The 140,967-nt window shown below is 38.7% G+C and overlaps 14 protein-coding genes across 21 annotated transcripts; 5 read left to right on the top strand and 9 right to left on the bottom strand.

Annotated features, from left to right (window-relative positions):
• The first annotated feature begins 9,279 nt into the window (after positions 1-9,279).
• On the top strand, positions 9,280-16,090 carry LOC116249342 (shikimate kinase 3, chloroplastic-like). Its single transcript, XM_031622591.2, has 10 exons — positions 9,280-9,982; positions 11,259-11,320; positions 11,482-11,536; positions 11,692-11,764; positions 11,894-11,981; positions 13,490-13,572; positions 13,661-13,790; positions 13,916-13,994; positions 15,434-15,498; positions 15,625-16,090. The coding sequence occupies exons 1-10, from the start codon at positions 9,766-9,768 to the stop codon at positions 15,682-15,684; spliced, it is 912 nt and encodes a 303-aa protein (XP_031478451.1). The 5' UTR covers positions 9,280-9,765; the 3' UTR covers positions 15,685-16,090.
• Positions 16,091-17,682: 1,592 nt separating this feature from the next.
• LOC116249340 (F-box/kelch-repeat protein SKIP6) lies at positions 17,683-19,250 on the top strand. Its single transcript, XM_031622589.2, has 2 exons — positions 17,683-18,849; positions 19,052-19,250. Exon 1 carries the CDS (start codon positions 17,739-17,741, stop codon positions 18,819-18,821), a length of 1,083 nt encoding a protein of 360 aa, XP_031478449.1. The 5' UTR covers positions 17,683-17,738; the 3' UTR covers positions 18,822-18,849; positions 19,052-19,250.
• Positions 19,251-21,476: 2,226 nt separating this feature from the next.
• On the bottom strand, positions 21,477-23,617 carry LOC116249339 (uncharacterized oxidoreductase At4g09670-like). The gene is made up of 2 exons (XM_031622588.2): positions 23,048-23,617; positions 21,477-22,332 (listed from the first exon to the last, which is right to left on the bottom strand). The coding sequence occupies exons 1-2, from the start codon at positions 23,516-23,518 to the stop codon at positions 21,676-21,678; spliced, it is 1,128 nt and encodes a 375-aa protein (XP_031478448.1). The 5' UTR covers positions 23,519-23,617; the 3' UTR covers positions 21,477-21,675.
• A 3,637-nt stretch (positions 23,618-27,254) lies between these two features.
• On the top strand, positions 27,255-29,784 carry LOC116248685 (cytochrome P450 78A11-like). The gene is made up of 2 exons (XM_031621614.2): positions 27,255-28,635; positions 28,969-29,784. Exons 1-2 carry the CDS (start codon positions 27,595-27,597, stop codon positions 29,581-29,583), a joined length of 1,656 nt encoding a protein of 551 aa, XP_031477474.1. The 5' UTR covers positions 27,255-27,594; the 3' UTR covers positions 29,584-29,784.
• Positions 29,785-43,963: 14,179 nt separating this feature from the next.
• On the bottom strand, positions 43,964-46,988 carry LOC116248098 (glutamine synthetase nodule isozyme-like). The gene is made up of 13 exons (XM_031620701.2): positions 46,829-46,988; positions 46,686-46,725; positions 46,476-46,579; positions 46,349-46,397; positions 46,149-46,255; positions 45,985-46,072; positions 45,358-45,486; positions 45,194-45,268; positions 45,030-45,083; positions 44,828-44,865; positions 44,576-44,735; positions 44,426-44,486; positions 43,964-44,305 (listed from the first exon to the last, which is right to left on the bottom strand). Exons 1-13 carry the CDS (start codon positions 46,900-46,902, stop codon positions 44,214-44,216), a joined length of 1,071 nt encoding a protein of 356 aa, XP_031476561.1. The 5' UTR covers positions 46,903-46,988; the 3' UTR covers positions 43,964-44,213.
• A 7,893-nt stretch (positions 46,989-54,881) lies between these two features.
• On the bottom strand, positions 54,882-58,213 carry LOC116246847 (plasmodesmata-located protein 6-like). Its single transcript, XM_031618739.2, has 3 exons — positions 57,083-58,213; positions 55,694-55,816; positions 54,882-55,109 (listed from the first exon to the last, which is right to left on the bottom strand). The coding sequence occupies exons 1-3, from the start codon at positions 57,855-57,857 to the stop codon at positions 55,105-55,107; spliced, it is 903 nt and encodes a 300-aa protein (XP_031474599.1). The 5' UTR covers positions 57,858-58,213; the 3' UTR covers positions 54,882-55,104.
• A 9,687-nt stretch (positions 58,214-67,900) lies between these two features.
• On the bottom strand, positions 67,901-79,564 carry LOC116247935 (uncharacterized). Of its 4 annotated transcripts, none has more exons than XM_050075973.1 (12): positions 79,147-79,564; positions 77,255-77,323; positions 76,601-76,696; positions 76,381-76,502; positions 75,453-75,648; positions 74,163-74,338; positions 72,960-73,089; positions 70,315-70,475; positions 69,675-69,733; positions 69,504-69,600; positions 68,257-68,710; positions 67,941-68,164 (listed from the first exon to the last, which is right to left on the bottom strand). In XM_050075973.1, exons 1-11 carry the CDS (start codon positions 79,471-79,473, stop codon positions 68,707-68,709), a joined length of 1,437 nt encoding a protein of 478 aa, XP_049931930.1. In that variant the 5' UTR covers positions 79,474-79,564; the 3' UTR covers positions 67,941-68,164; positions 68,257-68,706. The 4 variants fall into 4 exon arrangements, with proteins under 4 accessions (XP_031476258.1, XP_049931930.1, XP_031476259.1 ...); XM_031620399.2 differs by having other exon boundaries at positions 68,257-68,719; XM_031620400.2 differs by having other exon boundaries at positions 68,039-68,164; positions 68,577-68,719.
• A 1,643-nt stretch (positions 79,565-81,207) lies between these two features.
• LOC116247937 (uncharacterized) lies at positions 81,208-86,159 on the bottom strand. Of its 3 annotated transcripts, none has more exons than XM_031620402.2 (9): positions 85,831-86,158; positions 84,351-84,416; positions 84,156-84,230; positions 83,039-83,119; positions 82,401-82,470; positions 82,226-82,317; positions 82,099-82,140; positions 81,932-82,012; positions 81,208-81,563 (listed from the first exon to the last, which is right to left on the bottom strand). In XM_031620402.2, exons 1-9 carry the CDS (start codon positions 85,858-85,860, stop codon positions 81,483-81,485), a joined length of 618 nt encoding a protein of 205 aa, XP_031476262.1. In that variant the 5' UTR covers positions 85,861-86,158; the 3' UTR covers positions 81,208-81,482. The 3 variants fall into 3 exon arrangements, with proteins under 3 accessions (XP_031476262.1, XP_031476261.1, XP_031476264.1); XM_031620401.2 differs by having other exon boundaries at positions 84,345-84,416; positions 85,831-86,153; XM_031620404.2 differs by lacking the exon at positions 82,099-82,140 and having other exon boundaries at positions 81,932-82,056; positions 84,345-84,416; positions 85,831-86,159.
• A 3,853-nt stretch (positions 86,160-90,012) lies between these two features.
• LOC116246640 (protein LEAD-SENSITIVE 1-like) lies at positions 90,013-93,279 on the top strand. The gene is made up of 2 exons (XM_031618437.2): positions 90,013-90,669; positions 92,339-93,279. The coding sequence occupies exons 1-2, from the start codon at positions 90,576-90,578 to the stop codon at positions 92,998-93,000; spliced, it is 756 nt and encodes a 251-aa protein (XP_031474297.1). The 5' UTR covers positions 90,013-90,575; the 3' UTR covers positions 93,001-93,279.
• Positions 93,280-94,050: 771 nt separating this feature from the next.
• On the bottom strand, positions 94,051-102,829 carry LOC116247816 (plant UBX domain-containing protein 10). Its single transcript, XM_031620151.2, has 4 exons — positions 101,752-102,829; positions 98,640-98,810; positions 98,310-98,513; positions 94,051-94,568 (listed from the first exon to the last, which is right to left on the bottom strand). Exons 1-4 carry the CDS (start codon positions 102,592-102,594, stop codon positions 94,338-94,340), a joined length of 1,449 nt encoding a protein of 482 aa, XP_031476011.1. The 5' UTR covers positions 102,595-102,829; the 3' UTR covers positions 94,051-94,337.
• Positions 102,830-103,296: 467 nt separating this feature from the next.
• On the bottom strand, positions 103,297-110,419 carry LOC116248093 (uncharacterized). Of its 2 annotated transcripts, none has more exons than XM_031620693.2 (6): positions 109,958-110,419; positions 109,224-109,358; positions 108,017-108,089; positions 107,139-107,301; positions 106,738-106,779; positions 103,297-104,398 (listed from the first exon to the last, which is right to left on the bottom strand). In XM_031620693.2, the coding sequence occupies exons 2-6, from the start codon at positions 109,250-109,252 to the stop codon at positions 103,524-103,526; spliced, it is 1,182 nt and encodes a 393-aa protein (XP_031476553.1). In that variant the 5' UTR covers positions 109,253-109,358; positions 109,958-110,419; the 3' UTR covers positions 103,297-103,523. The 2 variants fall into 2 exon arrangements, with proteins under 2 accessions (XP_031476553.1, XP_031476552.1); XM_031620692.2 differs by having other exon boundaries at positions 107,136-107,301; positions 109,958-110,415.
• A 707-nt stretch (positions 110,420-111,126) lies between these two features.
• LOC116248092 (aluminum-activated malate transporter 10-like) lies at positions 111,127-114,928 on the bottom strand. The gene is made up of 6 exons (XM_031620691.1): positions 114,534-114,928; positions 113,503-113,643; positions 112,496-112,768; positions 112,158-112,267; positions 111,924-112,067; positions 111,127-111,690 (listed from the first exon to the last, which is right to left on the bottom strand). The coding sequence occupies exons 1-6, from the start codon at positions 114,856-114,858 to the stop codon at positions 111,292-111,294; spliced, it is 1,392 nt and encodes a 463-aa protein (XP_031476551.1). The 5' UTR covers positions 114,859-114,928; the 3' UTR covers positions 111,127-111,291.
• Positions 114,929-119,898: 4,970 nt separating this feature from the next.
• LOC116249087 (BTB/POZ domain-containing protein At3g05675) lies at positions 119,899-122,947 on the top strand. 2 transcript variants are annotated; one of them, XM_031622212.2, is made up of 2 exons: positions 119,899-120,133; positions 121,333-122,947. In XM_031622212.2, exon 2 carries the CDS (start codon positions 121,744-121,746, stop codon positions 122,581-122,583), a length of 840 nt encoding a protein of 279 aa, XP_031478072.1. In that variant the 5' UTR covers positions 119,899-120,133; positions 121,333-121,743; the 3' UTR covers positions 122,584-122,947. The 2 variants fall into 2 exon arrangements, with proteins under 2 accessions (XP_031478072.1, XP_031478073.1); XM_031622213.2 differs by having other exon boundaries at positions 119,899-120,129.
• A 5,506-nt stretch (positions 122,948-128,453) lies between these two features.
• On the bottom strand, positions 128,454-129,808 carry LOC116247549 (E3 ubiquitin-protein ligase PUB23-like). Its single transcript, XM_031619722.1, has one exon. The coding sequence runs from the start codon at positions 129,713-129,715 to the stop codon at positions 128,465-128,467; it is 1,251 nt and encodes a 416-aa protein (XP_031475582.1). The 5' UTR covers positions 129,716-129,808; the 3' UTR covers positions 128,454-128,464.
• Between the last annotated feature and the right edge of the window lie 11,159 nt (positions 129,809-140,967).

Consider the following 140,967-nt stretch of genomic DNA (forward strand, 5'->3'; position numbering starts at 1 on the left):
TTCCAAAACCGAATCATATGTGCATTATTCACAAGCCTATGGCTTTTTACGTAGTGACCAGTTGGGATTAGGGCATAATCATGATTCTGGATCAATTCTTTCTTTTTTTTTCTTTAGTTTTGTAAAGGCAAAACTTCATTCTTCTTCTATGTGGATATGATTCAGCAAAAGCAGTTACAGTTGTCGTAACCTTTTGACAAATCAAAGAGGGATATGGGGCATTGGCTCAGGCCAGTGGCAAAGCCAGACAAATTTTTTGATGGGGCACTGATTCACATGTTTTTATTCTTGAAGGGGCACTTACATGTATAATAAAGTAAATTTTAACAATCTTGATGTAAAAGTAAAAGAAAATTGAGAAGCTGGTAGGGGCAAGTGCCCACATGAGCCTATTTGTGGCTCCGCCACTGACTCGGGCCATAGCTGGGGAGATGGCTGCTTATTGGTTCAAATGGCATAGGTGCTAATCAGGGGTGGAATGAGGAATTTTTTTAAGGGAGGACCAACGGTCAAACAAACTTATTCAAGTAAGGTCAAACTAAACCTGAATCCAAAAAATACATTATGCAACTAAAAATTTTCAATTTTTTTAATATAATGTTTTTTTTTTTCAATTAGCTGGGGTGGGGCCAATTGACAAGGGTTTACTTAAACTCAGTTTACAAAACCTTAGTATGGCGGTATCATAAATGGAATGAGAGAAAGTTACGTGCACCGGGCATACCATGCGTAGTAAAGGAAGTTATTTTGGTAAGTCTTTTTGCCTTTTTTTTCGTTTTTAATTTTGTCTTTATAAAAAGCTTTCTTTTTCAATGTAAACTGTAAACTGAAAGTATTTTAATCAATAACCATACTAGCACATGAAAAATGGTGCACCACTATGGCACAGGTTCAAATTCAAAGCCTTGTTACTTGGCTAATTGGAGAACCGGTCGGGCCCCGATGAGCACCAGAGAGGCTGAGAAATATAGTGCTTGGTTCAATATTACACGACGGCCGGCCGGCTACTACAACGAGCATAAGCTACCCACCAGCCTGTTTGAGAGATTTTGTTGCTCTCCCCTCACTGTGAAATCTCATATCCCAACATTTGCTTTGGCTTGTATAGAGAGTTGAAGTTCATGATAAAGCTCATTAATCCACGGCTATCCCTCTTACTGCTGCGGCCTAACTCTCCTACACTAAAACCGCAGATCGGCTCTTTCCTCTTTCATTTGGAGGAAGTTTGATGGGATCAACACGCAGAAGTGCAGTCTATGAAACCATAGTAAGTTTAACGTCCAAGATGAAGCCGACTTTCTTCGTTTGTCATTTTATGAGATGGGTTATTCGTCAATCAGTGTGCAAGTCAAGAATGAATTGATATTTTGATCACTGGTATGCTCCGTTCTGCTTGTTCAATCGTTCTTTGATTCCTTCCCTTTTCTGTCAATGAGATGGAGCTCTGCATCTTGCTCCATTCATTACAAGCCTGTTGATGAATGCTTCTTGTTCATTTCCTGCAGTAGCATTCTCGATTGGCTAATTGAATTTCTCTGATCGCTTATATATAATTAACTAGAAAATACGAGAATCCACACTTCCTGACCTTTCTGTTGATCAATGTGGCCTTCACAATCTCCTGCCATGAGCTTGAGATATGCTGAATAATAATCCCCATTGCGACATTTGCAAAGTTCTACCGAAAGGTTCATACTAAACAAATTTCACTTATTATGTTGATACTTTTTGGTTTGTAATTGGCCGATATGCATAAGCCTGAACTTCTTGTTTTTGTAATATTTTTTCTTACATAACTGATATTAAACACTTTAAAATTGTTAATTAAATGAAATAAAAACTCAATGGGATCTGACGTGACTATGATAAAATTTAGTATGGCATGCAAACTAGCTACTAATTAGAAGTAGACATCGCTTCGCGTTAACCTCAATATGCTATATATATATATATATATATATATATATATATATAAAATACACAAGCACACACAGACACACCTTCCAAATAGATAAACTACAATTACTTGCGCATTTAAAAGACTATTAGCTATTGTAAGAATTACGAAATTAAGCTTCCCTCCTCACATAATTAGTCTTGAATTGAGGACAAACAAACAAAAAAAATATAGTTTCCAATGAAACATTATCTGAAAAGATAAAGCAATTTTGAAGAAGAATGAACTTTGACTGTGGAAGAGTTTAGTTTCCTAACTTAAACAGAAAGTGACGAAGGAGGTGTGATCCTGGAATGTTTAATGCAACTGCAAAAGGAAGTGGAATAAGCCATGTATCTCGTGGGAGAGAGTGTGAGAGAGAAAATGAATATTTATTGCCAAGGAAAACGACATCAAGACATGAAGCTCGTGGGATATCTCAAAGGCTTGTGCATGCACACACACAGTCACACAGAGACAAACGCATGTGAGAGATGGGCCTTCAAATACTAACTTATATCTTCTTCAGATCAACTTCGTTGCAGTTCGACATTAATTAATGGAAGGCCTTTCTATGTTAAGCATCTTATATCAGAAACACATCTGGTCTTCAGAAACTACCATCTCAGAAGTACCATTCTTTGATTCATTTTCTTGTGTTCCTCACTTATAAATAGATGAGTCATGCTTAGCCATGATAGAGCAGTCCAGATTTAGCTGAATGAAAGATGAACTTCTTTTGTTTGGTTCGTTTCCTTTTATCTGATCATGATCTTCCTTAAGATAAGTATCTGGTTTTAATAGCGGTGTGATTTTCTTGTGAATCGAACAGGCATCTTTTGCTGCTTGGGTGAGCTACCAACCAAAAGTCTGCCAAGACCTATGTACCAACACATTACTGGTGAAGGAAAAAGAACTCGAGTTGCTCGATTCCAACAGGATATAGTATCAAAATGAGAAGCCGTGATCTTGTTTGACTTGCAGGTACATCTGTTTCGTTTTCCATATTGAGTAGTAATGAAATGTTCTGAACTCATGACGTTTCCATCATTCGGCGATGTGCACGTCTTACTCCTGCTGGGTGATTGGAGCTCTTATGAACATCAACAGCCACATTTTGCAGACAGCTGATGGGTTGTACTTAACTTCTGATCGGAAACTCTCCACAGCATTTTGAAAATCGATCAAATGAAACATTCTTATTGTTTTAATTTGGTGCACTAATGGTACAACTATATATCCATCGATACAGACGATGAATGAGTTGCGGAAGAAGTAATTTTTCAGAATAATTCAAGGGCACCAGTAGTAACAGAGAACAAGATAATGGAGTACTGGAGATAGTTCTTGAGACGAAATTGAGTGTTCTTTTTTGTTTTTCTGTTTTGCTTGGCTTCATTTAAGGTTCTTGGTATTCAAGCTAGCTCAGTAAGTGTACTAGCTGGATTTGCATGGCCGATATTCGTCGCATGTCGTATGGTATCAGCCCCCTCAATGAAAGGGGCAGAGCCGCGTGTGGGCTTGTGTGGGCAGTTGCCCACATATCATAAAATCCTTATATTGACATATTCATTGGCCCCAAATATTTGCATGTTTATATATAGACGGCCCTCAAGCATTTATTTAAATGGTACTCATAGCCACAAGAATCATGATATTTTCGAAAATATCACGATATTAACAACTACCTTATTCCAATTCTCATAAAATCCACATCTTTTTACAGGATGAATTTATCTATAAAAAATTATCAAATTGTCTGGAACAGTACGATAGATGCCTGAAGATCATACACATCGTAAACCAGTTTTGTGGGGCGTGCTTGAAAGTTCTTTTAGATACTAATTAGAAGCTCCCATTTAAGATAGTCACAAGTTAATTTTTAAACTGTGATGTATATCTACATAACTTATAAAATATGTACATCTCTTATAAAACGGCTTCCAATAATGGCATGTACATAAGTTACTGGCATAAATAGAAGAATGAGCACCTTCAAAGTCCCGCTTAAATTAGTACACCAAGAGGGAAGCTGTAATTGCAAATACCTAAAACGAGAGGAAATAAAACAGTGAAACCAAAGTTGAAAAAAAAAAAGTAAAAACAGAAAATGAAATAAAAAAGAAATAAAAAAACATGAAAAAATCATGACAAAAACGTGATAAATTCATTTTTAACATTTTTTTCAGTACACCGGCGGTATTTTCCTTTTTTAATTTTCTTTATTTTTTTGTTAATATCGTGATATTTTCGAAAATATCATGATTCTTGTGGCTATGGATTTTCCAGGAGGTTGAGAGTAAAAATCATGTGGTCGTTAGGACAGTTAGGTTGTCCTGTAGGAGCAGAGGTAGGTGTAGGCATAAGTGGACCAATGCCCACACAAACCTAAAAAAAAATATTTTATTTTTTGTCAAAGAATTGAAAACCCAGATCTTAAGAACTTAAAAAGTTAACAATAAAAAAAGGGACATGTAACCTCTTCGTTTTAGCTTCTTGAATTTTATAACTTTAGATAAAAATGAAAAAAAAAAAAAAAAAAAAAACTTAAAGGTGCGTTTGGATGGCACCCTCCTCCTCTAACCCAGTTTTGTAAAAACTAGGTTTTATGAAAACTAAGTTTTTTTTATTGAGTTTTAGAAATTTTTTTATTTTTAGTTTGGCTGACACATCTAAAACCTGGTTTTTTTAAAACCTAAAGGGGATCAGGTTTTTCAAAGGTTTTGTCAAAACTGGGTTTTCTTTAAATCCAGTTTTGATGGCACCCAAACACTTCAAATACATGGTTTTGGAGTTTTGAAGTGCCACCCAAACACCCCCTAAAGTTTGGTCAAATACAAATTATTGTTCAAATTTTAAAAGTTAACAATAATGCTCAATTTTGACGAAAATGCTCAAAGAGTTGCTTAGTAAAGAACATTAATTTTGTATGAAAAATAAGGAAAGAGCCTTAACACAAAAATATTGGTCAAAGGAGGAGAGTTTCACGATGAAAACCATTATTGCCGTTACATATCAAAAACTAATATTTTATGTCATTAAGGAGTCAAACGAGAATTTCTTTCAAAAGTTGAGTGTGTGTTATTATTACCTTTTAAAGAATTGATTAGCGATTCAGTACTTGCATAAAAAGTAGGCATTTTTATAACTCATTCAACTAAGATCATTCTTTTCTAATAAAGATGCAAGAATTATACCATATTTTGCATTTATGTGGACATCAATTCAGAGCCCCTCCCATTTTATTTTGACATCAATAAAGTTGATGCACAATGGCGATCTTAAAAGCTCGTTCTTCTCAAATCTACAGTTTGTTAGAACCATGAAGGAGAGGCCGGAAAGAAAAGAGGATTTGGTATACCCACCAAGGCAAGTCAGCTTAAAATGTCAAAACCAAGAGTTTAATATTTACATTGTGTGTTTGATTGCGTGTGTCAAAGCTCATAGAAACAAAGTCACTTATGCTAAAAAGTGTAATATTGTGTAAAGTGTATTTTATCAAAAAGGGTATTTTGGGTATTTTATAAAAATAAAATTTTTTGAGTCTTTTATCTTTTCTTTCAGTAACAAAGAAGCATCAATGAAAGACTGTAACCCACTCTCATATTGGGTTTGGGTTTCTGGTTCCATAAATCCCAAGCTGCCTCCTAACAGTTTTAGTTAGAGCTGGTAAATATTAGTCGTAAATGTTACGAACTAAGACAACCAACTACTTTAACAATCTCCTTTATAAGTTTTTAAGATTTCTCATAATATTTAATGTAAAACTAAAGAAGCATTCTTCGTGCTTTACCCTTCACATATATCGATTTACTGAAAGGACAAGGTAACCGATGAAAAAAAAACTTTTTAACTATTTACAAATATTTGAGCTTGGAATCAATAATCAATCTGCGATTGCAAACCAGTAACTAGGCTAAATTTAATTTCACAACTTTGATTTTTCTTTTCTAAACCATGTTCTAATTGCTCACGTCAATGTCATATATATATATATATATATATATATATATGAAAAAGTAACGGGGCAGAGAACGTGAAAGAAGCTGATCTAGGGAAGGAAGCAATGTGTTCTATGATCAAAAAATGATAAAAAAGAAGATGTCAACATCTCTTACCAAACTCCTTTGCTTGGGGGCGTGCGTGGTAGGTGGGCCGATCACATTTCCTTCAACCACCAACTCCCCAGATCAAACCTAGTGGTCTTTAATTTGCTCTGGCTAATTGTTATTAATGAATGATTAGCAATCTATAATCCCTTTATTCTGGTTTAAACAAGAACACCATTAATGAAAATAATTTCAGCTAATTGAAACAAGGACAAGCTCATACACTAATTAGGTTGTGACTAAGGTTTTAGTTGATCACGTGATTGCTACCTCTCAAAACAACCACAAGAACACAATTTTCGAGATAGTTGTTACCTGTTTGATCGAGCCAAATGGCGCGGGATGGACAATCCCTACAATGACTTTTTTTTTCCTTTTTTTCCTTTCTTATAACCCCGATGGTAAGAGCTTGATTCCTACTCTCAATTTCTAAGGGACAAAATCTTGATTCCCGTGGCCGAGCTAGAAAGTTCAAGCTGAGGGGCACTAATTCAAAGGAGTACATAATTAGATAATCAAATGGACATTTAAAGGTAGATAGTTGAAGAAACCGATATGCAAATAAGTACATTTTTGTGGGACTGTGTGGGCGACTGCCCGCCTGAGCTGCCATGTGGCTTCAACACTGCCAGTAATAATTTAAATAAATTTGTACATATATAAAGTAGTGGATTAATTGGTGGTAGGGAAGCAATTGAGTGTTGCTACTTCTTTCATGAAGCGCGACATGGCTCAAAAGCACGGACAGTTTCATAAATTTTTCGTTGAGAGGCACTGATATGGAGTGGCGGAGCTACATGTTGGCTGGTCGTAGACATTTTCCCATATCACCTCGCAAAATTTCTTGATTTTACATGTTGGTATCTTCAATAGTTTGTTCCTTTCTATGCCCTTAAGAATCCAAAATTGTTTGAACTAGCACCACTTGGGTTTGCACTACTATTAAAAAGTAACTAAAATTTTGAATACTTTCAAAAATTTTAAACTCATTGGATTACATGAGGGGCACCTATTTGCATATAAAAACATGGCGAAGGACACCAATGTGTATAAGGCAAATTGTGTATTTTAACATATACAACTGCCCACACTAGCTCACACCTACCTCCAACCCTTTTAATATTACTTTTCATATAGTCAATATCAACTTGAATCAGGCCATTTGAATCGAATCATATTCTTTTTAAATTGGTAGAGGTACGATCCGATAAGACCCATGGAGTATTTTTTTTCATTTTTTCCTAATTTCCTCAGTTTATTGATCTTTATGCAAATTCTAATTCAATTGGCAAATGATTTGTATTCTAATTAACTAACAGTTTTTTGGCCGTTCACCTGAATCTATTTGTGAAGGAATTTGCTTTAGGAATTTATTAACAAGATTATGATTTTATATATATATATATATATATGAAGCCTTTTGGCGTACCGGAAGTGTAATGAATGTCCGTTAAGTTGCTAAGGAGAGGCGCCGCCGCTTCCGCTGTGTAGCTCGTCGTCAGCCGCCAGACCCGGCGGCATGGGGTGGCGGCCAGGCAGTTGTCTCCCCTCCAACGGTCCGGGGATGCTCGTTTTTTTTTTAATTCTCGGCAGAAAAAGATGAAGTCTATCGGTAAGAGGTAACGCCAATAAGTTGGTGATTGAATGCATTCAATAATGTATTGTACATATAAAGGTGAAAAGAATTAATATGCAATGAAAAGAGACAGAAAAGAGGACGGTGAACAAAGTAATCTAAATTTTGCATCACCCAAAAGTATTTAAAAAGTTATTTTTAAAAACAACTGGGATAAAATGATAGTTGGCAGTGGCAATCTTGAATCATGATTGATTCAGTTATATATATATATATATATATAGACTTCAGTGTTTTTTTCAACTAGGCGTCCAACTTGAGTCAAGGTCAGTGAAAGTTTTTATTCAACGCAAGTAAGTTCATTGGCAATTCATGAGAGGAAAAATGCATCCAATTGAATCCAATGAGTTTGTTCCACGGATCAATACAGGGGTAGCATATGTCATTTTATTAACCTAATGTTTTTAGGGTGCATCTTTATTTTAATTTTTCATGTTATATACTCTCATTTATTTATTGAAATAAGTTTCATGATTTTTCTTGCTAGTTCAACTGATCTGTTGAATCAGATTATTTAACTTCAGTGTTTTTATACACTTAGAAATTGAAAAGCTATCATGGAAAATGTGAAGGTTGTGTTTGGATCACATCCTTAGAAAATCTTGTTTAGTGAAAATCAGGTTTTATGATAAATACCAACTCTTGGTGACATGATAAGAAGGTGAATCAGTTTCATAAATGAACATTAAAAATTTTAGAAGGCATTTCTGTGACACCTTTGTCTAATCCAGTTTTATAAGAACTTGGTTTTATGAAAATCGAGTTTTTTAATGGGTGGCTTGTTTGTTTGTTTGCTTGCGGGAAACACCTAGAAACTTTCATGAATATCCCGCAGGGGGAGGGGGAGTTTTCAAGTTTTTCACTCTTTTGTCCAAACTAAACCCAGTTTTAATGGCACTTGAATATTCTAAAAAATCTAGTTTTAGAGATAAAAACAGATTCTGCGTCTAAAACCTGGTTTCAGAATGCCATCCAAACAAAACCCTGTAACATTTTTGAAATCGTTGAGGCTGAAGTCAGATTATGTAAGAAAACTCCAATATGGGGCCGTCAAACGCAGCCAAGTTGGAGTCTTCCTCCCAATTGTTCCTCTCTCTTGACGCCCACAGTCAAAATCTTCGTCTTCCCCCACCCAGTTCCTCAAATTTCTATCCAGAGTACATCTTGCGAATTGGTCAAAATGACTACTTTCAGTCCACCGAAATATCTTAGAAGGCAACTTGCGCACATTTAGCTTCATCTCATATTGAAACTCTTTAGAAACAATTCATTTCGTCTATATGCATTGGTTCGTATGAGATCACATTCAAACCGTATTTTTTATTAATTATATGTGAAAATATCAGTCGCTACTGAATTGTAGTAGTTTTTGCTGATTTTTGGTAGAGCTTTTGAACCTCTTCTCTGGTAATATAAAATCTCTAGATTCGATGGCAGTTTTCTTAAGTGGAAACAATTTCCCAAGGAAGGAGAAGGCACAAACACCTTGTATTTGTGAGAACGTTGGGAGGAGCAGAGGATAAGTTCTACAAGACTACAACTGGGCCCGCCAAGCCATCTGTGGAAATTAAAAATCCTAGTCATCGCCTTTGGTACCAACGCACCTACCCCGCGTCGCATCCATCCTTTCCGCCTTGCCTCTTCCGGACGGCCCAGTTCTTCCCTCAGCTATATATGTCCTGAGAAGCAAATGCCATGTTAACCAGTCACCTTTAAAACGGAGAAGAGCAGAGATAAATCATTTGTTGGACTGTAGGTTGAGCGCGCCTGGTCACCGGGAGCTGATACTACTTCGGGGGGGTTCGTTGATCCTTGTTGGTATTCAAAAATTTCATCATTTTGCGGTATTTGTTTTTTCCAAATTGATTTTGTCTAAGTTGGGTGGTCAGTTTTTTTGTGGAAAATCTGGAGGAAATTTCAAGTGGGTGTGACCAAATTTTGGGTTTGAGAGTTGGGGGTCGAGAAATCGTAACAGATTCTTAAGTGGGTGCTCTAAACTTTTGGTTTCCTGAGTCGGATTTTCCATTAGAGGAAGCGATTCTCGATTTTGGTTGGGTTTCGCATAGTTGGTATTTCTAGGTTCCATGGAGAATTGTGGTGCACTGAGCCTGCAATCATGCGGGTGGCTTGGTCTGGAGAAGGGAAGGGCGAAGGCTCCTGAGTTGCTCTTCTCGGATTGTTGGGAGAAGAGGAACGTGCGGGTTTCCAAATCACAGGATCTTCGGATGAAGTTGGTCCCCTGCAAATCGAGGGCTGCTGCACCCATCATCAAGAACTCTTGTTCCTCCAAGGATTCGGCAGGTACCTAACTTTTTTCTGAGGTATATATCGATTTTTATTAATGGAAATTTTCTTGACCATTTGTTTCATTGTAGAGAGGGAGTGGCTACTTTCTTTTTCAATGTGTTTCTTGGCCGTTTGGTTTCTGTAATTTGTGAACTTCGGTAACTGATCGGATTTTGGAGAAGCGAGTTATGGTCTGTTTTTTCCTCTTTTTTTGGCTCTTAGCTTTGGTAGTTGGTACTTCGCGTGCCCGGACGTCATGCTTGTTTGATTCCTGCTATCCTGCGCTGTTTTATCATAATTTGTTATTATCTCGTTGCTATTATCATCATTATTACTTTATAAGTACGCTACCTGTCTTTCACGAATTTCACTTAGAAAATGTTTCCCAGTAAAAAGTACCCTTTTTTTTGGTGTCCTCTACTGTTTCTGTTGTTAAAACATTTTTTACGCCTATCTATAAAATCTCATTTACTTTTTCCCTATATGTTTAATTTTGCTTTTCAATGCCGGAGATGCTTCGGATGTGCCTTTTTTTCTCCTGTTGTAACTATTTAGTTGTATGAACTAAACAATATTTTATTTTTCCCATGATTATTTCTGCATTTTATAATACATGGTATGTTGTCGAAATTTGTGTATTTTTCATTTCTTGTTGCAGTTTACGCAAAAGCATTTTTTAATGTCAAGGTCCTAAGAAACTGTTTCTGTTTATGGGGGGATGTTCTCTGTTCTAAACGTCGAGGTCTGGGCTCGATTTTGTGCTTGTAAGTTCTTCAGGGTTCTTGTGTATAGTTGCTTTTCTTACTATTTGTCGAACAAAAGTATCAATCTTTAAATTTTCCGAAAGTTGTATTTGGCCTTGCTAGCGGCTTTTGAGATTAATCTGGTTGCATATTAATATCTTCTATCAAACTAAATTCCATTTTAACATGGTGTGATTTTTTTATCTCACAATACTTTTTTCTCTGTGGCTTAATATTCAAGCGACAAGAACAGACAATAAGATGTCTTCATGGTGACTCCATAAGTCTACTAATCTCAGAAATGTGTGTGATGGTAGCCATCTTAAGATCAAGTTTGGGAACTTCCCATTCTTTTCAAAGGGGTTGTTTTTTGTTAGCAGGCTTGATGTAAGAAATCTAGTAACTTAGCTCTACCTTAATTATTTCCTTCAAAACTGAACATAACAAGAACGGAAACCTTATCATAGTTATTGCCTCTTTGTTTTTCAATTTCAGCATTCTCCTGCATTGGTTTATTGTTGATAATTTCTTTTTTTATTTCATACCAGTGCCTTTTGAGTTGAAAGCAAAGAACCTGCGATCCACTGATGAGGAAGCATTGATTTTGAAGGTAGGTAATGTTTAGCAACAAGCACCAGTTCCTAAGCATTTAAAATTCTTGCTGTTATTCGATATTTGTTTTGTGCTACTCTTGCATAACATACATGGTTAGAAGACTTTCTATTATGACAAAGTAAATTGAGACATTTTATTTTAAAAATATTTTTGCAGGAGAAGGCTCGAGAGGTTGCCCCTTATCTGAATGGGGCCTGCATATATCTTGTAGGTAAGTCCTCTACAACTACCGAAACTGTGGTGTATGTATGTGGGGCATGAGATTCGTTTGAGAGCCTCAGGAACATGGTGAACATGGTCAGTTAAGGTCCATGTTGTTTGGATAGCATTTCTTATGCTGGATAATGTTTTTAATGATATATGCAGGAATGATGGGATCTGGTAAGACCACTGTAGGGAAAATCTTGTCTGAATCACTGGGTTATTACTTTTTCGACAGGTGAGAATCTCTATGGAGATACTTGCAACATTTTTTTTCAGGGTTGGGGGATAGTTATATCTTGAATATTGCACCTGCACTTTGTGCATTATGCATCCAGTAGATGAAATGTGCTTTGGCTGTCTGCAGTGACAAATTGGTGGAGCAAGCTGTTGGTGGAGCTACTGTGGCTCAGATATTTAAGGAGTACAGTGAAGAATTTTTCAGAGAGAATGAGGTACTTTGACCCCTTTCTTTTCGCTTTTTCTTTCCATGCATAGGGGCTGTTAATTCCTATTATCATAAAAAATTAAGGTTGAACCTTTTTTTTCATATTATGTTAATCGTCCTCATTGTGTTTTCCTGTTTTGTGCATTGCTGGATTATTGGATGTGAATTTTGTTCCGTCATCACGATTCATTATTGTGTTTTCTGACAAAGCCTTTTTTTTTGCCAATTTCTTTTCTTTCTCTCATTAGGAATCATGTTCTGGTGTTCTACTTATGATGATGAGCATTCGATAAACTATACATGGAATTGTCACCGGAATATCTCAGTTGTTCTCTACTTTTTTCAAGAAGCCTCTTTACTAAAGACATGGCATGCAATGCATGACATACAGTTATCCACCAAGATCTTCTGCAAATATACTGGTGAGAGACAGAGCGTGATATAAGTTCAAAGGTTAGGATTCTGTATCTTCTAAAGCTAACGGCATGGGCATGAAAGATATGTTCAGCCATATGAAGTTAGAGATACAAAATCACCTAGTTTATCTATTCTCTAAAGCTGATGACATGGGCATGGACGTTAAGTGCGGCGACATCAAGTTAGAGATATAAAACCACCGAAAATATACTACATTTTTAATAAATGAAAGGTATAGGTGGAACTAGAAGTATAAAACATGTAAAAGTATTTAATTAATGACAATTAAAATAATTTAGGCAAATGCAATCATTTCTGGCTATGAAATCAACTTACTGTGGTCTGAAAATTTAATGTGTTCAGGATGTCACTGTGTGGTGGTCCGGGGATGAGACAGTGGGTTAGACATGCTACTAAGAGTGCCTTATGATATAAAATATGAGTAATTTGCCCTATGGTGCAACAAGGAAAATGGAGTGGTGGCCAGCATTCAAGGTCTCCACCAGCAATTTCTAAGTACTTGAAGACATCAAATGAAATTGTTTAACTGGAGGTGGAGGTAATATAAATTATAAAACTCAAGAAGCAAAAGTTATGGTCAAGAAGAAGCAATTCATTGGTGAAACCAGTGTTGTAAATCTTACTTTTATATATTGTTTTATTTGTTTAAAATCTTACTTTTTGTTATATATATATATATATGTATGTATGTATGTGTGTGTGTGTGTGTGTGTGTGGCCATGTTCCCTTGCTCAATGTTTTTGAAAGTGCTCCGCACTCATACCCATACTGGTATCTGTATCGGCACTCGTACATGTACCTGTGACATAATCTTGCTGGTGATTTACACTCTGCAATGAGTTTAATGGTGTTACTTTTCACCTTGAACTTTGGCTCTAACTTTGAACTTCAAATTTTGAAGCTTTATTTTATGGTCCTTACATTTTATATGGCATTGTTATTCCTTTTTTCAGAAATACTCTGTCTTTTATTTCACAAATTCCAGATTTGCCAACTGGGCATCTCTAATCTAGTCTATTTCATTACAAGAAGTTTCTTTGTTCATGTTTGATCCATGGTTCATTTTGTATCCTCCAGAGTAAGGTATTAAAAGACTTGTGCATGATGCGCCGACTAGTGGTTGCAACTGGGGGTGGTGCTGTCATCCGGCCAATAAATTGGTAACTACTACAATGCCTTGCATTTTCTTGTAATTAATTTGATCATTAGTTTCCAAAGTTAACACATTTTGTTGCATTGAATGATCAGGAGATACATGAAACGGGGTGTCACTGTCTGGTTGGATGTGCCTTTGGAAGCTCTAGCCAGGCGAATTGCGGCAGTTGGGACAAATTCACGTCCTCTTCTGCATCATGACTCTGGAGATGCATATACAAAGGTTTGTTTTGCACTCTTTTTACCTTAAGGATGAGCGCCTGTATATGAACCCATATTGGCTTCTAGAAACTACTGCTGACGTCAACCTATACCCTCTGATATCATCATTGGCACTATCTTTTGCAGGCTCTTCTACGTCTCTCAGCACTATCTGAGGAGAGGGGTGAAGCTTATGCTAATTCAGATGCAACAGTTTCTCTTCAGAGTATGCACTTTCAAAGCTTTTGTAGTAACAATTGGGAGCCTACACTAGAATACAATGTTATCCGTATTATATTATACGTATCGTATAGGCACGATATGCTTGTGTATCGCAAGCATATCGCCCGTATCGTACGATATGGGGAAAAACACAAATATATCTACAAATTTCCCTCTTCTTCAGACAATACTTCCTCAACAGCCACTCTTTAACAAACCCAGCCTTTTCCAGGACCCTCTGTGATCCCACATTCGGAACGGTGACGACGGCATCGATCCTTTCAATCTCTAGGAACTCTCAGAAGATCACAGATATGGCCATCTTCACGGCTTCCGTGGCGATGCCTTTGCCCCAATTCTCATAGGCTAATCTAATGCAATACCAGATCTCTCCCAGCAGCACTTAATGTCGGATCCCTGCTTGAAAGTCATTTGGCCAATGGGGCGACCATTGAGTCAGATGGCCTTGGCCCATGGGTGAGTGGTCAGGGAACTCTCGAGGAACAACTGAGCATCCTCTTTGCACTGAAAAGCATCTCACCAGCACAGGCGAGCTGCACGATCGTCAGCAAGCTATGCCATGACATGAGAGGTTGGCAAGCTCAAATGGCCGGACTGTGATGCAGGGTTCCTTTTTCTCCTTATCCATATGAGAGGGAGGGTGCGTTTGTGAGAGAGAAAGAGAGAGAGAGAGACAGAGAGAGAGAGAGACAGAGAGAGAGGCAACGAGTCAGGGTCGAGCCTCCCAATTTATTGGGGGATATTTTTCTATAATAATCGTTGCCTTTGGGGGTATTCTTAGAATAGCAAATTTCCTACTTTATTCCTTTTTTTTACTTGTAAGACTGCAGGATAGTTACATGCTTCTACCGTCTAGCTAACTTTGACAATCTCACTTCTTTGATTTTTTTACGATTTTTTATTTTTTTTCTGGATTTTTTCTCTTGTTTTGATTTTTTAATATTTTTAATATTAAAAAAATAATTTTATGCTATGCTATGTTACATTAGTGATATGTTACGATACGGCGTATAGGTCGACCCTGCCGATACGCATTATGCTATGCCTTTTACAACATTGCTAGAATCAGCCCCCTTACGCAATTCTATACTGAACTCAGTTTGTCTGTCAACCAGTTGTCTGTTGTCCAATAATTCTATGAGTGTTGATACCTTTGATCTTGTGATGCCATTTTTCAATATAGCACTTTATGTTAGGGGCTATTTTTTCTTGATGTTTAAGCCTTTTAATTATCAAGCAATTAGAGCGCAATCTTCCCTTAATGCTTAAGAATTAAGATCCTTATGAAGAAAGAAGGTCTGAACAAGTCTTCAGAACAATCTGTACCAAACCACACTTTCACACAGCAGGCCCTTAAATATCTTCTTCCCATATCGTTATTTCACTGTCATATGCTGAGAATGCATTTTTTGTTGTTTGTAGGTATTGCTTGGAAGCAAGGTCATGGAGACGTATCAGCTCTCACGCCAACTGCTATTGCCATCGAGGTAGTACCTCTACTCACACCGGGTCCATGATTTTACATTTGTAGACTTACAGTTGCAATCTGAATATGTATCCTAATTGATTTGAAAGTGTTGTTTTCTTAAATGTTCATATTCTGTTTTCACCAGGCACTAATAAAAATTGGCAACTTCGTAAATTGGAAAGAAGGCAATGGACAAATTGTCTGAGTTCTTGAAGGGACTGCAAAGCCATTATTTCTTGCAGAGCTTCGTCCGTCTTGTTGGCTATTTATTCATTCTTGTTATATGTAAGTAGATAATGGAAAACCAGCTCTATCCAACGTCCGTTCTGCTGCGTCACCTGTACAGAGAATGAGTTGCACAGAGGTTTGAGAGCCTGTATCTTGATGTAAACTGATAGCTGAATCTGTGGACTAGAAAATTCGCGCATGCGCAAAACCGCAGATTTTGGTGGTTTACCATGACGATTTTACAGTCATTTTGTCAATATCGTGAAGTGCTCTATCTGTAATAACGTGAGTTCTACTAAGATGCTGAGGGCAGGGATAACTGGATGTATACTGAATCCTATATTAATTTGCATGCCAGTAAAGCATGATTTTTTTAAAGCTTTAAGTGGCTTAGCGGGTGTCTATGCCTACGACAGCTAGTGTTTGTTGAGCTCACTAATAGTTTGATTAGATGTCACAGCTCCTTTTGGGAACGCATTCTTTCTCTTCCTGGTTTCAAGGACTGATAATTGGAGATGGTTTTGATATTATTTGTACAAGGGTATGAATCATGCAGTATATATATATATAGGAAAATTGTAGTGTAACTGGATAGGAAGTTCACTCTTAAGGACCGTCTGATCTATAATAATGGTTGGTCGAGAAAAGATCTATAATAATGGTTGGTCGAGAAAAGGTGTAAGCCTTGTTTTCTCTCTCAACTGTTCATCATGGATTGGATGGCTTAAGGTTGGTGTTCCCTGGTGTTCATTGGATTGGATGGCTTAAGTTTGGTGTTTCCTAGGCTGTATATATTCAACGAAAAGCGCCAACATGAGAATTTTCAATGGAATTATGCAACCTATGGAATCTTAAAGTGATATGCTGATATATACTCAATCGGAAGGGACCATAGTCATAACTTTCATTCGTGGGAAAATCTCAGGAAAAAGCATGGCACAATTCGGGTATATAAAATTCAAATTAAATGTAAAAACGAAGACTACGGTAATTTCATGAGTAAATCTAGATAATATCATAATACTCCATTTTCTGTTACGATGATCCTACGATGCTACGGGACATTATTATGAAAGAAACTTGTTAATGTCCTCAGAAATGCTTTCTCAAATTCAAAGATTAGTGACTAATTTTTTAGTAACTCTTGTCTCTTTGATTTTGAACTGAAATAAAATCAAAATTATATGTACAATTAGAACCAAATACACTTCCATTCAGAGCTTTTAGGGAGGTTTTGAATGAATCGCAAAAGGCAGTTGGAAACTCGGTTAGGGCTTGTTTTGTTTGAATTAGATTGCCAATATAGAACTTGTTGAAGTTGGTTTCTTTTTCTCTCTTTGTAAATTGTTGGTGATGGTCGGGGAAACACTTTTTTCATTACGTTCTCCTTTTGTTATGTTTTTATTGATCTTTCTCTTAGACATCAATACATTTCATGACTTTTCAAGAGCATGCAAACCAATGATACCCTTGCAACCTTGTAAATTCAAGTCTTCAAGTTCTTCATGCTTGGGAATTTTTTTTTAAAATCAGATTCACTCTTTCACATCAAAGAGCAACGAGAAAGAAAGAAGGTGGAAAAAAATTTGGAGCAATATCTTAGTCTGAAGGTTTTAAGATGCAGTCTGGTGGGCAGGTTCTCATATGCATATACCTAATGCCAACTTGAAGCAACCCATGGATTCATCAACTATGAACAAGTTAAAAGAATGAAGTATAAACTATCTATGGGTAGATTACCAGCACAGCTAAGGTTGTTCCTGAGATGGGAACAAATTGAGAAATCAAGGGCCAACTGCCATAAGTTGGATTAAGTACAAACTGATTGTTCTCAATCTTAAGATCTAATCAGTATACTTCTGAATTGGATGCTAAAAAGCCTTTCCTTGTTTGTTTAAGAAAATAATAAACTTTTAACAAGGCAAAAACCCAAAAAACCGAGATAAGTTTTCATGTCTTCCAATTTGTACATCCCATAAAAGCAAGGTGAGAGAAAACGATAGAGAGAGAGAGAGAGAGAGAGAGAGAGAGATGGGGAGCAGTAGTTGCTCCTCCGGCAGCCCGCCGCTCATCCCCGGCCTTCCCGACGACGTCGGCGTTCAGTGCCTTGCCAGGGTCCCTCGCGTCTTCCACCCAACTCTCTCTCTCGTCTGCCGCTCCTGGAATTCACTCCTCCGATCCCAACTCTTCCTCTCCACCCGCTCCCTCCTGCAAGCCTCGGAGCCCTTTCTCTACCTCCTCGTCCGCACCCACGACACTACCTCCTCGCTCTCCTGGTTCGCTCTCCACCACCATGACCACTTTCGCCACACATTCTCCCTCCCCCTTATGCCCTCCACCCCCGTCGGCCCTGCCTGCGCCGTCCTCGGCACCAGGCTTTTCGTCCTAGGCGGCTCAGTGAACGAGATCCCCACCCACACCGTCTGGATCTACGATGCGGTTCTCAACCGCTGGGACGCCGGCCCCAACATGCGCGTCGCACGCGAATTCGCCGCCGCCGGTGAGATTGACGGCAAGATCTACGTAGTAGGCGGCTGCCAACCCGATTCATGGGCCCGTTCGAACTCCTGGGCTGAGGTCTTCGATCCCCAAGTGGGAAGGTGGGCGCCCGTGCCCAGCCCGATCGAAATTAGGGATAAGTGGATGCATGGCAATGCGGTGCTTGGCGGGAAGCTTCTGGCTATGGCGGATCGAGGCGGCGTCGCATACGACCCGCGGACTTGCTCCTGGTCTTATGTCTCCTGCGAGCTCGACTCTGGCTGGAGGGGAAGAGCGGCAGTGGTAGGCGGAATTCTTTACTGCTACGACTATTTGGGGAAGATTAGAGGTTTTGATCCTGATGGCAATCAGTGGAAGAAGCTAAAAGGAGTGAAGAAGAGGTTGCCGAAGTTCCTGTGCGGGGCGACGCTGGCGAACGTCGGGGGAAAGCTTTTCGTTGTGTGGGAGGGAAATGGCAACGGTGGCAAGTATAAGGGAACTGAGCTATTCTGTGCAGAGATTGAGGTATGTAAGGAAGAGAGTGGGAAATTGGTGGGTTCAATCGTCTGGACTCAAGTTATTCTTTCTCTCCCGAGAGGCGCTTCGATGGTGCAGTGCTTGGCGGTCGCGCTCTGATTCTTCGAATAAGGTGGATGGTTATGGCGTAAGACGTTTATCCTCTATCGTATCTGCTTAAAACGATGTTACTGTTATTCCATAAGTATTTCTGGTGAATTTATTTAGTTGGTCTGTGTATATGAAGATGAAATCGCTGTAACTTTTGTTTCATCTCTGTTGTACCCTAAAATGTATATACAAGTTAGTAAATGGTGATAAATTTTGTGTCACTCTCATATTGAATGTAGGAGCCTAGGAGGGATTGCTCTTTGAATGAGCTTGTTTGGTTTCAGCTATTTCAATGTGGCAAGGGTGTCTTCAGAACTTATCTCTGGAAGATTCATCCAACATGTGCATAGGAGATTGATAAAGATTTCGTGTCCTTGTTTAGTAGAGAAGGTGCAGAGTGTACTGATTTGTTTCTGCAATTTAATTTCCTGTCTTGGATATGCTTCTCTTCTCTATGCTCTGCCTATCAGTATCAGTACAGCCTTTGTTTAAGCGTGGAGATTTCCACATACCATAATGAATTTTTTTTTTTTTCAATACTTGCGAGTGACAAAGCGTGGAGATTTCCGCATACCATAATGATTTTTTTTTTCAATACTTGCGAGTGACAAAGATCTTTTAGAGACATCTTGAAGTACCCGGTCAACATTGCACACACTAACATCTAAGCCTTGTTTAGGGGAGAAAGCGAATTTCAAGAGAAACAGAAAAGAAAAAAAATCATTCCTTGAAGATCAGCATTGCTTGCTTGACACAAATGTTATAGACAGCACGAAATATGGAACTTGAAGATAGTCTTATATTTAGTTTACGACATGTGATTTCTATTGTAGGAATTACTTTAATAGAAGGATTCTGGTTTGAGGTTGTACCAGAATATGAAAACTAGCAACCGCATTACTTTGAATATAATGGAGTTATTGGGAAAGTACGTGACTTATTCAGCTGAGATGTTGTTTCGCTAGCAGCTTGAAAAATTCCCTTTTCTTTGAATCCCCATAAGTGGTGTTCGGATCCTCGATGGTGTCAGTGGAATCCGGTTGATTTATATTGGAAGATCTTTGATATTGCAAATTACCCAAACTAAGATATTTTTTCAGATAAAATGATACCATCTTCAAAAGGAGTGTAGAGGTTATGATTATGGTTATGGTTGATGTGCATAAGGATAATTTTATGATATTGTCACCACCTGCCTTTGTAGGTTATTGTGCTTCTAGATGCCAGTAACCGTATTTGCTCTATATATTAGTGAACTGGATGACTTCTGCTACATAGGAGAACCACAATACAGGGCTCGAGAAATTCTATAATATTCGATTGTAAAGACAATTCTATGTGTGGCTACCGATCTTTACGCTTGAACATGCAAAGACACTGTGAAACAGTGAGAGAGAGAGGGAGAGAGAGAAGGGTTATCAGAAGCGCCATTGGGGCTCTTCAAGCACATTTAAGCTTCCTTCGGAGCCAAAGCGTTGCACATTCAGTGAGTTCCTATGCAACCATCCTTTCAATGAGGAGCGCGCTTTCTTTAAAAGGGAAATACTCTTTCATTAAATGGGAATCGAGATTGCTGTTGCAATTTCTAGTGAAACCAACTCTGTTTCCTAAATTTTTTTAATTTCATCGTTGTTTAACTTGAAACTTAATTCTACAAAATGTTTGTTGTTTGAACTAGAGTATTTTATTTTTGTTAGCAAGAAAAGCTATATATTTCTCTTCCTGCTTGCTTCTTAGTCGCTTGTATATGTACATCTAGTTTGCTTCGTGATTGCATCTAATTCCATTCATGGTTTGCTTCTAATTCGTTTTCAATTCCGCTTCTTAAAATTTTTAAGGGCCACGCTTCCTGCTTCTCGAATCAATTCTTGTTCCCACTTCTTGTTCAAAACTCTGGTTGTCATGCATGGTGTGATCGTTGTTGCAAGTGTCAGTTGAGGACATGGATGGATTAATAGTTTTTGCTTATGCAAAAGATCATTAATGGTAGAGTGATATTCCTCTAGTGATCCCCAACACCACAAGATTTCAGTGCCAGGTTCTGACCAATCAAGGTTGAGACATAATCAAATAAATCATGCTGTTTCGGGAGGCAGAGTCCTGGCTTGTTGTGGGTGATCTTCAGAAATGATCGGAATCTAATTCACAAGGAAGACCGGCAAAATCTCAATTCCAGTTGTTGAGAAAAGGGTAAAAAGCCAACTATCACCTAGAATTATTGGAAAATAAAAACATCGAAGGCAAGTATTTGGTCGCCTTTTTGATGAGTCTTTTTCTAGCATCTAGATAGTTTTGGATAATCTGGAGAAGTTGCTGCTCTGTAGTTTCAAATTGCTATCAGCAAATCGAGGATTGCCAGATAATGGACTTCTTAGATTAACACCACTATGTAAAGGGTTTGTCATTTACTTCAGTTGTTTCACACCTACGTGCTGCTTTCTTCTGCCCAACACTGGTTAGCACTTGCCTTCCTGCTTCCTCATGACCCATTGCTTCTTATATCCACTTCATCTCAGCAGCTATTGATTGTGATTTTCAGAAGAAAAGTTGCATACTGCTAGCCCGTTAACCTGTTTGGGCTTGTCCAAAGGTTTAGTGAACACAACGTGAAAGTAAATAATAGATTGCTCACCCTGCAGCCTAAAAAGGTTACTGAACAAAATGTGCAACTAAAACTAAACCGTTTCTAATTTTATTTGGTAGCCATTCAGTGTTCATCTATCTCATAATGGCTCCTAAAACTGTTTCTGCAGATGCCTACATAGATAGGAACATCTAATGTGATCAATAAACATCTTAAGTAGAGCAGCTTTATTTTTTACTCAAGCAGCTTTGCACTACATGCTGCAACACACCTGTAAGATCATCTGCTGTTTGTCCCAAGTGACATCGATGACTTCATGTTTCCCAATTCCACTGATTTGCAGCCCTGTTCGATTGATTTCTTCACAGCATCAAGCACCAGCTGGTTCTTCAGACAAATATCAGGCCACATTGGGTCTGGTGGGGAACCTGAACTGCGGATTGCCCTAACCAACCTGGAGAATTCTTCAATCAAGAGCGCTTCCTGCGGCAATTCATTCACAACCTCAAATTCCTTGGGTTTGGATGTCCAGCCAGTGTGAAGCTCATTTAAACCAACATTAGCAGAAAGCAGGAAAGAGGCCGAGCTCTCCTGGAAGGGGATGATGAAGTCCTTGAGTTGAAGGCAGCCGTTGGATCCATGAAGAGAGAGGTCCATGGATGTATGTGAGAGGAATGAGCAGTAGAAGGTTGCTAACCTGCCATCATTCCAGTCCATGGAAGACCCACAAGCTAGAATTACTCCATCTTTGTTAAAGACAGTGCCTGGTAGGGCAGTTACCCTCTTGGGGAGCTGGTAGTTGAAGGCCCATAATATGGCCCTTATACAATACCAACCTGTATCTCCAAGGGCACCAAGCCCATCCAAATCAGGTTTCACCCTTATGTCATTCTCCAAGAAATATTGGTTTCCATGAAATGTTGATGAAGTGTGTATCTGTTACAAGTTACAACAAAAGAAAAGGGTCATTACGTGCTTCATCTTGAGACGTAGAGATATCGAGTTGACAGTTTTTGTCAGATACATAACGGATGCTGCTTTCAACGTTGAACGTGACTCTGGTAGAATCTCACTGATATGTCTTACTTGGTGTGTATGACCCAAGATGTATCATGCATTCATTTATCAGAAAGTATATACCAAGCTTGCTCGTATGCAAAAGAAGCTTGCTTTTATTTCACAAGTCTACTTACATAATGCAAAAAGATGTTACTAAAAAGGTTGATACCCTTCCAGATCTTCTCAACAGAGTAACACTGGGGTTTCAACTAAAAAATCTGAAGTCCGATGCTTAAGAAAAATTCTTGTTTGGCAGAATAATTTCCTTATGCAGTTCAATAAGTTTACCATTTTATTCACAGTTTATTAGAAATACTCAATGGAGAAATAAGTGAAAGATGAAGATATGGAGTTGGGAGGTTTGGTTTTTTTCGAATCGAGCTGAGTTCTACCTTGTTTAGATGATTGAAATCTCAAACCAGAGAATTCCGCATTCATCATAATTCGTAAAACGTCTGGGATTGATTTTTCTGTTCAAGTAAACTTCAAGACCGTAGCAGCAAGGGAAAAGGGCGAGAGTGGTCGAAGTTGCTCCACAAATTCAACGAGGAGTCGTTTCCCTTTTCTTGAGGGAGGGAGAAGAGCGGCGTACCCATCTGAGATCGCCGAATTGTGCGGCGTCGTTGAGGAGCGATTTCATCCTTGCCGTCCGCGGATGGTGCATCCACATCGTGCCATCCATGAACTGCACCCCGTTCGACTCGCACTCCCCCAGCATCTCCTCCAGCTCCGCCGCGTCGAGGGCAGCGGGCTTCTCCACAAGCACGTGCTTCCCCTTCCTCGCGGCCGCCGCAACCCACTGGCGGTGGAGCGACGTGGGGAGTGGCACGTAGACGGCGTCGACCGCCGGGTCGTCCAGGAGCTCCTCGTAGGAGCCGTACGCGCGGGCGTCCTCCGGGAACTCATTCTCGGCGGCGAACTGCCGGGCCTTCTCCGCGGACCGGCTCGCGACCGCCGTCAGACGGGCGGCAGGAGACAGCCGAATCGCCCGAGACACTTTCCTTGCTATCCCCGCACAACCCATGATGCCGAATCTTACGGCCGACTCGTTATCCCCCGCCATTGTCTCTCCTTCTTCCTCAGTTCCTCTCCACCGTCGGCAGTACAAGTAAAAGCTGAAACGACGAAATGAGCCCTGAAACTCCTCTCCGTTCTCACCCAATATAACAAATGTTCTATCTTTGACAAATGAATACGTTTTAAAGTCAAGTCCCTCATGTACAGGTTTTCCAGTTGTCATTTTGCGGCCTTTTTGTCATGCTTCTAGTGAAGCTGGCAGCAGTACCACCTTGATCTTGATTCGTGGGTGCGCCCAAGAGTCATCTTGTCCTTCATCTTCAAAAACCAGGGGAGGGTTAAAGCCGGGACATACAGAAGGTAAGTAATGTCGATATATCACAATTGCATCCTCAATAGACCACATTTGCCATGTCTTAAAACGGAGGATAATAGGCCTCAACGGCATAGTGAACTTTTAAGCCAAATTCCTTCACAATAAAGGGGTTTGAGGTTCTCTTTCTTATGTATTATTGATCTGTAAAATGGTGATAAGCGCGATACTTGAGTTGAATGATGTCTTGTAAGTTTATCAAAGTTATAAAAATCTAAAACACCCCATTTGAAAGATGTATTTTTAAGTTCACTCAATTTTTAGAAAAAGCTAGAACCTTAAAAGAGTATGATTCTGAAAGTTCTATATTGTAAGCCGTTTCCACTAAATAAACATTAAAAGAAACAGAGAGAAATGTCAATAGATCAGATTCGAAACATTTTAGACGAACAGATACGAAATATGTGTAGCCTCTGATCAAGAAATTGGATGGCTTTGTTACAATTTAATTGGATTTGAATTTGATTTTAGTTAACTATTGGATCGGATAATAATTAATAAATAACCATTAATGTCTAGTATGCTATACCAGGTTGTGTGGAGGCTGTCGAGTGAGCACCAGACAACAACCTCTTAGACACTTCTTTGCCAATTCTTTTGTCCCCTTCATCCCTTGTAACTCGTTCAGGGCTCAACTCTTTCATCTTCTATTCAATGTAAGATCACTAAATGACGTATAGCAATGAACGATACAATTCGAGAAGAAGAACGAGCATGGAGCTTTGGAGGAGTTATAAAAAGAGAAGGGGCCATAAGAAAACGTAGTTAATAATCTAATATTTGACATGTGATGCATGTAAATACAAAATATTGAAATAAATAATTATTACTCGATCAATAATAATCATTTTATTAATATTAATAATGCATATGGGTGGGTTCTGGTCATAAGGTCCAGCCCCCCACCCATTTGATCCTACGTCAGTAGGGATTTTAAGTCTCTCTTAACTTCAGATTCAGTTGTAAATTTAAAAGTTGGATTCATATAAATTTAAAAGCCAAACTTGGACACTTTATGGACCCTTTTTGCTGCAATTAAATTCGAACATATAAAGATCCAATAAATTAAATATAGTAAAGGGTTTGAATCCAATCTATGGGCGTCTCAAAATAAAATGCTATTTTTAGTTAGTTTTGCAATTTTTTACGAAAACAGGCCTAAGTTCTATTTTAATTTAGTCAGTTAAATGGAATAAACCAAAATATCTAAAGGCGTTTTCATCATTCTAACAAAGTTTGCTTTAAGTTTTCTTTTATTTTATTATTTATTTAAAATAATCAGTATAGCTTTTGCTTTCCCAATCTTGTAACGCCAGACCATACTCAACCAACTAGAGTTTAGATTGCTCTTTCCCTCTCTCTCTCTCTCTCTCTCCCTATATATATATATATATATATATATACGCGTTTGAAATAGTAACAATTATGGAAAGTGCCAAAATTGAATGCTTCCAAACCTCCTTAGCGGTTCTACGCCGAAGGCTCTTTCTCATAACTAAAATATTAGTTCATTCATTGATTGCAATGAAAAGGGGGAGGACCCATAACCCCATCAGTTTTTCATTGGACTCAAACGAAATCAATGCTCAAACTTGTGAGGGCATTGCTAATTTGACCAAGACAGCTCAATATATATTTAGATTCCAAGGGAATCTCTTTATCTAAGCTGGAAGACGATCTTTTTAAGCGATCCCAAATGGTTTCTTGGGGTTGAAGCAGCAGACGGCCAGGCATCTAATGGATATAGTCGAATTTGGGCAGTTGGAAGATGCCTAAACATTTATTAGGCTTTGGTTTCATAAAGGTTTTAAAAATGCCTACTCTTGTCTGCTCATCCAATCTTAGATCCTTCTCTTGAATTTGAAATCCATTGAATAACATCCAACTTTCCTTTGTCCTCAAGAAAGCCGATGCAATGGTCAAAGGCTGGTAGGCAGTCCGTTCTAATTTTAAATCCATGGCATGTGCTGTAAAAGGGGCTCATTGAAACGCAGTTAAGAATGGTAAGAGTGGTATTCGAGACTACCTTATTCGGTTGAGTATGAGCTTTGACTCTTCGGCTTTTTAAACTTTACTGCAACAAATTAATACTCTAATCTACAAATGGGGAGATGACCAAAAGTCAAAACAAAGTGTGATTAATCAACCCCTTGAAGTTTCTCTACTAATGCAAACTCTCAACTCCCAACAACCCATTGAGAATCTCTTTCTTTAGTATTAAACCAGTGCAAGGAACAGTTCTATGAGCCTTTCATAAGACTGTAACGTGACTTGGATTCACTAGTAACCAGTTAGCAACTAGTCATAGCGAGGTAATATGCCCAAGAATCTGCAAGGAAGTTTCACGTGCATGCATCTCAACTGCTCATTGGATTCCAACACGGAACTCGATCATTCAGTCGCTGACTATATCATCTCATGATGATCACAGGGTCTTTCAGTTTTTATTGGCATTTTTATTGACCTTACTTGGATCTTTCCAATGTCAACGAATTGTCAGGGCTTAACTTCAACAAGAAGTTTCATCTAAATCTCCCTGCCCGCAACACCACTAGTAATTGTTTACCTTTCTCTATGTTTTTCGGCTGGTGCTCCTTGCATCCCCGGATCTTTCTGTTCCTCTCCAACCATCCGTTCGAAGTGGATGTTTTTTGAAACGTTGAACTGAATTTCTGCATCTCCATCTCGCTCGTGAACAGTAGAGCATTGTCCAATCGAGTTGGTGGCATGTGTTAACCACATGAAATTAAAAGTACAGCAGTGGCTTCAGTAACCCAATTAATTGACCAGTTCTTATCCTCCCACTTCCTCTCTCTCTATCTCTAAATGCTAACGTAACCTAAGGGGAGTAACTAGCATGTCTTTCTCTTTAGAGTCTAGCTCTATAGTAACCAGCACTCGTACATGGCACAGTCTCTCCCTCTCTCACGGCCAGTCAGTCAGGTGGGAAAAGGAGGAGAGTCAGTTTCTCTCTCCTCACCGGGTAAGCCGGCTGTCTGATCAATGAGGGCAGGGATGCAGAGTGGGGGGAGTACGGACCACTTGGTACAGAGACTAATTGGTGCCACGGCCACCCATTTTTCACCTCGGGAGTAGTAACAGACAGTATCTATCGTCCTCTCCCCCCACCAAGATGAATCAACTGAACGTACCCTCCTTCCCATGCATGCCTGCCTACATTGCCCACTTCCCTCCCACGTGATCGTGTTCACGAATCACGACCAACTCTCCTCCTCTTTTAGCTCACTCCTTCCAATATCTCTGATCTAAAACCCTAACACATATTTGTGTCTGCAAGTTATATATAATATATGAAAGAAGATGTATAATATATGGAAGAAGATGTTTGTTTGCGCATATTGTTATGAACTGCCTTTATATTTTGTTCACATATGTGCTTTCCTAAGTTAGCTTTTTAGCTTTGCCATTTCGATATTGGCTAGCATTGAATTGGAAATAGTATGAAAGAAACGCAAGGATCCCGCATCAACTGTTTTCTGTTCAACGCAGGTAAACTGGCCCGACAGGTTACATGTGCCTCCTTCCATATTTCCTTTTATTGCGTTCGCAAAGAAACCATCGACTCCCCTCGCGGCCTCGCCTCTATATAAACCGTTCTCCTCTCTTCTCATTCCTCACACTCGACTCCCCTCTCTTTCTTCATCACTAAACTGCAATTAGCCCTCTCACTCTCTGTAAGGCATTTCTGAGTGGCTCTAGTGAGGTAGAAAGCTAGGAACAAGTGGAAAATGGACGTTGGTATGGGACTGTCTCAGACTTCGAGGGACGCTAGCTGGTTCTTCTATGCTCTGCCTGCCCTCGTAGGCAGTAAAACTCTCGAACTTGCCGATAGCAGGCCTTCTTTCCTGCTACCACTGTTTGCTGCCTTCCTCTCCACCCTCTTGGCTGCTTGGTGGTTCTCTGCCGGCGGCGTAGCATGGGCCAATGGGAGGCATGCACGTGGTGCTGTCCCGATACCTGGCCTGAGAGGACTGCCTGTCGTCGGCAGCCTCTACACACTGAGCCGCGGCTTGGCTCACCGTGAGCTTCGTGCTGCCGCCGACCGTCTCGGCGCGAGGCAGCTCATGGCCTTCAGCCTCGGCTCCACGCCGGCGGTGGTCGCCTCCGACCCGGTAACCGCCCGGGAGATACTCACGTCCCCGAGCTTCGCGGACCGCCCGCTTAAGCAGTCGGCCCGGCTGCTGCTCTTCGAGCGCGCCATGGGGTTCGCCCCAAGCGGTGCCTACTGGAAGCTCCTCCGTCGGATCGCCTCCTCCCACCTCTTCGCTCCGCGGCGGATAGCTGCCCACGAGGTGGGTCGGCAGCTCGACGCCGCGGCGATGCTCTCCGCCATTGCTGCCGAGCAGCAGTCTGGTGGCTTCGTGGCGCTCAGGCGGCACCTGCAGGGAGCGGCGCTCAACAGCATCATGGGGAGCGTTTTCGGGCGGCGCTACGACGTCACATCGGAAAACTCAGACGTATCCGAGCTGAGGGAGATGGTGGCAGAAGGATTCGAGCTGCTTGGGGCGTTCAACTGGTCAGACTACGTGTCATGGGTCGGCTACCTCTTCGACCCTCACCGCGTCCAGGCACGTTGCGCCGCATTAGTTCCTCGTGTCCGCCGGTTCGTAGGCGCAATAATCCGCGAGCACAAGCAGAAGGCGGCCGGCCACGGGCCTTCTTCTTCCTCCATTCCTTACATGGTAGATGTTGCTGACTTCGTCGACGTCTTGCTTTCACTCGAAGGAGAGGAGAAGCTACAAGAGAATGACATGATCGCCGTCCTATGGGTACTGTTTCTCTGCCTATCTCTTTGTTTACCACTAATTTTACGCTTTTTACGGTACCATTCTTTGTTGGAGTTCCTTTAAATGAGCAAGCATGAAAGTTGGAGTCATGTTGGAGTCAATAGTTTCTAGTGTCATTACCAGCGTCGTTGGTTACTTTTAGAATCTTATTTTTGGAAGTTGCATGGGAACGATATTGTACACTTAAAAAAAATGATACTTGGCCGTGTACAATCTATATAGGTCATTGACTTCTTAAACCACCCTTGAGCGTTATTATGCTTAGTGAAACGAGAGAGCGCTAACGTTTTCCTATCGTCTTGAAATTCACTGCAGGAAATGATCTTCCGCGGCACGGACACCACGGCCCTGCTGACAGAGTGGGTGATGGCGGAGCTGGTGCTGAACCCTCAAGCCCAGGCCAAGCTCCAAGCCGAGATCGACGAAGTGGTTGGCAACAGTCGAGCAGTCACCGATGCCGACGTCGCCCGCCTGCCTTACCTTCAAGCGGTAGTGAAGGAGGGCCTGCGCCTCCACCCGCCCGGCCCGCTTCTCTCCTGGGCCCGCCTTTCTACCGCCGACGTCCACCTCAGCAATGGCATGGTGGTGCCGGCCAACACCACGGCGATCGTGAACATGTGGGCAATCACACACGACCCGGCGGTCTGGGCTGACGCCGGGACGTTCAGGCCCGAAAGGTTCGCGGAGGAGTCGGTGGACGTCAGGGGGAGCGACCTGAGGCTGGCGCCCTTCGGCTCGGGGAGGAGGGTGTGCCCGGGCAAGAGCCTTGGGCTCGCCACCGTGAGCCTTTGGGTGGCGAAGTTGGTGCACCACTTCGAGTGGGCGCAGGTCTTCGGCAAGGAGGTCGACCTGACCGAAGTTCTTAAGCTGTCCTGTGAGATGAAGTACCCTCTCTGTGCTCGAGTTGTTCCTCGCGGTGTGGCTTTCTAGTGCTGTAAATATTTTCTAGTTGTTCGTTTCTGTGGTTGTGCTCCCGGCTTGTTTGTGTTAATAACTTCTGCTTAGATGCCCTATATGTATATATACATATAGTTAATGACATATAAATATTAATATGGCATCTGATAGAGAGTCTTATCACATGTCTGTAAGATGTTGTTGATGCTTGAATGGTACTGGCTACTTCTTATAGTCATGGCTCTCTCTCTCTCTTTGTTTTAACATATTCATTTGGTGTGTATATATATATATGGTGAATAAAAGTTGATCACCCAGTGCCTGCAAGCCAGCAGCATCTAAGATTTAACCTCTCTCTCTCTCTCTCTCTCTCTCTCTCTCTCTCTCTCTTTTCTCTCTCTCCCCATGTACACTTCACCTTCGTGATGAATTAATCAAAGTTGGAACTCACCAAGGTTAACCAGATCTCATGAGTTAAAAGTACTCCAAGTATCGTATCTATTGCTGCATACCAGCGACAACTAAGAATATCGTTACTGGGGAAGAGAACAAGGGTTTTACCAATGTGGGTCATTCATTATGCTGTCAGTATTAAGTACTGGAGATCCATAAGAGGACATGAAGAACATTTAAAGTTCAAATGCCTTATAATGATCCTTAGCAGTTCTTCGACCAAGACCAGAGCTTCATAAATTCAGATTCAGTCAGAATATTTGCAGCACATAATGTGGGCAGAATATCCGTGGACGGAATATCAATGTTGAAGTTATGCAGGTACTGATCATTCACGGATTCACAGTCTTCAACTACCAATAATGATATGGTGAAACCGATACATACTTTCGCTTCCCTTCTCGGTTCTTTGCTGTAACATGCATTGGCGAATGTAAACAGTTCAAATTTGGGTTGAAACTATCCTATATCCATTGGGGGTGTTTGATGTGGCTAGAATTGTGGAATTTTACAATTAAGATTCTTATTCTTGATGAAATGGAAATTGTATTTTCAAATGAAGAATTTTTATTTTGAATTATAAGTTCATTCTTGAATCAAAATTCCAGAATTATGATTTTACCACAGAGGTCTCTCTTTAGGGCTCAAGTCATGATGGTTTTATTTTAATTTATGGTTTATCAAACACCCCATTTTCAATTCTGGAATCAACATTCTGCATTGTCAAATACAAAGGAAAACTAGAGCTGGAATCTTCATTCCAATTCCAGTTTGAGGAATGCTGTCAAACACTCCCTTACTGAGTCTGAATCAGGTTTAATATAACCGGCTTTGGAATCAAACTTGGGTTCAACATCTACTTCTCAAAACTGAATTTTGTCATAAGATGATAAAAAAGATTAGTCTATCATGATATCCATCAGATACCAAACTTGGAGCTTGGCTGCATGTTGAACTTTTCTGCATCTGACTCTGCATTCCTTTATGGATCTTGTTAATAGATTTGAAATCAGATCTATACTTGGACACATTCGAAGAATGAATGGGAGAACTGTATGTGAACAAGAAAGTTTTTGCCGGCAAGTGAAGTTGGGATGTCACCTTCTAGGCCTTTTACGTTCTCAAAGTATCTTTGTCTGGCGCCTTTTATCATGATCTGAAAGCAACATTTCACCTTGCTCACACTTCTGGGGGTGCAAAAAAGTTGGATTCCATACAAGTAACTATTTGGTCCAGAATCGAATCCAGTACAATAAAACATGACAAAACCCTCGTACCAAATCCAACCCATCCGCGACTCTACTCTTTGATGGTACAGATTTTGTGAATCTCTTGTCAAAAGAGGCAACTTTAACTTCCCTTGCTTGTAAAAATAATTTTATGGGGTCTATTCCCCTTTTTATTCAAGTGGTCCCTTTAGTTTTTACCTCCCAAGGTGAAAAAGAAAAGAAGGAAACCAAAGCAATGTGATCATGGTAAAAAGAAGTTCCTCCAATTGAGGACTTGAAAGATTCAGAGCATGCAGGTTTATGTTTAGACAAAATAATTTACGTTGCTTAGTTCCAAGGGATCTTCAGCATTTTTTCTTACATATTTGGCAAATTTACGAGCCAGGAGAAGTTATTTTTCGTTCTGTGAATAAATATTTCTTTTGTTTCTTTTAGTGTTGTTTACCTTACTACCCATTCAAAAATGGGTATGAGAAGATGCAGCAAAAAACCTAAAATTGCTTAAAGTTGAGTGGAGATTGAGGTAGGGAAAATTGATAGTTGAGTAGTCTTTCTATTTTTTACTCAATTCAACAAGCTTTTTAATGGGAAATGGATCCTAAATTGAAGATCATAAAACCATGACAAAATCATAAATATGACCGACATTTGTAACTGTCATTTAATTCGAAGGTGGTAGCTACTATAATTTAATATGGTTACCTGTAGATTAATAAGTTTATGAACAAGTTAGACATGTAAACGGTTCAGATTCGGGTCAGGTTCAGTTTTTACCAAAATTTGACTTAGTCAGGTTCAGGTTTGGACCTTATTTTGAAAACCAAAATCGGATTTGATTAGTAAAACTCGAATTCAAATTGAACTATAGAACTACTGGAATCGAATTAATGATCGGATCTTGTTTGCTTTATTTACCAAATCAGACTGAACTGGTAGTTGAATGCTTCTCGTCGATGTATTTCCATCTCATAATCGCAAGTCAAACTATAAAGAGGCCAAGTCTCCTGTTTGCTAAAGCGATTCCCTGTTCTCGAAAAGGAAAAGTTAAAGTTGAGCATATTCTCTGGTGGATGGGAAGAGCCACGGGTGTTACTAAACCTTAGGCCTGACAATAAGGGGAAGACAGCCATTCCTATTACCAGTTCCACTTCTGTCTGATCCCTACCCCATATGGGACACATGAACATGGGCTCAAGTTGTTCTAAAAGCTGTCTTGGCGCACCAAGGGGACCCATCTCCTGGTTGGTCAGCAACCAACTTGTTAGCTCAGTCTCATCCATTTGTACCATCACCAACTTGATTCAATCCAATTCACATGCCAAATCTAAACCTGTGCGCCACGCTCGGCCCCTAAGGACGCGGCACGTGTCTTCCACCATATGTATTTTCTATGTATTCATGTACTCAAGATATATAGCTGCCAAAGATTCACTAAGCAACCATGTTCATTTGTAAGCTTTGCAGTACCAATAATTCATGATCTTGAAAGGGAGCCAGCCAGCTATATTATATTACATTCTCAGGCAAATGTTTTGGGCAGGACATCTGACACACTTTTTCTCCCTCCTTTTGGTGTGCTTCCAAAGTTGTTGCAGTAACAACATTCAGTAACGCAGTTGGAAACCTGCATCAGTGATGAGCTTTTGTGGCGCATCTAGTGCACCATGCGGTTGCACCATTGATCACGAAGCCTGGACTACATTTCAATGATCTTTAGGCCGTCGTTTCCTTAGTGTCACCGATGATTCTGCTGGCCAAACATTCAGCGGCACGGAATCAGTGGGTTATTGATAGGTCGCTGGCCTTCTCTGGTGGTGTGAGTTCGACTTTCGTAACTGATGGCTTGGCCGGCCCCTAGATGCGTTACTGATGGTTCAGTTGGCTATGTTTCCTACACCTGGGTGAATCCATCTTTTTGGCACGCACGGTCTTTAATGCCATAATAAAAGGCAGATCAGTGAAAGTTTATCTTTATCGGACCTTTATTTACTATGCAAGTTCTTCCCTTCTGAATCAGATAGATTCATATCTGAAAGCTCTACGCTTTGCGAGTATGTGCTTTGTCCTCTTTTGTTTTAGTTCTACCAAAATTTGCATGTTAATGGTGGAATACCTACAAATAAATTGATGTGATGTCAAATGTTTTCTGGCATCATGTAAATTCTTTTTCAAGGAAATAGCATGTGAGTATCCTACTAATCTGCTCTCAAATACCAAGGAAACGTTTGATTACTCTAAATGATTTATGAATTTAGTGTAGATCTGACATGACATACTTTTGCTGATATGGCAAAATATCATGATAAGATCCATCATTCATCATAGTGAAGATCATAAGTTAGACTTAATATCCACAATTAAATCCTTATTCTACTTCTTTTCATTGAGAAAACGTCATATTTAAAATTGGATGGGGAGGACCTGTATCTTAAATCCACGGTTCTCAAATCTTGAATATGTTAGATTCAAGACTATGAAACACCCCTTAATTATAATTTTATATGACTATGCTCTAAGCTCATGTCGGTGTTCCAATTGCCAAAAAGGTCGCTTATTGTTTAATACGATAGATACCGATCATCAAGCATATCTTATTCTTTCCATGGAAGAATTAAAGCAAGTAATGCAACAAGTTTGTAGGAGACGTTAGAGCATTTATTCATTGTGATTTGGTAGATCAGTTGAGACACTAGCAAAAGCTGAGTCAGGAATTTATAAGTCCAAAATCAAATTTTTAAGTACTTTACATATACGTTTTTAAAATTTTTAAATTTGAGATAGAGCCAAGGCCCCTGCCTCCGCCCTAGGTCATGAGTTTTGGCGAATTAGTTGTTGTCATTTCATGCTGTGTAGTCCCATCGTTGCTTTCACTTTGCTGTCAACTCATAGGTGGCACTAGGTGGTCACAATCCCGGCGAAGCAATTGCAATCCATGCTGTCGAGGGTACCACCGCGACTATTCCCCACTTTTAGGTCCATGCAAATTAAACCCTAACCACAACCTTCCTAGAGTCCATTACACATGGGTGGAAGTGCACGCTGAAGACAGGAAATGGGAGAAGAAAGAAGGGCACGATTGAAGATGAAAATAACTCTCTTGCAATGGCGGCCCTCCGTATACAGTAGATGGTAAGTTTGCTGCAGAGATGAAGTCAGATCTTATATATATATATATATATATATGTGAGAGAGAGAGAGAGAGAGATATAAAGCAAAGTCATGCTTCTCCTCCCTCTCTCTCTAGCCAAAAAAGGTTGTACTCACCTATCAACGATTAACTAAGTGAGTTTCTGTTCATGGGGTCACCACCCTACAAACGGCAGTGGTAACCAGTGATCCGTCGCTTTCCTGCATGCTTCCATGCTTTGAACCAGGGCAATGGAGCTCCCTTTTCTAACTTCTGCCAGCAGAGTCACGAACTTTGAGGACATGCTGATGTGAGAGAGAAAAGGGAGAGACGGGGCGGGGCCACAACTCCAGTCGTACCGAAAGCCAGCATGACCTCATTCTCAGCCCTTACGGCCGACCAGAGCGTAACGCCCATGGAAATTGAACCTCAAGCAATGCACTAATGGGTGGGTGGTTCGTGTTCAATTGCTTACGATCTCGTGTTGTTGGGACACACACATAGTTTCTAACCTTGATGTCAATATCTTTCATTATGTAATGTAGAAATGAATGTTGACTAATGTACGCGAATAAGATGGAAGAAAATGAAATCCTATGTTAAAATTTATGTAAGGTTGTTAAATATGATATAAACTTTACAAGGTCCAACTTGAAATTTTGATTTTGATCATTTTATTGCTATAGTTTCATTAACCAGGTTGTTCCACGACTGTTGAGGCCAAGTATCGATTAGTGTTTGAAGCTTCTATGTATGCTTCCGGCATTGCTTGGGAAGAATCTCATACACTGCATCTCACTTGAGTGGGTGGGAACTAGTAATTATCAATGGGTTAATTATATGTGGTTACTGGTTATGCTTCGAATTTTTGTTTAGTCGAATTTGCGAAAAAAAAGTTCAGATCAATTTAATTAATGAGCAAGTGGTTGGTAAAAGACCGGTCGTTAGTTTGATTTTCATGAGCATCTATTCTTTGCACAAACCAAAGCAAGCATAAGCTCTAGGAAGGAAGTATTACCGAGCTTTGAGGTCTTAGGCTTCCAAGAGCATGACGAGGTCTAAGTTGATTTATGAAAAAAATTATAAGCAGCTTTGGTATTTGAATATGTTTCCAAGTAATATTTGATCAACACATTTGATTATCCAGCACTAACGAGGGCCAGGCCAAATTTATTAATCAAATCAAACGGAGAGGATTGTTTGGCCATTTTACTGGAGGATGAGGTGAGATGCATCTCTGAACCAGTTGCTAAGAAGCAGACAGTGTTTCTCAACTTGGTTGTCCATCTTTCGTAAACATATTAAAATGTGCTAGGTTCCCTTGGTACCATCTTCACTTTTTAGTTGTACGACTCTTCACTGACCATATATGGCTTTGTGGAGGCCGTAGAAATCCCATCCTCCCATGAAAATTGAATACCCACTCGCGGTGGGCGCATAAATAAATAAATAAATATATATATATATATACACACACGATCCGTTCAGCACCAAAATGCATCTTTTCCAATTGTTTTTTGTGACACAAAATTAAAGTTTGATTTCAATTTTCATATATTTCTTTTAAGAGAGAGAGAGAAAGCTCATAAAATAAGAATGCATAACAAAATTTGGGAACATAAACTCTCTTATATACAAAAACAAGCTGTAAGAGTAAAATAAAAAAAAAATATACAAGACAACAACAATAAAACAAAGTAAAAAGGATGATGTGAAAGGAGTGGATAGACGGAGTAGTAGAGTCACGTAACAGCAAGCACAAGACGGTGCCTTAACTGAATACCAAAGTAGACGTCACCCTACACAAGGTGTGCCATAACATCTGGCGATGAGGAAGTGCCTCTGAAGACCATGTTGTTGTACTCTTCTCAAATGTGTCACCAAGATCATATAAGCCACAACATCGATGCGACCATAGAAAAAGGAGAAAAAGGGCATGTGTAGAAAATGATAGTAAAATGAAAAAAAACGAATGAAAGACAGGTCTAAAAGGCTACTAACAATCAAAGGCTAAGTAAGGACAAGTACACTATATAAAAAAAAAAAAAAAAAAAAAAAAGACATGACCTAAAAATTTGAACATGAAAAGAAAGAGAGAGATGCATGTTAGTAGACATAAGTGGTCAAATCGCTATGTGGAGTGGAGCCTCAGTTCTTGTGCACTCTTGAATTCTCATTTAAGTCTATGAATGTCAGCATATATATATATATATATATATGGCTTTCTACCGTACAGGTTGGCAGCCGTTCCAGTCCCGGCTAGTTTGGATGACAGCTTTGTTACAAAAAAGGAGTCCTCCCTAACGAAAAAGAAGTTGGAAAGCTAGATTCACTCTATGATAGGCAGGACGATCTTAAATCCTAATAGATATGGATGATCTCAAAGGGTATCGTGAAATTTAGTAGAGGCAGAACAACGTCCGGACGGTGACAGGGAGAACTTTTGGTCACCGTATTACCAAGTTCATGATTACAGAAAGTCCTATTTGGAGTTGAAAACCCATCTTCTCAAACTCACTTCGTACTCGACGGCCCCAGTTGGATGTGGGCAGGGATGTTGTTGAATTGGATTTAGACCGAACATCTAAACAAGCTGATTTAAAAAAAAAAGTCAGATATGAAAAGAATTTAACGTCCAGCTCAAATAAATATCGTATATCCAATCTCTATACATTTTGAAAGTGGGTATTTAACATATTATATTATCATAGTGTAGCTTATATTTGGTTGTGTGTTGAAAAGTTGGATGAGGATTACTCGGATTGCAAATTTAACGATCCACATATTTTGAGAGTCAGTTTTTAACCTATCATAATGCTGTTCAGATTTGGTTGTGTATTTAACAGTCAGATTTGGATTTGAATGTGAAAATAAAAATCAGATTAGGGTCAGATTTTAATCGTGAACTCAAAAATGGGATCTGGAACTGGTATGGACTTTTTGTCAATCTTATTTGGGATATGAATTGGAATATGAATGTGTGAACATCCGAAAATATATTAGATATGATGAATGCATGAATCTAATCTGCCTCACATCACTGTTCTATGAATGTACCCCCAACATTTGTGCCATGAATTTGCCTCGTTTTTTGAAACATATTTATGAAACAGTAACTGTTTTAATTTGTTACAAAACGGCTTCCAGAAAAATAAAGGGTTGAATGAAAACTGAGACTCTTTGACAGACTGTTCTTCACCCAAAAAGAAAAACGAGAAAGCCACTGAGATCATTATCTCAACATTAACGGCGGTCTGTGAGAATCAAACACCCAAAATTCTGAGCAGTTAAGCTAAACCCCTCAATCATGAAAATTTATCTCTGAAAAGGCCCTGTCAACTACACAATCGTATTGTATATCTTCCCTTGTTGGCTGATACCAATGGCATTTGTGAACGACCAAAACCATACAAGCCAACGTAACAAATGTCGATGTGGGTTTTCCACACACGGAAGCCCATAGAAGCTAGTAATTATTGCACTTAACTATTTAGAAAAGCTTTTTGGTTGTTTAGCAGTAGAGATGCTGAGTGTGTTTCATGAGTATGCTCAAGATAGAGTTAGATTCAAGATAGAGTGTTTCATGAATCTGCTTGTTATATATATATATATATATATATTTAAATTATTTCTCAAGTGAATAATGTCGATGTGGGTTTTCCACACACGGAAGCCCATAGAAGCCAGTAATTATTGCGCTTAACTATTTCGAAAAACTTTTTGGTTGTTTAGCAGTAGAGATACCTAGAGTGTTTGAGTTAGATTGAAGGAATATTAGTTTTAATGTTTAACAAGGTTGCTCAGTCTCCACTGTTATATATATATATATATATATATAAATTATTTCTCAAGTGAATAATGTAGATGTGGGTTTTCCACACACGGAAGCCCATAGAAGCTAGTAATTATTGCACTTAACTATTTCGAAAAACTTTTTGGTTGTTTAGCAATAGTTCATGAATCTGCTCTAATGTTTAACAAGGTCGCTCAGTCTCCACTGTTATATATATATATATATATATATATATATATATATATATATATATATATATATATATCTATCTGCCTGATATTGCTTGGATGAGAAAATATTTAAAAAGCATTTTTAAAAATATGATGCAATGGAACCAATAACACAAAGTTATCGTATATAGTGACAAATGGTTTATGAAAGGAGGGTCGATTTTGAAAATTTGGGAGAAGGGCGAGGGCTCATCGAACCCTACCGCCTCATTCTCTCCTATTTTCTAAAGAAAACAGAGAGGGAGTTTGGGAGAGCGAGAGAGGGAGAGAAAGAGCGGGAGAGGTGAAGAGGGAGAAGCAGAGAGTGAGAGATAGAAAAGGTAAGTTCAGGCACAACTAGGAAGCAGAGAGTTGCATGTTGGCTGACAGAAGTGTAGTTATGTGGAGGAGAATGACTCACATATAATATTCAGAAAATTCAGATATGAAAAAAGTTAAAAAATAAAAAAACAATTTAGAAGTTAAAGGATTCATATTAAAAAATGACATCCGGTCAGAAAATATACACTCGGTTTTGAATAAATATCCGTTCAGATTCAGTTCAACAATGAGTTTCAAATAAATATCCTATAGATAAAGAAAAGAGAAAAGAAATGGAGTTAGATCGTAGTTATCATAAATATTTTGTGAATACAGCAGACACAGCCCTACAATTGGCGAGCTGTTGCCCTCGCAACTGGTCATGGCGTTCCGCAGCATCGTGCTGCTGCAGCTCCATGCTCTTCTCCTCCCTGCCAAAGTTCATTACCATGAATTCGTTGTAAGTACTGCTTCTTGCCAGTCCATGTTTGGGGAGCACGACCAAGTTCCCGAAAACTTTGGTCGCTGTCGCCGGGGACCTATACTGCAGGTCACGAACTCGGCCGTGGTCCATTTGGCATGAACTGGATTTCTGCAGTACTCGCTGTGGTACTCTGCACCCGTCGTTTACTTTCTCAGTTTCTGTTTTTTGTTTTTTTCTCATTGGCTCCAACTCCACTAAGGACATACTGACCATCAACGGCCAGTTCTTGCGACAACATTATACTTAAAGAAAACAGGGCCTGAGCCAACATTTTTTTAAAGGATGAGCTAAATAGTCCAACCTTGAAATCCAGGTGAAGCTAAACTAAACCCGAATCCAAACTAAACCCGAATCCAAACAATACATGACTCAACTAAAATTTTTTAATTTTTTTAATATAATTTTTTTTTTCAATTTACTAGGGTGAGCCATGGCCCGAACACCCCTCCCTCCGCTCCTAGACACCAACATTATCAATGCATTCAATCAAGCCCACTGAGAGACTCACACTCCACTACACTAATCAAACTTTTTGCTTTTTTTTTTCCTTGTGTTATATATATATATATATATATATATATATATATATATATAGTATGTGCAGGAGCAGAGATAGGATTTTATCGAGCCGAAGAGCTGTGGAACCAGTAAATAAAAATTTTGTAACGGGCTAACCCTGGTTTTTTCAAAAAATTTACAGGAGCTAAACAAAAATTTTTCAAAAGTTTAATAGCTAAATTTTAAATTTCTAAAATTTGAGAGAGGCCATGGCTCCTACCAGCCCTCTTCCCTTCACATGTGTGTCCGCCATTGTGGGGCTTATGAGGAAAATTGCCGACACAGTTCAATGAATATCCTTTATTTACATATTAGTTGAACTCCAAATTTTTCTATTTACACATAAAATGTCTATGGAGTGCCCTTCAGTCAAATATGTTGGGTTTCCAGTGGTATGTATGTATGTATAAGAATGAAATTTTTCCTCAACGACATCAACTACGAAAATGAGACTGGTTAGACATTGTCACTCGTGGTTCATCAGTGAAATGCGCTGTTTTCCTAGTAAAACAACACATTTTGACAGGAAAATGTGCAAAACAAACGGGGTCTTGATGTTGTTGGACTGATGAAAAGGTCGGCTGAACTGAAAGTGCATGGGCTGAAGCAGTGGCGGAATCACATGTAGTCTGGTGTGAGCAGTTGCCCACACCAGCCTCCTAATTTTTATTGATTTTTAGACAGACATTTTTAAATATTTACTTTTATATATACATATAAGTGCCCCTCTTGATATGAATACTTTTAAATAGGTGCTCCTCCAACCAATTTTTCTGGCTCCCCCATTGGGCTGAAACAAATGAGAAATCCATGGTCGGACAGGACAGAGGGGCCGAGGGCAAACTTCACCAACACTCTGCTCTTCAGCACAGAGTAAGGGACCGTTTGGTACCATGCTCATAGCGACTGGACCCGTGCAACTGTTCATGGCGCCATTGTCGTCTACCCGAAGATTGGCACTACCTATCCGTTCCCTAAGCCGCACAAAGAATACGTTGTGATTATAGGTAAGTGTCACTGTGAGCAAACATCTCATATGTTTCTTAGACTATGTTTAATAAGCAAACATCTCATATGTTATTGGATTATGTTTAATTAGAAGAACTTTGTGTTCTTAAAACACGATTCAAAATGTAACATTTTAAAGTAAAATGTTTGTCCAAGGAAACATTGTGTAGTTATGGATATTCTTTCTAAGTAGAAGAAGCGAATGATGGACATAATTATACTATATATGCCTAAGATAAGAACATGGTATTCACGAAACATGTATTATAACAAACATTGAGGATCTACCAACCATGTAAAATATATATCAAACATGAGTGGAACTTTTCAAAAAAGTTCTCACATATTGTCCGATTTCTAATGAAAACTTATTAGTTGCTTTACGTTTTCATTAGTAGCCAAGTAAGTGGGCAGCACTAAATTTACTTGATATTGGAAAGTACTGGAACAAATCAAACCCATAAAAGAAAAATCCATTGCAAAATGACATCATTTTTATTCCAAGCGACATCTCTTACTCTATTTTAGTTACTGTTCTACGAAAAATGTTGGTTACTGCTATTTTTTTATTGCTTAAGCTTAAAGACAATTTAACATTCTTAGAATCTGTTCCTCTGCACCGCCCAGTACTTTCTCTCTGATCCTTCTCCTGTTTGCAGAAACAACTCGGTTTCTGGTGGAGCAGGGCAGAACCTATCTTATTCATTGTCAATGCTGCAATCAGTGCTGGTCACTTCTTTGCCATACAGGATCACAATCTCACCGTTGTTGGTAAGGATGGCAACTACTTGAAACCATTTACCACAAACTATGCGGTGATAAACACAGGCCAAACAATGGACATCCTCATCACAGCAGACCAACCTAGAAATCTTTACTACATGGCTGCTGACTATTACAGTACTGCTCCCAGTCCTCTTGGCCTTTACAGTACTCTAACCACTGCCATTGTAGAGTATCATGGCCGCAACTCCTCTCAGACCAGCTCCCTTTGACTTCCATATCTTCCAGTTACCAATGATTCACTTGCAGTGTACAATTTTACAATTCTCCAAAGAAGCCTGGACTCCAAGGACCATCCAATTGATGTTCCTGTGGAAATTGACACCCGGTTGGTGTTCACATTATCAACAAATCACCAACCTTGTTCCTCCTGTGAGTGTTCGAACGGGACAAGGTTTGCACTTTGCTGCAAGTATGAACAACATTACTTTTGTTAATCCACCAATCGACATAATTGAAGCCTGCTATGCTGACATCAAGAACATATACGCCACTGATTTCCCAAGCTTTCCGCCTTTTCTGTTCAACTTTACCTCCAATGACTACCCACAGACGCTTGTACCATCAGAACTGGAAGCCAAAGTGAAGGTGCTGAATTATAATGCAACAGTGAGCTTGTGCTGCAGGAACCAACTTGCTGTTAGGTGACAATCATCCCATACACCTGCATGGTTGCAATTTCTACGTCGTCGGGTGAGTTTTCGGAAACTTCGATCCTGAGAAAGATCCACTGGGTTACAACTTGATTGACCCTCCTGCAGAAAAAATAGTTGGAGTTCCCTACAGTGGATGGGCTGTTGTGAGGTTCAGAGTAGGCAATCCAGGTACTTCACTTCTTTCATTTTCTTTACTGAAATACTGCATAGCACTGTCTTGGGTTTTCTAGTGATGGATTTACATCTGCACTTGTTCAACAAAAGTCAACTTGAATCTTGCCCATAGTTCCGTCAATAGCATTGTAAAATTTTGAGAAAAAGGCCTGGATGTACAAATGGAACTTAATGTTGATGGCAAATGTTTGATTGCCTTTGGTCTTAAACTCACGAATCTGATTTGACTTGCGTCTGCTGATGGGGTAAAAGATTGGAACTGTTTAACTCTGGCCTAAGATTCAGATTTGAGATCCCCATTTTACTCTCGCACTAGCAAAAGGTCTGATCCTAAATCCGTAGATCTCAAATCCTTAAAAACTCGTAGATCGCACAAGGCTTTCATGCATGAAATATGTTTCTTAACTCACAAAATCATGCTTTATGTTTTTCCTCATTCTAAATGGTTCCATAATCAACACAAATTTTCATGGTCTGCAGGTGTTTGGCTCTAGCATTGGCACTTGGATCGTCATTACACTTGGGGAATGACAGCAGATTTCATACCCAACAGCTGAAACAAGCATCCTGCCTCCCCCATCTTCCATGCCCAAATATTTGAACACCAGCCTTTATCAGGCAACCAGGCCCTTTATCCCTTTCGATCCAGCGGAGGCCAACTAAATAAACAGTGAAGAAGTAAAGCACCATTTCCAAAAAAGCATTTAAATTTGGCTTGGCTACTTGTTTTACTTTGAAGTAAATGATGTAGCTGCACTAACGAAGCATAGTAATTATCAGTTATCATGGAAAAGTTTTAGCATATGAATAATAAAAATGCTTCATTTTCTAGTAGTAAGAGCTTTTCCATTTTTGTTTTATGTCTAGAATGGATAAAGTAGCGGGTATCTCAGAACCAGTGACAAGAATTTTTTCATGCAAACAGATTTCGTGGGAAATCCAAAACAAAGACTTTCTTGGAAACTCGTGAAGGCAATTGTTTGCCCTTGATTTACTCTAATCTAAGGTCATCAAAATTTGGGAACCATGAATATAAGTTCATATCTTCCTCCTTTTTATTCCTTTTTCCAATAAAAGTAAAATGAGGATTTCGAGTGTGGATCTTAGGTCTAATCTAAGTCCCTTAGTTTGACAACGATGTATTTTGGTGTGGATCTTCTGTAACATCAGCAAGAAAATATGTTATATCAGATCTATGAATCAAACCACCCATGAGTCCATGACAACGAAATCACTGGTTTTGTTGGAAAATAGTTCTTGATATTTTTCAACCCTGAAATGTTTTTAATCATTCGATAGCTCCCATATGCTCAACCTGAATTTGAAGTGCCCAGTTCTTCACCACCAAAACTGGAAATAATAGTATGCTAATGCAAAGCTGTAGCAGCTGAAATGATGATATCATTCATTTTTTTTACCTTTTTTCTTACTTATTCCTTCATTATCACAAGTCATGAGACTTAACTGATCAGTTTAGATTTTTGCTGGACGAATCAATTGGGAATTTGGGAGCTTCTGCCAAAGCAACGGGCCCACTGGAATCTTCTGTTTACATGTCATGGAAATGTAACTTGAGAAGAAGAAACAAATCATAACTGGGAAACATCTCAATGAAAGGATTACATTTTATTAGAAATTGACATCAGTTATTAAAACAGCTTAATTGGTGTACAAGTGGAGGTTGAATGGTGTCAACCTTCCCTACCAACTTATCCTCGGAGGCACGGAACAGAACAGAAACTGCAATACACACAAACCAAAACTCCCTGAAAGCAGTGCATCTCAAATACAAAGCCCACAAAATGCAGTAAGAAACACCACAAGAAAAATGCCCCCAGAAACACAAGGCAGGCAGGTCAGCTTGGACTTCATGGCTTCCACAGGATCGTAGTCTCAGCAATCATGGAGGTCACAACATAGGGATCCATGTTGGAAGCAGGCCTCCTGTCCTCGAAGTATCCTGTGTCAAGGAAGAAAGCGTTATTTTTAGAATTCTCTGTATTTGGCCCAAGGATAAAGCAGGAACAAATATCATTTTTGAAAACTTCAACTGATTCAACAGCAACACTGTGATTCTCACCCTTTCCAGCTCTTTCAGTGTCACGGCCGACCCTGATTGATGCACCACGGTTTGCAACACCCTGCCAATTGCATTATAAAGATTCAGTTTCAGCTTCTGTGTTAATTTACAAAATTTTGTGGCAAATAGATAATCAAATAGATGGGATACCCAGACAAATGTGTTAATATCTGCGGTCTCGTGCCGCCCAGTCAAGCGGCGCTCGTTTCCTTTTCCATATGCTTCAATGTGTTCTTTGTGCCTCAGACCGAGTTTCGCAATAGCAGCCTCAATCACTTTCATACCTCCCTCTTTCCTCATTGACTTTGTGCTGACCACAGGAATTAGTGAAGTTAGAACAGAGGAAAACTTAAATGGGAATAATAGAGTTTTACAAAATGGTCTGGTGGTTGGCTTCCTTACCTGTAATTCGTATGAGCACCGGCTCCATTCCAGTCTCCCTGAGATGACATGAATACATAGTCATCAACAAGTTTAAATCTCCTATATTTGAAGTCATTAACTTGTCTGCCTTTCTTTATATTTGATTCAAATTCTTAAATTGTTTTGAGTTATATGGACTTTGTGTTTGGATGAAAAAGAGACTAGGAGCATATGCACTCACTGGAATTGGCTTTGGGTCCAATGAGAGGACAACTCCTGCCATCTCGGTGATCCTCTGTCATTACAGAAAATACATGGTCAGCTGCTATTGAAGATTTGAATTAGTTAAGCACCCATGAAAGGTTCATCTTCAAACTTAAACCCTCTGGAAGTGAAAGCGATTACCTCAAGAAGGTAACGGGCGACCCAGAGCTCGTCACCAGCAGAGACACCAATTGAAGGACCAACTTGGAATTCCCACTAGTGAAGGAACAATATTATGTCAATTTGCAAATGTGTGCAGAAAAATGATAAGCGTGAACAGCAAAGAGAAGGGAAAAGTAGCCTACCTGGCCTGGCATGACCTCACCATTGATGCCACTTATGTTGATGCCTGCATAAATGCATGCCTTGTAGTGGGCATCTACAATGTCGCGGCCAAATGATTTATCAGCACCAACACTACAGTAGTAAGGCCCCTGTATGTTACGAAATATAAAATGTTACAACAAATCCTTTGCACAAGCTTGGGAAATCATCAACCTATGCATTCCTTCAGCTCGAATGGTCGACAAATTAGCCTATTACAGACAAATGGGTCTACCCTGTTTCTTACTGATCTATCTTCGGTTTCTTACTGGTTCATCTTTTAAAACACTTGATATCCAAACACGTATCCATGAAATTTTGAAAAATCCAGATTTGAATATGAGAATTAGGAAAGCGAAAACATAAAACATCTGAACGCCCAAATACGTAAAAGGAGAAAAATCAACTGCATGCAGACAAAGAAAAGAAAGATGCTTGGCTTCCTGCCTCCTGGTTCAACCAGATACTATAAGATAAGAGGAAGCAGATGGAAAGGGGCAACTTATGAAAACAGTATAATTTTTTTTTTTTTTCCATTTGAAACGGACTAGGAGAAAGTCGTCACCTGGAAGATGAAAAGTTAAGGTTCCCAATACAAACTTACGTACCTGAGGACCGGGGAAACCACCAACTGGCCATCCAAGAGGCCAGTTAACATCCTTTTGAAGAAGAGTGTATTCCTGCTCTATGCCATACCTGTTTTGCGTTTTACTTCAGTCATATTTCCCTTTGAAAGCACCATCACTGTTGCAAATGAGACAAAGAGAAATACCAGGTTTCCTCTGCTGCAACTTCAGGATGGCTGAATATTTCCGCAGCCTTGTACCGCTTGTTTGAATCAAGTGGCACTCCAGAAGGCGTATATGTGTCACACATCACCTAAACAGTAAATGTTTTGAAAATTATTACAAAAGCTGCTGCAATTGCCATTTATATAACAAACAGAAAAGGAGACGGCATTTGAAACCTTACCAAGATGTTATCTCCTCTCCTGAATGGATCACGGAAAATAGCTTGTGGGCTGGTAAATAATTTGACAAAATTCGAATCATATCTTTGTCAAAATCTACGTAGAAATTTCGGCTGAAGAGAAACTTACTAGAGAATGACTTCACTGTCTTCACCGGCAGCTTGACCAGTGCTAGAGCCATCATAGTTCCACCTTGGGAGCTGGCTAGGATCGTTCACTGGGTGAGAAATTGTCTGCAACCCAAAGAGGAACCAGTTAATGCAAGATGAACGCAGAAAGCTGAAGAATTAGTGGTACCAACTACCAAACACAGTGATGACAAGGAAATGGAATATCTACCCTTGCTTTGCTCCTCATATCCATTCCAGAGCCCCCAATCCTGATAAGAAACAAAACCAGGAATTCATATTTCAGTACAAATGAACAGATTAGGATTAACACGTCAAGCAGGTACCCAGGGGAAAATGGGAAGTGGTTAATACCATATGTACTCTGCAATGATCTTGTCTGTTGAATCAGACAGGTTCATGTTAATCAAATCCGAGAGAAGAGACATCTTTGAATCCTTCACCAGCAAACAGGCTGACACAAGGACGGATCTTCTTCTCTCTCTGTTAAGCTGCCTTGGAATAGATGAAAAAGAACATAGAATGCACAAGACTTTATATTGATATTCCTGGCTAGGAAACTTGTTAAAATATCTCTCTGTTATTATTTCTTTAATAAGGAACCGTTCTTGGGTTCTGAATATTTTATTTGGTTGCTGTCAAACTTTGCAGACATGCAACTTGGAACCACCATGGGCACTTGACTTTGCAAAAACTATTCACTGATATTCTGTGTATTAAAGTGCAGTAAGACCCACATCACAGGCAGGATCTGTGGGCCCAATGACCTTGCTTGAATTGCTGGTCTTTAAACAACTTCATACCATTGATTACTATAACCATTAGTATAAGGAGCATTGCATGAATGGTGTGGTAAGCGTTGCATCATTCAGATTCTGTCAATTGCTGCGACCTACTGCTTTTTCTGTTTATTTAATCTTCTCTTAGTTCAATTACCTGATGTGGCAGGCGGCTCTGCTGATTATACATGAAGTTGAGATTCTTGCAAAAACAGACATTTCTTCTAATTTAGGACCTGCAGGTGCAGACGAATTAGATTCGGGTTAGCTGTAGCTAGTTTCTTCACTCGAAGAATCAAAACTTTATCTGATAGATTTAGAGCCGAATGCAGAGTCCAGGGAGAAAGTGTTTTCTTGAATCTGAAAGATTGCCATGGCACCATACTTGGTCTGAACATCTGCCAAATTTGGTTTAGTAAACTTCCGTTCAACGCCATTTTTTGGAGTCGGATGAAATCTGGCACCTCAAAAATATGCAGTGGTAGACCAATGAATTAAAATTCACCCACCCAGGAGGATCATGTTCTTCCAGAATTAAGTTCTTTGATGTTTGCTGTCTTTTCACACCATGCTTCCTAACTGTAATAAATTATCATGAACAAACAAGGGATATCTGATGAGCTATTGCGTGATCTCCATTCTTAATGACGATGCGATGCATTATTAAGGGCTAAAGACTGCTCATGATTGGCTTCAATGTCTTGTCATTCCATTGGAAAAGGTTATTAAAAGAACTCAGACCAACAACATTCATGTATGATGTAGAATCAGTTAACAGGCTAAGTCAGTCTGTCTTCTACAATTTCCACTTGTTAAGCATGGGAAATCTGCTTTCGAAGAGGAAATGCTTTGAACTTATTGAGACAATTCCTGATAGCCCTAGTCAATTCGAGGCGATGTCATTAATATTGACTTTTGAAAACCCAGAGATTTTTCTGCTGTGCTTGAATGGGATAGTTTCATAGCCATGGTTCAATTCATGGTTCACATCAGATGGGAAAATGACTTCCTTCACACCACGACTCGAATCAAATCGGTGGCAAATAATTTTTATTAGTTGGCTGATTCAAAATGTTGTGACACACATTATTCATCAGCTTTGGTTCATTTTTATAATTGTTTTGACTTTTTCTAAACTATTCTTTCTTTTTGTTATTATATACGTTTCTTTTAATGAATATCGCTTAATTTGGCCGAACCGGCAGATTGATTCGATTCAATTTGATTCACTAAATCGCACCCATTTTAAGACGAAATGAGAAAAGTCGAACAACTTCAGCAGCTGAAAATTTGGCCAAATTGATTCAACTCAATCGGTACTCTCCGTCGTCGGTTTTCAAATACTGTTTCTTCCTTATTTGTGAAAAGACGAGCAAGCGGAGACGGCTAAAATGGGACGTGGGCGGACGCCGGCGGTCTCATTGGCGGAGCATCGTGACCCCGTCCGATTAAAAAAATGGCCGGAACCTGTGGTCGCCATCGCTTCGTGGCGTATGAAATGTGCACACGACCTCTTACTTTATCGCCGGAGACGTATGACCAGAATATTCAAAATGCATTTTAAATTGCCAGAATTCATTTTTCAACTGGCCAGTGGGCCATGACAGCGAATATTCATATTGAATCATCTCACGTAATCAACCATCTACCACGTTTGCAAAGGGAGAAAACAAGAAAAATGGAAAAACTAAATCCCGGGGCTTTCCGAACTTATAAACGAATTTATATTTTACAAACGAAACCATATTTAATTTCCTTCTCATGGACGACTTTCTCTTTTATATTTTATTTAATTTGAATTTAATCTTTTTCAACTCGGAATGGCCGATCTTGGTGTTGTTCGAATTCTAAAGTCAAGGTTTTGTTTGTCATGTGAAGTAATCAATGGCGTATTAGTTTTGTCTTAGTTGGCAACATTCAAAATGATGCATCATTTGGACAAAAAAAATATTAGATGATTAACTTCAAAATTAATTGTTGTTGTTCAGTTTAAGAAATGATAGCCAATCGTATTCCGAATCGGTTCTAAGTAAATATCTGATTGATTTAGATTCAAATTCAGGTTTAAATGAATACTCTATGCCTAATGTCTAAAATTTTTGAAAGTTGGTTTTAAAAATGGATTCAGATCGGATTAAGATTGTGAATTTAAAAATCGGATTTGTTCTTTCTTAGTCGAATTTGGATTCAAAATCTGCAAACATGAAAATCCAATAGACCGGAAAAAAAAAAGATAAGTAGTACATGTAATTCGACTCCGATCCATTGACATTCCTAATCTCATATACACCAATGGATACAATGTAAATACCGATATTGACGACATTTAGCATCGTTTTTCAGAATGGTTAACTTCTTCTGAAACTAATGACGAATACATTGGTTGATATATGCCTTGTTGTGGTAATGCTTTATTTTGCCAACTGATTGATTCCCTAAGTTGACTCAAGAATAATACAGAAAATTGCGCCTGGACAAGGTTTTAATTAAAATAATAACAACATGGTGGGCACTAATTTCATACAAAAATTTGATTCTCCTGTCACCAACAAAATTTATTAAAAATATTTGGCAGGTGCGAAACTTTGTTTTCGAAATTAAAATATGCATGCGAAAATACTTAACATAGTTGTGCTGTCTTTCGTCAAGATTGGCTTCAGAAAAAATTTTGATGGTATGGCAAAAAACTTACTTATTATCTTTCGTTTTCTTCGTTTAGGCCCCTCTAAAATTACTTTTTTATGTTTCGTCCATTACACTGCTTCCATGAATATCATTGCTTATGCAAATTTAACATTTGTTCAAGTGAAATACTTTTTTTTCTTTATATTATATTATATTATATATATATATATATATATCTATATGTGTGTATGTGTGCGCATGCGCTATAAAGTGACAGTTTTGGGATACTTCTGAACCTGAAACCCTGATCTTCAAAGAGGGAGACTTTATCTGCTTTTCATTAACAAATGAGGCCCACAGAATAAAAACAAAAAAATGTTAATCCCCGTTTGATATTAAAAACCAAAAATGTGGAAGCATAAATGAAAAAAAAAAAACTCCGAAGATTTATTAGTAATTATGATGATGACCATCTTAACTTTATAAGATATATATATATATATATATATATATATATACTGAATCATCTCATCTACCTATTCTTTCTCTCTCTCTCGCGCGCGCGCGCTATGGCAGACATTATTGCTTAGCGATTTTCTTTGTCACATGATGCAACAACTTCACAGACTCATGCCTGAAATCCGGATCTGCTAAATTGGGGCATACATGGTTTCCTGCCTGTGGCAAATGTGTGGCAAGAAGGTTGCATTTTATAACTAAATGTGATAAATGATTGCATCGAATTGCACCCGTTTCTATCTTTTTCATTGTGTGTGAAGGAATGTGTTTCTTCTTTGCATCAGGAGAAAGTGGAACTTAAATCCCCGGAAGGATGCTGATCTTATGGAAGCAAAGGAGAGCAGGCAACATTTTCATAGTGAGATTCAAATTTCGAAGTTCTCTCGCTTTGCCTCTCATAGTCTCTTGGACAAACAATAGGTAAAAAAATGAGAATGGTCCATGTATAATGCAAGTCGCATAGATAATTTATGAAGAAATTTTGCATAAAGCAAGTGATAAAAGACACCTGTGTCTACACTCATGCTTCTTACCTTCTGTAATGTCTGATCAAACAGGGGAAATTCTTGAGGGCGGGTGCCATGGGAGCTTCACTCTGGTTGAAGAATGTCCCTCCTCCTTTCAAACACGGTAGAATTCAATTTTCAAATGCGGACTTGCCCACCCCGTTCTTAGGTTAAAAAAGAGTAGAAGAAAAGTGGCACCGACTTTTTTTTACCATGGTAAAGTCTTCCAGGTAGAGGGACCCCGAAGGATTTCTCCCGCTATTAACACAACCTAAAACCCATCTATTGAGCCCATTTCAATGGAAATTTTTGTGACCATTATCTTTTGCAATGTTATGAGATTCTTCTATGCTACGCGATTCTGGAGATTCAAATCTTGATGCTTATGAAATCAACCGCGTACACCATATCTTCTTTGTTAGATTTAATTTAAAAAAAGGGTATTCTTTGAAGTACAATTATAGATGAGATTGTTCATACACACACATATATATATATATACACACACACACATATATATATATATATATATATATATATACACACACACATACACACACACATATATATATATATATTATTAAAAAGGAAGATTAACCACGGATAACTTGTCTCGGGTATACGGCATCCTTTAACCCCACAGTTGAGGTAATTAAATGGGACACAAAGGATTGTATATCAATTGAAGGTTTCACCGCATTTGACTGGTGTAAATATTCGAGAAACTCGGAAACAGTGTGAACCTTATTGCAGAGACACTTCGTCCCACCTACCGCACACACTTATGGCCAACTTATTGGTCATAAGAATGTCAATATTACTCGAAGTTGAGAAAAGCATGATTTCTGTGAGCACTGCATACTTTGCCATTTTGATTACTGGAAAGTGGAAACACCATTCTTCAAAATTGAGAGTGCTTAACATTAGGGGGAGTTTATCTATGAGGACCTACCTTCTTATGCCAGATTTTTTCGTGCAGAGGGACTTCCATGGAGATGGAATCCAAATTTCAGCAATGTATCATGGAGCATAAGAAATCAAAGCAACTATAGATTCATGAAGGAAGAATCTTTCATTTAACAGTTCGATTAATACCTGCAGCAATAACAATGTATGTTAACAATTACAATTATTGACACACCCTGTTCACACAGTCTGTTGTGATCAAGAGTTCTTATAATAGTTGTCAGCTGTCTTCTGACAATATCATAGAACAGCCATCCTGGACTGCCAGAAACAGGAGTTGCTTCAGGTTTTATTATCTCAAGGCACTGCTTGGGGTTGTTTGGCAGACATGACATTATATGTGTTTCATGAATCTGCCTTAATCTTTGAGATAAATTTATTGTTCTAGTGTTCCTGCTACCAAACACCCTCCCTTGGGATCAACTAAACACTAACAAGTGTTCTTGCTACCAAACGCCCCCTTCGGATCAAGAGATTGTAGGATATGAGAAGTGTGTTGCAGCTTCCTCGATTAACAACTTTCGGTGGAGTTGGTAAATGCGATTCCATCCTCAAAGTTGCATTTTCAACATCGTTCTGAATATTTGGACATTGGCAACAGCCTGCTTTCATGTAGATTCACTACTTAATTTCCAAAACAAATGTTCATGAGACTTCCTTTCTGCAGGATTAACTATAAAAGCCAAATGAAGGCTACCAACTACTTGTGAAGTTAGCAACTCAGATTTTGGAATACATGAAATATTGAAGGTCATATATCCATTGACACCCATGTAAAAAAGGTAAAGCATTGGACTCATGCATCGATATATGAAACATTTACATTCAAAAACCATTTCTCAACATGTGAAATGTAAATGAGATTCCCATGTGACAGTCAAGATCATTTACCACTAGCTAAATGATCTGGGGGAACGATTAGCTTGTCGTTAACGTAAGGGATCACTGTGTTCATCTGGCCAAGAAAGTGAAGCCCCTGATGGCGCGCGTAATGAACCAGTAAGGACACTAACATTGTGACGTATAAGAAGAAGACAATATATATCATTCATTTCTGTTTCCGTTAGTACTATGTCCTTGGCTTATGAATTTCAATGGCTTCTTGTGGTGTAGAAGCGAAGTAACAAGAAAAAAGTACCTGGCCTTTTTCAGTCTTAGAGAAAAAACTGCTTATACGAACTTTCATAAGATAAAAAAAGTCAGATTAAAAAATTCATGGAACCACATTTGAACCATTTATCTTCAGATATTTATTAGATAACTTTTGTACATTCTCCATCTTTATCAAAATAAAGCTTGAAAAACTATTGTTACAGAAAAGACCATATTATTTTTCATGCTTTGCTTTGACATTTGTTTTGTCTCCTGAAAACATATAGTCAAAATAAAGGTTTTATCTAGATCATAAATATCAAACAGGCGAGTGCTATGCAAATACAAAAAACCATAAACTCATAAAACATCATGTAAATCAAATGCATAAACTATAATTTAAAATTTAAAATTTCGAATCTTAGTTTTTCAGCACGAGAAATCCAATTTAGACGTCACAAACATATATATATATATATATATATATCTATATATATATATATATATATATATATATATATATATATATAGACACACACACAAAGTCGGTACTATATATCTGTTATTTCCCACAGGCTGTGTTTTGGCAAGAAATGCATAAAGATATTAGATTGCGCCTTAGATGTTATATTTTGGGTGATCAAAACTAATTCTCTTACATACACCAATTTGAGTCCAAAATACAAAAAGTCATTGATAATTAAATCACTACCACAAGTTCTGTTCCTTGCTCATCCAAGCGACAAAGAAGGGGAACAAAAGAAGAAAAAAGAACCAAATCCCGGATTTTGATAAGATATGCTTCCTTGTTTCAAAAATAAAATAAAGCAAGTGAGCAGATTAGGGCAAGGAGAAGCAAACAAAGGCTCATTTATCATACAAATGCTTCACATTATCTTATTCAATTTGGTATCTTGCAATACCCTCATCGACAGTCTAGAGATGATTACATGGTTATCTAAGCAACATTACAATAATAACTTTTCATTTTTAATGAATTGGAATCATCATAAAGAAATTTTTTTTTTGCCCAAAATTTGTAAGTTGAACCATTTACCAGAAAATTTCATTTTGCAAATTAAATAAACAAAAAAACATGTGATATAAAGAAGCTGAACTGAAGGGAGTACATCTTGTATGAGGGAATTTTCTTGGGTTGCAATCAAAGGGAGTACATCTTGCTGTTAAGATCAAACACACTTTATGTGAAATGTGGGAATGTGTATTATTGCAAGGGAAAAATCACTTTTCCATTTCAAAAACTGTGAAAAATTGATTGATGTTTTTATCCTTTTCCCCTGAGGACATATTCAAAGCCAAGTGTGCTTGGAAAAGAGAAGCACCAATGGATTCCCTCGACAATTGTCCTAGGCTTTCTCTTTCAACCATGATAAAGATTTATGATTTAGATGACCAATAATTTTGGTGGTACACGAGAGGTGAAACTATCCTCCCCTCGTCCTCAGAGTCTAGGAATGGTTCAGGATCTAGGTGGTCTTATAGGACATCCTTCAACTGGAGTGTTACACATGTCACCATTTGTTGTCCAGAGGAGTAGCACCCATAAAAATCGAATTGATGATGTGTCGCTTGTATGCCTCTCAAGCTGACCAGCTATACTATGCCTCTCAGGGCCAATGAGATGACCAATAATTTTTTCTTCCGAAAGAAAAAGAAGATAACTTTGCTTTTTGTTTTTTTTCTAATTTTGGACTTGAAAAATTTGTGCTTGGGTGGAGAGACTTTGTTGCTTGTCGAGCAGAATAAAACTACTCTTCCCTCTAGGGACTCAGCCTGTTAGCACATAGTCTAATATTGTCAAAGCAACAATAACAACTCCATAGAGTGGTTGTATTTTTAAAAATATTGCCAGTGTTTTGCATTATCAACTGTAAGAAAGCATTTTCTAAGACCAGAAAGTCCAATAATGTCAAGATACAGTATTATTTCTGACATTTTAGACAAGGAAAAGGACTGAGAATGTGAACAAGATATAGAGAAGGAAAATACAAGGAAGAAAAGTGGGACCCCACTAGCTTAATTTAACCACTTTAATTTATCTCCAGGCATAGATTGGTTACAAATTGCAACATATTCCCGAAGGTACTTCCATATGGGCACATCAAAGTCTGACTCCTTGAGCTCAACCTGCAAGAATTAGACAGATTTCAGCAACATTTTTCTACATGTGGCTCGACTCATGACTCCATAGCTTCTAGTTAAGGAACCTGTACAAAATATATCTAGGGACAAATGGGTTGGATATCTCATGCATGATTGGATACTCGGCCAACCTTTTACACCAATGGAGAGAAGAGCTTGAGCCCAGCAATATATGAGTCAAGTCAAACTGACCGAGACCGAGCTTGGGCTCGAGCTCGACTCAGCTCAGGTACAGCCCTGTTCGAGCATACCATTTGGTCGAAGAATTCAACCACCATAGCTTGAAGCCATGAAACACTGGAAAATATTCCAAGAAACAATTTTCTGTTGCAACTCTTCCAGAATTTCAGCAGGAGCTTTGATCTTCGACTTTTTTTTCGGGAAAAAGTTCACTTTACACCACCAAACGCCCTTTGGCCAACAAGTACTCCTCCTTAAATATTAAGACAACCTATAAAATTTCTCTCTAATCAACATGCTGGGATTAAATTATGAGAGGAAAAACAATTAGGTTGAACTTGAAAAGAACAAGAAGAAAGAGAAAAAGAATCAGATATGCTTCTTCTTACCCTTGCCGTCACTGCAAGACTTCCTCAGATAGGTTAGGAAGAGAATGAGTAGAGCAACTCCAGCAAATAGTCCAATTATGATCGCCAACGTCTTCCCTGCTTCGTCCCCACCAGTATATGAATCTGGGACACAAATAAAGTGAGAAAAAAACTCATGAGGAGAGCACCACAGTATATGAATCCTAGTTGATGAGAATATCTCACAAGAAGCATTGAGATCCCATTGGAGTTTAACATCTCAACGGAACAATTCAAAGTGTTGGTAAGTTCACACAAACTGCTCTAGAAAAACCTAAGTTCGATATCTATATAATGTGATATCTCCTGACATAGTTAGATGACATATTTATATTGTGGTGTGTTCTTCTCCACCCCATGGCACAATACCAGATGCCTTTCCTAATATACACGAAATGTACCTGATCATGCATAAGCTTTTACGTAACTTCCTGCAACTCTTAACCGAAACTTCATACTTATTCAACAAATCTGAATTCATTATTATAAAACAAGAGCTAGAACTAAAGTCCTTCAACTTGAAGGATTTAATTATACAAGCACCAAGTTTCATACATAAAGATATTGTTTCATTCTTAATGCAAAAAAGCTTCAAATACATGGCTAAATATAACTCTATTTGTAGTCTATTTCCCTGCTGACAGCATAACCAAGCAATTGGAAGCGGGTCTCGGATCGGGCCCGGCAAAAGAGATCTCGGTTTCCTTCTTTTACGTGCCTTTTACGCAACCCCTTCTGCAACCTTAACTAAAGCTCCACACCTTTTTGTCAGGTTTTGTACCTCCCACTCAATGGAGCAGCAAATACGGATATGGGCCCAGGTCCACGCAATACGACCCGGCCCATGAACGCCAGCTGAGGAGGTTCGGCCCGGGTCCCACCACTTCCTATGATCCAAACTCCACGTCCCATAAGCCTTATCCAGTTCCGCGCCCTTACTCGCCGCGCATCTTCTCAGTGGCCATAGAACAATTTGGATCTGGACATGTAACCCGATCCAAAACCTACCCTATGCCGACGCCCATAGCCAAACGCCCTGGATCTCAAAGGGCTTTTTTCTTTTTCACTTATCAAATAAATTATAAATTTGAAATAGAGAAGAATTTTAAACGAAAAAAAAAAAAGTAATAGCAAAAGAATCGATTCATTCTATGCATTATCTATCGATTGGATTTGGATAACAGTGGCTGGAGCAATCGAGTTAGAGCAAGGATGATCAGAGAAATGAACGGATCCGATCAGCAAACGAAGCTCAAACCGGATAGTATCTATCCGTACTAACCGGGTTCGGGTCCAACCAGACCGGCCTTCCCGGTCCGATTGTTCTCCGGCGAAATCTCCGGTATCAGCAAGAGCGAGAGAGAGAGATACCGTGGTTGGAGTGGGGATAAGTGCCGGAGGAGGGGAAGGAGGAAGAGGAGGAGGTCGACGACGACGAGTAGCGGGCGTAGCACTTGCCCAGGAAGGAGTCGCCGGAGATAGCGGAGCCGCACGCCTCCTTGAGCTTCGCCACGGCCTGAGACACGCACCTGGAGCAGTCCCCCGGGCTCAGATCTCCTACGCACTGCGCCACCCCATAGACGGTCCCGGAACTTGCCGTCCGGTAAGAGCCGCCCCCACCACCATCGGTGAGCTGCCGGAGGGCATCGTCCCTCTGTCCGGCGAAGCTAGGATCGTAACTGGAGGGACCACAACGCTTGTAGATGAGGGTGGTGTCAAGGACGCCGACAAATGTCGCGTTATCGTATTTCAGGAAGCAGGAGTCGAGCTGGATGGCGGCGCCGGTGGCATCGAAGCAGAGGAGACGGAGTTGGTTGATGGCGTCCTGGACGCAGCTTAGGCAGTCGGATGCCGGGAGGTCGCCTCGGCATTGGACCACCCCGGAGACGGCATCGGGGTCGCCGGGCTTGCCGGCGCTGGAATGGGAGTAGAGGCCGGACGCAGAGGCGGTGGCGAGAGAGGCGAGGAGGGAATCAAGGTTGGTTTGGTAGGAAGAAATGGGGGAGTACTTCTGTCGGGAGCAGCCGCCGTAAATGAAGGGTTCGGAGGCGGCGGAGATGGTAGTGGTGGAGACCAGGAAAAGGAGGAGGAGGGGGACGGAGAAGGAGCAGAAGAAGGAGAGGGAGGAAGTCTGGGGCGAGGGCATTTCTCCTTTTCTCTTCTTGATGTCTTCTCTCTCTCTCTCTCGCTCTCTCTCTCTCTCTCTCTCTCTCTCTCTCTCTGTATGGGCAGCTGTGTCTCGCTCACTTTCTGCACTCCCCCGTTCTCCTTCTGTGTGTCTTCATCTTTCTTCTTATCCTTGTCTCTCCTTCTTCTTTCTTCTTATCCTTCCTTTCTGCGTCTCTCAACCCTCAGACTCTCAAAGGCTCTTTTTTTGCTTGCATGGAAGCATTTGACATGAATGGAGAAGAAACAAGAGGTAGGAAGAGGTTACAGGAAAGTCTTTGGTTGGTTTCACTGCTGCATATAGGACGTACACCCTCTCTCTCTTTCTCTCTCTCTCCCTCTCTCTGTTTATATACATGTCTGAAGCAGCTGTGCTCTCGGTAGCTTAATTAGCAGTAAGATGATAATTTTAAATTTTTATACTTATATCTAACATGATCAAAACTCGAAAGTTTCCCTACAATGCGAAGTTTTTGTGACTTCTTCGTAAAGTTCATGTATCTTAAGTAATTGTAAGAGAACATTCCCGTAGTACAAAATTAAATGACCATTTGGCATTATCTCTCTCTCTCTCTCTCTACACTGAAAGCCATCTGCAGCGCAGAAGTACTTTGTGGGTTCTCTTTTATGTAGTCAAGCAAGTGGATGACACTCGCTTGTGTCTAAATCAAACCTCCACTGTGATAGTTAATTCAATTTTTATAGCTAACCCTACCACCTTTATTTTGAAATTTAAGAAGAGAGAGAGAGAGTGATACAGAGCTAGATTGCTCACCAGGTATGAACAAAGGAATTGGCGATGTCCTTGTAGCTAACAACTGATATCAAATCAAATCGGTTGGTGTGACGTGCTTGTCTTTTCACATAGGCCACTGACTTCATATGTTCGGTGAACTTGTGGACATAAAAATATTGCCCTCACACTTATTCAGCCCTTACCAAATTGAACTTAACTGAAGTAATTGATGTCAGATGCAGACACGGAGTTCGATCTTATTTTAAAAAACTGAATTTAGATTTCACAAGCATACACAGCTCAGATCTGGATTTAGTTGCCAAACAATGTACCAATTCCAAATCCGATCGGTACCAGATTGAGATTTATTTGCCAGATTCAACTAATAAAATCCATTTGCATCCTTAGTAGCCTCCTCCAATGGATCTTTTGAGAACTTACTCATTCTCTTTGTGATTATACTATAATTGTAGCTCTGCACCAATGACTTGCCTTCCATTTGATGCAGTGGGTTGGACTTTAGCTGTTAGAATCGCAGGCTAAAGTTCAAATTTCATCACTTTCCACGCAAAATAGTTGAAAATAATTGAAAATGGCACCTGACTCTTTATCACATATAGATCGCTCTCCATCAATTTGATTCAGCTCCATTCCATTCAATTGTCTTGACATCATTCGGCTGCCACCAAGTTGAAAGAATACCATGAGTTCAAAATTCTTCGACGGTGGTTCCAATGTCAGCTATACTTCTGAACAGCGGAGTTAACTCTCTGCCAAGAATCAAGTGGCGGACTAAGCAGATAAGAGAAGGAAGACGAAAGGAAGACAAAGATCAAGATCTGTCTTCTACTGACCTGTGCTTAAGAATGAGTGAGCAAATAATTCCAGAATACCCAACGTGGATGATGTGGTGAGAGAAAAGGTCGTGGAAATGATGCATGGAGACACAAAGGAAATCTGTCAAGTTCTGGGACCTGATCATCTGGATATGCATCCACATTCATTTGGACCAGAGCAACACGGTAAGAAGCCAAAATTTGCAGAGATTTTGACCTGACTTACGAATCTTGTTCTGGAGAAGATCTCAGTCAGTGAGAATCTCATAGTCTTCTAAACTTTTTTTGGTTTAGCGTGAAAAATAATTAATCAGATTCGTATCTCTACCAAATACAGCATCATAAACATATCTATCAATTGAAATTGATGGTTCTTTTCCGAAAATTATCTTGTGCCTCTGCATTATATCGGCCTTCGGGATCTCTTGATAAAATTGTTATATTCTTTTCTAAAGCATTCTTGTGTCTGATAAACTATACATGTTTCTCGACTCGAAGGATTATGGCGCTCATAATAAAATATTTTGCAGAACAAAGCTCGTTACTGAAACCAAACTTAATTACCAAGTGGGCCTTTGATGGCACCAATTACTTCTTTAATAGAAATTATAACACTGTTGAAGTTATTCTGAGAAAAAGGAAGTCTGTGCTCAGATCTCCAACTGGAATTCTGAAAAAGTCCTACAACAGATTATAAAACAGAACTTTTCTTGAAACTTTTTTGCAGTATTTGACGGCTTTAAACACCGGCCTTCGAATTATTGGCAACAAAAAGTATAGCAGAGAAATTTCAAGCGCCTACAGAGTGACCCAGAAGATACTAGAATGAATTGTTGCATTCTTGGTTCGCCGGTATCCACACAACGATCAGGATCTTCTTCGATGCAGATCCAAACATCACAAGAAGACATGTTTTAAAAAGCTTACGTCTTCGTCACCCATCTTGCCAAGTGGGGCAGCAAGAGAACAAACTCGGCTGAATCACACCACATCTGGTAGGTAGCAAATCTTGCAAGTTGCAGCTCCCACCTAAACCCCTGTTTGGGAATAGGAGAAGGGTTCGGATAGGAAGATGAATGTTAATAATCAACAGCAAAATAAAAGTCAGCCGATCTGTGCAAAAGTGAGGTATCGTTCTTGGGAATTGAAGTTCTTTTTCTTGATGGCTAACTCCTCCCCACTAGCTTTCTGCTGCCAAAAGGAGCTTTCTCTTGTCTGCTAATCGCACATAGTATTTTAACAGTCAGTCCCAGTTTTTTTTTTTCCTCCATAATGTAAAGTTTGTTGATACTTTCTCTTCCGAAAATTTGATGGGGGTATCCGCCATTTTACCTTCTCTGGTGTTTGGTTACAGTAATATATGCATACACTTGTATGTGGTTCTAGGGGTGAAACTTCGAAAATGTTCAAACTAGGTGCGCATTTGCTGAGGCCAATGTTCGCTTTGTATCTTGAAAAGAAGGTGAAGATATTTTTCTTTATAATAGTTGTTGTTTTTTCATCCGGCCTTTTGAGCTAAAAATAAGTAGGAAGGCATACATGGTGAAACTCTTTCTTCATGAAAAAGTCGCTCCTTAGAAGTATATTCGGAGAAAGTTTCACTGCCTCTTTTAATATCTCGTTTTAAGTTTTAAAATGACAACACCATTTGAAAGTTTAATGTGCAATTAACATGACATTAGAAGGGGAGGAGATAGAGAAAGAGAGAGGTGCGAGACATTTATATGCTAGATGGACAAAAAACAATCCCAGCCTTTGATTTTTTTCACATCAGCCTAGAGATGATGAACCACTGAGATTGTTCTTTATCTGTATACCTTGTAAGTATCTAGCGCCTATATATATATATAGACAAAGAGAGAGAGAGAGAGAGAAAGAGCAGAATAGTACATTAAGTAAGCTGTAAGTAATATATTATCTTGCCGTAACTAAAATGGAAGTTGGTACTGACATATTTGAAAGGATATTATCAAAGACCCAGGATGGCCCCAACTTCAATGCATTGGTATTAACTATTAAAAACTGTTCAAGGTTTGGTAGAAGCCTGTATAGGAAAGTAGCACAGAAACATCATATAAGGTAGCCGCCTCAATGTAGGCATTAAGTGTCATACCCTCCCATCCAGAACTTCTTAGGACCTGATAATTATCTAGAGTACCTGACATGGGATTATGATATTGGATCAAGTCTTAGATGCTGGAGTTCTAGTCATTTACCTTACCTGGACAAGCACAGCTCTATAGTCTATTCTTGGCCTGGACATATGTACCAATATCACTGCAGAATAATTCAAATTTTCACATCCTTTTGCGTTGGACTCCATCTGGGGACATGCTTATTCATGTCCAGTAAAACAACTGTGCACGTGCATGTGCACTTTATGTGTGTACGATGTGTGTGTGCGAGAAAGAGAGAGAGAGAGAGATTCAGTTTTCCAGACTTTCTTCCTGATTATGAGATACTGTGAATCTCACAAGTATTTTAATCTCATCTGGCAGCTGAAGATCAGTAAGTTCACGAAGTTGATATAGTTTCATTGAGTTTGGAACTCATCTGTAGTAAAACATGGGAGTAGTCCTCGATTAGACTGGAGTTTCACCGCCCAAATTCCTGCCAATATACAATAACTTGACGGGAGCTTTCTTTCCCCGAACTTGAAAAGAAGCAATAGAAAACAAAGTAATTGACAGTACTATAAATTACAGTAAAGCTAAAGAAGATGCCTTCAATTAATCATCTGCCTTTACTGTGGCTTTTCATTGAATATACCAGTCAATCTGAATGAGCGTAATTCAACACAGAAATAGTGACTCATTGTTTCTGCATGTGAAAGGAGGAGGAAATTGGCGTATCTAACACTGGAGAGAAGGAGAAGTCTGCAGTTGCAGTTCGGAATCGTATTGTTTTCTCTTCATTTTCTCTCGGGCTGAGTCAGACACCCTTGAACATTACGAGTTGTCCATTTGAGCAATCAAGAAGGCCTTCCTTCAATTTCCTTATCTTCTCGTAACTTCAAAAGAAAAGGTACAACTTTTTCGTAATTGTTTGATCAAGGGTACACTTCCCGAAAAACTGTCAATTTTTTTTTTTGTTTGTCAAATTAAGAAAAGTTTACTGCATGGTCTTATTTGACAGGTTCAATGAAAGTATGTGTTATTAAAAAAAATACCACAAAGATGGCCTCCTTTTACAATTATAAGTACCAAAAGTAAGCCGGAAAATAAAAACTTTATTGCTTTCTTATTCCCGTCCCAAAAATATTATAAAAAATCAGAACATCGAAAACTGAAAATCCCTTTACAATGTGTGTTTTCTTTCTATTTCAAAACTAAAATATCATCCTGTGGAGATCAAAAGAAACTATCATCCGATTCAGTGGGCCTTGGTTAGGTGGGATTGGTGCAGAAAATTCGACCAACCTAAGCATGGAAAATCTCATGAGTGAACTAAATGATTCAAACACAGAGCCTATTATCCCTGCCATCAATCGCAGTGCATTTGTTGCGAATGCAGCTTGGTATGGAACCCTTGACCACTTCCAGCAGGAAGTTCTGAAAACGAACTGCTCTCCTCTGTCATATGCTGCTCTTTTTGGTAGTCATTATCGAATCCCCATCATTCCTCATAATCCTCTTCTGGTGGATTACATCTCAAGGTTCTACTGAAGATTGATGAGCTCAATTACATCATTCTGTTTCCTTCTTGTAGTCAATGTGTTTTGAATGATCTTTTCTAACTGTTGGTATACCATATGCCTAATTTGGATATGACTTGATCTTATGTTATGGTAATGGATGAGTCTTAGCCTTCTCATTGTTGGGTACTGTGTAAGTGAAAGCAAAACACAAAGTATATTCATTTTTTTCAGATCTTTTCTTTTGCTAAAAGAGCTTACATTTTCTAGTCTTGTTTCACCTACTGTAATCTTTTCAGGCTAAAAAAGTGGGAAGTGACATCTTAATTTAGGAAAAGGAGCTGTCCCTTTACTTTCTCTTTTTCTAAATGTGAGTGGGCCATTGGCAGGAGCATGTACCGCCTCACACTTTTTAAGTGACCTAGCTTTAGTTTCTTGTTTTTGCCTTTATGTCCCTCTTTATTGCTTTTCTGCTTTTAGGGTTTTTGCTTGTCCAAGTCTTTAAGACAGTTCATGCACTCTTTGTTTTATTCCTTGGACTTTTTCTCGCGTGGTAGAGGCATAGATACACTTCACACAAGATTTGAGGATATTCTTTAGGAGCTAAGCCTTCGATTCTTTTGACTTAGAGATATTATGCGCTGGTTAATCGTAGTGAGCTAATCCAGGCCTTTCATATACTACTGCTCAGCGTTGGAAAAATCAGAAATTGAGTTCAATCAGTCAGCCGATTGCCAGTTCCCGGAATCACCAATGAGTAGAAAACCAATTTTATTATATTTATTTTGAAAAGAAAATAATGGAAATATATATAAAATATGAAAACAGAAAATTTTAAAATTCTTTGAAATGATAAAAGATAAATAATCATATGACATATGCCTTCCTTATATGAGCTGGTGAACCGAATCGATTTGCCACTGATTTGGTCAGATTGAATGATTCGGCCTAATTTTACATTACTTTTTACTACTATGGTGTGTGGCATGATTTGTATATTTAAAAAAGTAAATCATTTATCGAAGATGGCAGTAGTTGGATGGAACATTCAGACACCATTAGTTTCTTGATTGAGTAATTAGTTGCCTCGAATATGTCTGCTTAATGGGCCAGGATCAAGCAAAATCAAAATCTCTTTCTGAGCATTCTCAAGGCACCAATGGAGCTACCCAGAAGACGAACAAAAGGAAACAGATGGAGGAGGAAAACCAAGTGACCTAAGGGTTGCAGGCTTTATGTCACGTTAAGCCAGCTGATCAAGGAACCAATAGAAACAATTTCACAGGCAGAAAAAGTGCAAATATTCCCACTAGAGCGACCATGAAAAGGGAACACAGTTCTTCTATCAAGAGAAAAATAAAAAAACTATCAAAGAATTTGTTTGGATGTGCTGAGTTATAAAAAGAACCAAAGTAGCCCTTGTGCATTAGGGATAAGAAGTTGGGTTACAGTTTTCGCTCTTTTTTTGGGTCGTAGAATGAAATACTCCTCCTGCTCCCCCACCCACCCTTCTATCTTCTTATGTTGGGTTTCTTTATCCTGATTTGTAAATGTTGGATAAAAAGGAGAAAAAAAGTTATTTTCGAAAGACAGCCGGTTGAAAAACAAGGAGCTTGGAGTACCAAATAAAAGTGGCAATTTTATTTAATAAGAGCTAGCTATCTCTTTTTGTAGAGAAACAAGAGAGAGTAAATGAACAGACATCTCCTCTTAGATACCGCGGTCTTATGGTTTGCAGCATTGTCACAAATATCGTTATTGAGAAAATCTCGGTTAGGTTTTTCTTGGGCATTTTTCGTCGAAGTTGTTCTTCTCGGGAAAACAGAGACAATTTTAAAAACTTTAAAAATTAATAAAATCTAAAAATCTTCAAAAAGTTCAACAATTTTAAAAATAATAAGATCTCAGGAACGATCGAGATAAAATCATGAAGTTTTCATTTTTGGAAGGACTTTCCAAAACTTGTGACTTTTTGCGATTTTTTTGTGTCATTTGTTTTTCAAGGAAATATCGCGACATTTTCAAAAATCTTGTTATATTTGTGACAGTTGGTGAAGAGAATATTTATTAGCAAAACCCAGAAAATTTTAAAATCTGTCACAGAAAACAGATAGAAAATCTCAATTATAACGAGATGCCTTCAATGCAGTGTGTACCCACACCAAAATCAGAGAATTTTCCGGTATCCAGCTTTTCGGTAACTGACAAACAAGTTAAAACACAGATTCTTAAAGGCGGTGCTCAAGATATGTTCATTTTTTAAATGTGAGCACACAAAATCCACAAGCCTAGAAGGCCTTCATCCACCTGATACTAACTTACTACCAACGTTCTCTCTTTTTTCACCAGACCAAAGCAGTGAGGGAACTTCTATATGGCTACCAAGAGAGGGATGGTATCATATATGAAGTCCCGATAAGATCGATTCATTAGAAAGAATCTATTAACTGTTCAATAGATTTATTGTCTATGTACTCATAGGTGCTATATTAGATTCTGACCAGACCTTGGATCAATCTTATCTCCATGATTTTGTTGCTAGAAAGTACCACCATTTTGGGTTCTGAAACTCCACATAACTAGCTAGGCCATATAAATATATTCCTTTATGCTGATATATCCAAGAGGACTTAGTAATTTCTATAGGCAGAAAAATAAAAATAAACTGTATGTGCCCAAAACACAAATAGAATAACTTTGTCATGAATTGAATAGATCTGCCAAGGAAGTTAATTAATTTTATCTTTTCCAAGAGCAAATGGCGTGTCTAACAGCAATGACATGTGAGTATAGCTATCTCTTAGTCAATAATTTTCGTATAGCATGTGATTGTGGGATCACAGCCTTTGATGCCATTGTCTTATGCATAGTGTAAGGACCATTAATCAACATTATTCAATAGGCAGTAGCAACTGTGAATGGGATTAACCAGAAGCGCGTCGCCTTCATCATGTCTCATGCAATTTATTGGAGTTTGTCACTTATGTCCACTCCCCAGATGATGCGATGCGTCATGGAGGGCAATGTAGTGTTGGGCATGAAGCAATCCATGGATGATGATGCATGAGGTGACAGTGCTTTCCCCAACTCTGGCTATCATTTCTTGCAATATCTTGGTCAGCTTGTCACTGTTTATGTATGCCACAAACTCTGTAACCAATCTGTTCTTGACGCTTGTTCCAATGCCTTAAAGACTGGCCAACCTTTTCTCTGTTCACCGTGGAATTGGGGAAAACGATCAGTTTCTATGCTTCAAATCACAAGAAACCATTTTCAAACGTATATCTAGTTGTGTAATATACATAATCAATTATGTTATAAAGTAAAAATCGAAACTTCGAATCGTTTCAGATTTCTCATCTTTTTATTTCAAGATTCAACAGGTCCTAGTGATATTTCTTACATCGAGTTGAACCTCGATCAGATACACTGACAGCGAAGGTCTTTAGCTACAAGACGGTCTCCTTTTGTGTTAGGCTTGAACACTCAATTTTCAGTTACGCAGTAACTCAAACGTTTTCTCCAAATGCGACTTCAAAGATGGATGAAAAATGCTTTAATATATAGAAACAGAAAAATGATGAGAACCTAATATCTAAAACAAATTTTATAAGCCAAGAAAAAATAAATGTTCATTAATATTCTTATAAAATTTAGTATAAGCAGAAATAGGCAAAGTGGCCAGACAGCCTGAGTGGCGTATGTAAGGAGATGTATGAATGGTAACATAATGGGTTGAAGAATCAAAGGCAAAAGTGATAAGCTTTGGGGATTTTGTGCGCCAGCAAAGGCAGGATAAAAAGTGAATGTTATCCATGGGAGAAAAAGTTGACATTCGACTTCTTTGAGTAAGAGATTTTAAGTCCACACGTATTTGACCTCAAGCGCCAGCCACAGGAGACATCACCATATTTTCTTAGCAAGGCTAGATGCACGACTAAAAGTGGTGACCTTATGAGGCATTTGGTGGGCGCGTTTGGTAACAGGGACACTCTGTTCCCTTCAACAGGTTCATGGAACACTGCGATGAAGGACAGATTCATGGAATTGTTACCAAACGCCCTCACAGTATCGTCGAATTCCAGCACCATGTTCAGTCCCTTTCCGCGTTGATCCCTCATTGACCTCCTTGGGAATGCTTATTTTTACTCGGCCAAAAGAAAGCATATACATTTGCAGATTCACATTCATAGTCATAATTTTCTCCCCATCTTCTTTGACAGGAATAATGAGAACACATTACTACCACTGGCCTCAGAACCTTTATTGAAGATAAAGCAAACCTTCAGGAAGCGAAAAAGGAAAAAAGATTTGCTCGTATCTATGACTTGATCACACTGGGACCCAATGCAACTACGAGCTAGCCTTTGGCCCACAACCGCCCACGCATTTAGGACCATGCATAATGGTTCATGACCCTATATTCTCTTCACCGTAAAGGACACGGTCACGGAACAGGAGTTCGGGTGCGACTCGCTTTGTTCTTTTGGAAACAAAGACGCAAGAACACAAATTTCTTTTATTTTTATCAATAAAAAGCAATTAATAAACTAATATTTAAAGAAGTAACAAATAATGTTAATCTAGGTGTCTGTACACATGGGCGTGTCCACCTGTGCCACACTGCCAAAAAAGGAGTCCCGATGGCATCCGAACAAAATTCTGGACCCATTCCAACTAGCAACTGATTCATATTCAAGAAGAAACAAACAAGCATCCTGCGTCATGAGATTCAAAAGGAGTTTAAATTGAAGGGACAATATTCCTATACTCACAAAGAGGTTAAATATAATGGATATAAAATTGGTTAGATCATCCAAGGGGAAAATCTCATGGGATATATTTATTCTCTGCCTATTGGCAAAAACTGAATGAGTGGTATTTTTGTTCTCAATTTAGGACTGAAAGGATTCCATCGCCGTATTCTACAGGAAAGACTCCTTAACATTGACAAACTAATACATGTTATAATAAAAATGATAGAAATAGGGTTATATCGGTAGATTTTGAGGGGATGATGTACAAGAGTCCCAGACGCATGCACACTCAATGATGCAAACTTCGTCCCACTCTGCTTCTTCCTGTAAAAACACCAGCAAATCAGATCTTTCATCTACTCTACAAGAATGAATAAATAGATAAATAAGAGAATGAAACAAGAGAATAACGTTACATTTGCAATAACGTTGTATTTGCATCCAAGGTGCTTGTTTCAATAAATATGGTGAATCTATTGCCAGAAAAATGACAGATGAAAACATGTTGTGGGTAATCAGGCTCACAAGTGCACTGCATTACAAATGTATGTGATGACCAAGGAGACTTTGACTGTTTGCCCAAAAGCATTGAACATATTGTGAATCTAAAAGCTAAGTTGCTTGCAGCATAAAACTATGCAAACGACTGCATGTTCAATAAGCCAGTGAATAGGAGGTAGTAGGGTGATACTTTCCAAAAGAAAAAGTAACTAGGAGATCCTAGGCAATGCACAACCTTATGTGCACATTTCTTCTTCGCAAAAGCATGTGCACACACAGCGCCACTCCACATGAGCAAAGCCAAGTCGAACATCCTCCACCCAAGCCCAATTAGTTTAAGGTAAAATAGCTGCTTGTGCCTCCACTTATCTACAAGACCTAGTCAGAAATAAGTCCAATACAATTATACAAGCCAAGCCAGGCCAAGTAAAGAGCTGCTTGGTTCAACTCCAGGACCTACTCACCCACAAAGGATATGTATAATCCAAATAAATAAGCCTAAAGACTTTCATCAAGAGACTTCCATTATGTTACTGCAATTAAAAGATTGCTTTGTTTTGTCAATCTAATTTGCACATCTTAAGTATTCAACAGCATCATGCAGCTCAACCAACAACTCATTTCTGCAAAATGCAATTTGCCACACCTTTTCGCACAATTGTTTCCTGGTGTAGTGAGCTTTAGGAGTTAAAAATCATTTATCATGCCAATAATTGCCAGCCAAAATTTCTACTGTTCTACACAGTCCAAGTTATATAATATGAAAATGGCATTTGCTTAAAAGTTAAAACCAATATCATAGATATCAATATCGGCCAGGTTTTTCTCAGGTATTTTTCAGCAAAAGTTGTTTTTCTTGGGAAAATTTTGAGAAAAATCTAGACAAATTTTAAAAAAATAATAAATTCTAAATATTAGAAAAAGATAGAATAAATGAGAAACTAATAATTGCAAAAAAAGCAAAAATAAAACTCAACCAGAAATCGTGAAAAATTGCATGGTGAGATTTTCAAAATCTCACGAGATTTTCCTATATTTTTATTTTACTTGTTTTTCTCACAAATATCCCAAAATTTTTGAAATCTCATATCTGTGACAGTGCTTAAAACAAGACATTCAAGAGAAAGATTCTCTCAGAATTTTCTAGAAATTAGTAGCATACCTGAGAAATGTCATGAAGGAATGCCACATAGAATTTATCCGTCTAAAGTTTTCCATGCCCGTGGGTCTTCGTGTAGCTCGCTTATATCCATCTTTACCTATGAATAGACATAGATGAATAAGTAACAACAAAGAAATAAATAAATAAATACATAAAGTAATGCATATATACCATATGTACAAGATGATGTAAGTGAAGCCAATTGTTGCACAAGATCAAGCTCTAAACCACTGCACCAAATATTAAACAAGAAGTTACGTGTGTACCAATATGAGGACAGATTCCAGACCACTATAAGCACAATATGAAGAGAAATTCAGAAGGTTTTGTCGCTCAGTAACAAAGAGTTTGAAAGGCATTATCCTTTCCCAAGTCAAAATCTTTTTCCAAGGCTTTTTCCCAAGGCAGTAGTCATATAACTAAAGCTAGTAAAAAAACATATGTTGTTCGTATCAATGGGATTAAGGATGTCATTCTCAAAGTAAATCCTTTGGCTCCCTTAAGATGAAGATGGTGTCTACTAGCCTAACAGAACAGGATATTGGAACAAGGAGTAAGGGCGGATTAAGGAAATCGTTTTAATGGCATGAATTTCTAACTCCAAAAAGTCGGATGACAAGTCCAGCATCCACCTACTTACAATGCCAAAGAAGAAACTTTCCAAATTAGGTTTGCATTAAAGTATCAGGACATGAATAAATAACCAAGATAAGACATACAGTAACAGCCAGGATGGACCAAAAACTTATAAACCTCTCATGCAAAGGTACACATCACTAACAGATAACGATAACTAGAAAACCAAATTAACCTGATATTCTTTGGAATCCGAACATTCACTACAAAGTGGTGATCACCACGGATAGAGGGATTCTTGATGTCTGGAACACCAACAGAAGGAACCTTTATTGTCTCACCAGGCTGTGTTCCTGGTGGAATTTGAAGATCCCTAGAACCTTCAACAGTTTCCACCTGAAAATGGTCAGCACTTTAAGTTGTATCAACCATCTCTTTCAGATGTAACTAACTCAAACAAAAGTAGGTTTCCCAAAAAAAAAATCCTAATGCAATTCCACAGAAAAAACTGCACGTCAGAAATCTTAAACTATAAAATCATCTTTAGTTCATATGTCTGCCTAAGAGAATGATGAACAAGGAAGCAGATTATAAACTATGAAACCTGGGTGCGCCATTTTGGGCCTCGCACCCGCGTCGACGCGATGCGGGTGCGGGTGCACCCCCGGTGTGCACCCAAATGGGTCAAACAAGAGTCGGGTGCGGTCAAAGGCGAGTCAGTCTACTTTGGTCCAATTTCTAGGGTTTTTTTTTTTTTTAAGTTTTTAACAAAGTCGATTCATCCCTCTTCTTCGAGCTTTCCCTCTTTGTCCCTTCTTCTTCTTCATCCCTCTTCTTCGACCTTCATCCCTCTTCGTCTCTTCTTCTTCATCGTCCCTCTATACGTCACATTGGGTGGAGCCAGCGAACTCGTCGCTTGCAGCCTGCAGGGCAGAGTGACCTCCATTCAAGGTAAGTAGCAATTTCACTTGCCCACTCTCCCTCTCCCGGTTTTCTGTTTCGAGAATGGTGTTGCATATTTGGGTTTTCTCGTTTGGTCTAGTTCTCTCTTTTTTTTTTTCTCATTTTTGGGTTTTCTCGTTTTCTATTGTCAGCGTCGTCTGGTTTGATCCACCTCTCTCTCTCCCACCGCCGGCCAAACTCGAACAGCGGCCTGCCATCGATTCCTTTGCCGTTTATTCCCACAGCCGGCAACCCAGCCTCAGGTTAGTCATTCTATTAGACTATTAGAAAGCGTTTTGCCGTTTTCTGATTTCTCTAGATCGATCCTTCCATTTTTAGTATACTTTGTATTTTAGTATACACCTGGTTTTATTTTACAAGGAAAATCAGCTCTGTTTTTGTCGACAGGAAATAAATCTCTCGTAAAAACAAGGAACAAACAAGAACAAATTAAAATGTAAAAACGACAGACAATCTTTAGAGGCAGAAGAAAGGAAAGGAGCAAAGGGGGGAAGAGCGCTCAGTGGTGGCAATGAGAGTAAAATAGCTTTGACTTGAAACATTGTGGATGAAGCAGGGAAACGAATGCTCATGACTTCAGAAATCAGCAATTAGTTATCGACGAAAAGAGTTTCAGAACGAAAAAAGGGGGAAAAATGAATGAGGCAGAAGAGAAGTGCGTTACAAAAAACTAAAACACTAACGCTTCAATACAATGCATTTGAGAAACTTATAAACGGTAGATAATACCAATTTAGCAACTTAAAAACCTGTTGGTCTCCCGAAAACATACGATTATATGTGTAAAAGGTAACCAGAAGCTCTTGGAAAGGCCGACGATCAAATTAAAAAGCCTGCACATAATGCCATTGAACCAGTCTAACTTTATAAGTTTTTTGAAAAAATAAAAAGCTATCCCAATGTGGTCTTGCAAATTTGGAAACGTAGAAATTCATATAAAGCTCATGTTTTCAAACATATAAAATGTGCTTTGAGAGCAAAAAAGATTCCGATAACTTGTGTTCACAATGTCATAAAAAATTTTCAACTGTATTCACATTTAAAGCACATGTTATGTTTTCTTTTTCTCTTTTGACTTCTAAATACCACTTCTAACAAATAAATGGTGTACAAATTGGATACAAAATCATTATTCACAATCGTTAAATATACAGAGCTGATTTATACAGAGCTGATTTTAGTATATTCCTTGTTTTCTGATTTCTTTGGCTCTCTGCTGGTTTCTGATTAAAAAACCAATGCTGCAGGCTGCTTTTGTTTTATATTCTGATTTTTGTGAAATCTGGATAGCTGCAGTTACGCAGCATATAGTCTATTTTGCTATCTATTCTTAAATTTGTTATATTTGAATTTTTTTATTTTGAGCTTTGAAGGTAAAACCATAAAAGATGACAAATAGAACGGAAGGAAAAGAAGTTGTTTCAGGTTCTCCTGCAATAGGTTCTTCATGTAGTGTGACTGTATTGATGTATGGACTATGATGTATGATTGTATGAACTGTGATTTTGTGAACTCAAAACTAGAGTATATTTCTTGTTGAATGTTGAATTGGTGATTGATAATGATATCATAATTAGCAAATTGCAATTTTGATTTTGTTATTTAATAATTTTGTGGTTTATAGACAATTTTTTGTCATATATATTATATACATATTATTATTATTATAATAAATTAATAATAATAATAATAATAATAAAATACTCTCACTACACCGCCGCACCTAAATTTTTTGAGACGTGCCGCACCAGCACCCGCACTCAGGTGACATAGATTATAAATGATGTCAATTTCTTAATATCAATTATCAACCACACACACACACACACACACACAGAAAAAAAAAGCCTTAGCCACTGCAATCATTATGCATTTTCAAAATGAACAATGAAAGACAAACAGACTCATTTCCAATACCTTTACAACAGTACCAAGTATTGCCTCAGTATAGTTGATGCTTATATCTGAGTAGAGGTCAAGCCCATTCCTTTGAACTCCAGCCTTTTCCTTAACATGAAGAAGTATATAGATATCACCAGCTATTCCCCTGAGAAGTGTATCAAAGAAATTCGTTAAAAACTACAATTACAAATTGTCAGGAACTACTTCTCATATCCAATAATGACATAATCTAATATCCAATAATGACTTCGTGCAAACAGGAGAAAAACAAAAATTTTTCCGAACAGGGGGGATTCCTATAAGAAAATATTTCATGTTCCAAAGTATATTCTCTACAGAAACTAATGAAGTTAAGAAAACATTTCAGGTTTCAAAGCAAATTTTCTGCAGAAACTAATGCCTGCACATAGATATCAAGTTCCTAATAGAGCAAGGAAGATTATCTTTGATCTCAAGAATGCTCCAGTGAAGAAGTCTTCAAAGCTCGCTATCAATCCAATGATTTGTCCAACCCAAAATATCCGCTCATAACCTAGTCACTGGAGTAGATTGACCAGGTTTCTTTCAGCCAAAGGGATGCCCAACTTGCTTCATTACACTCAGAAATTCGAAAAGATGATTGACAAGCAAAGCAGGCAAAAAGACAAAAATTTTGGACAGTAATTTTATAATGGACAAGTACAGGAGGTTGCTCACTGCTGCAAAAACCTCTCAAAGCTTGTTGCACAATAACAAGTGTGAATCACAATAACTAAAGGAAAATAAGGTACGAACATAAATACATAAAACTTTGTGTGTGCCTCTGCTATTCTCGTCATATTGAACTGCTTAGTGGAAACCATGCCTTTTATTTTCCACTTTCAGTGGTTCTTTTTGTGAATCAAGCACGAAAAATATCACCAACTTGGTTATGTCAAAAAGAACATTGTTTGGATCATCTGATTGGTTTGAGATAAGTTCTAGATTTGGAAAGCTTCAAAGTCACTTTACCTGAGAAAAATTCAAAAAATCCCTTTCAAAAGTTCCACGTAATGCACCTACTTCTTATGTACCAGAAGCTTCATGCTTCTCCATATTGCAAAATTTACCCCCACCCCCAACTTCTCTTACCTACAGACCTAATGCTTATGCAGAGTTTCAGAAAAAAAAGGCAATGAGGTCATCTAACAATATAACATGAGTGCACATTTTTGAAGGTTAAAAGCAAGAGAGTAATACCTTCTTGTATCCACATTTCCTTCTCCTCGGACTTTCAGGGTAAGTCCATCACTAACACCAGGAGGGATATCAACATTGACAATTCGTTTTGAGCGCACTGTGCTTTCACCACCACACATTTTACATGGATCTTTTAAAACTTTACCAGCACCTCCACATTTTGAACAGCTAGAAACCTGAAAATATGCATTTCACATGTTGGCTAATTCAAGAAGTACTTGTGAAACATCCAGATACATGCAAAATTGCTCATGCATGCAATGCATTACATGTGGACAGTGGACACGATGTCGGTCTCACACAAACATGCAAAAACTAGAAGAAATCTGTTGACTTGAGACATTATATGTGAACACATGCAAAACTCAATAATTTTTTGTTTGTTTTCTGGCAGATGCAGTCAAGTATTACATTAACCAAAAAATATGCATTGCCACTGACCAGCCATACTGATGGTAGTCAAGTATTACGTTTTACATAACATTATCGTACAAGAATAATAATCCTCATGTCTCATGAAATGTTTGCTCACGTCCACTCTCAGTAGCCACAGAAAGGCTGTTGGCACATGAAAATGAAATGAACATCTTTGCAAGTTATAACCATGGAAAATAAAATGTATTCCATTGCCACAACAGTTTAGTTTCTGAATTACGTAATATATTAAGTGCAAATTCGATGAAGAGTGAGGACCATATATCTATGCAGATAATTACAGCACCCTGCCATAAATTGCTTGAAAGGAAAAAGTGACACATTCTAAGCTCCAGGCATATTCTAATTCCCCTTGATCTTCGTCATTTTCATGCCCAGATAGGCCTTGGGTACTATTTTACAACCTGATATAAACTCATGACTTAAGAACAAAATGAACTTTACCTTGCACAAAGGTGCTCAAAAATCAAATCTAAAACTAGATTATCTCCCTCAACACCTAAGAACATACTTGGTTGCCTGAAATTTTTTCAGGTGCCTTAATCCTGAAAAATGAAAAAGAAAAAACAGGATTCAGTCGGACCCCATAAGGTCCAACTGAAAATCCATAAAACCGACTGCTTTGTGCCTTGAACCTGGAGAACATATCCAGTATTTATAGTTTTGTGTTTGAAGTTTTGAACAAGTATAGTCCAGTCTAAACAAGCTGGGCATCCTAGATAACTTATGTGGGCAACCAAACAAGCCTTAAAGTCAGGCAGCGTCAAGGAATACTCTCTCATATAAACACCGATGAATCACATAGAGAAACAAAAAAGATAGAAAATGGCATAAACACATGAAAAATATCAATACCTGGGAAACCATTCCAAATGGTGTCCTCTGAGTTTTAATTGTGCCTCCCCTACCCCCACAATCTTTACAAGTTACCACTCCACTGTGAGATGTTGTCCCCTTCCCTTTACAATCTTCACATATTTCCACGCGTGTAACATCTATTTTTCGTTGCCCTCCAAATATAGATTCTTCAAAGCTCAAGGTTAAATCATATCTACAACAAAACAATATATGTTAGCCAATCTTTTAACCATTGTCATAAATAACGTTCTCAGGAAAATATCGGGGAAGGTTTTCTTGGGTGTTTTTTTCAGCAAAGTTATTCTTCGCGGAAAAGCCTCAGAAAAATCTCAGGATTTTTAAAAAAGGATTTTTAAAAAATTTAAAAAATACTAAAAATTAAAAAATCCCCAAAAATCTCAAGAAAAATAGTGAGATTTTCCTTTTTGGCAAGATTTTCGAAATCTCGTGAGATCTTGCTCTTCTTTCATTTTACCTGTTTTTCTTGTAAATATTGCAAGTTTTTCGAGATTGAAATCTCACGATATTTGTGACTGGTTCTAATGTAGATTCTCAAGATCACTATATTTGAAATGCACTAAAGGGACTAAAAGCATTGTCAAAATAAAAGCATGCTAATGTAATCAAATGTAACAGTTGCAACATGCTTATCAATCCCCTTCTTTGGTTTAATATTTGACATATGGTCAAATTTGAATGCACATGTTAGACCAACATAAAATGATACTTGAGGGGTCAGTTCTGGGCATTAAGATAGCATATGACAGTGCCCTTCCTAAACTACCAGTAGTACCTCCTCCTCCCGCCCCTCCCACACCCCCACCCCCTCTTTCCCCCACCACCCCCTTCCAATCCACACACACACACACACACAAAAAAAAAAGAAAAGAAAAAGAGGATGACGATAGCACCATGGAAGCTTTACCGAATATGAGCACCTTGATACCAATTACTTCTTGTGTTAAACACACCACTTGGACCAGCCTGGCTTCCAAAAAATCCATTTGATTCACCAAAAAGGGAATCAAAGACTTCAAAAGGATCTATCTGGACAACAGTGCATAAACTAAAGCACATGAGTACCCAAATATGTCAATTTTGCCCTTCTCACGAATCTTAGAAGAGTGTGAGCAGTCATTCTTTACCCCTTGTGAGCCAACACCTGATTCTTGGTAATCACCCTTTATTCCTGCCTCACCAAAGCGGTCATATAGGGATCGTTTTTCAGCATCTGATAGCACCTACGTAGAGAACATAACTCCATACGTTGATCATGGCACTGCATCTCCCATGTAATAAACAAAAGGGGCAATAAATCTCATCATCAAAGAAAAAAAACTGAATACTTGCAGCATATGGAAAGGTTTCTAGAAGAAATAGATACCCATGAGACTAGTTTCACAAGTCTCACACACTTATGAGCATGCAATATGCATACACATTACACTCACAGAAAACAAGAAGTTTATTTTAACAAGTCCTAAAACATTTTATCTCTTTTTGCTTGTAAAATTTTCTTTGAAAATGTACCAAAAGATCAATTTGGGACATGAATTATAACAAATAAATGTTTTGACAAGATGGTGCATAGGAAATCAGATTCATGATTACAGTTAAATGCAAGAACAAATGAACCGGTTTACCTTAATTAAAAATGAAGAGTTCCAGTACATTTATGTGCAGCATAAACAGAAAATTCAGTTTAGATCTTCCACCTCATTAACAGCATCAATATAAGCATGTTTTAACATAATAAACTACACTGACAAATTAGAAAGCAAACAAGGGAAATTAATCACCTCATATGCAGCACTGATTTCTTTGAACTTTTCCTCTGCTCCAGGGCTTTTGTTCATATCTGGATGGTACTGTTCCAATGAAGAAAATTGGAGAATCAGAAAATGTGAAAAATAATAAGTATCAAGATACGCTAGAGAGAAATGTTTAGAAGCAAATCTTTATAGTTGAGGAAATAAAGTTTACATAACATATTAAACAATATTTACTGGACAATTGCGCACTATACCATATTCTTTGAGATTATTAACTTTAGACTTTGAATGTCATAATCCACGCCATAGCTAGCATGTTCAATGCAAACAAGTGCAAGAAAGTAATAATAATCCCACTTTGGAAATGATGATAACAAATAAATAAAGGTGCCAAATGCAGACCTCCCATCAATTCATTGCCGTATTGCATCATGTGCACAAATAAGGAAAAAAGGGTCATACACTCAGACACAGATAGTCTCCTACATATGATGCAGTAACCACATCGCGAACATTATTCCTCTAAGTCTAAAATTGAAACTAGTCTTGCAGATGACATTTAAGTCCTCCTCATTTCCACATTTCAATCCCTTTCCCTTGAAAATTCTTTTCAAGTGCATACACAAGTCTTTCCTTTCTTTATCTTTAAAAATGTGTCAATTGTGCCTGTTACTCCAGGTAGAAAATATATCCAATCCCTAATGTGAAAACTAACCTAAACTGATCCCCAAGCAACTCTCATAGACCCACAGTAATCAAATAGACCAAAATGCCTTATTTGTTGTCCGCACCAACGTGCCTGCTTAGGTGCACCTAGGCCATACACCTTCTTGAGCAAGCTGGGATGTAGGGCCACCTAGGTGCCCATGTGAAAATTGTAAAATTCTCTTTTTTTTTCTTTTGCTTTTTTTTTCTTCTTCATCTTCTTCTACTTTTACGTTTTACCCTTTCTTTATTTTTTTCTTCTTTTAACCCTCTTTCTTCTTGTTGTTCTTTTTCTCTCATGCTCGTTCTTCTTCTTCATCCTCTTTATTTATTTTACTGCTTTTGCCAGCCTAAGCCCCCAACCATGTTCGCCTAGTCCTTTTTGAAGGTCCACCGCCTATGCTTGCCTAACTCGTTTGTTTACTGAGTTTGTTCAATAATTTCCCTGATGTATGTGTGTTATGTGGTCTCAACTCCCGAATCAAGCCAAATGACATGAATGTTGCCAAGAAACCTTGTAAATTCACGAGAATTTGCATAAAAGTTTATATAAAACGGCAAAAGAGAGAGACAGCAAAAAAAAAAAAAACTTCTGCTGACACTAAGCTCGCCCTCGGAGTTCAGATCCAGGAGGCATGCTAGATAGAGCTTGTTACATTATGAAAGGATGCCTACAGCATCTGCAGCTTCTAGTCACAGCCATCTTTCATAGTTCAAAGTCCACAGGACCCTCGTTAACATAGCAGCACAATCCTACACCGAGTGCCTGCATGCGCACGTTCTTCATGTCTACTAAGTAGGAAAGTGTTGGAACAAACGACCAATGGCCATTGCATCATCATACTATATGAATCATGAAACTCTTTCGCAAGAATTTATATAAATACACGTTCACTTGCTTCTCTCACCAATGGCGAGTGCTTTTTTAGGCTGAAGCCTTGATTTTACATCCGTACACAGCAAAGACGGATAAAAGATGAACAGTTTACCGGTATCACAATCACTGCACATTCCCCTAAATCTGATACAACCATTTCCCTACTGATCAAGCTGATCTTACAAAGCACATCTAAATAGGAAAACTCCCCAACAGAACAAAACAAATTCCTCATCAATTCGGACTTCAAGTAAAGATTAGGAAATTTAAGAAAAAAAAGCAACAAAGGTTCAAAGAAGAAACAAATTCAACATCAAGAAAAACGGTGTCGACCAACCTGACGAGCAAGCTTTCTGTAGGCGGTCTTGATTTCCTGCAGGGAGGCGTCTCTGTCGACGTTGAGCGTCGCATAGTAGTCCAAACGAGTCCGCGAGAAGGAAGAACCGCGCGATGCCTTAACCGAGAAGCCGCGCAACCGGCGGCTGGTTCTGAGAGATGGTGACCGCGGGAAGGACAGGGATGTCCGGAGAGCGGCTCCGGACGACGAGAAAGAGGGAAGAATAGGAGGAATGGGGGAGGAGAGGGAGATGGCAGCGACATTCGGAAGCCAAGGCGGAGAAACTGGAGATGGTGGCGAGGAGATGAAGCAGCGGCGGCTGAGCATGTCTTTGGCGCCCCTACTCCAGCGAACAGTGGCGGGAGGGAAACACTGCTCCCTTCTCCCCCTCTCGCTCTATGACCCCCGTCGCCTCCTCTCACCCACAAGCCCCCGTGCGTTCTACTTCTACCGACACGACTGGGAAAGTTTAAAAAAATTTTTATTTTATTTTAATATTTTTAAAATATTTATTAATTATCTATAATATGATTGCAGTAGATCCCCTTAAAAGTGATTAGGGGTCAGTTTTCATTTTAATTTTTTTTTTTTGTTTTTTTTTTAAATGAGCATCAATTGTTACTATTATAAAGCAATCTTTCATCTGAAAAAAAAGGCGCAGCAAAAAAAAAATAACTTAGGACCTTCATTCAAACAATGACATTTCATTGGCTCACCAAAAATATATTTATTAATTATTCTCAAAATAAACCCTGTAGTCACAAATAATGTTTCTAAGTTTTAAAGTCGATCCTTTTATCGAATATAATACGGTGGGTTTGAAAAAATGAAAAAAGTATGGAAAACTTTTAAAAATTTTAAAAAACTAAAAATAAGAGAAAAATAAAATAAATGAGAAACTAATAACACAAACATTAAAAGATAAGTAGATTTGCAATAAATAAAAAATATAAAATACAAAAAAAAAATATTTGGCATTAAAAATTTGAAAAATATGAAAAAACATGAAAAAATGTATTTTTTTGGTTTTTAATGTTTTTTTTAAAACATGTTTTTTAAGTTTTAAATAACCATTTAATTTATCACATTTTTTCATGTTTTTTTTTTAAATGCATTTTCTGTGACTATACTTTAAGCAGGATTGGGTGATCATGTAACCTACATCCAACCAAGAGGCACATTACATATATATTGAGCGTTTGACTCCTTGCACGTTGGATATGTTAAACATACAAGGGTCCAAATATAATTTTTCATTATAGAAACTGCATCAGAATGTAATGTAGATTTTTTTTTTCTTTTTTTCTTTTTTAAATTTGGAGGGAGGACTGGAGGAGGGCATGGCCCTTGTCGCCCCCTCCCTTGCTCCACCCTTGAACCAAACCAGTTCAAGAAATTGAATATGAAAATAAATTTAAGACTCAATTAAGAAATCTCACTCAGATTTAAGAAATAACATCGAGTTAGATTCAGTTTTAAATAAATATTCAATCAAATTCTGCATTTCAAATTAGGTTTTAAATAAATAAAGAAACTATTTCCAATGTCCATATATTTTGAAAATTAGTTCTTAATGTATCATAATGCAACACAGAGTCGGTTATGTGTTTAAAAGTTGAATTTGCATTCAAATGTAAAAATAAAAGTTAGATTGAAATTGGATTCAATTTGTGAACTTAAAAAACAGATTCAAAAACGGAATAAATTTTTCTTGTTTCATATTAGAATCCAAATTTGAATTTAAATATGTGAACATGATAAATTACATGTGGTAAATTCCTCATCCAAATCGAATCTGATCCCTTGATGTCACTACTTAGAATCAGTAACTATAAATCTCATGATATTCTTAAACCACTGTATCAAGCAAGTAGGAGGACCCAAATAGGTAGTTACGTGGGTGTCTGTTAACAGGTACGCTGTGTTCAGGAAATGTTCCATGAAAATGTTCCCAAAAATGGACACGTTCATGGAACATTGTGTTCCAACGCACACAGACTTCCTGAAACCAAGCGCCCTCTAAATGCAACACTTCGAAGGTTGATGACATTTTACAAACAATTTATATGAGAACAAACAGCTTTTGAATGTCAATAATTTGGTTCTCATATTAAGACATAATATTTAGACCAAAATTTGCCAATGGAAATTTGGAATGGGTTTGGTCTTCAATTTTCTACTTCACATCTGACTTGAAAATGAATAATCCAAAATGTGACTAGACATAAGCGTTTTCCTTCATGAAATCTAACAGATGACTTCTAGAATACAGTTCCAAAGAAGAATGGTGGCTGGAATGCATGTTAGCGAGCTCATCGTCAGCTGGGTAATTCTCATCAAATAATCTCGAGGGCCTGTTGAATCAGAGATTCTGTCAAAGCCTTGGGCAATCCCATCACACTATCGATCGTTCCAACCTGCAGAAATGTCACAAAAATCATGGCAGGAAAAAGTCTCTTTATTATGCTTAAAAACCTCAAAACCTAATAATATAGGTTCACCTTGAATCTCTCTCTCACTCACACACACACACACACAGAGAATAATATACGGGTATTTCATAATCTTGCACAAAGAGCTTACATGCCCTTAAGTTTTCAGTATGGAATATCAATCGGAAAACCAGATGCAAGATGTACATATATGAAAGTGAATTTTACTAGAACCAAGGGGAACCACTGTAGATATGATCTCGTCCATGGTTCAACCTTCATCACCATTATTATCAACCTGTGTCGATAAAATGCAAGGATGATATCAAATATTCAAGGGAAAATGAACAAACCACTGCTTCAACAAAAGGCCATGTAAGTGGATGCTCGATCAACAAGCCACCTGCAACTTTGAGGACATGACCCTCTTCAATCTGTGCAACAGGCCAACCACATCAACATGCATCGCGTATATGATCTGACACGCATAAGGTAGCATGAATTCAGAATGATGACTTACCAAGTTATCAATAACTTCATCAGGTATCTCATGGAAGTAAACCTGCAGGAAAGAACTAATGATCATGACAAAATTCAGCAGATAGTTCCAACTAAGCGGAAAAAAAAGCCACACGAGCAATGCACACCTCAGTTTTGTCACTCTGTCCCTTGCGAATCCCTGTTTTGAGGTTGGTTACAAATACTGATCCCACTGTAGATGCATGTTCTCCAGAGTAACCTGAGATCGCACAGAAGCCACACATATCAATCGAGATTTTGAAAAGAAAAGCAACCAAAAGATGAATCCAATTTATATACTACCTTTAATAAATTCCCGTGCTTCTTCCTTGCTTGTTGGCTTTTCTCTGATCAGACCACCATGGACAACAACCTCCAAAAATGATTGAATCGATGGAGAAGCATTAGAATTAAAGGCTATAAACTTTCCCAAGTTAAGAAATATCATGCTCTTCAGGAAACATATGGAGTTGTTGCAATTTCTATAGAACGGATGCAGAAATTAGAGAAAATGTGATGAACTAAATGACAGCAGTTCACATTCTATTTTCAACATACAACATAAAATAAAGCCAAACCAATATAAATAAGAGAAGAAAATGTCACTAAACATTATATTCATTGTCATCAAATTTAAAGACTTGAAACAGTCAAGCAGTAAAGATGACCCAAAAATGAAACTTTTCTACAAGGTGCCAGAGGCTCGTAAATCTTAATGCAAAGAGAGAGGGGCCAAAGAGATACAGGTAAGTTGGCCCATTCTCTTCAACTCACAACCAATTTTATGCATTATGAACGGCCTGATAATCCTAGGGGACAGACTTGGCTAGGCTGGATTCATGTGCCGACCATGAACTATAGATTTGAACTGCAGCAAAATTTCTGGACTTTATGCTTGAAAGGGTACTGGAAAAGGGAGACAATGGAAAAAGAAAGCTTACTTGATCTGCAGTTATAAGAAGTGTTGGCACAGGGTCTTCTTTGTAAGCATCTAGTTCAAGCTTAGACATGATTGCCTCTGCCTGTTATGAACTCAGCACATTAAACAGGTTAGGTTAGATAATCCGATCAACAAAGAATAGAAAATAAAATCATCTATAATGAAAAGGGAATTAAAAAATGAGACTAAAGCTGGATACCAAGTTTCCATTAGTAAACCAAAATCCGGAATTGACTAAGGAAAGTTAGTTCAGTAAAGCCTACCCATATTGTGCTATTCTCACATCAGGCTTGGCTAGTGGGGATTAGGCCTACAAAGGAACCAACAACCAAGTCTCTATCAAGGGTTTCTCATCAATCATGCATCTTCCCTAATGAGTGATTGGTATCTCCTAGACAGTGTATACCACAAACAGATCTACAGACCTAAGGAAACATACTTCAACATGGTCTGGCTTAATCCAAACACATGGATGTGCTGAATATCTTTTTAATTGTTATGGACCCCTCTTTGGTTTGAGTTAGTTTTTCAAAAGAACTTGTCTTTGAACATTTGAATTTATGGTGTTATATGAGTTACTGAATTTTTGATTTCTTGGAAAACACTTAAGCATGAAAAGGTCAATTCCAACATATTTTTTATACTAAGGTTAGATTAAGTAGAAAAGACATGTAAAACCATATAAAAAGGAAGTACTGGTGTCCGTTTGGACAGTGGGACAACCTCCCGCCCACCCAAGAAGTACTGGTGTCTGTTCTAGAGACCTCTCTCTCTCCTGCTCTCTTCTCCCCAACCCAGTGCGCGCCCCCTCCCCCCTAAAAAAAATATGACAATGGTGACTCTGGAAAATTTTCTGCTTCCACCCTTCTTTAATATTCTCCCTTCAGCCAAATGGTTTAGGGAAAAGCTGACAGAAGAACAAGGTTAAACAGCCACAATTTCGCTCTACTGTGTCAGAATCAAATCCATTCATGAACTTTTTTCAAGCATATGTATACATACTTTTCTCCTTTATTTATTTTCAGAGAAAGTTGAGAAACAGCCAAAAACAGTAAAGAACTATGATAGAAGGAGCAAGACAAATTCTGAATAAAAAAAATTTATGCCTCAGCTCGAACCTTCGCTTCAGCTAGTGTCATGACAAGCTCTTCAGGGGTTTGCATGCGGATAGCTTTTTCATCTATGTCTGCAGTCTGCAATGTCAATCAAATAATGATTCGTGCAAAAACAGCAGACAATATTTACAGAAAAAAAGGAAAGGATGAAAGTAAGACCAAGAATGTAAAAGAGACGGGGTCCGCACAAACCATTACAGTAAATTGATAACCCATTTCTGTCAGAATCTGCCTTCGCGATGATGAAGAAGAGCCCAATATAATCTGTAAGAAGCCCTCGACAAGTCATAATCCAGAAAAGACTGTGTGAGGAAGCGCTTGAAGACAATCAATCATGTGAAGAAGCAAATAAAATTTAGGTTACTTGGGAGCCTGATTCCCTCAGTGCTCTCTTCTAATGTTACAGCAAACCTAAGAACTGGTATTACTGCACGAGACAACTCCTACTGGAATATGAGAATAAACTATCACTAAAGAGTACAACCGCCCACATTAACACAATCTGCAACTCCAGTAGTGAAAAGAAAGGATTATTTAGGGAGAACGGGCGAGGACCAGAACCCATCTTAAGAAGTAGGAACAGAAAAACAAAATATAGATTCGAGGTTCCCTTTGGAATTCCCAAGCTTGAAGACGCTAACAGGGAGTCCACGGCAGATTTTGATTTCAGAAATGAGTGGCATGTCAGTGAAAAGCTCCATTAAAGGACAAATTCAGAGCATTGACCATAAATTTGCATATATTGGTACTTCTTGGGTGCAATTTTTCATGAAATTTTTAGGGATGCACGCACCGAAAACATTTTACTACGAATTTCTAAACTAGATGACAAGGGATTCTAAAATTTAACCAAGGTCTATAAAGCAAGAACCTTTTTTTTTTATCTAATTTCCTAGTTAAAATCGCTAAAGATGCATTTTAATAAATTATTCATGTATCGTGACTCCTTTAAAGTCCGGAGCAATTCATATGCACTTTAAAAGCCTTAATGTAAGAGATGGTACAAGAGATGTTTCTGAGAAAGAATATGTAGTACATATTATTCGAGCTTCCTGAGTAATGCTGTCGATTTTTTACTTTGGACAGTTTTCTAGATTTCCCAAACGAGTTTCATACTGGTATCAGAGGCACAGCTATAAGCGACAGACATTCATGTATAAGAAAGAAATGCAGTTATTGTTGAAGTCTTGAAGAGGCCGTTGCATTGCTGAACCATTAACCAATAAAGGTAGCCAATAAACTTCTCAAACATGTCCTAGCCACCAGAAAAACTACTCCGAATTCCCACTGCGTGAAATATCAGCGAAAAACAATAAAAAAAAGATTGCTGTTACACCCTACCTCTGAAATTCCTAATGTTCTTTTTTTCTCGATGCTAGAATTCCTTGATAATAAAGATTACCACAGGAAACTGAAAAAAGGCCTCTTCGAAAGTATACCACAGCAATTGCAGAAGTTGATGCAGCCCTTGATGGCAGATGGCATAATCGGCTTCCTGAGAACCAGTCAGCCGTATATTTATCCCTTTTTTAATTGAAATCTTTACCACCAACGGTTGGATAGGTTCTTTCCCCGTTTCTATTGCGGAAACTGAGAGCAACCATGAATACGAAACACCACCTCGGTAGTTTCGATATGGGGACATTTAACAATAGAAGAGAGGAACATAATGGCCTACCTTGAAGGACGAAGGATCAGAGGGGGCCATCTTCGGCTTCTTTCTGTTCTACAGGCAAGCAGATTGCTTCCTTTGTCCTGCCGTGCTCCACAATAAGAGGTGAAGTAAGAAGCAGCAAGCAGCACAGTTATTCACACGCGTAAAAGGGAGCGAGAGAGAGAAAGGGCATCGATTCTTCGACAGTGATTCTGCGGTGAGCACCACATCTTTATTATTACAGCATGACGCTCCCTGAAGTGCGAAAGGGGACCTTTCCATATTCATCACTACTTCAGCTCTTTTTACTCAACATCTCGAGTTGGTTTCCCCAAGTTGAAATTCTTACAGAGCGTGGTGGTCAACACTCATTTGAGTTTCATAGCCTGTTTCTCATCATCTAAAACAAAAAGACCAACAAGGACATCTACAAAATATTTTTCCTGTCTTATGAACCAGGTTTAGAATATTATGTCCTGTAAGCTTTTCATGAGTTCCAGCTATTGGGGAATGGAAACATAGCCCTCATGAATTCCAGGTTTTGGGAAATGCAACTATAGCCTTGTGGCCTTGTCCTCCAATGCAAACCTATCGGGGATAGATCCCCATATCTTTATTGCTAAAAAGTGGGAATTATAGAAACGTTCGAAGGTTTATTTACAAGAGCAGGCTCCAAACAGGGAAGTCAAACTGCTATAACAAGGTAGTTCGAGTTAACTTCAATAACAAAGAATGGACATGTTCAAGTAACACCAATGCATGATGCCCTTCTAAGAGGGGAAAAGAATATTTGTGCACTTGGTTGGAGGACTAGGTCTTGTCACACTAACCAAACGGTGGATGTTAAACCTCACTCTGTTTTGCAGAGGAACGAGGTGCTAAGCATTCTGTGGCGTATGGCATGTAACTGTTCTTAAGCTTACAAAATTGTATGAAACCGGCCAAGACTTTGGTTTCTGCCTTCTGTGATGCCTTAACAACCAGCCTTCCCATCTATTTCTGTTGGACACTATGCCTATCTGCTTCTTATCCTCCAGCCAATCTTCAAAAAGTCTGTGCAGCATCAAGTTTGCAGAGTACAAGTTTGAGGTCTCTCTTTCAATTCCCGCATTAAGTACAATAGCCCAAGAGCCAATTCGCAGGCATAACTCGCATTAGATATTCAAAACTTTGAAAAAGTGGTCAATCGACGGTCATGTTTTCCTAGAAAACACTTTCCATGAACGAGTTCCTTCCACAGACACCCCGTTGGTAAGGTTTACTTTCACGTAGAAATTGCAGTAAGATATCTCCATGGAGAAAGCCGTAAGAAGAAAACAATCACTTTCCTGTTGGAAAGTATGAAGAGAGAGGGAGAGAGAGAGGTGCAAAACACAGTCGACAGTGTAGTCAGTTCGAAGCAAGAGTTGGAGAGAAGCAACGGAGCAGGTGGAAAGAGTCGCCATGAATTTTGAAGGCATAAGCTCAGCATGAAATACTTAGAGTTTTGTTCAAATTTGAGTGTGAAAAGACACATCTTTCTCTCTTCCTCTCCCTCTTGAAGGGTAATAGTCCCCATAACCAGATGGCCCCCTTTGGGAACATGTTCATGACAGTCTGATCTGATCTGACACCATTGTCTGAGCTGAGTCAAGCATAGAATTTTCTAGTGAAACTGAGAGAAGATAAGATGCACGGATTATGAAGCAAGAAGAGTGCAGTTTTCATCTTTCTTTTGTACCTTTTTTCTGTTTTTTTAATAGATAAGCTGAGGTTAGGCTAACAACCTATTAACTTATGCCTAGAGAACCATGGCATATGCATTACAACTGTTGACTAAAGGATTTCTACAGTTGACTTGTTTACAGAACCATGGCATATGCATTTGGAATCTTTTGGAAGATACGAAGGGGAAAGAATCAACTTATTGTTATTGGTTATCATTTTTGGATTCAATAGTTCTATTATTTTTTTCTGCCACAGCTAGGCCATCTGGGCTTAAAGCAGAGACTTTTCATGATTGAAATCTCAAACCCAAACACCAGTGAGGTAGATGAAATAACCCAAGTCACTCCTACACCAGGCTTAGGTCACTGGTTCGATTGGTTTCAATCCAAAAAATATTTAAAATTAAGATAACTGACCACTTAATAACCTTTTTCATAAGTCATTGAAGATCTCTTATAATCTTTAATATGACATTAAACTTTTCAAAGTGGAGCATGGCAGTTGGTGAATTTCCTGCCGCAGAATGAGAAATCTAAAGCACCAATAGTGATTAGTGAAAGTGAAAGATGAAAATATGGCACTTGATTTATATTTCTAATTTTGATCCAAAGATCGCATATGACATACTTTTGCTCATGCAAAAAAAATTTCGTTTGTAACTACGTGTTTTTTTTTTCAAACTAAAGATCTTATCAGGTTTAAGATCCAAACTTGAAATCTTTATTTTACTTGTTTACAATATCAATGACAAATTATTGGATCTAAGATGAGAGGAGACAGAGTTTGACCCTTACATCTCAAATCACGAGGATCGAAGAACAGATGGACTTTCGAGTAACCAAACGTCTCTTTGGGAAAATGGCAGAGAACGACTACAGTAGAAAATAATTAAGAATCTGATTCTTCAGATCAGAAAGCGCGGAAAATGAAGATGGCATGTTAAGACGACTTCTGCATTCATACATTTTTATCTTTTGGAAATTTGGCATTGTTTCAGAAATTAAACTGCAAATTTAAAAGCTTTGACTATCTTGAACTGATGGCCCTTCTTGTTCATCCTCCAGACTGAGCCACCAACATGCCACACCACGTTGCTGGATTTTCAGCTTTGGACCAGGTGGAATTAAGCCTTGGCTCGAGCCCACTTCACTTCACTTTTTATATGGCGTTTAGTGTATATATATATATATATATATATATATATATATATATATATATATATATATATAACTTGCAAAAACATAGAGTTTTGCTCGTCCTGACGTGACACCAAAGCTTTGGTAATTTCCATCTCGATTTCTAAAGGTCAGGTTGACCGGCCAACGGGACCAGGCGACAAGTCAGAGTCCTATTGGACCCATTTGGACGCGATTTGGGGCCGACAGCTAAATGTCTGTGAAGGACTAATAAGCTAAAAATGACAAAAAAAAGACTTACCCATTTGCAATCTTATTTGTAAGAAGTATGCCAACACACATTTTTATTGTTGGGTGAACTAAATAATAGCTTAGACCTAACCATGTGATAAACTGGGCACTTGTTTAACAGCTCCCATATAATAATCCAAAATACACAATAAGAAATTCAAGGAAAATAGCTTGTGGAAGAGTGGTAGATGACCTTCTCAAGAAAATGAATATATTAGTACGGTAGATCTAGCATACGCTCATAAAATATGAGAACAAACAGAAATTCTGGTAACATTTTTAGGATATTTTACAAAACATGCTCAACATTTGAAGGATTAATGAAACATACTCATGTTCGAACATTTAATGCTTATCTGCTTGGATTAGACACACAAGAAAAAAGGTTAGATAATTTTTTTTTTTCAACGTGGTCGTTTTCTTTAATATATACAAAAAATTTATCTACAATTTTGTATCAATAATATTTCCTCTATACTCACAAATTTTATTCGATACACATACACCATGGTGGACACTGTATATCAACTAAAAAATCAGCCATCTGTAAGTAGGAATGCACATGGATCGAACAGATGGTAGAGTTTTATAATCCTTAATGAAATCGATTTTCTACGGAATTAGGTCATCCCAAATTCAAACTGTTTGCCTCGGTGTTGTTAAATTTGAGTTGAGTTGGCCACCAGTCAAATCTGATGGGTGAAAAAGGGCGCAGTGGGTGCATTGATGCTTCAGGTCACCATAATTAGTCGCTTTTTCAACAAAATTTGGATTGTTATTGACTGCCAATCATGTTATTTGAACCTTGGAAATTGACAAATTGTCCTTACTTTGTTTTCATAATATTTTTTGTCAATTATTTTGAACCATTTTAGAATCTTTAGTACGTTTCTGGGTTTAAAAGATACAAAAGTCTAATAAAGTGGGAAAATAATTTTTATCGGATTTGATCCGATTGTGTGAGTTTCGTTTGAAAAAGCTTCTGGTATCCACAAAACATAATTTTAAATAGATAAGTTGGCGTTGGTGTAGTTGCCACTAAATCTTCTATCCTTCTTTACGAAAATTTGTTTCTTCATGAAAGATTCAATCTCATTTCACGCCGTTTCTCGAGTCTGATGACTCTTATCCTTGTCAATATAATATTTTCGAAGAAATTTTCTGCATATAACAATAATTAAAATAAGGGTAGAAATCTGTGGTGTTCATAGGCACCAGAAGGATTTCAACTTTTTCAAGTAAAAGAAACGGAGGCTTCTAGTCGGATGTGAAGGTCTCTGTGGTTTTTCCGATCCTTGCCTTGTTAACTGCGTCTATATAAAAGATAGGCGAACGCTTCTACCAGTCTGCATGCACTCAGCGAACCACCCTTGTTTCATCCTCCCTCTCACCTCGCACCATTTCCAAGGATACGCAGAGAGGAATGACCCCCAATTGAAGCCCCCGTCCTGAGTAGCAAGACTACTGCCATCTTCGTCTGGGTAGTGGGTAGATTAACCCCATTGCCCACGATGATTATTGGCATGCCGTACACCAATCATTGATCGACAGTGCCCAAGTACTTGGCTGCCTTCACCGAGAAAGATCTTCTGGTTTTGGGTGCTCAGAATTTTGGTTCAGTAAGACCAAAGGAGGATGGGTGTTCTCTCCCACAAGATAGACAGAACCGCCCTCAGGGCCGGAGATCATATCTATTCGTGGAGGGCCGCGTATACGTACTCCCATCATGGTGAATTCTTGTTTGTTTCTTGTCATTCTATTTCTGGTTTCTCTGATTCGAGTGAACTCGTTATTTTGTTTAGATCTAGTTGAGTCTCTCGATGTTTTTCTTCCCTTTTTATCTCAATTTGCCTCTTCGTATTTACTAGAACATGTCATGGATGATGATTTATCATTTCCCCAGATTCAGTTGATTTCCTCGGCCTCATATAATGGGTAGTTTCCGAGTTTTATCTTTTTGCTTGTGCTTTTTTCAAAGATTTACAAGCCAATAATGATGGTGGTTGATTCTTTCTTGAAGTGTTTGGGCTCCGCTACAGTTAGTGCTCTAATTGAATAGAGATTTGCTAGAAATTAGACTGACAGATTATTAAACTACATTTTGGGTTTTGGCTGGTAAAATTTCTGACCTGGTTCACAAACCATGATCGTGTGTGCTTCGTAAAGGACTACTTGCTAGCTTTCATGTGTTTCGTTCTATTTTTTAAAATCTTATATAGCCATCAAAAAAAGAAGAGGGAAGAAGTTCTTGGAAATTGAAGGAAAGAAGGAAAAAATTGATGGCACCATTCCTATTATCTGACGGTGAGAGTGCAGAATTCTTGGGCAAGCACTGGAATTTCATCCCTTCTGGACGTCCCTATAGCGTCAAAATTAAAGGATTCTGCTTGTAACATTTTCTTTGTGATCAAAACGATATACGATTATACCAGAGGGAGACGCTTCTGTTTTTCCTGAGTCTGTATCAGATTTCTCGATCGAGAGGAGTCATACATCTTCAGGAAAGCTTGATCTCTTTGGCCTGATGATCGCATATATCCCGAGGTCTTCCTGGCATCTACACAAAGTTATGGTGGGCTTCCAAATTCATATGAACAAAATTCAACTTACTCATGCCCACTATTATTCTCGAACTTGCACATGGTATGTTTTGACCTAAGAACATCGAAACCAGGAAGTGAAAGTCCAATCTACATGGGCCATTGCCACCCATTTACAGTTGCATTTGTTTCTACTCCTAGGACTGTTATTGAGGCTTGAGGAACAGAGTAGATGGTGATGGTGCCACTCAGAAATTTAGAAGCTGCGATACTCATGAAATGCTCATCTCCTTTACCTTTGAGAGATATGTCTTGCCCCATAATTTATAATGGTGGTGTTCTTAGGTCCAGCATCATGGACAAGTCTTAGCATAGCCTGTTGAAGGACCTCTAAATTTTTCCCCTTTCCTATGTTCCAGCATGTCTTCTCATGCTTCTGTATTGTCCTTGATGATAGTTACCATAACCACTTCACATTAAAATAAGGAGTTAAATCTTTAATCTGACTCAGTTACACATCTGATTCAGTCTGTTGAAGCTTTAAGTCAATCAACTTAAAACCAGAATTTGGTTCCTGAGAGATGGTTGGTGGAATGCATGATGAATATCATGTATATATCCCTTCTACTGAAGGATAAATATGCTATCTGCAATCTTATTTTAGATTTTGAACTTTATATGATTGTGATGTAACTGAATGTAAGTTGCAGAATTATTTAGGAGCAGAGAGGTTCCTGTCTCTACAATTGTCTAAAACAGATCTTTCGCTCAAGCATAATAGTTGATGTTTAAATGCCCAGGATATTTCCTTTATATAGACCCCATGGATGTTCTAAAGATGGTTATGTATTGGTACAGGCATATATGTTGGTGGCAACAAGGTTGTTCACTTCACTCGTGCAGTAGAATCAGGACCAAATGTTGGAGGCTTCAACTCTTATTCATCTAGCAAGGAATCTGGCTGTCCCAACTTCCCTGACTGTGGATTTAGGCTGCCAAACAGTGGAGTAGTCCTCACATGTTTGGACTGCTTTCTTGGCAAGGGCTCTTTGTACCTCTTTGAATATGGAACTCCACCACCGGTATTCATAGCCAAGATCAGAGGTGGCACATGTACTACTGCACAATCTGATCCACCTGAAACAGTGATCCACAGAGCAATGTATTTGCTTCAGAATGGGTTTGGGAACTACAATGTTTTCCAGAATAATTGTGAGGATTTTGCTCTCTACTGCAAAACTGGTTTGCTCATCATGGACAAGTCTGGTGTGGGAAGAAGCGGCCAAGCTTCATCGCTGGTTGGAGCTCCATTGGCTGCAGTCCTGTCTTCTCCCTTCCAGTTCTTCCTGGCAAGCCCCGTTGGGGTTGCTACAGTCACTGCTGGAATGTACTGCATGAGCAGGTATGCTACAGACATCGGCGTCAGAACTGATGTTGTGAAGGTGCCAGTGGAGGAGATGACGGCCATCATTGGCCATGGTAGCTCAGGTGAAGCAGGTTTGGCCATCAAGGAGAAATAACTAACAGAAAAACTAATCTAGACAAACACAACAATATCTTGATGGGGTTACTCTTAAGGTCAACGTCTTTCATCTGTTATATTCGCTCTGCATGAATAAACTGAAATAGGGTCTTATGCACAAAAAATTCTTCTTTGGGGTTCTTGGTTTGTCTTTTGAATGCTTCAATTTAATCCGTCTAGAATGTGGGAAACGCTTTTGAATCCCGTATGGTGCCTTGGCTGCTCCTGTTTAGACTTATGACATAATAATGGTTGATAACCAGGTAATTTCTTGTCATGGTTCTTTTATTCTCTCTTTTTCCTTTTCTTTTTCTTTTTCCCTTTACGTCTCTGTTGACACCGAAACCACTCCCTTATACTTTGGTGCAAAAGCAAAAGCAAAAGCAAAAGCTGGGAATCCAAGCAGCGGAGGTAATTTAGGTTCTCCTTAATGGTAGATAAAGTTCTTTTTCATTCAATCCCTAGAAACTCAGAAGATTCGTTCTTTGACCAAGAGGGAAAATGAAGGCTTGGAATCTAAGATTTCAAAGCTAACAGTTGTTCTTCGGCATAAGAAAATTGAGAGAATTTGCGTATGGAGAAAAGGGAAAAAAGGATTTAAGGGAACTCTGGGGAACCCATCTCGGTCATATTTCTACTTCACTTCTCGTCACATGTCCCATGGGTCCAATAATTGTTAATCAATTACCGACTTTGAAAGGATCAAAATATCAAATTAACTTGAAGAATACACATTTTTTCTGCACTTGTGGAAACATGCCATGGCCATCAGAAGCGGCTAGAACGCCCAAGAGAGTTTACAACCGCTCTCACGAAATTTCGCTTCGGTTAGTAGCCTCACCGCTTCTCACGTTCCAAAGAAGTTAGAATCAGCTGCAGAATTCCACCAAAAAGCCGCGGGCTCCTGAATTCAAGATACAGAACTCGAAGGGCCCTTGTATCCTCCTTATGCAACGTAGAGGGTGTAAAAAGAGCAGCAGCCAGAGGCTATAGGAGAAGCTAATGTCCTGTTCACACTAAGCGTTTCTACAATTTCGCAATGTAGAAATGGAAGTCAAACAAATCGAGATATAGATGTTTATGCCAGTCGGACAATTTACAACGGTGGAGATAATGTTAAACTTTAACTGCAGTTGCATAATCTGTCATGAGGAATCCAATTTCAGCAAAAAAGATATGCAACTGGATGTTAACTTTAAAAATGTAACAAGCTACATTGTGCAAAGAATCCCTGCCCTTGGTTGGAATCAATCTCAGACCACGTTTCTGACAGGATTTTGCATGCAGATGCAGCCGTCGCTAAATCAAATATGCCAAAACGTTGGTTGCCCATTCTTAAGCATCCAGCTCAACAAACAGGCTGGCGTGTGGGTGCAATCCAGCTTCCCGCAGTGACAACTGGTACTTTTCTGTACTGTAGACAACTCGAGGGAAATTTGAAACAAGTTTGTAATTCTCAGTCTTCAAGCAGCCTAAGGAATCAACATAATCATAGAGAGACTCAATTGTTGCTGAACTATGAAACCTCCGCTCCTTCCGTTCTCCAGTTGGAAAACGAACAAGAACCTGGCAACACGGAAAAAAATACTTTGAATATCAACAAACTGCAAAGTGGCACAAATGCTTGAAGCAACAGGAGAAAAACTTCGAATAAGAAGATGAAAAAATGGTGCAATGCTTGAACTAAGTGCATAACTAAATTTGAAAAATCTGATAAAATCAATCAATGATCGAGCTTTTATATATGACTAATTGAAGCAACAGGGAGAAAACACTTTGAATATCATCAAAGTGTGAAGTGGCACAAATGCTTGAAGCATGTGCAATTAATAAATTTGAATAAACTTGATAAACCAACCAGCGGATCAACCGTTCATAGATGAGTTAAATGAAGAAAAGCTACTTTGGGCTAAAATGTGACTTGACTTCTGTATAATCACTTGATAGGGACACACTTCCAAACTTGCATAACACCATATGATGTATTGGTTATCCTATATAGAACAAACCAAAGCATATTCCAGTTGCCCTCCCTGTCCTTTGCCATGCTTATGAATTATTGAAAACCAATAAATCATGGTTGCAAATCCAAAAACCAAAAATTAAGACCATAGAAAACAAGTTTTTGAATTTCTTAACCAAAAAATGAAAATAATGTTAACATCAAGCACTGAAATAAAATTGGATGTCCCTGAGCCATATGTTGCCCCGTCATCATCTTAACAGACCCTCAGTGTGTGACATACTATGTCACATGGGTGCAGGTACAGTATGGGTTCAGGTAAGGTGGTACGAGTTCGGACACGGCAATTTTGAAAATATGGGTACGGCAAATTTTATATTCTCAAATATAATAAAATGAAAAAAAAACATTAATAGTCTTATAATCTACAAAAATTCTCAAAATTAAAGACAAATGAGAGGAAAATATAAAATCGTAGTGGAAGGGAAATATAAAAGAAGGGAAAAATCAAAATTAGAGAAAAAATTAAGTTTGAAAATATAATTTTAAATGTTTTAAAATGCAGCTGTACCCACCTACTTGTGTCGCTGTACCCACGTACCGACATGGGTACCTGGGCAAATTAGACGTACCCATGTCACATGGGTGAAATACATCCAAGATTATCCTTTATTCTAGTGTTTTATAGGACCAAACAACAAAAGTTCAAGAAAACAGAAACCATACAATGATCAAGCTGTGCACACAGCATTCTGAAATATAACTGTGACACAAAAAGTGTTTGTCTAAGCACCCAAAAAAAAAAACTCATTAGAGCCAACTCATTTTGCCACTTGTGATTCCATATGGAATATTGAACACATATCAGGAGAGAAATTTTCAGGAGAAAGACAAAAAAGGTTATTCTCGTGAAGCTATAGAATAAGGAGAGTGAAAGCCATCACAAAACAGGTAGAAACCAAAGTAAAATTCAATCCTTAAGTGAATTTGGAATTCGATACTTGTAAACCTCAAACGAAGAAACCAAAGTCAAATTCCTTAAGTAAATGAATTTGGATCGTTACAAAGTTGCAATGTTCTTCAAGATACATTAAGGAGATCTAAAGCAAGCTTAAATATTTCAACTTGGACAGCATCAAGCACATGGAAATTACTGTAAATTTAATGATGTAAAAGAGTTAGCTCTCAGCCCACAAATATGGATGAGCCTATTCCTCACCCGGCAGACAAAAGTACAAGATGAAGTCAAAGGCAACAGGGCATGATATAACTAAAGCTCACCAGAAAGAAATGTCCATGCATCCACTTGTGTATAATTTTCACCATTTTATGGACATGCACATAGGACATGCACATATAGTGATATTGTTTCCTCTACCTTTTGCTGTTTGTTTGGAGGTTATGTCAGTGACTGTCACACAACTACACAAGCACGCGGTGCGGTGATAATATATATATGGTTAACAACAAAATTAATAATTAACAAACTATGATTCAATCAATGATTCAACAGAAAGAAAGCAAATTGTCTGTTGCGGCACCCATAGAATATATATATATATATATATTCACAATAAAATTATTAATCAACAAACTCTGATTTTATCAATGATTCAACAGAAAGAAAGCAAATTGTCTGTTGCTGAACCTGTAGAATCTGCGTGTGTGTGTGTCTATATATATATATATGATTCACAATAAAATTATTAATTAACAAACTATGATTCTATCAATGATTCAACAGAAAGAAAGTACATTGTCTGTTGCTGCACTTGTAGAATCTGTGTCACTTAGGGCCCGTTTGATTGCCCGGGTGAATTCCGATTTTTCGGAAGCATCAAACGGGGTGAAATTCACCCCGTTTAACGGACCTCGAACTTTCGAGCGGGTGGAACTCCACCCGCTCGACACCCTCCCCCCGCGCTCGACACCCTCCACCCCCCGCTCGACACCCTCCCGACCAGACGATGCAGAGGGGAAAGGAAGAAGCAGAGGGGGAAGGCGGAAGCAGAGGTCCACCGCTCACCCGCACCACCACCGCCGCTCTGCCTCCAACCATCGCCGCACCACCACCGCCGCTTTGCTTCCAACCATCGCCGTTCTCGTTCGAAGAAGTTGAGGTACGCCAACCTCTTTCTCCCTATTCTGCGTTCTCTCTTTTTCTATTTGTCTCTGTCTCACGTTGGCGGACAGGGAGAGAGAGGGGCAGCGCCTTTTCCTTCTCAGTGGGGGTTTTGCACTTTCCTTCTCCAACTAGACCATCGATTTCTCATAGCTAAATCTGCAGATTTCTGGAGTTCTGTGAAAGATAACCCACAAATTCTCTGTCAGAAGCTGCCCGGTGCCTCCATTTCTGTTTATTGTGTTCATTGAGGCAGACAACCGAACTGAGGGTCGGGCTTTTTCCGGCGATCTTTTCAGTTTTTGTTTGGGGGGATTAGGGTTTTTGAATTGGGGAAAGTTGGGGAAACCTTGATTATGGATGCCGATTCATGGGTCGCTCGCTTTTCCATCCAAAATCCCTTACAAGGGAAAGGAATTGACACGAATCAACACACTTGGGACTTTGGGGGAGATCCTAGAGACTGAAAACTATTTTGTATAAATGTGTTGATTTTAATTTGATGAAATGTGCATAAACATGTTGATTTTGATGTGGGATTTCTGCTCTGCTATTGCATAACTTGTTGGATGAAATGTGCATAAACATGTTGATTTTGATGTGGGATTTCTGCTCTGCTATTGATCACGTGCGTAACTTGTTTGATGAAATGTGTATAAAACGTGATGATTTTTAAATGGGATTGTGCAAAGGGCAGATGCTCATCTAGGCGTCAAACCTCGCAGCATCCTAAACAAACTCCATTCTGAGTTTCACATGAGATTGTGCAAAGAACTAGATGTATGCCTGCTTTATCGATCCTTGAAATCATCATCACTTTCAGGGAGCCATCCATCCTTCATTAGATTAATGCGTAGGCTCTTTAATCTCTCCCTTGAATAGTGACAAGAAGCCATTCTCCAATCCGTTCCCATTTTCTCTTGATTCATCCATGGGAGCTTCCCACAGTTCATCATTTCAATTTAGCCACTTTCATTCTTGTCTGAAAGAAAGTCTCCTAATTTTTCTACCTTGTGCATCAAACATGGTTAAATTTAGGAGGTTAAATTCTTCTTGTGCATCAAACATGACCTCAAATCGGAAGAGGGTTAAATTTCATCCTGAAATTTTTTTCAGAAAAATTTACCACGTTAAATTATTCCCTGTGCATCAAACGCACCCTTAGGTCCGATTTGGGGTGGGAGGAAAGAGAGGGAGAGGGGGGGAGAGAGAGAGAGAGAACCTGTGTGACATCAGGACCTTTTTCAGGTTCAGTCCCCAGTGATAAGGCTTTCTCTTGGCGCCTTCTTTCCAAAGCAGCTTCTTTCTCATCAGCTTCACGGGCTGCTCTTTCCAAAGCCTCCTCCTCCTCTTTGCGCTTCCTCTCAGCTTCTGCTGCTTCTCTTTCAATCCTTTCTTGCTCTTCTCTTCTTTGACGTTCCCGGGCCTGCATTCAGCAATTTGAACACCACAACAAAGATCATTAGAAATTGTTAGATCATTCAGTCATATATTCTAATCCAAGAAAAACGATAATAAATATTAATAATTTAAACCTAACAAAGAGCAAAACCTGATCAGCCTCAAGGGCTGCCCTATATGCAGCATCCTGCTCCTCCCTTAATCGCCTTGTGTTTCTTCTTTCCTCTTCATCAAGCCTTGCTGCAAGAAGAACTGGAGCACTCTCTTCAACCACCTTTTGGAGGATTGTTAGAAATTCCTCGGGTGATTTTGGTCCCTCAATCTGTAAGAATTTAAAGAAAAGGGTTAGCAGAACCACACAACATTACAAATGTATCTCATAGCCCGATTTCTCTCTAGGACATTCAGGAGAACGTTCTGTACAAAAACGCTAACAGCACTTAGTAGTTAGAATAAGAGTAACATAACAGCACAATCCCAAGACATACCCAGCTCTACCAGGAAAGAAATACGATGATAAGTGGTTGAATATAAAGAAACAAGCAAAATATTGAGCCAAATATTCCCTTTTGCTGAAGCCAAGGGCCCTTGATACAACTATGACCAGTAGAATCAAAGTGTATTATGGAAGATATGGAACCAAAATACATGAAGTTGGTTGTATTTCCACTCAAGCCATTGAAGGAATGGATAATGCTACAGTCGACAACTCCACCATGCTAGAGCAGACAGTTCCAAAGGAATTGGTTAGATAGGAGTTATCACAGTTCTCCCTCATACAGGGGACATGGAGAAGGAGAATGAAAAGAACAAACGGAAATTCTACAGGTAGGATTGCTTGTGTGTCCATGGGCAAATCCAATTAGAATGGATGGTGCATGTTTGACAAATGCTTGACAAGCCATGATATTAGTAGCACATCATAAACCAGTGACCAACTCATTATCTTGCTAGTTAAGCATAACCACATAGCTTTGACCAATAAAAGGTGCACCACATCATCGAGAAAGTAAACATGTCTTCCTAGAAGCATCACAGCCTTATATATATGTCAAGCGACTCCTGAACAGTTGATCCCATGTTTCCTTAACATCTTCACCAACCACGGAACAAGTATTATATTTGAAACCACAAATTGTTCACAGGATAGTTTAAAATCATCCACGTGTCCTTTTCAAGCTGAAAAAGTCATACATTCAGCAGTACTTGGAATCTTGGATGCCATTCTCCATTGTCCTTCATAATTTATGGATGACAGTTTTGGTGTTCATCCACAAATACTGTTGATCACCTCGTAGAATGAGAGAAAATTCCTCCAGAAACTAATTAAGCATCCTCAAGGAGGACTGAGTGACACTAGCCTTCCTTACTATCCAAACTACAAATCTTAGTTGTCAAACTAGTGACCAGGAGAGGTAGATGCCAGTCAGTTGACTTGGTCAACTAGTCAATAACTAGCCATTGACATGTGTGCTTTTAAAAAAAAGGGCCCTTCTAAAATATCACATCACATCACACACACACACACACATATATACTGCCTCATAATTTTATTTTAGCGAATCAACTTGGACCGTCTCAAATTGACTAAGTCCTTCTGATTGAACTAAACCCAACTTCTGATTTTGACAACTAAGATGCAACCTGCACACATACTTTCTCTAATTTTTTCCACCATTATTCCTCCCTCCTTAAAAAGGCAAAACTGAATACATTTTAGCCAGTTGACTGCATAACTTGACATGCTATCAACCAGTGGCAGAGACAGAAGAAAAAATTAGGAGAGGTGCAAACTTCAAAAGCGAATCCAAAGACAGATCAAAGAACATCCAGGCTGTGTCACTTGGTAGATAAAAAAACATGGAAATAAAAGCAGCAAGTTGTTCCATATACACAAGTCGACAGAGGTGGGTCCACGTGCAGCAATCGCAGTTCACATGGTTACATAGAAGTCAAGACAAGTACAAAAGTAAGAACAACTAATGCTGAATATTTTCTTCCAGAGAAGAAACATGGTAATAATAACAGCTAAAGAAGTTGCCAAACCAAGAAGCAAGAGCAAAACATCAAACAGAGGCGAAGCCATCAACCTTTAGAATAAGAGGAACTAGGAAGGATATGACCCTTACAAGCAAATCAAGAATAAAAACAAGGTCCGAGAACTAAACCAGTGTGAGAAGGGAGTTAAACAAAACATAAAACGATAACTAAAAAATTGGTAAGGATCAGTACAGAATTGAATGAAATGTAGATACATACTTGCTTTTTTAACTAAATAATACATATTGTGCTATTCATAATCTGAAAAATAAAAAACAGAAAATTATTACTGTAATAAAATTTAATTGCATATACGAGCACTTAAAAGATGCAATTGTTGCCACCATTTAATACATCAATTACTAACTGACTACCAACATCAAATTAACGTGCACATGTTCATAGAGATGGAATCAATAAATACTAATTATAACTAACAAAAATAATATCAATAATGTTTTTTAGAACCAGACATATTGCATCCTAAAACACTTAAATCACGATAAGTATAATTCTCTCTTTGTTACCTCCGCTTCATCACTTTAGAAAGAACTACACATGCTATTTGTAACTAATATATGACATCCGCTACCACTTTTACATTCTGCAATGGAAGTTTCGAAATTCATTGTTTTAGGAAGGGTGAAACTTTTGGTCTCAACCCTTAAGCCAATTCGACAACCTAGCATAAGCTAGAACTCCCTCCATAGAGTTATGCAAACAAAAGGATCCAAAAATGATTGGAGGAAGTATGTTATCACATTAATAATCTCTTCAACAGTTTTCGCCACAACCTTGAGAGTCCTAAAAGTGTTCAAAGGAGAGGAAGTGTGTAGCGGCATTGTTGAGTGTTTGCCAACAATTCTTCCTACCCTACAAACCGGACGACCTGATCTAGGTATAAGGATCACGGGTCCTGAATTTGGACGCGAATCATCTTATCAACTACGCTCAGCAGATTGTTACAACCACAACATTTTTTCTTTTCGTCCATAAGACGCCTTCCCCTGCCATAGCATTGCCCTGACTCTGAATTTTGATATGCAAACAATAACTTCTTGACACAATTACAGCCAATGAATATTCAACCATTTCAGACTAACGTAAGTCTTAAGTTTTCGAAGCTGAAAAGGAAAAGACGCTACTATAGTAACCAAGTGGCAGACTCGATGAATTGGAAAAACAACCATGAAATGGGAACATAGCGTTTTACCCATACCCACCTGCTGAAGGAGGGCTATCCTCTGGTTAGCCGCAGCCATGACTATAGCGCAAAAAGGGAACTTTGAAGCCTTCAAGCTGTTACTCATCTTGAACCCTTCGGTCGCTCGTATACTTCCACCCCACGAGACGAAATTCTCATTAACAAACTCCGCTACCACCTGGGAACACAGAGTTCCCTCACAGAAAACCGGCGTATCCGGGTGATCTGGAGAATGCAGATACACAAACAGCAGTTTAAAAGAGTTCTGAGACGTCTGCAGAGCTTCCATAAACCCATTGGAGACAAAATTCGGCTTTGTGCGGCCTTCCCCTCCATACTCCCTCTCAAAGGCCTCGATGAACCTCAAAGCTTCAGCAGATCCAGCGGAGAGCGAGATAAGAGGCGAAACCTCGCTATCACCCCGCCCTCTACCGACGGCCCAACTGAGTGCACCCAGCGAATGAGAAAGCACACCGCCAGCAATCCAGATGCCGAGGCCAACGGCGCTAGAAACAAGCCCTAGACCGCCAGAAATCACGGAAAACGGCAATTGGATCACCTTCCACGCGAGGCTGGACGGCGGATTCCCGGTATTAGCAACTATCCGCCCCACAATTTCCGGCGACCCCTCAATTGATCTCACAGAATTACGCCCCTGGTCGCTGCTGCCGGCATCATCCGCAGACGCGACAGCAGCCGAAGGCGCTGCGCCACTGGTGGAGGTGGTGATTGCGGAGACTGCAGTCTCGAGATCCCATCCGTGGGCCTCGAGGATTTCCAAGCACAATCCGGCGTCCTCGATGCCGGTTACCGCCTGGAAATAGGCCAGCTTGTCGTCGGCATCGCCGGAGGAATCCACCATCACGGCGATCGGAGAGACAGAGAAAGGGTCCCTAGGGTTCTCTTAGGAATACCGTCTCCCCTTTACAAATTCCTCCAGCGGAAAAAGAAACCACGCGATTGCGTGGGAAAAACCGCCGGGAAAAATAGGGCTACCCCAGAGAGAGAGAGAGAGAGATAAAGAAAGAGAGGGAGACGGAGAAAAGATGAAAAAGAACAAGAAATGGGAAGAGGAAAGGAGAAGACCCAACTACCAGGTTCCTGTCTGGGCAGCCGGTTTAAAAAGCCCTTGTGAATTCCTTCTATTATCAGGAATGCCCCATTATTCGTCGATCTCTGCGGTGGAGTGGTAAACGGCGTCAGTTTGGGAGCCGAGGCCGTATCCTTTTACAGCAAAGGTACAAAGAGTTAATCTGTATCGGCCGTATCGAATCGGACACAGCATTTCTAAAATAAGTTTTTCTCGCTTCAGATGTTATTCATATTTTCCAATCATTAAATTTTCCGAGACTTAAAATCTAAAAGGAAAAGGCTCTTAAGATGCACGAACTCCATGGTGCAACAACTGGGACAGGGCTTCTGTTTCATTCAGCGGGCCCTCCCCACCTCATTTCTCACCATCCCCAGCCACCATAAAAGGAACAAATGAATGCACTCAAAAAGCAAAACATTGGTGGACGTGGTGAGCATACTTACCACCAAAGTCATCCAAAAACAAAAGCTATGTCACAAGTATAATCAACAAGAAATATTTTAGTACATCACAGACAATCTACCTTGAAAGTTTACATTTGTGCCTGAGGTCTACCTACCAATACCATTAAGTTCCAAGTTCCAAGTATTTCAATTACATCTGTAATTTACAAAAAACACAAAGACCATAAAATGGAATTGCAGGAAGATCTTTGATAGCAGATTTCTGATGCCAATTACCCAAGCAGGGGTCTCTCGTTAGACCTCCTCAATAAGAACCTTATGATTGCTACCTGTCTTCCCTTGTATATTTAGACGCCCATCTCTTGAGCTTGAAGACACAATTGCAGCTTTCTCCAACTCCACAGCAGCCGCCAATGATGGCCATGCTTCCCGAGGTTGCTCATGTACCCAGCACAGAAGAAAATATACTTTCTTGGATGTGCTCCTTAACTTGCTTCTGTTTCTGCTATTTGTCTTTCCCTTCTCATGTCTCTTAGATTTGGGCTCCCCAATTGCCACTTCAATCAATCTTTTCAAATCACATAACATAGTCACTAGTGCAGGTGTCCCCAAGTATAATAAGCAAACCACATCATCGAAGAGACCCAAACCAAAATGTAAGCCACCCAAGTCTCTATATGCTGGTGAACAGGTCTTCTCCAGGCACCAAGCTAAGGCTTCGGCCACTGTTTCTGGTTGTCCACCTTCACCCAAAACAGATGACATATTTAAGACAACCAATGATGCACCAAGTGGGTCAGACTGCCATTCTCCATTATAGAGACGAAGGGTGAAACAATAAGTATATATGATATCAACTAAATGCACTCCTAGCAGTGGTGATGGATCACTGCACGTTAGTTCACTGAGAGGTTGCAGTGGAGCTTCAGGTCCTGGAGGAATATCACATGGATCATTTTCTCTCCCTCGCCCAGAGGAAGTACTTTCTCCAGCAATGATTGGTTGAACCAATTGCGCTCCTTCACGACTGAGAGAGATTGTTCTTGCAGAAGGATTGTACCACCAAGGTCTCCAAGGCTCTATAAGCTTGCCTAGCTCACCAGATGCTACTGCTCTTTGAAACTGCTTTTTCTCCTCGTTAGAAAGGTCATCTAAACTCATTGCATCTCCTGGCATGACCAAAGCAGCACAATGAAGAGAATGGAGATTAATGTGTAAACAAAAGAAGAATTGAAATAAGTGTGAATAACAAAGAACATTGCTACTCCCTTAACAATAAGCACTAGTAGCTTTTACGACAGCTGACTAACAGATATAATCAGACCAGCAGACTAGAAAGTATTCTGAAGTACCACTAATCACTACATGGTTCTGTTAATAGAGATATTCACATTTGTAAGATCAAGTTTATCTCTTTCAATGCTTATCTATTCTGTTGCATAATGTTGAGATTCTATCTGCACCATAACCTACTGAAATGAATCAAGAGTAAGTATGTTGTCAACGCGACCAGGCGCTGCCTAGGCACCAGGCAACGCCTAGCACCTAGGCGCACCTAGGCAAGGCCTAGGCAAAAAGGCAACCATTGTTTTTTAGTTATGTTAATACATCAAGTTATTTTAATTAGATATTACTAATATTTGAAATATGGAAAGTAGTAATATAACAAGCATAATCAACTTAAACAATCAAAATTTAATTGTTTACGACTTTACTTCATTGAATACGCAAAATCAATAGAAGAAGTTTAACATTACTCATTAAATGTAATCTAATACAAGAAAAAAAAAAAACAGATCTAATCTCCAGACAAGAAGACCTTAATCCATTTGTACTTAAAGGAAGACATAACCATACAAATGTATACATACAACATGTATGAGGTATCCCAATGCTATACAATAGACTAAGTGACTAACAGTATATACATATAACAGTATACATATAACAACATAATCAATATAAGAATACATAAAAATACGTAATCAATACGACAAAAAGTACATAACAATATATACTCATTTAAAAAACTTTAATTGAAAGGGAATGTGACTTTTTACTTTCACATGGACTAGGAGTGTTGGAGCTTAGGTGCCAACACATATCCCGTCGTCTAAGTGGCGGACTTAGGCGACAGGTGTGGACTCATGCTTAGACCACGCCTAGGCAAGGCCTTATCAACATAGAGTAGATATTACTACTTAGATGTGACCTACTGAACAACTGAACTAATTTCACTTGAAATATATTAGTCAAGTAGGTTGACTTGCACATGCAGGAAAATTCTGTGTAACGTAAATTCTAGTACATAAGTTACTTCTGGATCATAGGTAGGGGCATGCACAAACAGGAATTTGTCTATCTGCAGAGTGCAGCATTACCCATAAGTGCTCAAAAGTCTCAGCAGCCATCCATGGCACCAGGGAAAATCACGTGCAACCAGAAATGCCCACTCAAAAACATAGAAATAGCAATCAGTAATAAAGCAACAGAAACACATCTGACTTCTTTTGTTTCTGAAACTGTTAAGGGCCATGTCTTGCATAGAAACATATATGTTCCAGTACTAGATTTAACCATATGAGAATTTTTGGCTTGGGTTCAGTGCCACAGAGTCAGGAAGCCACAGGAACCAAATATATGAGCTAGAAAAAGGAAATAATTGCAAGTCCAATTGCAAAGTAAAGGTGCTCCCAATAAATTGAAGATAAGGAAAATGTACGAGTGTGTCCCAAGAAATTGAAGAAAAGTGTCCAAGCTAGAGACAAAAATATGAGTTAGAAGAAGGAAAAGAGCATGTATTTTCAATTTTAAATGGAAGTTTAGAGGGACATGTCTCAAGAAAATGAAGATAAGAAAGACACAGTAATTTCCAACTGCCAACTAGGCTTATGTGATGACATATGTTGCAGAAAGTAGGGAGATGTTCACTAAGCCAATCTGGATGAACATATGCCATAAAACTCACCATAAAATTCCATTCTTTTGTGCTGCCAAGATGTGGACATGGAACCCCGAAAAGAAATGGTGTAGCTTTAGAGCAAAAGGAAGGAAAATTCATGAACCGACCCCACATAGTCAAAATTTATTGCCTAAAATAGCTGAAAACCCCAAACTCCATATTTTCCAAGATTTTATGCAAGTACTGTATACACAAGGCCCTTGAATTGTTTTAGGTATGTTGTCAATGTTTTTCAAGTTCACTTATTTTACTTCTTGAGTCTTAACTACAGCCCTAGAAGGACTTGTCTAAACCCTAATTAAGCTTTTCGAGGCCTGGCGCCTTAAGCAGAAACTAGTGCTTTTGACTACTAGATAGTGCATGCATGTTTTCATGACAAAGGTCTTTGTCGCTGTAAAAAAAGGCATCTCAAACCTTTAAAGCAACAGGAAGAAATAGAGCATAAAGTCTGAGCCAGTTTCTATGGAAACACATAATTTGGTAATCACAAGCCTCAATATTTGCAACCTATGAATCATTTAAAGAAAAATGACGTACAGTGTATACCTCTCAGAACCTTCTGAATGGTATCCTCAGATAGTAGGGAATCTGCAGGGCAAGCAAGTCAAAGGTGCATTAAATGAATTCCAACAAATCTTCACATGGACAAAACAAATCAAGTTCTTTATATGCTTGTCTGATACTGCCAACCCCTCGATCTGAACATAATCTACTTCAGAAAAGATGACCTCAAATTAGCAAAAAAACTGAGTCCTAACTCTGCAGCATTTAAAATAATTTACAGCACCAAAAAATGCCTTTTTCCAAAAAGCACTTTCTAATGTATTTGGAGTTACGAGCTACATATATTGAACATCAAGATGTGGAAATAAATAAGAAAAGGCAGTATTGATCTAGGCCATCAGATTCACATCTAAGAGGGTGTATTAACACCTTGTACCTACCACCTTTGTCAATTTCTATTTCAAATGGCTTGTCTAACTCATCCAAATGGAATCTTTTGAGGAGTTCCAACATTTTTCTCTTTGTTTCATCTTCAGGCTGGATGTGGCGTAGCTCCTCCATCACATTTTCTCGCATGAATGATTCTGTGCAATGAAGGCTGTGCCTCTGAAAAAGAGGTTAAACAGATTATATTGACGAAGTCTAAGGCAACAGCTTCCCATTTTGTCAGGCACCAAACTTAAAAAATTAGCCAACAAGCAATGTATAACAAGAAATTAACAAAAGCAACAAACTGCAGTTATCAAGTCTCATTTTACATACTGTTATGATGAAGCCATTATATATATATATATATATATATATATATATCGAGAGAGAGAGAGAGAGAGAGAGAGACGGAACCATGACTCTGGCATTTATTTGTCAAAATGACAGCTAATCTGAGCCATCTGATCTTTAGATCGATCCGATCAGATGCTGTCTATTTTATTATTTTTTTCCCACTTTCTCTCTCCCCAACCTTCCCTCTTGCCCGATTTCCCCAAGTCCCTCCATCCAACTCCTTGTTCATCCACCATCACCAGCGGCCGACGGTGCCTAATGTGGAATTAACAATGTTGGAGTTCAATTCTTTAGAAGTATAAACAATTCATGCACCGAAGACCAAAAGAATACACTGTTGATCAGGTGCAAAGCAAAATTCTTCCTTGACTATGTTCTTTCCTTTTTTTTGCTCTGTCTCTCTCGTTCATAAACTGTGTTGCAACTTTATTCATCTCACGACATGAGACATATAGGAAAAATTGCTTAATTCAGTTGAAGAAGGAAAAATAGACAGAGATGCAGAACAAATGTTGTAGAACGTAGATATGTAGCATACCTTGTAACATGGAAGAGAGCAATAGCGAGCATTACATCGAGGGCACGTGTACTGCGAAAATTGCTTCTGACAACTGAACAAACAAATAAGAACATCACTATTGTGCAGTACATACTATATAGCACAAGGATGTACTGAATGAATGGGTCATTCTCAGAAAACTTGTAATACGATCAATGCACAAAGGCTCTGTAAGCATTTGGATAGGTGGATAGACAAAACGATCCCAGTACAATCTGACCATGCCTAATTGGACACAGGTCACATATCAGTCTATATATAGTATTGGACACAGGTCACATATAAGTCTAAATATAGTATACTTGCCTTCCTTGAAGAAATAACCTTGAGTCCACCTGAAGCTCAAGTTCAGCAAAATATTTAGGTCAGCTCTGGTGCACCCACGTTTTCTTCTGCCTTTAAGCAGGTATCTTCAATTGGTGTGACATCAACACCAAAACTTTTAACCTTTAACCTTGCTTGATTATCTAGAAGATTATAATAAGGCAGGGTCTACCCATGGCATAATTACACTAAACACATCACAAGATTGCAATACATATCTTAATTATCTGTTATCGATGACCTAAGTATATTGTTCATTTTCATTCATAGTATCATGGACACTATAAGGATACTAACAGGCTGTTGTGGCTTTCCTCCTGCTTTCTGGATCTTGTCTACAACCTTTTTCTCATTCGCTACTAAAATTGGATACATGGTCCACAATCGGAATCACAAAACCATGATAGAAAGTATTTCCTTCTCTTACTGCTGTTTATGAATCAGAGACCAGCATGAGAGAAGACATCATCAAATACTATGACTATGAATTCTCTAAACCAAAAACCATTGTTTCAAGTTTATTACTCAAACACGTGAAACTCAGAAGCAGGAACCAGCATGATGGGAGAAGACAAAAACACCAATGTTGGCGATTGATCACTAAAGATACAGCAGCAGAAGATTTATCAGTTAGCCCAACTTGGGTGCCAGAAATTCCTAATATCTATAAGTCTTGGACCTCATTTAACATACATATATTGATAGGATCGTAAGAAATATTTCCCACCATCCTCCCATGCAATCTAGAAGACTTTGGGAATGTGTATTTGAAACAAAATCGCATATCCGAAAGGAAAACCCAAGTTCATGGAAAACTATCTACAGAAAATTTGTTCAAGAAGAGAGAGAGAAGGAGAGTTACACTCGACAGATGATACGAGCTTCTCCCATCGGAAGAGACGCTCTTAGGTGCAGATTTTCTTGTCTCCTCCTTCTTTGCCGCCTTGAAAAATTCGTTTGACACCAGCAGCATCACGTTTCTTCTTTCCCGGGGGGGCTTCCAAAAGGTCCAAAATATATATTAGGACGTACGAATCATAAAACATGTAAAAAGCATAAGAGCCAATAATCTCTCTCTCTCTCTCTCTCTCTCTCTCTCTCTCTCTCTCTCTCTCTCTCTCTCTCTCTTGCTCTTTCTCTTTCCCTACATATACCCAACAACCCAAAATCTACATACGATGAAAGAAAATAAATGATAAAACACGTAAAAAAACATATGAGCCAATAAAAAATACTCTCTCTCTCTCCCTCTGTCTCTCTGTCTCTCTCTCTAAACATATGAACGACCTAAAATCCACACATAGTCAAAGACGTTTTCCAAATTCATCAACTGTCCTTGATGGCAGTTAGTTTACAACAATTATACTTCTCTTTCATTAACAAAAAAAGGAAAAACAAAACGAGATAAAGTCTGAACACAAAAGAGTGTGTTCAGATAAGCAAACCAGGACTGTGAGGAGTTGCAGCACCATTCCAGAAACATTAACACAAAAGGCATAAACATTTCCACAAACAATTGGCATGCACCATTCATCGCAGCAGAGAAGAAGCAAACAGTAGCAAATAGACGTTCACAGAAAGAGAGAGAGGAGTTACCTGTGACAAAGAGACTGAGAAAGAACGACGAACCGACGGGACGACCTAGGGCGTGAAAATGAACTGCGCGCGTGAGCATGAACAGACCGCCAGGGGCAAGAATACGACTTCTTGCGGGAATCGCGAGGGCCTTCGAGAGGAGCCGCACCCGGTCGGTCCATGGGCGGGGGTTGGTTCAAAGAAGAACGCAATTCAGCGTTCCTCCAGGACGCGAGAACAGCATGTTCAGATGTTCTCAATCTGTTTCTGTCCGTCGATTTGTAATGGGAACATAGTTGGGGAACAGTGCGTTCCAAAGAACTTCCTCTCGAGTTTCCAGTCTCCCCGTTTATCAAACGTTGAACTTTAGGTGCGTTTGATTGCCTTGTTAAGAGCAGTGCAGGACATCCTGCCTCGTGTCTTTCATGCAAACGTCGTGCACCTCGGCTCTGCAACGAAAAACATGGGAATTTAGTAAAGCGTGTCGTGAGATAACTTTCATTGTGTTTGAATGGGAAGTCTATGGTCGAGGTGAATGGTCTCTACTATTCTCCACTATCCAAATAAGCATTTAAAACTATTAAGTGGTGCTTGTTTATAGAACACAACAAGCGTAGAAGTCTGTTTAGAACATTGATGGGAGACTTGCAAAGAGACTATCACGCTCGATGATTTTAGGGGATGTTTGACATTAGAAACACTAATACAGTGTTTTATGAATTTGTCTTGAAGCATATTCTTGAAATATTACAACATAATGTTTCATGAATTTGTCTTAAATATAATCTAATTTAATATTTGAAACAGATTTATAAAATATTCTATTAATGTTTCTATATTCAAATGAAAAAATGTCAGGAACACCCTACCCAAAACATGCAACAAAAGAAGATACTCAATTGGGTGATATTTATATACACTCTTACTTGGTAGGGAGTGAACACTTCATCAAAACCAAGCAGACACACCCTTGGTTATAGTGGAGGTCGAGTTAATGCCTTGGCATGTATTATGAAGTTTATATTTCTGGATCCGTCGTCCATCCCACTCCCTTATAAAGGTTCCTAAGATTTCAGATATATGAAACGTAAGGACGTGTTTGATAACTGGGTTTTATGATCCGAGGTGATTTTAGACCCTAGAAATAATAAGAGCATCACTACCAGACATGGTTTTATTAGTGACGCAAATTGTGAAATCTAGGGAATCTCTAGGAGGGTGGAAGAGGCAAGTGCACATTCTACGGAAAGAAAATTGAATAGGAGATGGGCATCAATGCATGCAAAGACATAAATGATCACAATGTACAAGCTCCAAACCCCTAAGCCTAAATCAAACAATCTTCTTTCATTCTGCTACACTTGCTGCAATGCTTTCATTTCTTTGGCGTGTTCTTCTTCTTGATGCTTTTGGTCCCCCTCTTCATCTTTGAAACCAGCAAGTTCTGCCAATTCATCAACTGCCAAAACAACAGCTTCGATCCTCGCCGCAATTTCGATCAGAAGAGCAGCAGCTGAAACTACCGGTAATGCTTCAATAATCGTCACTGCATTCTCATGCATAGTTTCAGGCAGATACTTCAGTGAATTTTGGAGCTCTTCTACAGCATTGTTCATATCATGAACTAAGAATCTTATGTTGGAGGACTTGCTCATAGTCTTCAATGAAGCTGCTAGCTCCCTCAGCACCTCAGAAAAGCAAATGCCTAGATTGGCACAAACGGACCGCAGCTGCTGCCTGAGAGACTCGGGTGCCTGCCATTAAAAAGCTTCCTTTCTTAATAAACATAACCTCAAACCATATAGGGGCATCTGATTAACTTGGGCATTAGATTCAATCTGTTTGATTTAACATGGGGTCTATCTTAAATTCATGGTTCAAGCAAACTGTGGATTTCAGACCGCAAATTTAAAATTCTCATTACGCCTCAAATCTGTGATTCTCAAATTTGAGTGGAGGGGTCTGAAGAGATCAGAGATAGAGAGACCTGAATGCCAGAGTTGATGCAGCCATTGAGAGCTTCAATGCAGTAAGCACAGTAGCGAGATAAAGTACCAATCTTGAGGTATTGCTTCCAAGGGTGCTTGAAGCTGAAGGGGCCATGTGCTGGCTCCCACCTTGCAAAGTTGGCCTGCACACACACACACACACACAGAGACAGCCGCCTTAGTAATTAACTCAAAGGAAAATTGATCTCTCAGATACGCACACATGCACGTACCAGAGATTCTTCAGTGGTTTTGGAATTCAACACGCATTTATACCCATCGATCCGAGAAGCTTTCCTGTGATCATCATCTTGAGCATCGTTGAAGAACTGTAGCACGCATTCTGTACGTTCAAGTCCTCAAATTTAGAGAGAGCCAGAGGGAGTGTTATGACCAAGCTCAGTAACAATTAACTGCCTGTTCTCTTATTAGCTCAGCCAAGGTAAGCAACTTGTTTGTTCATTTTATGAGTCAACTTCGTTGAATTTTAATGCAACATTGTAAAGTACAACAGCATCTGCCATGCCATTGGTGAAACAAAGGGAGGAGAAGGAGAAGAAAAATATTATACCTTCAAGGGAGGCGGCGAGCTTTTCGATGTTGGCAGGGATGAGGCGGTGAAGGTCATCTCCGGCCCAGATGGGGTAAAGGAGGACGCTGATGATGACGCATATGGCGCCGCCGATGCCTACCGTCGACAGCCGCTGCAGTGCCAGCTCCGTCAGCTTCTCTATGCGATAGCCCGACACGGAGACGAGGCTGTAGGTGAGGATGAAGATCAGCACGCCGTAGTCGTACCGGCGCTTCACCCACGGGATGAAACGCGAGAAGGTGGCCGCCGACCCTGCTCCCCATCATCCAAATGACTCAGATTTAGGTTGGATGTAACAGTATTTGTCACGTTCTTCCAATAGTATTTTTAAGGCATAATTTTCTGCTGATCAAATTTTACTTTCTTCGAAAGTATTGTGAATTCTGGCTGTTCTTTACAAAACCTTTTAGAGGCTTTATAAGAAAACATTTCATCTGGATTACTTCCCAAGTTCGGCGATTTTTCTTAAGAGAATAGATCTATTGCAAATAAAACATGATTTTGACTGTTTACTCATCCCATTGAGAATCTTATAAAGCAGAAGTCCCCGTCTGTAATTCTAATTGAAAAGCCCAAAGAGAGAAAACTGAACACGTAACAGGAAGGCACCAGAAGGTTAATTTACATGGCTGTTGAGAACTTGCAGAGGGAATGCATACGTCAAAAAGCAGCAATTTTCTTACGTGACGCATTGTCTTACATGAAAACACGCGCTTCTAGCGGTACTGAGAAGTGTGTAAGGAGGTCTAACGGAAGTGGCATAGGCCAGCCACTCATTTAGTGCGTTTCAGTACTCATTCTTGATGTTTTCTGTGCTGTGTCTAACGTGACATAAGAAAAGGAGAATTTTATTTAACTCCTCTGTGGCAGCACTTAAAATAGAACCCAGAGGAGCCTGGAGACTTTTGACTCTTAACAGCAGCAGCAGCCGAAAGGGGGAAAAGAAGAAAAAGAAAGGAAGAAGAGGAAGAAAGAGAGAGCAGTACCCAACAGAAACAGGGAGCCGGCAAGAACAATGGGCTCCCCTTTGTCCCCAGAATGGCTGGCGACGAAGTGCACTCCAATGGCGAGAGAGCCCGCCAACAGAGTCCCTATCCCTCTGTTTATGCCTTTGCTCAGTGTGGCACCTGCACAAATTTGTTTGCTCACTTCTGTTACAGAGTAATGAAAAAGCAGTATGTAGCAGCAAATCAAAGTACTTAAAGGTGATGCATGATGATGCATGATGATGATGAAGATGCATGATGATGATGAAGGTGATGATCCAGAAGCGATGGCCGCATCTGTTTACCACCGTTCTTTTTAAGTTGACAGAAGCTTCAGCTAGTTAAACCCATGAAGGTATGCAACTGTGCATATAGAGTAGCGGACGCGGCTCAATTGAACATGTTGAGGAAAAGAAATCAATGAATTTTCTCTGACATCAAACATGTACTCTTCTGATTCAGGTGATGTCTCATTGGTACTTCAATGGAAGAATTGAAGTGAGACAGAGGTGATGAACGGTGATCATCATGAAAGAGAGGATAGCAGTGCAGTTAAGACACCGGATGAACATTGAGACTGGCCTGCTACAGGGTCATTTCTATGTACGTTTCTTTTGGTAGGCTCCCAAGTCCTATCCAGATGTATCCTTTTTTCTTAAACATAAGACCTGCGCTGAAAAGGTCAACAAGTGCCTATGCATATCTTTGTGAAACAAGCATGAGTGTTTCTTTTTGTATCTCAGAGGAGTTCAGGCGCCAACTTATCCAGATAAGTGAGATAATCCAGGAAATTTCACTGTGGTGCTTAATAACATAGATTATCCTTTCTTCTCACATTATTTGGATAATTGAATGACATACCTCAGAAACACACACACACACACACAGAGCGAGAGTGAGAGAGAGAGAGAGAGAGAGAGAAGCAAAATGTGACCTGAGGCCAGACCAGCTCAAGTGGTGGGTGCAAGCCCTAACCAGTAGCAGTATATAAGAAAATCATTCACAGACGTCCCCCCACCCCACTGGCTTACCTACAGTAAACTCAAAGACAACCACCACTGTCATGACTGCCCACATAGCATTCCCTCCTACTCCATCATACAAGGGCCTCATGTAGTAAAAGAGGGAGACCACAGTAAGAGCCAGGCCGACCTTCATGCAGTGCACTACCTTCCTTGGGTCACTGGCTCCAAGCTTCCATACATCCCCTGCAAAATTGCAGATGCTAGTTCTGCAACCCATGATTAAGCCCACACAGATGCATCTGGGCTCAGGCTCGAGCTGCTTGCTTGATCCATCAGCAAACTTGGCAACCCACACCAACCCGCCTGATGCTTGCTTCTCATTGTCAACCATCTTGTTTATTCCTAATTTGGTGATGCAGGGGATGTTGGGTAGGTAGATATCTCGTCAACTAAGGCATTGAGGGTTATGCAAGATGCTACTCACTTAAGAGAGAGTGCATATATATATATATAGTTTCACTGTAGGAAGCAATGACCACGTTCAAGACATATTTACCATCTTGGTCCTGCAATAGATTGTTATCTGTGATGAAGTTTTCATTTAGACACCTACAATTTTGGCCATAATCTAAAAGTAGACATTGCTCATCTTCTTTTGTTGACAGCAGTTAGATAAGAGCCTGCCTTTACCATTCTCATCTGCAAAGTTAAGTACCAACAATATCTTGTATATTTTTCGTATAAGATCGTAACAGAGAACAGCATGACATAATATTGAAGTTACAAAGTCTTTATGTCTACCAAAATTTTACAGTTCTGCTCAAGACTCTTGTTTCAGCAGTTATTTAGCAAAAGTAGGGTGCATACCATGAAAATAGCGCATGCGAAGCTCATTTTCGAGAACACGCTCAAAATATTCTTCTTGGAAATTTACCAATTTTATAATGAATGACTAAGCCAAGGTTCGGTAGATTAGTTAAAATATGTGATTAGTATTATTTAAGTATAGGTTTTAGAGATAAGTGGTGTTGTAGATGGCTTGTGAGCTGTCGGTAGGCAACAATGGTAATGGTTCTTTTCTGTTTTTTTTTTTTTTGCTTTCTTTTTAGAGTCATGGTAGTCAGCGATATGCAATTTTGGGATGGACGAAAGTTTTTTTTTTAAAGTTGACTTTTATGCATCCAAAAAAAGCAAGAGTAAGAGAAAAAAAAACTCACACTTTTATATATATATATATATATATATATAATATCTTGGCTTAGTAAAGCAGTCACACATGCACTGCATGCACGGGCAGAGGGAGGGGGGGCCGCCTAGGCCATGGCCCCACCCTGGCAAAATGAAAAACAAAAATTTACATTGAAAAAAAAAATATTTTTTAATCACTCTATGTATTTTTAGATTTAAATTTAGTTTGGCCCTACCTAGATCCAGAGGTTGAACTGCTCTGGCTCCGCCACTGACTGCATGCAGATAGAATATACTTAGATAACGTGGGTTATGTGACCTGACCATAAGTTGTTCCATGAACTGGACTGATGATCTACAAGCCTACAAGGTGCTGCGTAAGATTATTTTCTTCAACATAATTGTATGATATATATATATAGTCGTTATAGGACACTTGCTTGGAAGCATCGCACACATGAGAAAAGAACGGAGTGACCTTTGTTGACCTCACTCCTTGGATCACAGCTGCTCAAGAGGGAGGCGCCGTCACTAGATTGATACTCAGGCTTTCTTTCATGCTAGCACACTCGAATGGGAAACAAGAAGGTTTTGAAAACTATGGGTTTGTTGCCGGCTTTGGAGGATCCAAATCCGATGTTTTCTAAAATCAGGAGTTCGAATTGTTTTGGATATCAACTGAACTCTTATGAATTAATAAGGCTAGGCATTGGGCTCGGGTACTGGACTGGTATCCCGGTCAATTGGGCCCGAAAAAATAAGGCTGAGTTGACTTGGTACATTATTTAATATTATTTTATTTTAATAATGATATATTATTTATTACTAAAAATATATTTTACATTACAAATTTTTATTTTACACTTCAAAAATATTTCTTTTTTTTTTAATCAAGCCACACTGGCCCGATGCCTAAGCGTAGTCTGGATTAGCTAGTTTTGTCCGCAACCATACTGTAGGAGACCGTGCATAGTTTTCCTTGAGGAAAAATATTGCAGAGTCCGCCTTAGGGGCACACAACTTGACACATGCTCATTCACCAAAATAGTCTAAAATTATATATAATGGAAAATTCTGCGCCGCCGTGTACCCATCAGGGGAATAATCCAATCCTCTTGCTCACCCAAAAATATAATTGGCTAGAAAAAAAAATTAGACTAAATCCATCAATTGAGATCATTGAAACAACAAAAACACACTTAAACTACATAAGAAACCCGCACTTAAAACAAAGCTAGGTTTGGAGTGAGCATGAGGAGTGGAAGCTCCTACCCCACCCCTTATCTGCATAAGATACAGAGCCAGCTTTAGGCGTTTTGGGGTGTTGCTCCCACCCGCACTTTAACTTGTATGTCGGTGCATGTACATAGTGGCGGAGCCACTTGTTGGCTGGTGTAGGCAATTGCCCACATCGGCCCAACAAAAATCTTATTATAGTGTTTCAAGATCATATTGTCATGACTCAAAAATTACATGTTATGCCCACACCAAGCATATATCGGCAACTCAAGTGTCCCTTAGCAAAAAAAATTTGGCTTCGTCACTGCATGTACATAGACTTGACACTCTGGGGATTCAAAACAAGAACTGACCACTACGAATCTACACCGTGACCATTGCACCAACTCTCTCAGGGACAAAAGAAATTTAGGTTTGCACCATATGCAATTTTCTCTACCAAATCCAAGAATTTGGGTCTGAATCTCGATGACTTGGATCCATGCTTTTCCTCATTCATCCACAACTAATGTTGGGCCCTTTGCTAGTGGGATCTATAAGTGGGCTGCCCATTATCAATCATCTTGACCTTCATTCTTTATTTGAAAACCCATATACCAAATTCATGTCGAGACATAGTGCACATATCATGCCTTTTCCTAAAATTAGGTCATGATAAGAGAGAGCTCAAAGAGGCTCTCAAGCAGCACTTTGTTTGGCCTCCTAATGCTCAAGCAACGTTCTCTAGCATTTCTAATGCTAGTCCCTTTCAAAACAACATTACATCACCTATTATTATTTTTTTCAATTATTTGGAATTTAAGATTTTTTTTTCTTATTTTAACACCTCCAATAGAGTATAAAAGGCAACCCAACTATCAAAAGGGCATTGCTTTGTATAATTCAGTTGTGTTGATGGAATATTCTGGATATATAGTGTCTTACACATGCTTAACCATGCATAATTGGAGTTTCTTTAAATTTACGAAGACATATCTGGACGAGTAGAAATAAGATTCCGGCATTGGTTGAAGTGCATGTGGGCTTGTATGGGCAATTGAAATTACTTATTCGCATTTTACGGTCCGATGTCAATTGCTTAGTTACATAAAATGGCACCCTCACCCATTGATTTTATTATTTTTATTTTTTTGAAAGGTCTACCCCTCAGCCAGAAATTTCTGGCTCCACATTAGTTTCTATAGCTTAACCGCCCTTTAGATTTTCCTCATACTATTTGTTCTCCACTTGTGATAGTTTTCATATAGGTTAAGTTGGTGGAACCTCCTCACAATTGTTTTTGGTTGAGCCTATAGACTTCGCCAGGACCTGGTACTGAAATTGATCAATTGCGTGTTTCGTGAATATATCTCAATCGATTTTGGAGCAGATTTATGGAACACTTACACTATGTTCCTAATGCCAAACAGCCCGTTAGGAACGATTTAGTAATGGAAACAATGGGTTATCATTATGTGAATCTACTTCAAGGATTGGATTGGAGTAGATTCATAGATTCATAGAATACTGTGTTACAGTATTTCATGAGTCTACTCAAAATTTAAGGCAAATTCATGGTACAATTACTGACTGTTACCTTTACAAAACAGCCCATATCAGACATGTCACTTTTAGTTCCCGAATAAAAATTATATAACTGTCAAAGACAAAGGTAAATTAGAACTAGAATTTTCATTCGAATTCCAGTTTGAGGTAGAATTTGTTTCTAGAATTTTAATCCTAGAACTAAAATCCAAGGCTAAGTGAATCACTTATCTAGATATTCTTGGGGCACCAGAGGAGCCAGGTGTGCGAACCAGACCTTTTTACTGCATTGTCAAAGTACTTTATACAATATGACCTTTATAAATATGATTTTCAAAGAAATTTGATAGAAAATGTGCATTAGGTAAATCAATCCTTAGCTTAAATGCACCCCTTACAGCTTAGTACATCAAAATTTTGGCAGTAGAGAATAATTATTTTTTTAAAAGCATAGTTAATATTAAATTAGTAACCATATAAAAGGCAAAATTTTGCATTAGTAACCATATAAAAGACACAGTTTTGCATATCATATATGTCACGCTTTGAAGAAGATCATGGATGTTTGGTTTCTTCTGTTAAAATTTGACGCTGTACGTTTTTTTGTCGATGTTCTTCTACTAAAGAATCCATTACTTTGTTGAAGAACTTTTTGTTTGTCATCAAACTTTGATAGACCAACCATCGAAGTTTCAAGACAATCTACACTGTAGATTTCACCTCCCAAAAAATTATAACTTACATATCAATCTAAATTTATGTCCATATCAAACTAAATGTATTTTAGTTCGTACAAAAACAAAACACAGAAGATGACCAAAGAGGAGCGACAAGTCGGGCCAAAAAGAGCAAGATCAAGGGCGAAGCCAGAATTTTTTATAAGGGCGGGCCAAAAGGAGCGATGGCTCGGGCTAAACTAAAAAAAATTGATTTTTTCAATATAAAAAAAACATTATTCTTTGAGTAACTTCGATTTGAAGGGACATGTAAGCCTCATCACCTTCGTGTGGTTTGTGGTTTCATCCATTTTTTTAGGTGAACAAGAGGTTAACATAAAAAAATGTACACCAGTACATTAATGAATCATCAAAATAACTGGTGATCAAATATGTTAATATATTTGATTTCAATTAGATATTTCATTGAACCATTTTGATTCAAAATCCGATGCCAAGAAAAATTTAATATTTGATTAAGAAACCATATCTAAAAAATGTCATTTGATTGGATTCAAATGAGATTTATTTTTAAAGAGATATCATATTTTAATTCTCTTGCATTTTGAAAATAGGTCAAATTGAGTTCAAAATTCAGATTCGAATTGCAATATGAATGTAAAAGTCGGATTTGAGTTGAATTTGAATCGTAAAACCGAATGTAAAAGTCGGATTTGAGTTGAATTTGATTTTTATTTGTGAATATCCGAAAAAAAGAATACAGATTATCCAATTCGAATCCGAGATCCGTTAACAGCTCGCCCTTTCGTCGCGTTCGACCACACCGTCGCCCCGACCGACCGAAGAAAGAAGCTGTGTGGTGCTGTGCTGCCCCGCCTGCTGCTCGAGCCCCTCGCGGTTCAACCTTCGACCTACCGCCAGAGAGTCGCGCTGTCCACCCTTCACCCGCTGCATCTCTCTCTCTTCTTCTTCTTTTTATTCGTCGCTCTTCGGTTCTTCTTCGTTTTCCTGATTTGCCGCTGATGCTTTGCCCGGTCTGTAAGTCTCTCTCTCTCCCCCTCTCCCTCTCTATCCTTATTCTGATTTGGGGGTTTTGGTTCGGGCCTCCTGATTTGACCGTTCTGATTGCGGATTTGGGCGTTTTTCTTTGAAAGTTATTTTCTTTTTCCATTGTCCTTCAATTCCGATGTTGAAATGCTACGGGACCTTTATAGCAGAGGCATTGGATGTAAACCAACTTCTGGTTGCAGATGCATAAGTCTTCATATGTCCTCAACATCAGACAGTTTGAGAAGCGCAGAGCCTGAATTCAGTTCTCCTGTTTTGTACTATAACATTGCAATAATGGTTGAAATTCCTACAGTATCAAAAGGTCCAGTCGCAACTGGTTGGAATTCCTACATGTTCATGTATCTGCATTTTAGATTTTTACATATTTCTACAGTGTCCAGTCACCGAGAACTAGAAAAGGACCACAAAAACAGAAAGTAAAATATCAAGGAACAACTGCCACTTTTCATGTTATTCTTTTTCCAATTTCATTGATCTAGTTAGGAACGTTAGCAGAAGAAAGACCCTTAGTCGGTGTTTCTGCCCTCTTATTCTGTGAAAACATCTAGTTAGTCCAACCCTGACCAGGCGTTTGGACAAGCAAAATTGTCAAATACCACGCATACCAATCTCTGTTGACTGTTGGAGAAATAACGCGAACTCCTTGAGATACAAGTCTATAAAGTTAAGCCTACATGTATATTTTGTCACCACAAATGCGTGCAATTTGCTGTATCCTTATAGTGGTCATCCCCGTGCATGGTGATGTGGGGTTGTAGGATTGGTAGAAGCAACCCAGTCAACCTACGTGTATGTGCAAGAGATCTTTCATGATTGGAAAGGGTGGGCAATTTGAGCTTTTGCTTTGTGTCTTCTAGTTCTCTGCATAAGTTACAGCATATATAATTTTGGCTTAGAGGTGCTAATCATGAAGTTTTTTTATGACCTTGGCTAATTATTAAGTCCCTGGAACTAAGTATTGTTTGTTTTTATAAGAAACCAAATCTGAACGTATCTGAACCTTCTATGCTGTTAGCCTGTTACATATTTGATACTACAATCCGAGTTCATGCATCTTAAGATTTTCTTTACTTTATTTGTCAAGGTAACCTGCAAATATAGTTTCTGTTACAAATGACAGCAAAATGTATTTGCATTATGATTGAGTGTTTTACTTCTGGCTGCAGGGATGATGGTTCTTTTACGTACATCTTATGGTGGCTCTTATTCATGAGTGGTTCTCTCTCACCATACGTTCCTTTCAATATTGCTATCCATCTTTTCGGATCTTGTTTCACAAGTGTTGCTATCAGTATCTGTGTTCACTCCCATAAATTCTTGATAACATCTATCTCTCTGGTTGGTTGGAGTTTGAATAGGTGGGATGTGAATATTAAGTGTTCAAGGTTCTTTGCAATGCCAATTCCAGAGGAACCAATATGATGTTGTTCTCAAATTCAGGGTATTCAGGAGAAACAAATGGGTGTGGATATAGGACCCATGCATCATTAGGTTGATCAAATGCTCTAGATAATATTAAACTTGGAGTAGTTAGTGCAAGCTATTTTTGTACAAATTAAGCCCCACAGGTGTCAGCAATGTCTCATTCTGCAGATGCAGACTCTGTTAAGAGTGTGTTCTTGTCTGCAGTTCAGTTCGCTACGTCTACTCATTCATTCCCTCCTTTTATTGATGATTTAAAATTATCAGCCCAGGAACAAGTGGAGTACATGCTAGTAGAAGATCAACATGCACCACTATTTATAAATGATGATCATGTGAAATCTGAGCTGAGAACTTGTCTTTCAAAGATGTTCTCTTTGTTTGAGGTTCAAGCATGCTCACTTTTATTACAATCTGATGATTCATTGGAAGCAGCTGCAAAGATGGCCCTGAGTAGTCTATCAGATATTGAATGGATATGTAAGATTCTTCCAAAGATGGATTTAATGAAGGATTTTGTAGTTAGTTGGTTATGCATTTCGGAGAAAATTTTAGCTATTCTTCGAGAGGAGAACATTGATACCTTCTTGTGGGCATTCAAACTAAAGCTCTTAGAAGTATTGGGCAAAGTATTAGAAGCAATAGGGTATGGAAATGTTGTTCTTCCAACAGCTGCCCGTGTATGCATGTTGAAACTCTGGCTCCCATACATACGGAAGTGGAAGCTTCTATTAGATCTTCACGACAGCAGCGATCAGTTATGTATGTACAAGATTGATTCAGACCTTTGTCACAACATTGAAGCTGCAATTGTCTCACTTGTTTTGGCACTGCCATCTAACGATCAAGCTGAAATTTTCTCTGATTGGTTAACTGCTGAAAAAGTAACGTATCCTGATTTAAGTGAAGCATTTGAGCTCTGGTGTTTCAGGTCCAAAGCTGCAAAAAGGAGATGCATGGCGGGTGAGAATGGTGTTGGAGCCGCCCCACTATGAAAGATATTTCATGTCGACTCTTGAACCTGTTACATAGCATAGTTAGTGGTCTGTGTTGATTCTTGGGCCTATTATCTAGCTTCTGTTGTGGAAAACTGGAATTCTCTGCTTAAGAAGGAAACACATGCGAACTGAAAATTCTATCTTCCAAGGCTTCAACTTCAGCAAGTTAATCTAAATTTTGAAGGACAGGCAGTTTATGGCATGTTGGGAGATCAAATTTCCAAAGAAGTTGAGGTTCTGTAACTGTTTTAGGCCCTTGTGAACTAAATCTCCTGTTGGAGAAATCTTTTTTTTCCCGCTGGTTTAAGCACAAAGTGCTTTTTTAGCAGATATAAAAAAGCATTAGCCCAACAATTTTCAAGCGATATTGTTACTATGGAATAGCGAAGTGTGATCTTTGCTAATCTCAGAAGCGTGCCACTGAACATTTTTTGCCGACTGTTCAACCATGCTGATCCAGCCACAGGTACAAAATCCACAATGTCGTATGTTTGTTTATGCTTGCCTTGGAGATATAGAGAAAAGATAAAGCAAACTAAACTGCACAGAGGATAAACGGTCGGAAGTCGTATTCAGATCTCATTGGTAGAGCAATATATGGAAAAGGTTGGAACCACGCCCTCATGGCTTGTTTTCTTGAAAAGCCTTGAATTTGTTTATTGTGTACTCGAGTCACATACATCATGGTATCCGATTGAGCTAATCATGTGTTCAAAGTAATTATAGACTTGGCCGCTAAAATTGATTTGTTCCATGCTCTATCAGAAGTTGTGCCTTTGTAACACAGAACGAGTCAATTCCGAATAAGCTGTTTGTATGGAGTACTCTGGCGAAATTAATATATGGGAAGTCTGCGTTGGCGACTTTGACTTGGACCTTTCTTTCATATTTAGCAATATTGAGTTGGGATCAATTCTTTGAAAGGTTCTGGAGGCTAGTTGCTTTCATCAACCCCTCTTCAGACTTTCTGAATAAAGTTCTGTAAAATTGAAGAGTGCCACCGTCAAATCAATTCTTGATGAAGTAAAAGAGACTTGAGAATCAAGTTATATACTAAAAAACATGCTTGTCCAAGGTATAAATAGCATTTTACGAGTTTTAGTGAAAATCAGCATTTCAAACTTTCTTGTCTGCTTTCTCGGTTTTATGAAGAACACTTACCTGTGCTTTCCCTGTCTCTTGGCGATCTCTGGGAGAAAAGAGGGGTAGCCCATGATTTTATGCCGATGCAACCTGACTTTTACAACTCTTTACTGAAAACAAGAAATGTCGTATATATATCATTATACAAATGAGATTTCCTACAAAACAACAAGTGAAAAAAGAAACAAAGATAATTAATTTCCTGACACAACTGTCCACTGACAAGAAGAGAATTATTTAATTTAAATAACTGACAAAAAAGAAAACACCCATTTAAAAACGGGATAAGTTTTCTGTACTGAATCCAAACAAAAATCGAGAAAAAAGGGCATGAATGTCACTTCAAAGCTTAGGTTTTATCCACTGACAAGGAGAAAATTGTTTAACCTAACTATCAAAATGACAAAAAAGAAAACGCCCATTCTAAAACGGGATAAGTTGTCTGCATAGAATGCAAACAAACAAAAATCGAAAAAAAAAAAAAGGCATGAATGTCACCTCAAAAGCTTAGGTTAGAAAGTCAAGACCGTCACATGTCTGCCTTTACCTCGAGAGTTGGAATAATCACACTTCTCGAAAAAGGGGAAATAATTCTACCTTGAGTGGGGGCGATGGAGATTCCGATGCCGCTAAATCATAATTTGTCAATAACTGCGACTAGTGAATTGGGTGCGGTGGCTCTTTAGCGGCTGCCAATCAATTGATAAGATTTGGATATATTCTTCTTTAATTAGTCAGCAGGAGAAACACGCTTTTTAGTTAGCTGCGGGCACCATAACTAACAAAAATTCATGTACGATTTGGTTTTTCATCAACTTTTCGAAATTTAGCTCTTTTGGCTCCTAAGCTATGGTTAAAACATATGTACAAGAAAAGTTTGATTTTTATTACCAAAATTTTCATGTTATAAGAGTAATTTATTTTTGGAATTTAAATCATTAAAAGGACATTATGGCGTTGTTAAAGTAAAAAATGACTAACTCAATATATGTTTATCATCAAATTGCTCTTACGATTACATCTATAAGGTTAGTTGCAAAAAAAAAAAAACACTTCAATTTACTAATCTCTCTCTCTCTCTCTCTCTGTCTCTCTCTCTCTCTCTCTCTCTCTCTCTATATATATATATATATATATATATATATATATATATATATATATATATATATATATATATATATATACACACACACACACACCAAACCTTCATATATCATACTTTTATTGGAATCTTCTGTGCCATTGATTCCAATGACATTACATAATAGAGATTAAATTCTAAATATAAAAATGTAACTTTTTTCATGAGTTCAAAATAACTTTTTTCATGAGTTCAAAATACCCCTCAAGAGAGAGAGAATGGAAGAAGGAAACAAGTAAGCTCCCTTATATTAAACTTTTGTCTCCTTTGAGAGGTTAATTTTAAACTTTTGAAAAAATAACTTAATTTAATTTATATTTTTGTGACTTATTCTCCGTTGTGATTTTCATGGAAACGATGGATTAGATGATTTCCATCAAGTATAGTATATAAGACTTGATATCTATATAAGACTTGTATATATATTTTATATATATATATATATATATATATATATATATAGAGAGAGAGAGAGAGAGAGAGAGAGAGAGAGAGAGTAATTGAGTCTTTAACGATCGATTTAACCATACAAACTTGACCGGATCATCCTCAAAGAATCACGTGAATACTATGTATGCGACCAATATTCCAGACCATTGATCTTGTTGGTTTTATAGAATTCGATTTTGCACGTCGGTTTCCAATGTTCTTCTTTGGGAACAATATAGTTTAAAACATTCAACCACATTTATTCGATAAGATTATTTGTGAAAAGATGGCTGTGATAATCCATATATTGGATAATCAGACGTAAAGTTGAATTCAATGTCAAATATTATTTGATGGCTAAAAATTAAAAAATTATTGGTAAAAAGCAATCGCCATAAAATATATTAACAACAATTTATAGTATAACAATAATTTGTGGTGCTTTTTAGCAAAGATTTACGGTGTTTACAATGATGTGTTTGTCAATAGATTTGAATCCCCCTAAGGATTCAAATTTGTTGGAAATAAGACGGTGATAAATTAAGAAATCATATGCTGAAAAACAATCACCATATGAGCATGGTACAACAACAGTTTGTGGTACATTTAGCAAAGTTTTATGGTGTTTTAGTAATAGATTTTTAATTTTTAGTTATTCGGCAATATCTATAGCCTGTTAAATTTAAATTCTCACATATATAATATATACATATATGTGTATGATACCTGATGTATTGCATTGGGTGGCGTGTTTAATTATAATTACTTAATGAATTGCATCGGGTGGCTACAATTGAAAGGACATAAGATAATTTCAGATATCTTTATACATATATATATATATATATATAATCACTTGCATGTTTAGGCATTGACTTGTTTGATGAGCCATGAAGTCCCAAACTCACAGCCAAGTACTTGAAAATAATAGAAGCAGAGTAGGAAACTATATATATATATATATATTCACTTGCATGTTTAGGCATTGACTTGTTTGATGAGCCATGAAGTCCTAAACTCACAGCCAAGTACTTGAAAATAATAGAAACAGAGTAGGAAACTATATATATATATATATATATATATATATATATATATATATATATATATAATAGAAACGGAGTAGGAAACTGTATATATATATATATATATATATATATATATATATATATATATATATATATATATATATATATATATATATATATATATATATATATATATATATATATATATATATATATAATAGAAACGGAGTAGGAAACTGTATATATATATATATATATATATATATTCACTTGCATGTTTAGGCATTTACTTGTTTGATGAGCCATGAAGTCCTAAACTCACAGCCAAGTACTTGAAAATAATAGAAACGGAGTAGGAAACTGTGGGAACAAACAGAGACAGACCTAAAATGTGGGTCATAGCTGTTTCTCTATTATTCAGTTCTTTCGAAGAAGTGAGGGCTCCCTTTGATCAATGCATGCATTTTGGTAGCCAGATCTATGTTTGGCGAGAAATTTCTTTTAGAAGTCAAACAATACTTGCCTTGGAACACATGGGTAGACCAGATCCTCCTTCTGCTAGCTTGTTGAAACTCGCCCCATATTAAAAATTGTATAAAACGGCAATAAAGTATTGATTCACATTGAAATTGGCAGCAACTCTAGATGCAAATGAAATCTAGAATTTGATGAGTTCTAAGTGCAAGACTCAATCTTTTGTATCTTACAAACGCAGTAATTTTTCTTATGCTTTCAGGTCTCCAAACAGTGGTCAGTTCCTGAACCTGGAGGCCCGTTTCCCTCATCAAACAGGAAGAAATTTTCTTCGGCTATAGAATGGATTTAAAAAGAAAAAGAACTATGCCCTCAAATGGGAAAAACAATACTCTCGCGCCGCCATGTGAAGGGTCGACGACCAAAGCCGATGGTAGCCACTGCTTAGTCTAAAGTATGAGTATATTCGGGCCGTAGTTTTCTGATTCTTCAACTTTCTTTTTCAACAAAGGCACTATCATGAAAAGTCTCAAGAGATCAGAGCTCCTATTTTTTTCTACATTCACCAAAATCGTGACAACTAATGGTTTTTGCTTGGAGAATCTGGTTCTCCAAAGACTCTCTCTCTCTCTCTCTCTCATACACAGACACACACCGGTGTTCATGCATTTTTCAACAAAGTTTATAGTGTAAGATGAGCTTATTGTTGCTCCTAAATCTCTCCATGAAGAATGTACAGGGGAAAACCTCAAGCTTTTGGAACCATAACATATAACCTGCTCGAGTTTAAACTCTCATCTAAGGAAATTAATACATATTTGTAACACCATGTATTACTTGGACCAGAAAATGTGAAAAACTTAAAAAAACAACTATGGTGGTTTCCGGATCAGAGACAGCTTGATCATGCTAGTTTGCTCAATTGTTCGTATATATTTGAATGAACCAAAATTGTTTCTAGGGTTAAGTAGGTGACCAGCTCAATTCCATGAACAACTTTGCTCATTCAAAGATCAGCCCGTAGTCAGGATCCTACATTTCATGAACTATATTGAAAACTCAAGTACGTGTGACTGTCGGCCAAGTCACACAAGTTCGCTCGAAAATTAAAACAAAATCCAAGTCCAGCCATTTCACGTGATGAGACAATTCCATGGAGGATCTCCATAGAGAAAAAAAATGATCTGGTTTTCACGTCAGGAATGTCGAAAACCTTTTTCTTGGCAGAATTATGGTAGTGCTTACACATGGAATAATTTCCGGGTAATACAATGAAGTTCAAAAGTAATGATATTGTTGAATGATGAGTACGAGATTGAGCATATAATGTAACAAAAACAGCAGCTGCAGAAGAAGAAGAAGGGGCGGCTTATCCTTTTTCATAATAAAGAAACTAGAAAACTTTAATCCGAAGAAATTACAAGCAAAAGAATTCTCTTAAGTGTGTTACTAATGCAACACGTTCTGGTCAAGATTATGTACAATCCATGTATGAACAATTGCCAGTTGCCTGTTCCAGGCAACCTTACACACATCCACTTCTGATCTTCAAAAAGAATAACAAGCAATAATCTAATGGAAGCGTCTCTAACTATGCTTTCATTTTAAATCCTATTAATCACAGTAAAAAAATACGCAGTTGCACCAAAGAAAGGAAAGCCAGCTATCCACTCATCTCACCAACTGCCTTAAAAACTGACGACAATCCATTCAAAGGAACACAAGGAGATTCCTTCCATTGTCTTCCATGCAACCTGAGAATCTCCCTGGCCTTCTCCTTCGTCTTCAAATGGCACTCCATCTGCAAAACCATGCAGATCTTCATAACAGCACCCACATCCACCATTTCTTGGATCAACTCAGGAGATGAAGAGTACTTGGACACCAACAACAGCACCTTCACTGCCTTCTCGTTTGCAGTATGAGAGACCCTGAAAATCTTCCTTGACACAACAGCAACACCCATGGGATGACTCACAAACGCTGCTCTTCCCTCTGCCCTACCACAAAGCAATTCCAGCACCGCCAACAAGGTTTCACACCTTTTTCTCTCGTTGTTCTCTGCTAGAAACTCGATAATCACGGGAAGAACGCCGGCCTCTACTGCTCTGAGCCTGTTCTTGCCCCAAGGGCACACCTCCATGAGTATGGAAAGCGCGGCGCTCGTCGCCTGGTTCGAGTTCTGGTCCTTCAAGATCTCGACCACCCCGTCGAAGAGCTCGGCCTTTAGGTCCATGAAGAAGTTGTGATGCATCACCTTGAACATCGATCTCAGAATTGTAACACCATGAACTCTAGCAACATAACTTCCTCTCTGCAACACCCATGATAGACATTCCGTCAGGCCTATGCCGGCGAGCTTGGTCGAAATTTCTGGAGTCATGTCGAGAAGAGAAAGAACGCTCAGAGACTCCTCCCCACCAATCTCGTTTTCAAATTGGCTTATGACCAGCCCTCGCGAGTAATTGTCCACCACTAGAGAGGCTGCCACCTGAATTAGACCTGCTTCTTCCATCAGCTTCTTGTTGGAATTGTTCTCTTTCACCAGTGATTTAATCCGCCTGAGGGACTTCAAACCTGAATCCGGGGAGGACGCGTCTTCCATGAGCTTACGAGCCACCTCGACGGAGATGGTGGCGCATGGCACGAGGGAGGAGGACTCGGCGGGGGAGGAGGTGGACGGATTTGCGGCACGCCATGAGTCGATGAGGCGTTGGAGGGTGCAGTTTGGGATGAAGGAGCAGTCCGTCAGGGTCTGCTTCGTTACTGGGCAGGTCGTCTTCTTGTAGAGGAAGAGCCATCTGTGGATATTCTCCCTGTCGAACGTTATGCCGGTGGAGATGGTGACGGGGTCCTTCATCATCAGCAGAGAGATGGGGCAGAGGAAGAAGGGTGGGATCTCAGGACCATCCATTGAAGATGGCACCACCAAGTTGGGAATCAAAGGAACTGAAAACAAAACAAATGGATGATCTGCTTCTGAGCTCTGATCTAAGAGCTTGTTGATGTTTTTGATCTCAGAGAGAGATTGAGAGAGAAAGAGAGATTTTCTCTATTTTTTCTGTCTGGATCGATCACAATTTTCTGGTGGTGCTTTTGAAGAAGTAGATGATGTTGTTAGAGAAAATAAGAATTGATTCCGTTTTTATTTGCTTCTCTCTGTCTCTCTCATGCCTTCACCAAGCCACAGTTTTGACCGTTGGGACACTGCCGCCGTTTTGAATCGTCCAAGATGAGGATGGCTTGGCTCATGGTTCGGCTCGGCTCAGCTTTTTTGTGGGTACGTAGATCTCACTCTCTGGATCATTGAGGATGATCTTATCCACGAGACTAATGGCGTGTTTGGATAACATTTTAAAACCAGGTTTTGGAAAATCAAGCTCTTCAAGTGTTTCGGTGCCATCAAAACTGGGTTTTAAGAAAACCTAGTTTTGACATAACCTGATTTTGTAAAAAAGAACTTTTAAGTTACTCACAAACCAAGTTTTGGAAATGTCACCCAAACAAAAAAACAAAGCTTTTAAACCCATTAAAAAAACTTGGTTTACGAAAAATCTAGTTTTTACAAAACTGGGTTGAAAGAAGTTGTCATGCAAACGCCCTCTAAGACTCTTTCCTCCCTTTAGCAGGCCTTATTTATGAAATGGTCTCCATATTAATCTTTAATTCGAATGTTTGTCAACCTAAATCAGCCATTTTGAAATGGAATGCATGCCACCGTCATTTTTATTATTTTTTAAATATTTGTCAATGTTTTTTTTGTTGTCAATATTTATTATATAGAAAAACAAGTAACGGCATTCCATATCTTAACAGGAATCATCTGCGTCATCGATTTTAAGTATATCAGATGATGAAAATTAAGTTGAAAATACGAAAGTCAAGCTCTTTTTTCAAGAAGCCAAAGTACCCTTCAAATGAAAAGAGAGGGAACAAATTAGTTTTCTTAAATGAGAATACTTGCCTACAAAATCTCCACCCTTTGATTTACTTAAAATTGACAATCCAAAATATTCCGATTAAATCTACATTTCGATTGAATCTGGTATATATATAAAGGTATGGTAGCTACATGTCTCTCCTTATTTGTTTAATTTATATTGTTTTTATTTCTAATATATTTGTTGATTCATAACCAGAAGTACTTAATCATATACAAGACTGATTCCAATCAATTTCTGATAATTTTATCGGTGGTTACAGATACATGGATAGCTATAAGATTCATGTATGAGAGAGAATGACCAACATTTTAAGAATTTGGAAGCAATCTCACTGACCATGTATATGGAATTCTAGCTCTTTCTTTCGACCATTCAAAGGTCGAAATAAATGTCAAGTTCTTCTTCTTCTCCCCCCACAAAAGCTAGTTCTAAGTCGTTGTCTTTAGCAATGATTTATGATGCAAGGAAACCGCATTTAAGCAGAGAGACTTTATCGTTTGCCTTGCGGTGTAAAACTTTGAAGCTAGCACCTCTGCCTCTAAGGCGACGCTGATACCTGCCTTTTTCCTCACCGTCCGCAAAAGCAATGACATAGTCCAGCTAAATTTATAATTTAGCTAAATTATATATATGAAGCAGCTCCACAAGACCTCAATCGTTGTCAGACCAATTAAAAAATTTGTTAATTATATATTTAGTGTCACTTAAAAAAAAAAAAAAGTCTTTGGTTCTACCCGTTACATGAATTTAACAATAAATATTACTTAGACCACATCAAATTATCTTTCTTTGAAAAGAAAAAGAAGAAAATGATGAAATATGCGAAAATAAGTCGTTTGGACAAAAAAAATTTATTTTTTTAAATTTCCAAGAAACTTCTTGTAATAAATTAAGGTTCCCATATGTCTACGTTCGCCACCCTTCCGGGATACGAGTTTGACTTTGAACAACGGCGGGCTGGTCCGGGCACGTTGAAGCTCGGCTTGAAACCAAGCCGCGAAGCCGAGCCCACGCGAGCCCACTTTTTTGGAAAACCAGACCCATTCCGTGGTCTTGCTCTGTTTTAATTAATTTCTTTTTTATATTTTTTGCTTTTCTTTGGTCAACAATGTCATCCATCACGTTTTCGCTTCCCATTTACGTCAAGCCTTTATTCATTTGTTATTACTATTGTTTATTATTATAACTTATTATTATTTTATTTTAATGCAGACTTTTTGATTCTTGACGTGGCAAACAACGAATGATTCAGCGCCACGTCGGATCCAAGTAAAACTCCGCATCTTACGTGGCAGCTCTTTTGCCCACAAAAGAGAAAGGAGCTCACCCTTTTGTTGCCAAATCAAATGTGGCTTTGGAAAAATAAAATAAAATAAAATAAAAATGGGCAGCAGCAAAGGATGAAAATTTCATTATTGCGGAGACTTTTTATTTATTTATTTATTTATTTTTTGGTTATGTTGTAATATATTTGGCATGGTACGGCTGGGGGTCAATGTGGTCGTGGTTCGGGTTTGACCGGGTTTGTGGGAAGCATGGGTCAACCATGATTGGACCCGGTTAGGTTTTCGACTCGATCTTGGTGCATGACATTGTCTAGGTATTATTTGGGGAAGTTAATTGACCATAAATGCAAGAACGACTATTCTCTACACGTCTAATAAGGCATGGCTTGATTGAGATTTCAAGTATTAGGAAATAGACACAAGGTTTATTTATATGTTCAAATTATTTGTGTCCCTTAAGTAGAAATTTCTGGCTCCATTAACAAATCAGCTTAAAGATCACGTCACTTGTTTTAACAAAAAAAAAAAAAAAAGAATTTGAAAATGTGCTGATCACGATTAAGAAATATAGAGACTTGGTCCATTAAAAAAAGTATATATATATATATATATATATATATATATATATATATATATATATATATATATATATATATATATATATATATATATATATATTGATTTTCGTCTCTTGAGAGGTCAGTCAAATAATATAAACTTGAAAACTCTATCTATAACAGAAACAGAAAAGAGAAAAAGATACATATGAATAGCCAAACACATCTATTATTTATATGATGTGGAGTACAGCATACATACATATTGCAGACTTCAGAAATATAAAACCATTTCAAAACTAAGTAAAGAAAAATTCTTCAAAAGCTGGTTATATATACACCGTGTATAAAAGTTGTGCATGGAAGTATATGATGACCAGATTATCCCTGGTAAGTAGGGTCGCACACGAGCTTAAGCTTGGCTAACTAGAACTCGACTAATCTCAAAAAACTCGAGCACAAGCTCGGCTCAAACACGACTTGAGCTCCTTATAGTAAGCTTGTGCTTGACTCGATTACAACAAATCGAGCTTGAACTTGACTCGTTTAACCCATTTAGCTCGTTTAAGCGTTAACTCGTGTAAGCATTAACTCATTCAACTCATGTAAGCATTAACTCGTGCTACTCGTTTAACTCGTATAACTTGTGAAATGGGTTTTGACAATATTATATAGAGTACCGGTTTGCGAGTCGAGTCGAATATAAATGAGTCGAGTTCTTGAAACTCAAATTCGTCTTTCAAATATCATTGTACGCTCGAACTCAATTCGTTTATAAATGAGTCGAATACAAGCCGAGTTTTTCTGAGCAAGTTCGAATCGAGCCTGAGTTGACTCGACTCGTTGTGCAGCCCTATAAGTTAAAAAAAAAGTGCCTTTTATGAGAATAAAAAAAATTAGTAAAAAAAGTTACAAATCTAAAAAAATAACAAACATCTTTTTAAAATACCCACAGTACACCATCAAACTTTGTGGCTATAAGGCTCTCTCTCTCTCTCTCTCTCTCTCTCTCTCTCTATCTCGCCACATTTTGCTTTGAATAAAAACTTTGCGGCTATAAGATGTGGCTGAAGAGTGTTCGATCTTAATACAATCTTATATAATTGAAATATTATGAAGTTTCTGGCTTAGGTAGATGCGAAGCTCAAGCAAGAGTCGTCAAATGCAGAGCTACAGCCACTTTTGCAAGGGGCAACAGGACTTCACATTTATTACACTAACTAAAGCCGTGTAAAATGTGTGTATGGAATCAGCTGCGAGAGAAAAAGCGCGGCGTTTAGGTAGAGATGTGAACTACCCGCTCTCAGTTTCGATTCTGATCCAACATAGTCGCACTGAAACCGATCTGACCAATTTTTTAATTCAAGCGACCCATCCCGACATAGGAGAATTTCCAAATCCAGATCAGAGTTCCCACTAACTTGAAGCCCAGCATTTAATATGTACATCAACTAAGATGCAGATTCCTGTAAGATTGAAGAGACAGCACTTTAATCTCGGCCCATTAGTGTTTCGGATCCTTTTTTTCATTGGCGGCGCATATGCGGGCTAGTGTGGGCAGTAGTCCACACGGTCCACAAAACTCAGTTACTTGCATGTTGTTTCCAAATTATTTGCTTACAGATGTATTTTTGCTGTTTAAAGAGTTGTTTTGGCAGCAGAGGTAGACATATTCTGTTAGTGTTTCATAATCTATCTCATAAATTAGAATAGATTTATGAAACACTAAAACTTTCACATAAAGCCTTAACAGTTCCCTTTGCGATCGTCGCTCTACTCTGCCAATCTTCACTTTAGATCCTGCCGACTCTCCGTCGTCATGGAATTGAATTGGACGATGCTATACACCAGACAGATCTCTAGATTTCCGTGTCTTTTGATGGTGATATCATTTGCTTATCCCGTCTGTCGCCTGCTGCGTCCAAAAGCCTGACCCTTTCAACTAGAAACAAAAAAACAAAAGATATCAGAAGCAAACAAAGAAGAAAGTCATAAGAGCACAACATTAGAAGGAGGCTTAATCGATTCGGTAGTTGGTGAAGCGGATTTTTGACTTCACACTTGTCAAATCGACCTTCTAAGCGAGTAGAGGACCCCCAAACGGCCACCTTCTCAATATATATAAAGCACAAATCACGTGAAGTGGGTATGTATATATATATATATATATATACTTTTAATGAAAAGAAACGTATTAGCTGGAATACGACCAGCCTTTCTATCCAAAGGTTGCCTGACCATGATGCCAGGAACTCTGCGGCTGGTAAATGGATGCGCCAGCTCGCTCAGTAGATGGCCGCCTCATTCTGTCGGTCAGAGCTCCCTCACCGTCGGCTCATTAGAAAAATAGAGCTCGAGTGTTCTTCTTTATGAAGATGAGTATGAACACTCCTCAGCGTTCATCAGAGCACATTTATCTCACAGGCATGTGCGTCTTCCATACAAATTCGCAGGGATGAAAGGCCTTCCTAACCTTTTATTGCCTTTATATATATATATATATACACACACACACATATGGTAACACCTTAGTCAAAGATAAAAACCACAAGTCCTAAGTTTTTGACAAAAACGATTTTAAACAAAATATAAAAGGTTTATAAATACTGATCCATTATAAAATATTTCTTAATTGAAAACCACTTCTGTTTCGCCATTGAAAGTTTTATCGTCATAAGAGCGGGTTCATTTTTTTTATTGCTATAAGAACATGTTGAATTTACAATTGACTTAGTGTATGATTCTCATTAAAACGTTACGTTATTAAGATTATATCTAGAAGGTAAAAATTATGCAAAACGTACTTTTACAATCAATTTTGGGTGGTTGGCTTTCGTTGCCGAGTTGGTGGTTTGAGATCTACCCTCCCTCTCTCTCTCTCATATATATATATATATATATCCGGCCTCTCACACAGGTATACCAGTACAATGCATTAGACTGCATGTATGAGAGGCCAAATCCCTTTGGATGAGTATAGGAATATACATTGTGTGAATGTGTGTGTATATATATATATGGGGAAAGTGAAATCTATCGGCAGCAGGATGCTATTAGATAGCTAAATATTTAAAAACTATAGCTAAGTGCAATGTAAACCATCATTCAAAAACACCACAAACCATAGGTACACCATAAATCAGTTTCTTGCATAGGGTTAAAGTAAAACATGTAAAGGGAAAGGGAAATTTTCCCTTAGTAGATCATGGACGAGCAATTTTTGGGAAGAGAAAACTTCACCCTATTTGCATTCCTCCTTAAACAGTTAAACTTATCCGGCGAAAAGGTGAAATCCTTATGAGAAAAAAAAATGTACTTATGTGTGGCAATTACCCATACAGTCCCACATGAATTCATTGATCACCGCCCTTAGTCAGCCCTTGCGGCCAGTCACGATAGAGACTTGTTGAAAAGTTTTATTAAAATTCTCGTAAACTTGTCTTTTCTTTACAAATATCTGTCTTCTCTATGACAATTCTCAAATGGCTGCTGTAAACAACTTCAAATAACTATAACGTCTCAACTTAAATCTGTTTAACGTCTAACTTAGAAATCATGGTTAAACAAGAGTACCAACATGCTCCATCTGCTATGACTCATAAATGGCATGAGAGTTCAGCTGTTCTAACAATCTATTGCGTGTTTGAACTTAACAATCTATTAACAACTAAACAATCAAGAATATATACTTTAGTCAAACCATTCTAAAATCTGCTCACCCAACAATACAACACTTTTATATCTTGAATGCCCTTTAAAATTTATAAGTTGAAGTATTAGCGAAATTTCCGGCTCTACTATGTGATAAGGTCTGATTACTCGCTGGAGTGAAAGTCGCATTAAAACAAAGTTGGGTAACATACTGTTGCCGATCTCACAAGATTCGGCTAGAAGAAAACAACAAAAGACGCAGAAAATTAGCATACAAGCATGGAAATGGGAGAGAAAGAGAGTGATCCAACCTTCCTTTGATGCGTCAATTTTATGATCCGTTTTCATACCTTTTCTTGCGCCAACGCAACTTCACGTTTAGTTGTCACCTTGCTGGGTGAAAAGCCGTTCATGGCAGTGATGGTTGTTGCATATTTAAGCCGAAAGGTTCGTAGCACAAGTTTTCGTCCTCTATGATGTAGGTTTTCTTCTCTTCTTGCAGGATTTATCACAAAATTCAAATTTCTTGTCCCGAAAGAGTTCCTCTTCTCTGCTTGTGATACAATTGTATTTAGAAACAGAAACACATCTGCCTCGACAAAAATGAGAGTCAAGTTTTTTTGGTCATTCCAAAATATCAGAATCACTTGGCTTTCGATCGTTTTCCTAAGTTTTGGCAAATTTGGAACCGCCAAAAATGGTTCCCTGGCGAAAATTTTCAACGGGCTTTACTGTTTGAGATTTCAGCTGTTTGTTTTTAGTAAATGGGATGAGATTGGGAGTGTTCTTTCTTTAATATGGTTTCGCGTTTCAAATAAACCGGCCTAGTACCCTAAGAGATCGGAGATTTGGTGGAGGTTTCGGATCTCAGCCGAGCGGTACGAAAAAATGTTGCTCGCCCAAAAATAAATCAGCCGGAATTGGTCCGAAAACAAAAAATCAGCCGGAATTGTTCCGGCCAAATTGGCCGGTCTTGCTGTATAACCAAGTTATCTGGTCTACGAGACTAGTGTAGCCTTTGCGTTTCTCAAAAAACCACGGGTTTCCGTTTGGTGAGATGCAATCCACGAGCACTCACTGGTTTTCAACATTGAATGACGTGAGAAGCTACTTTGGTTTTCCCACTTTGGTGAAGGTGACGTATCTCACTGCCGTCATTAGAACATGGAAGACCAGGGAGTGATAGCGTAGTAAGCAGGAGAGCTCAACAACTCACGGAAACAAATTCAAAAGAGTTGCGTTTTGAAACAGAGCAGTATGACATTCAGTTGAAGTGTGTGCGTATATATATATTTATGATACTTTTAGCCTTGATGGTGACAAGTGGAATTTGGATTAGTCATGTTGGTCAGACATGCGAGCTATGAATTAAAGAGAAAGATCAGAGATCGAACTGTTGTACCGATGCAATCCGAATAATGGATGCATATGGACTGTTCCATCGATATGGTTCATCTACGTAATTAGCACCAAACTTCGGATCATGGTTTTGTAGAACTTATGCTTCATCATGTTTCTGGGAAATGTAATCTCTATAGAGAAAGAACCTGTGAAAGGCAGGCTTCAATTTCTGAGAAAACAAATCATATTGTATTTCGAGCTTGCAAGGTCTGATCTGCGAATGGAACATAACTCTTTTTTTGGAGAATACCACGGACAATTCAGTCCTATACTTTGGGAGAGTACCGACAAAGAAACCTACAGATCTTTTCCGACCACTGAAAGTATTTACCAATTAATTTTGACTTTTGCAAGGAGCAGTGCCACCACAATAACCCGTTCGAGTTAGAAGAAAGTGAATGTTCAGTCACTAATACTTCAACACCTAAAGAAAGAATTATGATTCTAAGAGAAACCACTCCATGATTCGACCGGGCTAATTGAGCTGTCTTCTCTGCTAAAGATTGCACTTAGTATACGCCACAAAGAGATGTTGAGCTAATTTTGCTTGAAATGTTTGCTGTCCTTTAGGATTTTATCAGTTCACTTTGAAAGATTTATTGGCATGTTTCACAACTAAGGCTTCTCTGTTTATTTATTGGTGACCATATATCATGTTTGCATTGTGACAAACTTGGTCCAAATTTCAGGTAGCAAAAGGCCGAGAGCTCAGTGGCTGATTAAAAGCAACAAATGCCTAATTAGTGAACTTTGAAGACTTATTTAGAAACAAAAAAGAGAGTACCATGCATGCATGCATCCACCATCACCTTTTCAGATATTCATTTTTTAGATGTCTTTGGCTGGCAATGGGATTTTTCCAGTTACTTAGAGGTCGTTTGGTAATGGAAGTGGTAACAAATTGTTCCATGAATCTGCATAAAGATTGGGCCGGATTCATGAAACTGTAACAATGTTTAAATGAATCTGCCTCAATCTTGGAGGGAGACCCATGGATTAGTTAGTTACTGTTCGACCACTTAGACTTGATGGATGTCCTTATGTCTAAATTCTAAATACATGTAAAGTATTGAAAGTCCTATTACATTAGGCTTGGTAATGGGTAAATAAGGCCATGCCTAACTCAGTTTTGTTCGAAATTAGTTTGTATTGCAGGCCGTAAAAAATTCTTGATAGACTAGAATCATCTTCTGCTAGCTTATATTAGATAAAAAGACAACTGGGAAAGCAGAAAATCTAGATCCATGGTCTATGTAGCATAACAGTAATATAGCCAAGGTAAATAGGAAAGCAAGTACCAAATTGGTTCTTCGTTCAAATGATCAACCATTGTATACCAGCAGTAAAATGCCATTCATTGCATGAATACATATGCCATGTTCATTCACAATTGTAAAGAAAATTATGAACCTCTGAGTCTCTTATTCCAGTATCCAGCAAATATTCTTCTAGACATGTCCCCAACTTACATGCAGTAATGAATGCACACCATGACAAATTGGTGATGATGATGCCCAATGTTCTTGTTGTTTCTCTCACATGCTTGCCTGTCTATTGTTTGACCATGTGTAGCGAATCCTCCTGTCCTCTAAGATTGTGAGACTGCAATGCATTAGGAAAGAGTTAAATATGGCACACGACTTAGAGTTAGGGGGACGACCAATCTTATCTTCTGCATTCCTTAAAGCATTAAAATTTCTAAGGATAACACAGTGCAGATTTATAGCATTGATAATTTGTCGCAATTCAATGAATCGGCCAGCCCTACTGTAGACCCCCATGCCACAAGAAGTTTATGTTTGTTTGATTTCCTTCAAGGCCACACAGAGATCAAAATTCATTTTGAACAAGAGACCAACAATTCAAGTTCATGGGCCTCCAACCCCACTCATTCTACCAGACGAGTTCCTACTACCATCCTTCAGGAACTATGCATAATGAGAGTACCGACGACTAATGCTACTAAACTTCGTTGCAGATAACATGGTATCATACAGAAATAAAATATCAAAAGAGCCATTCTGCAGTAAAGTTCTAAGAGTGCACCTGCCTGCATTGCGCACCAAGCCTCTCATGTTCCAGGACATGATCTTCATGGACTATTTGTAAATGCTCTCCCTAGGTTGGGGAAGGCCTTCGTTCACTTCTAAACATGAATTTTGCTGATCCACTAAAATTGGGCCACAGTTTTATTTCTCAGCACCCTGCGCGCTGGAGGGATGTTCACCAATGGGCAATGGGCCTCCTATTCATTCTTTTTTTAACCGCTGAGGCACTCTGGCTCGTTACTACTTACTAGAGATTTGCGGACCCTAGAGGCAAGAGGTCTATACAACTCCTCGAAACGCGATGATTTATTCCTTCCATGGCGTATCTTCCTACAGGTGGGGAGTCTATTGTACATTTTCTCCGCCATTGTTTTGTTGGACAGACCCCTTAGTAGCCTCGAAGGCAAACCCTGGTAGGAAGGCAGGGCCATCCACTGAGAAACAAAAAGGTTGAGAGGACGGCCTTGACCCGAATGGATTCAGCCATGGTTTCAGCGCTTTTGCCAGAGCGTTGAACAGGGGTTCATTCCAAAGAAGCTGTACCCAGATGGGTATGCTAAAGGCCGATTCGACCTCCATATCGAGATTGAGATCCCATCTGTGGACCATGAATCTTTTCCCCATTAATTTCCAAGACCGCTGCCTTAAAGCCAGCCACGTATCGTCTGCTTGAGAGAAACAGATAAGCGAGGCCCCCTTTTCAAGTGATGTAAATTTGTGGGGAGAGGAAGTCCTCCATGGTTTCTTCAGATCCTCTGCAGCATACCTCGATTCAATACTCACACCGTAACACGGTCTCTTCGTGGAAGAAACAACCCACGATCGACCAGCGAAATGGTTCCTTCGTTGCCCCAAAGGAGGCCTTGAGAATGATTATTCGATGTTATCCACCCGAGCTAAGCCACTTCCAGGTCACCAGGCTCCCGTAGCAGAGGGCCTTCAACAATATCAACCCACGAATGTGGGGGAGAAGAAGATTGGAATTGGAGATCCCCTGGCTGGATGAAAGAAGGCGACGTCCTCCTTTCCCAAATCAACTTCCCATTCTAGGAAAGTCGAGCTCCATTTCTGCCCAAAGTCAGGTTGCACGAGGGTCGTACAGGCGTCGTCGGCTGAATCTGTATCACCCAGAGTCATCTCTGTCGTGTTCCTGCTAACAGAGACACACCTATGATCAGTTTCATGGTGTTGGAGAAGGGGTCATGATTATAGCGGGATAAGACAGCAAGGCTTAGGTGAAACTTCATCTTTTGTGCGTATGAATCACCTCGAATATAAA

The sequence above is a fragment of the Nymphaea colorata genome, chromosome 2 (genome assembly GCF_008831285.2).
Source record: "Nymphaea colorata isolate Beijing-Zhang1983 chromosome 2, ASM883128v2, whole genome shotgun sequence".
NCBI classification, from domain to species: Eukaryota; Viridiplantae; Streptophyta; class Magnoliopsida; order Nymphaeales; family Nymphaeaceae; genus Nymphaea; species Nymphaea colorata.

What these genes read in the sequence shown, in the direction of transcription:
- LOC116249342 (XM_031622591.2), top strand. Translation starts at nt 9,766, where the DNA reads ATGGAGAATTGTGGTGCACTGAGCCTGCAATCATGCGGGTGGCTTGGT. An exon ending in GGTTATTACTTTTTCGACAG is followed by an intron (nt 11,765 to 11,893) that starts GTGAGAATCTCT and finishes GGCTGTCTGCAG; the next exon opens with TGACAAATTGGTGGAGCAAG. An exon ending in TGCAACAGTTTCTCTTCAGA is followed by an intron (nt 13,995 to 15,433) that starts GTATGCACTTTC and finishes TGTTGTTTGTAG; the next exon opens with GTATTGCTTGGAAGCAAGGT.
- LOC116249340 (XM_031622589.2), top strand. Translation starts at nt 17,739, where the DNA reads ATGGGGAGCAGTAGTTGCTCCTCCGGCAGCCCGCCGCTCATCCCCGGC.
- LOC116249339 (XM_031622588.2), bottom strand. Translation starts at nt 23,518, where the DNA reads ATGGCGGGGGATAACGAGTCGGCCGTAAGATTCGGCATCATGGGTTGT. An exon ending in AATTCGGCGATCTCAGATGG is followed by an intron (nt 22,333 to 23,047) that starts GTACGCCGCTCT and finishes AACTTGTAACAG; the next exon opens with ATACACACTTCATCAACATT.
- LOC116248685 (XM_031621614.2), top strand. Translation starts at nt 27,595, where the DNA reads ATGGACGTTGGTATGGGACTGTCTCAGACTTCGAGGGACGCTAGCTGG. An exon ending in ACATGATCGCCGTCCTATGG is followed by an intron (nt 28,636 to 28,968) that starts GTACTGTTTCTC and finishes AATTCACTGCAG; the next exon opens with GAAATGATCTTCCGCGGCAC.
- LOC116248098 (XM_031620701.2), bottom strand. Translation starts at nt 46,902, where the DNA reads ATGTCTCTTCTCTCGGATTTGATTAACATGAACCTGTCTGATTCAACA. An exon ending in GTTGCAGCAGAGGAAACCTG is followed by an intron (nt 46,073 to 46,148) that starts GTATTTCTCTTT and finishes AACGCAAAACAG; the next exon opens with GTATGGCATAGAGCAGGAAT. An exon ending in TGGACCCAAAGCCAATTCCA is followed by an intron (nt 44,866 to 45,029) that starts GTGAGTGCATAT and finishes ATGTCATCTCAG; the next exon opens with GGAGACTGGAATGGAGCCGG.
- LOC116246847 (XM_031618739.2), bottom strand. Translation starts at nt 57,857, where the DNA reads ATGCCCTCGCCCCAGACTTCCTCCCTCTCCTTCTTCTGCTCCTTCTCC. An exon ending in TTATCCCCACTCCAACCACG is followed by an intron (nt 55,817 to 57,082) that starts GTATCTCTCTCT and finishes TTTGTGTCCCAG; the next exon opens with ATTCATATACTGGTGGGGAC.
- LOC116247935 (XM_031620398.1), bottom strand. Translation starts at nt 79,473, where the DNA reads ATGCTCAGCCGCCGCTGCTTCATCTCCTCGCCACCATCTCCAGTTTCT. An exon ending in CGGATTCCAAAGAATATCAG is followed by an intron (nt 69,734 to 70,314) that starts GTTAATTTGGTT and finishes TATTTGGTGCAG; the next exon opens with TGGTTTAGAGCTTGATCTTG. An exon ending in TACATCATCTTGTACATATG is followed by an intron (nt 69,601 to 69,674) that starts GTATATATGCAT and finishes GTCTATTCATAG; the next exon opens with GTAAAGATGGATATAAGCGA.
- LOC116247937 (XM_031620401.2), bottom strand. Translation starts at nt 85,860, where the DNA reads ATGGCCCCCTCTGATCCTTCGTCCTTCAAG. An exon ending in CTGATCCTTCGTCCTTCAAG is followed by an intron (nt 84,417 to 85,830) that starts GTAGGCCATTAT and finishes GGCTTCTTACAG; the next exon opens with ATTATATTGGGCTCTTCTTC. An exon ending in TGACACTAGCTGAAGCGAAG is followed by an intron (nt 83,120 to 84,155) that starts GTTCGAGCTGAG and finishes AGTTCATAACAG; the next exon opens with GCAGAGGCAATCATGTCTAA.
- LOC116246640 (XM_031618437.2), top strand. Translation starts at nt 90,576, where the DNA reads ATGGGTGTTCTCTCCCACAAGATAGACAGAACCGCCCTCAGGGCCGGA. An exon ending in GTATACGTACTCCCATCATG is followed by an intron (nt 90,670 to 92,338) that starts GTGAATTCTTGT and finishes GTATTGGTACAG; the next exon opens with GCATATATGTTGGTGGCAAC.
- LOC116247816 (XM_031620151.2), bottom strand. Translation starts at nt 102,594, where the DNA reads ATGGTGGATTCCTCCGGCGATGCCGACGACAAGCTGGCCTATTTCCAG. An exon ending in GGATAGCCCTCCTTCAGCAG is followed by an intron (nt 98,811 to 101,751) that starts GTGGGTATGGGT and finishes AAATTCTTACAG; the next exon opens with ATTGAGGGACCAAAATCACC. An exon ending in CAGCCCTTGAGGCTGATCAG is followed by an intron (nt 98,514 to 98,639) that starts GTTTTGCTCTTT and finishes TGCTGAATGCAG; the next exon opens with GCCCGGGAACGTCAAAGAAG.
- LOC116248093 (XM_031620692.2), bottom strand. Translation starts at nt 109,252, where the DNA reads ATGGGAGAAGCTCGTATCATCTGTCGAGT. An exon ending in GCTCTCTTCCATGTTACAAG is followed by an intron (nt 107,302 to 108,016) that starts GTATGCTACATA and finishes CCTCTTTTTCAG; the next exon opens with AGGCACAGCCTTCATTGCAC. An exon ending in AATAGAAATTGACAAAGGTG is followed by an intron (nt 106,780 to 107,135) that starts GTAGGTACAAGG and finishes CTTGCCCTGCAG; the next exon opens with ATTCCCTACTATCTGAGGAT.
- LOC116248092 (XM_031620691.1), bottom strand. Translation starts at nt 114,858, where the DNA reads ATGGTTGACAATGAGAAGCAAGCATCAGGCGGGTTGGTGTGGGTTGCC. An exon ending in TGTCTTTGAGTTTACTGTAG is followed by an intron (nt 113,644 to 114,533) that starts GTAAGCCAGTGG and finishes AAATTTGTGCAG; the next exon opens with GTGCCACACTGAGCAAAGGC. An exon ending in GCTCGCCGCCTCCCTTGAAG is followed by an intron (nt 112,268 to 112,495) that starts GTATAATATTTT and finishes TTGAACGTACAG; the next exon opens with AATGCGTGCTACAGTTCTTC.
- LOC116249087 (XM_031622212.2), top strand. Translation starts at nt 121,744, where the DNA reads ATGTCTCATTCTGCAGATGCAGACTCTGTTAAGAGTGTGTTCTTGTCT.
- LOC116247549 (XM_031619722.1), bottom strand. Translation starts at nt 129,715, where the DNA reads ATGGATGGTCCTGAGATCCCACCCTTCTTCCTCTGCCCCATCTCTCTG.